The sequence below is a fragment of the Phragmites australis genome, chromosome 11 (genome assembly GCF_958298935.1).
Source record: "Phragmites australis chromosome 11, lpPhrAust1.1, whole genome shotgun sequence".
Lineage (NCBI taxonomy): Eukaryota > Viridiplantae > Streptophyta > Magnoliopsida > Poales > Poaceae > Phragmites > Phragmites australis.
Genome location: NC_084931.1, coordinates 27821110 through 27964655, shown reverse-complemented (window position 1 = coordinate 27964655; position 143546 = coordinate 27821110). Strand labels below are relative to the sequence as shown.

Here is a 143546-nt window from a genome sequence, read left to right as displayed (position 1 = left end):
GCTAAACGGGCAAGACCTTTTGGGTGGGCCTGCATGGCGTTGTAGCCACGAAGGTCTCGCGCGTTCAACAAGCGAGATCAAGTTCTCGCCCACTGAACGGGCGAGACCTTCCTCTCTTCGGTTATTAAATTCGTTGGCAGCCGGGCCCCACAATGTCTCGCCCGTTCAACGAGTGAGACCTTGTTCTTGCCCGTTGAACGGACGAAGTTAGGGTAAATCTCATTATTTTTCAAATGGGCATGTAATCTTGAAATATATATATATATATATATATATATATATATATATATATATATATATATATATATATATAATTATCTTAAAGCTCGGTTAACCGTAGTATGGGCCCATTTGGCCCATTTCATGGTTTTTGTTTTATTTTTTTGGCTTTGCTTCTAAGAAACAAGCCCTTGCAGTGAAAGAGCAATGACCGTAATATAGGATTAATATGTTTTGATGATTAATGTTAACATGGTTAATAGAACTAACTTGGTTTGTGAGTATTCAATGTTCAATTTCATAGATTCTACGTGATGTACTTGAGGTATCAAACACCTCAAAGAGTTACAATTCAAAGTCAAAGAAGAGATTCATGAAGATATAATAATCTATTTTTGTGACAAGTGATCATGGTGTTGAGAGCGTCACTTTTATAGATAGATTTGCTTCCATTTGGTCGTACTACAAAGAGAGATTTGGGTTAGTAGCTTGATCTAGTGCCTTTAAATTAGTTATCTAGTAGTGATGCACATAAGGCTTGGCTAGTCCTTATAGACCAGTTAGAGACCCAAAACATTAAAGAAGAGAAGCCATCAAAATCAGGATAAAGTTTTGGTTGAATTGGACAAAGTTTCAATCAAATCACATGCACCGAATAATCTAGTGTGAGCATCGATGTGCACCAAATGGTTTCATCGGAGGATTTATACATAGGGAATTTTTAGAAAAGGATCTGAAGATACTACATCAGATGTTTCAGTGATAACATCAGAAGGTATCAACAAAGGAATCAATGAAAGTTCTGGTGATCAACGGAGGATCGCATTAGAGCATTTATATAGAGAGAATTTTTGGTTTGAAGGTGGCGAGATGCACTCACAAAATGTTCCATTGTTGAAGCTTGAAGACCATTGGATGATCCAATGGCGTGGCCGATGAGCAACAGCTATTTTCTGGAGTCGATTGAGTTACACTCACCAGATGTTCCGATGCTAGAAAAGTTGTGCTCACCGAAACATCCGGTGTTCATAATTTTTAGGCTTGAGGGGGCAACGACTAGTTTTTGGTGTTGGGGCTATAAATACTCTAACACCTTGGCCATTTGAGGGAGCTAGAGCCCAGGAGCATTCAAATACACTTGAAAGGAGTTCTTGCCACCAAAGTTGAGCATATTGAAGACCAAGGTAATTATCATAAGATTAAGGACTTGATTAGTGCTAGTTTAGACCTAGTGATCCACACTTGTTACTCTTGGTGCTTGTTAGTACCTAGATGGTTTGATAGTGTTTGTGCTTTGAGAGACCCTCCGAGGAGATCATGGAGCGGTCGCAAGCTTTGTGAGCAATTGGAGTGCACCGTTCTGGAGTGGCAAAGCACTACCATAGTGAGACAGTGGTGAGCAACCAGGATAGGCCTAGTAGGAGACCCATTTGCGAGTAGGGAGCTCTAACGACTATCCATGGAGTTATCCGACAGAGGAGCTTAGCCCTTGCGAGGGGCTCCAACATGGACTAAAGGGTGAACGATAATTCAACGATACTACGAGAAAAGTCGTTGTGCTTAGTATTTGAAATCTCTCTACCCTTTACATTCCACACTTACTATTCCACATTTATCTTTCCTAAAATTGTCATGTGTAGTTTGTAAGATTACAACTTAGTGTGTAAAATTTTGTTACGGTAGAATAGAACCACTAAATAAATCTAGAACATATATAGATGAAAATTGATTTAGGTTTATCTTGTTGAATTTGAACTATTAGTTTTAAATGATCCCAATTCAACCCCCTCTCAGAGTATCATCGATCCTTACACATAGTCATAAGTCTGGTTCGATATTTTTCAATCGAGACATGTGCCACTACTTTTACAAAAGAAATTATGCAAAAATATTAGCTCGATCCATAGTACTGCTTTATTTTTAGTGCCACTGAATGAATTTTTCCTTCACTTGATTATTTGCTATTCAATCCATACAACCAATGATTTTTATATTTTTCATTTTATTTTTTCTAAAAATAGAGAGGATATTAAGTGTCTCAAGTTTTCATGGCTCCACCACCTACCCCACCCCAAACAAACCCAGCTCCTCCCAGTCAAGCACATTGCCATATTCTACCCTTACCCACCCCCCTGTCTCTCTTGATGGTCCATTTCAACAATAGTCCCACACAAAGGCTTAGTGTGGTAGAGGCACTAACGAGACATAAATTCCTCCTCCCCTCAAAGCTCCCATACGCTGTAAGATTTGAGTATAAAAACAGCAATATTCAACTTATATTTAATATTTCTAACTCAGCATCAGCTTTGGCCTTGAACTTCCGACTTCAAACTCATACACGGAAAAAAACTTTGAAGTTGTTTTATTCAAGCTTTGAACTCGTAAGGGAATAGCCTAGAGCGATTTTTCATTCTTTCTACTTAATAAAGGGCATATTTTGAACTTGAAATTACCTTTGAGCTCAAATTTTAGAAACAAAATCAACTTGATTTGGAAACATTAGGCTACAAAATTCTTCAAGCAAAAACCCTAAATTCCACTTCTTTGATATCCAGACTCAAAATCTCTCATGTGAAGATAAATTACAACCAATTCATATCGTATGTGTCCTCCCTACCACACTAGGTGGCAGTGAGTCGGATCGGGTCAGGCCTCGTGGGTTTTACACCCAACGAGAGTGGGTTCATATGTAAAAAACGTCCCGTGAGGCCATCAGGTCGAACCCGTCCTGAGTCGAGTTCGGGTTTGACGCGGGCAGCCTTGAAAACCCGAGCCCACACCTTTACTCCGTCGTCTCCTCCGACACATCCAGACCTCCACTCCAGTCCATCATACGCCACAGCCAGATCCAGATCCACCTCATTGCCGGCCTCGCAGGCATCGTGCATGGGTCCAAATATAGCCGTGCACGTGTCTCACCCCCCCCCCAAGGCATCTCGCACCTGTAGCCTCTCGCGCTCCTCGCGTCAGCCTCCGGTCCTCGGTGTCGGACGATGCGGCCCCTCATGTAGTGGCTGCGCTGCGGCTGTTGCTGTTGTTCTTCTTCGATTGGCAAGCGACTTGGCTACGCTGTGGTGGCTGCTGCTGCTGTTCTTGTCCGATTGGCATGCAGAGATTTGATTTTTGAAGCAAAGTGAGTGACTACGGCTCCACACACTACGCAGAGCTTACTGCTGTGCCATCTCACCGCCGATTCACCATCCTCGTGCAGCTCCAGCCCATAAGCCTAAAGCAGCACAGGAGCGACACTGGTTCCCCACCTCCTCTCCTCAATTCCCTGCTGGGAAGAGCCGTGCTGACCACTTTCTTCCCTAGCTCTGGTCGTCAAGTTCCACCAAGCCATCACCGATGACAACACGCCACATGCCACCTCCGTTCCATTTGACAGCTCGGTGAGCAACCCTATGGTCCCTAGATGGTTGCTGGACCCTTTTCCCTCTCCTTCCATGCCTCCCTTCCTCCTCTCCACGCCAGTCAAACCTCCACCATCGCCTTGGCCACCATTGCAAGCTCTCCGGCCATCACCATCGACTGGCTACCGCTCGAGCGGACTTCCCATCATGTGTTGATGCTTCTGTGTGACTGAGGCTAGAAAAGGCGAGGCACTGATGCTTCGGCGGCGGCGGCGATGTTGGGCGAGTAGACACCAAAGGCGATGAGCGCGAGGAGGAAGACGCGTGGCGGGTGGATCCCGCGCATGAGCAGGCGCAACGGGCCGACGGTGCCATGGTGATGGGGAGTAGGCATGGGGACGACACCATGGGAATGGGGAGTAGGCGCGGGGACAACACCATGGAGATGGGGAGTAGGCAGGGGACGAGGCAGTGCACGTGGAGCAGAGGTTTTAGGTCCCGGTGGGTCTTATGTCCCGTTCGGGCCGGGGGTAGGAGTGATTTGCACCCGATTTGAGTTCCGAGTTCGGGTCGGGTTTCATGCTTCGGGTCGGGTTTCATGGTTCGGGTTTTTGATCAGGTGCGTTTATGCTCCACCTGACTCTGACCCCACCGTTAACCACACATCCCGATGTGGAACAACTGCTAGGGTTTTGAAGCATCGCTGGGGCGACAATAAACTGCAAAGATGAAAAACCATAAGGTTTGCATCGTGCACCTCATTGTGGAAGTGGACTAATGCAGTATGGCAAGGCAAATGGCAAAAGGAGATGAGCAAGTCAGCATAATAGCCGTCGTGCGAGGAGAGGCGAGTCGTGTGGAAATAAGGTCAAAAATAGTTTTTCACTATTGAATAGATCGGGGAAACGGCCTTGAGCCCAACTTCAAGCTCAAACTTGCTGGCAATCCTAGTAAAAAAAAAACTACAAAGGTTGAAAGCTAACCGAGCATAACTCAGTTGGTTTGTCCTTGTGATTAAACTTATCCACCGTTGGAGTGCTAGACTTGGCATCCATATGTGTGTACTGTCCAATGTTCGAGTACTAGACTTGCACCCATGTGAATATGTGTAAGCGAATATGGTGTGCGTGTGTAAGTATAAGTGGGTCAGACTAATTCTTAAAACTGACAGCGGAACCACGTTGGCCCTTTCCCGTTCCAAGCAGACAATATATAATTCAACACCCATTGCTTCATCTAAAGAAAATACCCATTGGCCTTCGGTTGGATTTGCCTTCTGAAACTAGACTAACCTTCGACGCGGCGCAACAGGCAATGCTCCCTGAGCTGGTAAGCAAGCCTGTAGCGCCAACACAACTAGGTGCTACCGGTCAATTAAGCACGCCGGCGACCTCCGCGCTCCGCGTAAATCACGCCCCTCTCGGCCCGACGGCCCCCACCGGCCACCGCGCCACGCCGTCACTGCCCGTGCCGTGCACTCACCCTTTCCGCCTTTTCCGCCGAAGCATTTTACCAGTCCCCCACGCCGTCACGCGAGACGCGACACGACCTTCGCCTTTCGCTTCCCCCGAGGCCACGCCATTTCACCATCAGCCAGCCCCCGTACATCCGACCGTCCGCGCCGAGCCATCCGACGCAGCGACGCCCGCCGCGAGTTACGGTGCCCACGCGACACTGCTACTCGAGAGCTGCGGCGCTGCCCGGGCCTGAGTGCCTGACCAGTACACCAAGCGGCCGCTGGTCCACGCGTGATCGCTCTCGGCCAGACGCCGCCACCGCGTGGGAAGTCCGAAGTCCTCCCATCTCCTCCCCCCACAACCACCTCCAGAGTCCAGAAGCCGCGTGGAGGTGGAGCCCTCGTTCAGATCGGAGCCAGGCCGGTGGGGGATGCCATTCCGGCTCCGGTAAAAGCCACCGAAGCCGTCTTCCGCGCGCGAGGAGTAATAGCGTTCCCCCTCCCTTCCCCTGACCGAGCAGCCATGGCGGAGGACGGCGAGGAGAAGCTGCTTGCGACGGTGCAGCACATCGTGCAGACGCTGGGCAGCAGCGATACCATGACGGAGGACATTCTCAAGGTCTTCTCCAACTACGACGGCCGCCTCTCGCTCGAGAAGCTCTATGCCGCGCGTGCCGCCGCCGCGTCTGGTGGCGGTGGCGGAGGAGGAGGAGGAGGGGAGCACTCGATGCCGGCGTCGCCGCCACTGCCCCCGCCGCCTGCGGCGGCGGCGGTGTCGACCGCGGGGGCGAGGCCGCCGGTGACGTCCATGGAGCGGACCGTGCGCACGCTGGACCGCCAGATCTCGCAGTTCGTGGCCATGGACAGGCTGATTTGGGCAGACTCCGCGGACGCGGACGCGTTCCTGGAGGCGGTCGACGACCTCATCGGCACCGTGCAGGAGCTGGACGCCGCGGGGACCAACCGCGCCCTGCTCGACCGCGCGGACGAGCTGCTCAGCCGCTGCATGGCGCGGCTGGAGGACGAGTTCCGGGCGCTCATAGAGCGGCCCGACGACGCGGCCCCCGTGGTGCCGGGCGGGTTCGGGTCGGACGGGAGCGACGACGACGAGGACTTCGGCGGCGGGGACGGCTACGGTGACGAACCAATCCCGATCGCCAAGCCGGTGACTGACTACGACGTCGTGATCGATGCTCTCTCGCCGGGGTCGATTGCCAACGTGCGCCAGATCGCGCGTCGGATGGTGGACGCCGGGTTCGGCCGTGAGTGCGCTGAGGCCTACGCCGCTGCGCGCCGCAGTTTCGTCGATGAGAGCGTTGCGCGCCTCGGTGTCCGCCCCCGTACCGCCGAGGAGGTACATGGCTCACCCTGGGAGGAGCTCGAGTTCGACATCGCCCGCTGGATCCCGGCCTGCAAGATGGTGTTCCGCATCCTGATTCCCAGCGAGCGCCGCCTCTGTGACCGCGTGTTCGATGGCCTCGCCCCCTTCGGAGACCTTGCCTTCATCGCTGCCGTGCGCACCCAGGCGCTGCAGCTCATATCGTTCGGTGACGCTATCTCTACCTCCAGCCGCGCGCCAGAGCGCCTCTTCCGTGTCGTAGACATGTACGAGGCTGTCCGTGATCTCCTCCCTGACCTTGACCCTGTGTTCTCCGACCCTTACTCCGCTGCACTCCGTGCGGAGATCTCGGCGGTGTGCAACACACTTGGGTCCTCAATCAAAGGTATATTCATGGAATTGGAAAATCTCATCCGCCGTGACCCTGCCCGAGTTGCTGCCCCTGGTGGTGGCATACACCCCATCACTCGCTATGTCATGAACTATCTCCGGGCGGCTTGTGGGTCACGGCAGACATTGGAAGAGGTTATGGAAGGTGACTTTGGTTCTAATGGAGGTGCGCCTGTGGCTGTTGACCCTGACCGCCCCACCTCATCACTCGCCGTGCATGTCGCATGGATCATGGACGTTCTTCACAAGAATTTGGATACAAAGTCCAAGATCTACCGCGATCCATCACTTGCTTGCGTCTTCTTGATGAACAATGGCAAGTACATCATCCAGAAGGTCAATGACAGCGAGTTAGGTGTTTTACTAGGTGATGAGTGGATCAAGCAGATGACAACTAGAGTTCGCCGCTGGAGTATGGATTACCAGCGGGCAACATGGGGCAAGGTTATGACTGTGCTTCAAACTGGTGGTCCAGGCATTGGTGGTCTCCCGGTCAAGGCGATGCTGCAGAAACTGCGTATGTTTAATACGTACTTTGAGGAGATTTATGCAGCACAGTCAGAATGGGTGATAGCAGATGAACAACTAAGGGTGGATATCAGGGCAGCAGTGGAGGATTCAGTGATGCCAGTTTATGCAGGTTTAATTGCTAAGCTGAAGTCATCTCCCGAAACAGGGCGTGACTTGTACATCAAGTACACTCCAGAAGATGTTGTGGCACATATCCAACACTTGTTTGAAGGAACACCAAAGTGATAAGTTAATTGGCACCCCGTTCTGCTGCATTTTCTGCTCTTTATAATATGTGAAGCTGCTATCATGGATTGTGAATTCGTGGCCAACATCTGGCACTCACATATGATGACGCTGTTGGCTCAACTTGCAACTGTGCATTCATTGTTTTGTGTTCTCCATGTTGAAATTATGGAGTTCGGCAAATGTTGTATATGTGTGTGGGTGTGTCTGTATCAATCAGTAAGGTGATTATTTTGTAACAATATTAGGGCTTCATTTCTGTTTCAAGCACTACTTTAGTTTAACCCCATTAAGTGTTTATGTGTGGATTTCAATATTTATTTCAATAAGTTCATACTCAAGTGTTTGAAATTTCAAGTTTTTTCTATGATCATTTTGGGGATGATCTAACTCTATGATGGCCAGAGTATCAGTAGCTGAAAATGGATGTCAAACCATGAAACCCCGTCGCAGGCCACAGCATGCCATTATCACATCCAACATTTTCAACTGTTAGATATGCGGAAGAAGTGATGAATTGTTCTATCACCAGGTGAGGCTATAAAGATGAACTTCATCTCCTATTGTACCTCTTGAAAATTCATCATTGATAGCTTGTATGAAAGAAATTTGGAAGTTGCACAGCAAATACATTATGCATAAATATTCAGTTATGTTAACTGTGGTTGCAGTAGGTAGATTATTTTTAAACAAGTATTTGATGCTGTTACAAGTCACGAATAGCCCACTGCACAACTTACTGTTAGTTGACATATGTAACAAAATAAATATCTTGTGGATTACTTGTTTCTCCAATTCTATGATAATTAACTGGCGATGCACTGATGCAACTCAAGTCTCAACACTGTTATGATGTATCCATTTGATGCTGCTCATCCAATATCATCTATGGTGGTCCCCACTCCACATTGCTTGCATTAGGAATGTACCCTTGGATAATCTCGTGTACAAATTCTTGTTATCATGTTCCACTCAATTGTAATTTGATGATGAGCAACAGTACATAAATTGCCAAGAAAATTGATGCTTGCTGGCATTAGGCTGTCTTGCTACTCCGCTTGGTAAGAATACGGCAGAAGAAGCATTGGCAAAGGTTCACTGGTGAGTATCACTCGTGCTATATGTTCTATTTGGGGTCCAGGATAATTAGGAAGACAAAAGACGAATACCCATTGCAAGCAAAACCTTTGCCGGGAGGTTCTGAATTCTGTCTGTAAAAAGGATGATGATTTTGCTACACTATTAGTGGTACAATGTCATTTGGAACCTTCAGCACCTTGGCAGGGAGGGTGAAGATACAGAATGGACAGTAAGTTATGCCATCAGAGAGAGGCTTTCTGACTTGTTTTTACCTGTTTCTAGGTTTTTTGAAGTACATTCAGCTGATGTTAAAATGAAATTGCTAAACATCAGTTATTTAGCATATTAGGATCAATTTATCATTTGAGCCTTTTTTTATATTGTTTTTTGGCAGACTGCATGCAGTATTAGATGGCTGCAGTGAATAACTAGGCGCAGAACAAAATATTGCTGATGATTTGTTGACATTTGCATGCCGTGGTTTCAAATTATATGTGATTTTGACTGTCAGACTACTGTTGGAGTGCATTTTGGGTGCTCCATGGCTGCATCATCCTTGTATAGTTGTATGCCCTTCCGGCATTGCCAGTAGTTCTGGATTTCTGTGGACCATGGATTGAGTTCATATGTTACAGGTTTTGTTGATGCAGGGGGAGCTAGAATTTTCCTGTGGAGCAAATGCCTCTTGATGGTTTTGTGCAGATCATGAAATTCTCACTGGAACAATCTCAAGCTTGCTAATCCTGAAAACTGTACACAACATATGGATTGAAAAGAAAAATCGGAAAACCTATTTGAATCGGGTCCTTGAAACTAGGGAGGTCAATCCGTGAATGTACATTCTAGATCAAAATAACAAACAGTGCTACTCATTCCGGTCCTACTGCCGGGGCTTGCTAGATCCGGCGATCGATATGGTCCGGGGCGGCGGGCCGCTGCCACCGCCGTAGTTACCATGCCACAGGTCTTGGGCTCCTGGCACGGCGGCGTTCAAGCCGCCCTGGTCCTGCTGCTTCATGATGAGCACAGAGTACGGCGTGTCGAAGTCGGAGGACGCGAGGAGGTCGCCGATGACGCCGAGCTCGGGGCACTCGCTCCAGTCCGACAGCCCGTTAGCGGACATCACCGGGTACCACCGGTGTCGCATGCCAACGATGATGAGGTCGTAGCCAGCCTTGTCGAGGCCCCTCAGGACATGGACGATCTTCTCCATGTCGCCGACGAGCTCCTCCTGGACTTTCATGTTCCTGCTCCTCGCCGCGAGCGCCTTCACCTCCTCGATGGCGCGGTTGTCCACCCGCCGATCGGCCGGGTTGTCCTTGATGCCTCGGGCTGGCAGGAACCGCACGATGGCCACCGTCACGCCCGGGTGGCGCGCCATGCGCGCCGCGTAGGCCAGGCCTTCGCGGTCGTCGCCACCGCCGAAGAAGAGCGCCGCGACGGCCGCATGGAATCTGGGGCCGCTCGTCGAGCGGCCGCTGCCGCCCGCGGACGACCCCGAGGCGTCTTGTAGTGGCCCGGGGATGAAATTGCACAACCCCACGCTCCCGGCGTTGCGGTCGACGAACACCGCAACGGAGCACGGCGCCACTTCCAGCACCTTGCGGTTGACGACGCGGAGACCCACGGCGGCGTGAACGCCGCCAGCGAGCATGTGGCGCTCGTGGTAGTGGAGAAGGATCAGCGACGTGCGCTTCTCGACGGCGAGGCGGCACACCTCGTCGTGCATGGAGGAGTAGGGGGAGATGGTGGTGAAGGGGTGCACCGAGACGGCACCGTCCGGGTGCCGGAGCTCGTACCGAAAGAAGACGTTGATGATGCGGTCGGAGTCGGTGGGCGGCGTGCTGGGCGTGGCGACTCGGGAGGCGTTGCGGCGGAGCTTGTGGGGGATGAACACCGGCGCAGAGCGGCCGGCGATCTCGACGAGCTGGAGGAGGTAGAGGCCGATGGGCGTCTGCGGTGTGGCGTGTGACGCCTCGAGCAGCGAGAGCGTACCCGGGACATGGGATTCGTCGTGGACGCACGCCAGGATCCGCAGGTCAGCGTCCGCCTTAAGGTGCTGCACCGTGCGCCGCTTGTACACTGCGTAGCGCCGTGCTGGGTCGTACAGCCATCCTGCGACCGGCACGGACACAGCCGTGATCGCCACCGACGAGCACACGAGGACGCTGAACGTGCCCTTCCCTATCAGCTGCAATCCAAACCAAGCACACACTTTTCAGATCCAGGAAAAGAATTCAACAATGTTACTTGAAGAATGGTTGCATTTGATGCTTCCATTTGCAGAGCTGATGGATCGGTGATCACCTTGTTCGTGAGGAAGAAGGTGAAGGTGATGACCTCAACGATGCCCTTGGAGTTCATGAAGAGGCTTAGCGACACGGCGTCCCGCAGGGGGATCTCAAGGTACAGCGATGGCACCATGACGCCGATCAGCTTCCCGAACCACCCGAGGAACACGACGAGCTGCAGCCTGCCCCAGTGCAGGCGCCACACGTCGGTGCTGAGCCCGGTCATGGCGTAGTACAACGGCAGGATCAGCCCGGACACCATGGCATCGATTTTCTCCCCGAGCGCGGTGCCGAGCGGCGGCCCGTCGGGGATCGCCAGCCCCAGCATCAGCGCGCCGTGGAACGAGTTGGTCCCGATGACGTCGCTGTAGAACCCGACTAGGAGAACGATGAGGAGGAAGAAGAACACGTGGGTCTCGTCCACCGGCTTGCCTGGCGGCGTGTGCTCGATCACCCAGAGCGCGACGGGGCGAACCACGAGCAGTATGAACGCCGCGAGCGCGGCCACCGAGAGGAATGCCCAGAACGACGTCACGGGCGACACGAGGAACGCCTCAGCTAGGATGTAGCCCACCATGATGAGCCACGCGATGCCGTCGGTGGTCATCGACGCCGACATGGCGATGCGGCCGAGGTCCGAGTTGAGGAGGTTGAGCTCCGACAGGATCGGCGACAGCACCGCGAAGGAAGTGGCCGAGAGGGACGTCGCCAGCGCGAACAGGAACGTGGACCGCCGCGTCACGTCGCGCTCAGCAGACATTGCGGCGCCGGAGGAGCCCGCAGCGGTCATGGCCAGCGGGAGGAGGAAGCCGGAGAGGCCAATGATAACGCCCTTCTTGCCTGAGCGGACGACGAGCATCGGGTCCATCCGCACGCCAATGAGGAAGATGACGTACATGAGCCCGAACGTCGCTACGGTACTCAGCACCGGGTCGCCCCTCGCCGGGAACACCATCTCCTTGAACGCCGGACTACGCGACAGAACGGACGGGCCAAGTATGATGCCTCCCTGAAACGCATCAAATGGTACGGCACATTTCAATTGATTTACTCTAAAAGCTTCGAGCTGATGCGCACGAACTGATCATGGCATCGTCGCAAACATAGATGGGCACGCGTGAATCAGTGGACGTGCCATGATCTCGGACACGACGCGGGGTTGCTTGAACGGTTTGAGGAGGAAGTAGAGGACGCGGGTGACGGCGACGATGAGCACGAGCTGCACGCCGAGCAGCGGCAGCGACTCTTGCAGCGGGCTGCCGCCCTGGAAGATGTTCCGCCCGGTGCCCGTGGTCTGCGGGACCACGTAACAGTTGATGCTGTCGTCCATTGCCTCTCTCTCTCTCTGACGGCGCCGGCGAGAGTGCCGCGTTTGGCGTGCCGGTGGTACTTTCCCAGCGGTGGCCTCGTCAGGCCGCGTCTTCCATGGTGGTTTGCACGGTGGGAGGGAGAAGTGAAGAGAGGAGAAGAGGAGAGGAATGAATGACATGTCAAAAAAGTCTTTGAACTTCATGGCCTTGACATTATATTGACCTCCGGTTGTTCAGTAGAATTTCTGTGGCTGGAAACTACTAACCTTGAAGATTCTGCGATAAACTTGGCTATATCATGCATTCAGAAATAGTAAATCTAAAATAGGATGGGTGCACTTCTTGGTGATATGGTTGGTGCATTTGAGTACTGTGCTTTTCCGTACACAAATGTATGCTAACATTCTTTTGAGCAACTGTAGAGATTTCAGAACTCAAATAGCGTGCTTCATGCATGTTATTGACTCGCGTAATTGTCTTCCAGTCAGACATCTGATGCACTGCACATAATGAACATCCTAAGAGCAAAGTCCGGTGCTGTAGTTAATCAGCGATTAAAGAACCATCGGCTTGAAATTCTACACTGCATGCCCATCTGCAGATCACTGCAGTTCTACCTGACAAAGGAAATATAATCCAGTCACGGGCACCACCTGACTACTGCCCTACATGCATGATGCAAGTATGTTCAGCTAGACAATTGCATGAGACTACAACAAAATTCCTCTCCTAATCCTGCCATAAAGACGAACAATGAACCATCAGAACGACGAAGCTAGTTACTGCAGTCAGCGAAATCTCCATCTCACAAAACGAAGCCCCCTCCCTCTCATAGTATCATGTACCATCGATTTCAGTCGCCCAGCGATCGCAGCGGTGAGTCGACGACGTCGGCTTCGAATCAATCAGGCTGGCAATCCTCCCTTTTGATGCCAGGATAACAAGGTACAACGCCGGCAACCGCGTCGAAGTCAATGTACATGGCAATGTCTTCCGAGCAGTCGCCGAACATCTCCTCAGGCCCAGGCTCAGGCCCAGGCGCAGCCCAAGAAGTGCCCCCTTGCTGGGTGGTGATCGCCGCGCCGCCACCCAGCGCACCAGCAACCATCGGCTTCGCTTCATGCTCCTGGAAGACGTCGACGGTGGAAGCGGCAGTGGGAGAGCAAGACGCGGGGCCCCATTGTCTCTGCGCGGCGACGGCGGAGGCGCCGGCAGTGGGTACGGCGGCGGCGGGGGACGCTGGCAGGCTTTGCGCCGGCGCGGGTAAGGAGGCGGCGGCGGGGTCAGCAGGGAAGTTGAGGCGCGCAAGGGTGCCGTGGATGGCCACGGCCGCCCGGTCGTAGGCGACGGCGGCGTCGACGGGGGTGTCGAAGGAGCCAAGCCAGTAGCGCCTGCCGCCGTAGGGATCGCGGATCTCGGCGACCCACTTGCCCCACCGGCGCTGCCGCACGCCGCGGTAGCTGTGGCGCGTGTTGTCTGGGCCCCCCAGTCCTCGCGGAACCCGCCGAGACCTGCCGGCGCCCGGCGCGGTACTAGTCTCGGCGCGAGCTTGCCGCGTTCCTGCTGCACTGCACGTGAACAACACAACGCACATCTCGAATATCAGTGCAAACAAAAACGACTTGACAATGCCAATGTTGCAAGAATGGTTAATTGACAAACTTATCAGCAGGAATGTATGATTAAAAAAGATGAAGGACCCTGCCACATATGCTTTGCTTGTTGCTTCAAGCTAGTTCTGAAGAATTTACCATGTAAAATTGATACAAGTGGAGCAGAATTTACTGTCTGCCCTGTTTTGATGTGTAAACATCAGGGATTAGGGTTGCAACAGGAAAGCAGGGTATTTAATTTTGAGCTGTGTTTGAAGCTCCTCTTTTCAGTGGCGGATCCAGAGCTAAAAAACTAGAGGTGGTTCTTCCTCTTCTTCCCCTTTTCTTCCACCCCCTTTTCTTCTTATTGCAGCGAAATTATCAATTGGGCTTGATGGCCATGCTAATAGATAAAGGCACAACAGAATGAAATTACATTGTTCAAATTTTTGCAGAAAATGTTTTCCACATAATGTAACCTCCAGTAACACAGGTGCATACGCTGCATCAACAATTCAATTTTGGGAGAAAATCAACAAGATTTTGATACAAACTTAATGCGTAGCCCTAGCACTGTAAATTTTAAGAACATAAACTAGATCGAAGAACTTCGATTCGAAATTGTTCCAAGAATATTCAGTCTGAATTAATAAGTAATCATTTCCCCCCTTGGTACAATCTAGTATATCTGAAGGGGATACTAAAACCACAGGCTTCACCATCATCCTATATCCAAACAAGAGAATGCAAATCTTACATGATTATCATGCCTACATTAATGTGTCTTCGGGGAAAAAATCCCTATTCTCGATAAGAAGTGCCCAAAATCGATTCCCCCCATCCAACTTGGTAATCGAACCCTCGCATTACAACAACAATGCACAGTAATATACAGTCTACACTCAAACTCAATAGACAATATGCATCACAATGCAAACTCAGCCCACAATGGATTAAGCTAATATCCATCCATCATCAGGGATCGATCCGATGCAGGAATACCCTAAACCCCGGAACGAAATAGAACACCACAATGCACGCGAACAAACAGCATCGATCTTCGATCAACTCTTGCACACTACTTCCACGGATCACCCTGCATTCCCCCAAAACCCGAAACCCGGGAGCAATCGACGCCACAGCGAAGTGCAACAAGAATCCAGCGCCGATCGACAAGCAATGAAGCAGCGCATCGGAGATCACAAATAAAAAAAAAACGAACTGGTTACCTCGACGTCGGCGCCGCCGGCACCCGCTCCATTTCTCGGCTCCCCAGCCCCACTCCCACGGCTCCTTCCTCTTGCGGGAGAACCGGAGAATCCACGAGAAAACACGACCTCGATCGCTAGGCGCCCTCTCCGCCCCCTGTTCTTAGCGACTTGCTCTGGGAAGAGGAAGATGCGAGCCGATCAGAGCCACGGATGGATGGACCCGAGCACGCACGCGTTGGTGGCAGTGATGAGACGCGGCGGGTTCTTGCAACGCAAGGCAATCCCGGTACGAGCACAGGCGAAGCGATTGCGGCGCGTTCTGGCGAGGGACGCCCGGCCCCTCCCCGCCCGCGCCCGTTCGTACTCGCCGTGCCGTGCGGCGTGACGTGGCCGTGGGGCCCGCGTGGGAGCCTTGCTGGGGGAAGCGAAGAGGAGCGTGTGGGCCCACCGGGGCATCGTTTTCTTCGACACCAAGCATCGGTCGCTTTGATGAAGGATGGACGTGGCCCCACGGGATTTGACCAATCGTCGTTGGGTCTTTTGCTTCGTCGCGGATCGGAATTACGAGACTCGCCTCGGTTCCGTTCCGTTCCGTATAAATGCAGCGGCGTTCCGTTCCAGCTAGTAGAAGTTAACTTCGCCTTTTCAACCATGAAAAATAGAGGAGCATGGCGCGCACTTTTCCTCTTTGCATAGAAAATTATTAAGCTCTTTGTAGATATCCTTTTTCGATAAAAGAAACTAGACTAAATCCGACTGGAAAAAAATTCTTCTATTTCAGTTGGAGTTTAAGTGTTTCATGTAAAATTCATAAATTTTGCGTTTGGGCCTAAGCTCTCGTCGATCGAATCGACCACAGCTTTCTAAGGAAAGGGTCGATTAAACTCTAAACCTAAACGACACAGCTATTAGGCGACCCTAAGGTGCAGCAATTGTACAATAATCATGCAAATTGGGTGGGCAATGAGGAGCAGAACTCGGCCTCTTTATGCTAAACCAGAGCCCAATTGACGCGGCCCATATCAGCCCATTTCAGCAACTGCCTGAGGCAGTATCAAACTATGGATTATCAGGTGATATTTTTTTAAACGAATGGCAAGCTAGAGCTTGAGCCGAGCATATATTAAAAAAAGAGTTAATCTAGTTTATAAGAGAAATTAGATCTGAAAACCTTAACAGATGCACGATTTTAAAGAGAAAAATTGGCACAAAAATCCCATAACAATAATACGCCTCAACTCAACAGACGACACTCGCACCAGAAAGCACAACAAGACAATAGACAAGGCTAATCCAACTCAACTCACACGCTTAACCAACCGGACAATAGACACCCTTACAAACTCAAGTCGGCGGAGCTCTGCTCCCACACCGCACCTCTCTATCACACAAGTCGGCAACCCACGCCCGACCCGACAAACCAGCAGACTTGAAAGCTACACCATCCCAATGCCTCCCGTAAACCGAAGACCCCACAGCCCCACCATGTGCCCCCGCGAAGGAGGGGAGAAGCCGGGAGCAACCCAGGCCGAAGGGGTGGGTAAGGGAGGGTGGAGCAGTGTAGCCGTTGCTGCTTAGCCGGCACGGCACCGACATCGTTGCAGAGTTGCAGGCCCAGTGTCACTGACACGCTAGCTCTATCGAAGCCGCCAAGGTGGCCGACCAAGTTGCCACCATCCCACCGAGGCAGCCGATCGAGCCAGTCGACTCAAGGTGGCCAGGCAAGATCAATGGATTCCGGATCCAAATCCCAAAGGGCAGATCCACCGCTACCAAGAGCAGATCAGGCCCTAGGAAGCTTGGATCCGACCGGCCGGAGACCAGGAAGGCCGGATTTGCCGCGATGGAAGTTCTGCCCGTGCGGGGAAGGAGAAGAAAGGGGGAGCTCGGAGGAGAAGAAGAAAGAACCACGCGGCGATGCCCCAGCTTCGGAGCCGCCATTGGCTATCATCATCGATGTCCGCTCGCCGACGGCGGTGGCCAGATCTAGCCTTGCTTTGTGGATGTTGGGCGGTGGTGGAGTCGCCCCCTGAGTCGCCAGACGCGGGCGACACGGGGTAAAACAGTTGTATGCTAAGAATGCTGGGTGGTGGTGATTTTTTTTTTTTTTGGAACGAAACATCAGGTGATAGTTATCTTCCCTGAAGAAATGGCGACACCATTAGCCTGCTCTAAATAATTAACCACATCTCTCTAGCTAATTTTTTAAGTGATTACGTGATGGCTGCTAACTCGAACAATACACGTCGATATCCCTGTAGTTATCTACGGATGCCAAATCTGCTTTAACGAGCTGTTCCAATGGAACAGGACCTGACATCATGCATGCACGATCGCGACTCAATCAACCAGGTCAGATCATGGCGAGCTCTAAGAAAAAATATGGCGAAGATCATGTCTGAACTTTCGACTCGTATGACTTACAGATGAAGTAAGTGTTATCGCCATCCTCGATAAACAATTTGCACCGTGTTATCACCATCGATACAGTAAAGCATTTGCACAACACTTTCTGACTTTTAGGGAGCTAAGAAGAGAAAGAACATCGATTCAACAGGATGCAACATGAAAAGAAGATAAAGAACGAAATCGCCGTCTTCTATATATTTTTTGCATCTGATTATTGTATGGGGGCAATATTGTAGCATTGTTGGGTCGACCGAGATATCATTGTTTTAGATGCGAACATTGTATTTGCATCAAATGTTTCGAGCTGATGTGTGCTTTTAGTTGTAAGCATGCATTGCATCTGCCTCGAACGTTTCCGATCTGACGGTTACACATCCTTTTTTTTTAAAGGAAACGAGCAGTAAGGCAAAAGCATCAGCTGATTCATTTCTTAATTCGCCAAGCAAACAACGATATGGTTCCAGTAATTTTCATCTCCCGCCTTGTCAAGGACTAGTAAAACAACCATGCAATACTTGTATAGGCTAGATATCACTGGACCGGTAATTGTAGATTGGAACAATAGACACGTGATGACCAATATAGACAGGTTTCTACGTCTTGTATGTTACTTGAGCCGTATTGATTCGAAAAGAGAATTACAATATAAAGTGTTATAGGTCTAAACATTCAGCTATTTGGTTAGTTCTTTGAGCTAGTTAAGTTATTCTCCTGGGCTCGAGGGCTTCGATCTCCTCAAGTTGAGTTGGTTTGAATTGAGTTATCTTGATCTTATTCCTATTCTGATTATATAGTCGGACAGAGAGTTGTGTCCTACTTAAAGTACAGAGTATAATCGACTTGATATGTATTTAATGTAGTATCTGGGACACTTAATTTCTTATCTAGAGATTCTTTCCAAATACAGATAGATCTAGCACTTGAAGTATGAGGTCGTGTCATACATACTATGTTGGCTTTAGAAACTTATTATATAAAAACTGAACATGTGTACAATGGAGATTTTATCGTTAGAATATATTGTATTTCTCTTAATATTTTGAATTATTAATTATATATTCTTTGTCATGGCTAGATTTTAACTTGTCACGGTTAATGTGACATGTGCCGGTTCATCATGCACGAAATTATCTACAAGAATGATAGGTTCTTTGACCATGGAGGTAAATTGACTAGCTATCCGAGGCTTTGTGGGTGAGAGAGAAAATAATACTTTTGATGAATATATCTTGTTATGAATATTGTCTTGTGATGTAAATATTTTATTGAAATCTGTGTTTAAAATTATGTTGAAATCGGTGATATAAAAATATGTCTTGAAAATATGTTGAAATCTGAAGGGAATAAAATATATATCCATTATGAATTTAAAATGAAATACACTACGGACGGATCCTTATATCACCCGTCTGTGGTATTCTATCTATCTACAGGCGAATGCTAAAATACGTCACCTGTGAAAACTTATTACCAGAGACGATCCACTTAAAGAACCGTATGTGAAAATAGTATTACCACAAACAATTCCTTAAGTGAATTGTATGTGAAAATGGTATTGCCACATGTGGTTTCTTAAGTGAACTGTCTCTAGTTATCGATTTTCACATACGGTTTTTTTACGTCTATAGAAATCGTCTATTTTCGCAAACATTCAACTAGATATAGATGGCTAAACACCTCTATAAATAGGTTACCATCCATATCTAAAAATAATTTTTATAATAGTGATCTAGAGATTTTTTTCAAATACAGATAAATCTTGCACTTAAATACCATGTTGGCTTTAAAAATCCATTATATGAAAACTGAACGTGTGTATAATAGAGATTTCATCGTTAAAATATATCATATCTCTAGTAATATTTCAAATTATTAATTATATATTTCTTGTCATGGCTAGATTATACTTTTTAACCTATTTCCTTAGACAGGGAGTTGCCTTGTCATTCTAGGCTTCTAGCTAGTTTTCCTCGGTCAGATGATCATCTTACAGAATCTCTAAGTGCAACTAGCACAAACTGCAAAGCGTTAAAAAAGTGCGTGAACCTTTGTCCAAGTCTTCAATTCGAAGAGCAGAATGAAATCATTAATGCACGGCTGGTCCAGGTGGGATCCTCGTGTGCGACGTACTGACTGGACTGGAGTGAAGCCCAGCAGGCACGGGCAGACGGTGGCCGAAGTAACCCCGGCTCAGATGCACGCCCGGGCCGATTCGATTTCGATCAGATGGAACGTTTTTGGCGCTTCCGGGGGCCCGCGGCCGATGGCTTCGCACGCAGCTTCTCAGTTCTTTCTCGCCCGAGTTACGCCAACACGAAAAGGTGGTCGGCTGTTCCCCAGCCTTGGGTTTCGACGTTCTTCCTCGCTACTAATTCACGGACACAAATCGCCGGGGAGATACTAGTATTTACCGAGCAACGTACTCGCAGCGGACACCCGACGAGCACAACCGCACGGATCACGCGAAATCAGAGGCGGATCTAGTTTAAAAATTAAGCAGGACATATAAGTTACTAGGCTTTTATAACTTAAAAAATATATATACCTGACATCACTCAAGTCCATAAAAAATAAGAATTTAAACGAAGACCTCTCCAATATCCACCCCTGCACAAAACAAACATGCACCAGCACAAAGACGAGCACTGCCGAAGTGCCGATCACATCCTTTCACCTTTGCAACAAGAGCCCCAATTGATCTACCGACCTACTAGTCCGTCATTCTAGATAAGTTATAAACCGGCAACTTTATCTCCCTCACTTTCCTCCAAGAATGGATCTTCCACGGGCCCTTTTGGCGCGACGTTAACAATAGGACCGGATTCCTTAACAATTCGCGCGCTGGTTACATCTACTCCTACAAGTTGGCTCATAAACAAGACCATCAACTAACCTTAACAACCAATGAAAACGATCCTCTTTCTTCTTTCCAGTTGGCCACTGCTTTACCCCCTTGCCCCCAACCAACCACCCTCCCCTTCCCTCCATGCCACCCATAGGAAGCTGAGACGAGAAGGCAAAACCACTCTCTTTTTCCTCCCTCTTCCAGAACAAACTATGCAGAACTGTCCCAGGTGAACCTAAACTGGTCCCTGCAACTTGCTCGGCCTCAGTGACAGAGGAATGGCAACTTGGCAAGTGTGAGTGTGGACTTGTGCACCTTGTCAAGTTGTGTGAACCTTGTGACGGAGTGACCATGACCAACCACGCTCTCTTGTTTGTGCCAGGGTGAAAACAGGCTGAATTTTTTCTACTCATCCAATGGTTCGACGTTTTAGATGTTAATTAAATATCGAATATCCGAAAGAAATATTGGATATCAGGTCAGATATCAAATAATTGTATCAGATATCCGATTCGGATGTAGTAAGCTAAGTATCAGTTAGATATCAGATATTCGAGAATAAAATCAAATATATACGAAGAGTATCTGATAACTATCTGAGTCTTTTTTTTTGAGCTTGTAACTTTTTTACACGGAGTCGGTTGGAGATGATATTTATATGAAAATTATAGCTCTCGACGAGATTTATAACTTTGTAGTTGATAGTTTTTCATTTTAAGTTATTGATATGTTCAAATAATTATAAAAACTTCAGACAATATATTAGACACTCGTAACTTCTCCAATTTCGTTCTAACATAATTCATTCTAGAGGAGTATATTGTTGATTTGCTCGTTAAACATCTGATGCAGTTGAGTTTTGGATACGTGAAATGACCGAACAATCATAACATATGTGATATATATGATTGCTCCTTTTATTCAATATCCGAATAAATTTGAGTAAATTTTAAAAATCTATAACTATTGTGACATATGTTGCAGAAAACAACAACTTCTTATGGCTATTTCAAAAACATACAACTATTTTAATACATGTTGTAAAAAACTATAATTTTCTCACCGTGGATCCACCTATCATCCTCTATGACACATAATAGAAGGATTAACTGTGAGCTCACATATTGACAAAGGATGATAGGTGAGCACACGGTGAGAAAATTATTATTTTTTTAACATATGCCAAAATAGTTATAGTTTTTAAAATTGACACTAGAAGTTGTAGATTTTTACATACATATCAAAATAGTTATAATTTTTTAAAATTTACTAACTAAATATTCATGATTAATATAATTTATCTCTAACTTATCGTATATTCAATCCATATTCATGATCAAAACGACATTATTCAGATCCAACTTCTATACTAATAAAATAATATAATATAAAATATAGAATCGATCATATCCGTGCTCCCATCCGATTACACCCCCGTGTCCCAGGTATATATAATCAGCCACCGCTTCTCAAGCCTATCATCAGCTCTCTCTCTCTCCCTCTCGTGTCAAAGCGAGAAAAAAAAAGCCAAGAACCTTGAGGTGGGGGTAGGGTGTACCGTGTGGTAGGAGTAAGCAGCAATGCCGTACACGGGTCCGCGGTCGTCGCCGCAGCAGCACAGCCGGATCGGCGGGGGAAAGGCGGCGCACGGGGCGTGGTGCGCGGCGGTGCCGGGGGAGGTGGCGCGGTACCACGAGCACACGGCGCGGGCGGGGCAGTGCTGCTCGGCCGTGACGCAGGAGATCGCGGCGCCTGTGGAGGCCGTGTGGTCGGTGGTGCGGCGGTTCGACCGCCCACAGGCGTACAAGCACTTCATCCGAAGCTGCCGCCTCGTGGACGGCGGTAGCGGCGGCGCCGTCGCCGTGGGGTCGGTGCGCGAGGTGCGGGTTGTGTCGGGCCTCCCCGCCACAAGCAGCCGCGAGCGGCTCGAGATCCTCGACGACGAGCGCCGCGTGCTCAGCTTCCGCGTCGTGGGCGGGGAGCACCGCCTCGCCAACTACCGGTCGGTCACCACCGTGCACGAGGCCGCCGGGCACTGCCCCGGCGGCACCGTCGTTGTGGAGTCGTACGTGGTGGACGTGCCCCCCGGGAACACCGCGGACGAGACGCGCGTGTTCGTGGACACCATCGTGCGCTGCAACCTCCAGTCGCTGGCGCGCACCGCCGAGCAGCTCGCCCTCGCCTAGTGCCCGTGTCCCGCCCGCCGGCCGGGCCTTTTTACGGGACGCTGTTTCCTTGGCCTCTTCCTGTTCTTTTGCCCTTTTGAGGTCGATCGATCGATCAGTTCTTGTCTGCTCTAGAATCTAGCTTGTGTTTTCCTCTTCTTTTTGCGACACAAAGTACAAACCACTGTGTAGGTGTTGCCTGGTATTAACTCTTCTCATACATGTACATTTTTTTAGCTGTCTACTCTTGGCATAGCTAAATTACTACTTGAGCAAAGTTGTTACTACTTGCTAGTAACATACTAGTTGAGTGTTCTTGCAACTGCAATGCCAAAATCTCGCGGGCAAACTTGTTCAAGTCCGAGGGCAGATCGAGTTGGTGGCTAATTTATGATATCAATTAGGAACGGTTTGCGCAAAACGAATGCACATGGAGCTGTGGTCCGTGTAGGACTTCATGGGCAGTGAATCGAGTGATCAGGCATTATAGTCTCTGTTCTAGGTTGGGAGAGTAAATCTACCTGATAGCTAACCATGAACTGGCTGCTAATAAGAGTTTCTGATCATTGTGGTTCTGTATGTTTGCTTGAGAGAGAGCACATAGTCTGCAGGGTTAGCTCTTGCCCGGCTTTCCGGTTGTTCAATCTCTGTATAATGTCAAATGTAAACCAGGTCCGGAGAACGTGGTGTACGTATCGCGTCGTAATGGTCTTTTCATCTATTTTTTTCTTCTTAATACAAAGATATGTATTCTAGCAAAAAAATGTTTGCTTCCATGCCCATATGATCATTTGAAATAACGAACGGCTCAAGCTGTCGCTATTATATTTGTCGTCTGACTTTGCTAATTCCAAAAAAGAACATCATCTGATTTTGTATTTGTTTTCCCTTATATTGGTCGTCTGACTTTTCTAATTCCAAAAGAGAATATCATCTGATCTTGTATTTGTTTTCCCCTAAGGCACCGATTTGAGATCTCAGGTGCCATGCATCCGTTCGCATGCTCGGCAAACAACTTTAAGGTGCATCTGTGCAATGCTGGTCCATGGTACAAGCTGGCATTCGTAGATCCAGATGCCCTGACCTTACCATCTCTCCGCGCCTTCCGTGGCATTTCAAGTCTTCAATGCATTCATGAGAAACAAACAAAGACATCGTAAACCTAGGATTCTCTTCTCGAGGTCTTCACTTGCGATTTTGGTCTGACACAGGTGATGCGCCCCGAGGCTTGGAGCAAGAAACTGGAGAAAGTACGGTGCCCAGCATGCTCTGGCGCCAGCCATGGAGGCACGCTGATATGGAACAGCGATCGAGCACGGCGCGCGCCATTAAATTAACACCCTGGCCGATATGGGAAATCCACACGCACGTACGTGTGTACGTACCACCTGTTTGCCTTCGCTGTTCGCTGCCCCAGTTGGCCAACGGGCATAAGACATCACTAGTGTGGCTTAAGGTTTGTTTATATTACGTTTGAAATTTAGATGGGACTCTTAGGTAGCTCTTACTCGAAATTTATAAAAAAGATGATGAGAGCTTCGGTTGGTGGTAGTTGACGGGTAACGGAGGGGAGAGAGCAGAATCCATTTAGAAATTATATTTTATTGTTTGAGATTTTATTTTAAACTTAAAGATGGCTGGTAACAATACGGATCTTAGTCAAGCCTTTCACGGTGTTAATGATCAGTCGAACATGATTTTATCAGTCTGGGTTTGAGGTTCGATATCCTCTTAATGAAATTTCAGTGGACGTCCTCCCCCTCTATATTCATTTTACAATACGGATCTTAAAATTCTCTCTTATAATGTATAAGATCAGATCTTAAGATCATCTTTTTCGTCGGACTTAAGACCACCTTTTTCGCTTATGACCCTATTTTTGCACATATTAGGCATGCCTCATTCATACATGTTGATATAGTGTATTAAAGTCATCTTCAGCATATACTTTAAAAATTCATCATTTATATTACTATTTTAACATCCTCTATTTTTTCGTCTCAAGTAACTACACTATTTCCTACCTTTTATTATTCTTCTTCTCCATTCGAACTCACATACATTCTCTGTGAACAGTGATATGGCTATCTCTCTCCTCTCGCAAATTTACAGTCTGCTCTCTCCGATCAGCTTCGATGTAGCAGCACTGTAGCAACGGACTGTACTGTAGCATCTGGACAGATTGAGCTGAGTTTCTGTATGTATTGGTTGACTGAATATGAGATCGCGTGTACGGATGCAAGAGTTGATATTGTAATTGGTTGCATATGAACATGATTTTGTAACACCGACAAGTTAACCTGCATGTATGAGTGGGTACAAGAGCTTATATCTGTTAGATTAGGCTATGAACGAAAGCTCGAATCAAATTTCCCTCCTAAACCAAGTTATGATCATTTTTGCATTCATCAGATTAGACTAGTACATACAAATAATTAAACATATTTTTTTCTAAAATTATACGCATCCACTAAACCAAAATCTATACATACAGATAACCAATCATACTCAACAGCACTACTATGTTCTAGCTACTTCTCGATGATTCCTGCCTAGTTTCCCCAATGTACTATCTCACTTATCATGTCCATTCCAAAGACGATTGATTTGTGTCTTTAGCTATTTTACTGCACAAATTGGTTTAGTAGCGACATGCTTACCGATTAAAGGTACATGTAACAAAATCGTCGCAAAAGAAGGTGGAGTATTCTCGAAGCAATAATTGTATAATGCCATGCTGGTACTATGTGTGACCTAGTAAACCTTCAGCTTGCCGGATGGTCTGCGTCCTTCAGTTTTGTAATGAGAAGCACTAGGCAACTGGCATGTATAAACAAACAGGATGCTTGCGACATCGTATCGATATAAATATAAGAAGCACTTGGCCAACTTGTTTAACTGGGCTATCATTTCCCGCCTCCGTTTGGTCAAGGAGAGCAGCGCTCGCCCGATTTGATTTGCTTGCGCCGCATGATGCAACTCATGAGAAAATTGAAAATGGATCCAGATTAATTTTTCAGATCTGAAATTTACAAAAAAATTAGACATTTAAACAAATTAAAATAAAAAATATTCAACTATAAAATTGTAGATCTCATGAAGAAACATAATTTTCATATAAAGATAAATCTCTATCCGAAATCATATAAAAAAATTATGAATTTTCTTTAAATATTATCTGCGAACATAGAACTTGTAAACACACAGAGTGCTGATAGACCCTCGGACCCACAGGCACGTAGGATGTCGGCACGTGATGTGGTGATAGGTCCCTAGTCAGGCACTTCACGTGCCAACATGTATCTATTATTGAAATTTTGTGAATTTAAATATTATTAATAAAATAATATTATTTTAAAAACTCCTTGCAAGATGGAGTCGCGCTGTGCTATGCATAATATAGAGAAGTGAGTCGTGAGAAGCTAGGTACTCTGTGGTAGTTTTGGTCTTTTGGACATCGACATCCCTAAATACATTTTTAACTAATAATTTTTTAATATAGTATATTATTTTGAAACTAATTTTTGGATAAATTTACCAATATCATTTTTAAATATTCAAACTCAATATGTAAAAAGTGAAAGATATGTGACATCCCTAAAAGGGGTGAATTAGGACATTTAGAAACTAATAGCTCCGATAACTTCACAAGATAAATCTATCATATTTTTTATTTAAATGTGTTCTAAGTTTCTCTAGTGTGTCTAATCTACCGCTCCAGAGGATTGTAACCTACTCTGTAAGGTAAATTGTAAAAATATAAATACGAAAACGTAAATAAGGTAAAGAGATAAACTCGGCATAAGAGATTTTTATTTTATTGTATCGATGGCATAAATGTCACTTTTAGTCTATGTTGGAGTTTCACAAAAAATATGCTCATAATCGGTACCCGATCATGACTCTTGAGGCACCAAGCCACCAAGCTAAGACTCAAGACGGATGAGCCACCAAGCCATCAAGGCAATGTCTCACCAATAGCGTCTCTTTTGATCACTTACCACCGTTATCACTTCAGAGTTTGAGCCACCAAGGTAAAAATCTTTGCATCCTCGTATACGTGTGTTGCCGCCACTCTATACCAAGTCGGAAGGTCTACAAGCTTGAGGCATCAAGATCCAAGATGCTGGTGAGTTACCGAGACTCCAAGACGCCAACATACCTCTCGGTACAAACACGGATCACTCATTGATCCACTCTCTAGGTAGCAATCATCTAGCAACACTCTCTTTAGGCATAATAGCACTAATCACTCCCTAATCTATGTGCTAATTACCTTAGATGATCATTTTAAGTATTTTGGTGGCTTAGATATCTTATCAAGTGTATATGGGTTTTCCTGGACAGCCACACTGTCGGAGGGTGAACTCCTGTCGCAGGGATCCCGAGAGACCCCTTTTTAGAGATTCGGCCGAGGGATGATCCTGAACGAGCTTGTTTGGGAAATAAGCGGAAAACGGAAATAAATACAGTGGCTGGTGGGAGATGATCGTCCTAGTGCGAGAAAGATGGGTGCACCAGGGTTTAGACAGGTTCGGGCCGCACGGGGGCGTAACACCCTACTCCTGTGTGAGTGCTATATCTATCCTTGAAGGGAATTCTTCAAGGATGTATCTGGTTACAAGAGAGAGCCACTTACAGAGAGCTTGAGGCTCTCGTGTTCTAGCTTGACTTGAGCTGGTTCGAGCGTCTACGTCCTCTTTCTTTTTTTTCTTACCCCTTTTACGTGTTCTCCATCATTTCCTTTTATAGGCGCGCCGACCTCGACATATCCTGAATGGGAAAGAGGGGGTGCCAGTGCCAAGGTGCCACGGAGAAAGGCGTCATCATTCTGTTTTGGCGAAGTGACAGGGGCGGTGGAAAAATGCGGCGCGCATCCGACCACCCGCCACTGTGGATGCCCCCGGGCGCCATTAAGGGGGCCCACCGGGCAGCCTCAGAGGTGCCCGGTGCGCCCACCCTGTCTTGTTCTTCTGCCAGGGCAGGGTGGCAGGCGGAGCACTTCGATTCTGGCAACGTTATCCCGAGGCACCCGGATGAAACGGGACGGGACCCGTGCATTTAATGGACCCACGCCCCCCTGCCAGTGCATGGCAGGGTCTGACACTGGGGCGTGGGCAACTGAGAATGTCAGGATGTCAGGCCGCGCGTGCCTATTAAATGCGGCATTGGGCCTTTGACTGGCTGACACCCCGACGATGGGACCCTTCGGGTCGTCGGACGATCTTGCGCGAACCTTCGGTGTTTAGATCATCGGGGGACTACAGTACTCGGGGATAAGTGAGAAACCTTCCGAGCACTTTCTTCCCGGTACTTGGACTCTGTGGATCATCAGGGAACTGGGGAAGGGACTTAGTTTTTTCTTATCCTGCAGGGTGGACCTCGCGGGATGGTGACATGTGGCGGATGGCCGACCCGGTCTCGGGATTCAGGGACCCCTGGTTCCTAATACACCGACATACACCTTCGAATGACTAAGTGGAAGAATATTTATAGTCTCAAACTCGCGCATTAGTCGTTAACCTAATGACTTAGAAAAGTTGTTAATATTGGATTGTACGATGATACCAGCAGTACAATCACCGGATAATCCAGTGAGTACACCACCAGAAACTAGCCACTGAATTCCACTCAAAGTCATCCTAAACACCGGATACTCCAGTGGGTTCTTCAACTTTATCATCGGACCTTCTGGTGAGTTAATTTCAGCCAAACCACGTCACTTCTTCTCTATGTAAAAATACTCCGGTGCAAGCCTCCGGTGCACTTCCTCTTCACATCGGAACATCCGCTTCAATCTTCAATTTCTGACACCTTCTCTGCAAGAAATGCTCCGGTGATAATGCTCCATGTACACAATACATTCATCGAACCATCCGGTCAAATGATCTCCATTTTTTAACACTTGGAATCGACTTTGCAAAAAGTGCGTCGTTGCTTTATACCCTTCATCACCGGACTATCCGGTCAGTGCACAACTTGTGAATTTTTTCTGAGAATATTCCAGTATGCATCTTTTTCAACAACACCGGACTATCCGGTGGCTTCATCTGTTTTACTCTTTTCTATAGATAAAACTCTATTGTGTATATTTTCTTCCATATCGGACTATCCGGTGACAGGTTTTTTCTCTTGGGACTTCTTCAATTTAATTAAATTTTATCCTACCTATGGTAACTTCTTTATATATTACATGCATAAGTTCTACTAAAATATATACCTAATAAATATGTTAGCCACATTAACTATATTATTATTAATCACTAAAATCATATACATACCTAAAGATATTCCGCTACACTCTCTAGAACATGTTTGCTATAAAAAAGTAATTTATAGTTAAAATTTAAAAATATTAAATATATATAACTTAAAACGATACTTGTATGTGACTGGGGAGAGTAGTTTGCAGCTTGGCGTGCCAAGCCTTTCCAGTGGCAACCTGCAGCTGCTCAGCTCAGTACTCCCCTCCTCCCTCGGCCCCTTGTGCTAGTTCTCGCCCGATTCCAGAATTGCCTTTTCCGCAGAGTTTGACAAGCTCTCAGCGACCATTAACAGGATGCTGAGGTATCCGAATCGAGCCAAATTTTCAAAAATCCGATTTGTCTCTTTAAACTATACATTGGATTCTAAGTTTCGAGCTTAGCCCTAAGTTTTCCTGTAGGCTTTAGATGAGCTATGCACGGAGCAACGTATCTAACTGTGCGCGCGTGTATTTGCAGTAGCTAAACTCTCACCTGAGCCATTGTACCAGGGTGGAGCTACTATTGTCCGCCTGGACAAATTGACAAGGAACGGCCTGTATCACCTCCGCGGATGCATTCTTTTTCTTCGTTCAAAAGACGGATTTCGCCAGTGGATCAGATTTTTCGGATTTCGCCTCGTCTATACTCTCAACTCCCCACCTACTCCAAAGGCACATACTTATCCGTACGACGTTCGTGCCCAAACTGCCGCATGCATCACCAGTTTTGTTTCGTTGTAAGCCTTTGGCGTGCTACGTGTAAAGGTGGGAATGGATTTCGTTGATCTACGAATAATTGGATATTGTTAGCACTGGACTTTAGTGGATTGGACATAATTGGACTTGGATTTATAGTTGGACTAAGTCCAATGGATGAAATGGATTTTAGAGAAATTTGGATTGGATTTTGGATGGTCCAATGGACAAGTACACTGGTATATCGAATGGTTTAAATGGACCTCGAGATTGGTGTAGCGTCTATATACGTGTATGTATTTGTGCACATATTGTGCCTCCTTATTCTCTCTTCCTGTCGTCACGCCAGCGAGCATCTGGTGCATCTCTTTCTTTATCTCTCATAGCTAGCAAGAAATAGAAATGCGGTGCCCGTGGCAGCAGGACGTCCCTCCTTTCTCTCTCCTAATGCCACGCACATCGGCAGGATCATACGGCCGGCGGCAACGTACAAATCCGGTTGCATCCGCACCACAGTTCATCGCCGTCGGAGCCACACGTGAGAGCTTTGCATCGTAGCCGCGACGAATTTCGTTGTCGTCGGAGCGAGTGCTGGCCGTCGGAGCCGTGCTATGATTGGATTGTTATGGATGGATTTGAACTTTGAAGGGTTTGGATTAGATTGGACTGGACTCTAAGCACTTTGTAATATGTTTGGAGTAGAGAGTGGGCTTTGTGTAGTTGGATTTAGTTGGATGTCGTTATTGGATTTGGATGTTCTAGCTGCGTGCATCGGCAGGCCGACTAGAAAAAGGAGCGTCGACTGCCGTGCCGACTCGCGTGCTGGCTTGTCTCCGCGCCGCGGCCTGCAGCTCCAGCCCGGCGCCAGCGAGCGACCCACGCCTTCCATCCTCGTTCGATCGGGCCCCAAATCCGAGGGAATCTCCTCGCGCCAACTTGCCCGGCCACCGCTGCCGAGCGGCTGCGGAGCAAATCTCGTACGGCGCCGAGGCGCTTTCCCTGCCCAAACTTGGAAGGTACCATGTGTGGGTGCTTCGGGCGCACGGATCGTATCTCCGCGGGCGGTTTTACTGGGACTAATCTGATAGCCCAGTTGCCCAAATATACGCGCGCAAGTGGCCTGTCTTGTTGTTTGGCTCTTGGCGGTGTCCTCTAGTTGCTTTGCGAACCTTCGTGTTGCGGCGTGGGCGCCCGCCGGAAGGGCGAGTCGGCCGGGTGTTTTCGAGTTTCGACTCGTGGGCGCGTGCTCGGCTGATCGTTGGCATACGTGATGGCTCGGCATGCAGCGTTCGCACGGAATCCAACGGCGGACCGAAAGGGCTTGTGTGGCACGTGAAACCACGTGATCGAGCTTTGTCCTTTGTACCGGCAGAGTGAGGTCTGAACAGCTTCGGTGCATGACGCCACCATGACCTGCAGGTTGTAGCCTGGCTAGGACAGACATAAAAGTGTGTGCGCACTGGCGGCGTGGAATGTGGAGTGCCTCGCCGCTCACGTCGATATGGTCAGCACCAAGGTTGTCGAGATCGGAATCGGTGTCGTAGAATCGTACGATACTACGATCCTACTTGGGACAAACGACACGGATCACACTTTGGATCGTTTTTTGGTGGAGTCGTACCAGGATCGCGATACGGCTCGTAGGATCGTTAGAATCGCGACACAAATGCGATTTTGTACGACCCGGCGGCGACTGCGTTCTCACGGTCTCCAAAGTCCAAAAGATCACTAGCTCTCTGGCTCTCTGCCTTTCCCTTCTCTTTGATCTATCCGATCTCCATTCCTCATGTTCCTCAGAGTCAATCTGCAGAGCAGAAGAAGCATTCGTGAAGAGCTCCGGCTGTCCAGCACCGCCGCCATGCCTGGAACCTCCGCTGGCCGACCCTCCTGCAGTGCTTGACCGGATTTGGCACCGGATCTCGCCGCCTCTCTTGCTCCCCAACCCATTTTGCTGTTTCCCACGACCAGCCGCTGCTCCCGTCGACGGAGGCAAGCTGCACCATAGTAGCAATGGCGACTCTGTTCTTTTTATTTTTTGTGCGTGGAAGGAGAAGCAGTGATGTGCATGTGTGGCCTGTGGTATGGTACCCCTATAAAACTGCTAGGTGCACACTGTTAGCCTACACATGAGCATATTCCAGTAGTTTCTTCAATGGCAAAAAATAATATATAGAAAAATATATAATTTACCTATGTTTTATAGGAGTACCATTGTTAGTGGAACTCGGTATTTTATATCGTCAGAACCTATGTTTAATAATATTTTATACTTGTTAAATGTATTTTCAATATAAAAAATTAATTAATTTTTAAAATTAAAAATCTCATAAAATCGTGATCCTACAATCTGGTCCTGCTCGGTAAAAAAACAATCCTACATAGGATCCTGATTTTGAAAACCTTGATCAACACTCAGATCGTAGGCTCGGCAACATGGGCACTCTTAAAGCTGTCCAACTAACCCGTGACTATTAGACCTGCACGACGCTTATTACTATAGGCACGGTCCAGACACAGCATGGCCTGAGGGCTAGGCGGGTTGGATCGGCACGACACGTCTCGCCGGGCCGTCCTTGGGCCTACGCTGCGGTACACCATGCTGGCATGGCCCGACCCGGCTACTCTGCTCCTTCGAGCTCTAGAGCTCCGCCCTGCCCAGTCTAGTCACCCGCCTCGTCCCGATGCCGCTCATCCGAGCTCCATCGCTTCGCCCTACCCAGCCCAGCCATCACCCCACCCTGTCGCTGTCGCTCTGCCCTACTGCCATCGCCACGTCCTACCGCCTCACTTGGCCTTGTCGCCGCCAACCCAGCCCAGCCATCGCCGTGCCGGCCAAGCCTAGACTAGCCCGGAATGACACTGTGCTTCACGGGCTAGGCCATGGGCTGATCCTCGAGCACATGGACTGGCATGATATGACCCAATTTTGTAGCCAGGCCTGATGGGCCTGTGCCCTAACCGGGTCGCGCCTACACGTGCCCATGTCAGGCCAGCCCGTTAGGCCCACTTGGCCAGGTCTGGGCCCGTTTGTCTCGGTCGTGTTCTCTCTGGAGCTGTGCCGCCTCTGTCCTGTTTGGCATCCAATTTCCTGACTGGCTTTGGCTGCCCCTGTGGACTTGTGTCCTCCAATTTGGATTCAACTTTTGAGGATTTTGCTTGCTCGTCCATTCAACTTTGATGTTTGGAACACCCGACGGGCCCATGCATCCTAACTCCAGTATCACTTTGCAAGCTAGGCCCACTTTACTCAATATGTTCATAGGATTTCTAAGGGATTTTGCTGTAAAATCCCAATGAATTCAAATGAACCACATGATTTATAAGAAATTCATGTGTTTCAAATGAACCACATCGCCACGAAGAGAGGTTTTGCTAAGTTAGTGGCTCGAGTTACCACACCATTTCTCTCTTTACCCTCCATGTGATCATGTTAACCATGTTTGAACGAGAGAAATACCAACTACTTCTCAACGAAGGAAAATAGAGAAAATGCAGGTTTGCCAGGGTACGCCCACGAAATAAATGAAGACAAAAATAAGTAAGGAAAGCATGTATTCCATGAATTAATTGAGTCAACAACATGCAGGTCCCCTTAATATAATTGTGCACTGTAGCCTCTCGGCTGGTGATCTGACTTGGCGATGTGGTCTTTTGGTTCCTGGGCCTTAGAAGAGCTTCTGATTAATTACTTCCACAAGTTAAACACACAAGGAACCTCTTATTAAGTTGTGTGTGGTTGTTGTCTTAGTCTTCGGTTCACGTTCTTTGTGCATGGTGTGGGTGTTGGCGTAATCCATGGCCTCGTCGGTCAATTGTGTCATTGGTAGTTCGACCTTTATTACAGGCACGCATGGTCCTTCTTTGTAGCCTTGTTCAATTTTTGGTAGTCGATGCACATACGTCATCCAATGACTGTTCTTTGAGGAAATTCTTCATGAATGTAAGTCCTCCCTTCTTTGGAACACAATGAAGGGGGCTGACCCACTCACTGTCAGCAATTGGATAATTGATTCCTGCTCTAAGTATATGCAGAACCTTCTTGTTCACCACTTGTCTCATTGCATTATTCAACCTTCTTTGATGCTCTACCGCTGGCTTGAACTAATCCTTCATATGTATCTTGTGGATGCAGAAACCTGGACTGGTACCCTTCAAATCATAAATCGTGTAGGCAATGACCTTGTATTTCTCTGCAGCAGCTGAAACAAGCGAGATGTCTCAACTGGGTGTCTTGTTTGGACCGAGACTCATAGCGCAATCCCTTTGGCAGTGGATTCATCTCAACTCTAGGTGCTGGCTTTTTAGATAACGAATCAATATCTTCGCGAGCTGGTTCTTTCTTCAATTCAGGAGTGGTTCAAAGTAATACACCTTTTGTCAATTAAAAACCATAGATGAACCCTTGTTGTGCACTTTCTGTTAATCGTTCTTATTGTATACTTTCCTTTAGCTTTATGTGAGTAAAAGTGGAAGATGAAGCCTTACATTCCTCAGCGAAACTAATCCACAAGCCTACAACAGATCATTAGGTTATGGAGCCAGCTTACTACAATGCTCACACAGGAAACTTCAGCAGTAGATGCTTTTCAGGTCAGCTAATAGCATTTTAGCAGTAGCAACAGACTCAAGAACTTTAGTATTCATTCGTCACACGTGCTTCCAGATAAGAAACTTAACAGAGCAAACCTTATAATATTGTTTAGCAGCAATTAAATATGAATGGAGCTATAATTGAGGCGAGATGGGTGGACAAAGTAAAGATTAACTAAAAGTAGAGCACGAGCGCTCTCACCTGCTGGGCCTGCATGATCCAGCCAGAAGCTTCCTTTCCTTTGCCCTTCCTGAAAAGTAGAGGTGAACAAAAGCAGTTAAACTGTTTGCATGTTACTCTATCACAATCCCATAGTACTTCAGATCAAATATATACTACAAAGAATTGAAATTTCAAGCCTTGACTTTTGCAAAATTCACCAAGCAAGTACACTAAGAGGGCAACTTCCCATATAATAATCCGCTAATAGGTAGTACAAAATAAAGGGCGCCATACGAAAAGTTTGATGGCTTTGACTGTCGGCAAAATATTTTGATGCAAATCTGTAACCTTTCGCTAGCTTATTTCTGTGCCCAGCTGGCATGACAATCTGATCCAGCTTGCATGATAAGCATGCCATGTTGAGCAACTTTGGATAGCTCTAGGACAGATTCAACTTTTTAACATGTATGCTGGATCTTCCAACCTATCAAACACGGTGTAGTGGAACAACAACATTAGTCTTCACACGACGTTTAGCATTAGCAATTATCACGAGTATATGCATTACTCAAATAAAATGAGTAATGCGGGATCATACTTCAAAGTCCAACCATCCAAAACATGCTGTCTGGGCATATGTCTGACAATTAATGTATGATCTTTCAAGCGTATAGGTGTGCTACAGAAGAAAACAAGTTGTAAATATACATCTGTTCGTTAACAAGCACCTGCACATGTGCTGTAACGTCTGGGGCCTTAAAAAAAGGGTTTAGGCACACTCACACATTATGTAAATCATACCTACATAATAACCTATTTATACCTTCTTCCTCGCTTCGCATTAAATGTTCGAACCGGAGTTATTATGCTTTTAGTAGCTAGCTATTTAAGTTGGTTCAACTCACAATACAGGACTAAAGTCCCGCTGCTACAGTGACACGACACTACAGTACTCGTGTGCACACACTGGCTCACTGGGTCTGTCGGTGACATGGGAACCAGGGGTCTCCGAGTCTTGAGGCCAGGATAGCAGAGTGCTACGTGGCACCTTCCCTCGAGGACTTTTTTTCCGAGGTCCGAGAAGACCAAGTTCCGGGAGAGGGTGCTTGGGGCCATGAACAGTGGTCCCTGAGTACCCGAGTTCCCCAATAACCTGAGCAGACACAGTTCCAGGAGAAGGCGCTCGGGGCCATGAACAGTGGTCCCCGAGGACCGAGAAATGGCATATCCGGGAGAGAGTGCTCGGGGCTATGAACAGTAGTCCCCGAGCACCTAGAGTTCCCCGAGGACTTGAGAAGCCTCTTGCCGGTGGACCCCGCAAGGGCTTAGCGGTGAGGTGTCAATTGGTGAGAGGCTCGAAGCTGCATTTAAGAGGGAGCGTGGCCTGTCACTTCTAATCACTCCCCCTACGCCTGCTGTCAGTCCCTGCCACTGCCTGGCAGGGAGGAGTGGGGATATTTAATGCGGCGGGTCCCATCGCGCGTCATCCGGCGCGCCTCGGGATATCGTCGCAGGGCTCGAGGTATAACTCCTGCGCTCTGTTGCGTCAGGCTTGTTCTGACCGGACAGGCGCGTGGGGTTGCTCGGTGGCTGCCCGATGAGCCCGCCTTGCTGCATTCACTGAAAAGCGGAATGATGACGACGGGACCGGACGGGGGCACATTTTCAACCCCCTGTAACGTCAAGCTGCAGCCCATGATGGTTATTTTTCCATTTATGACGCCTTGGGACTCGTGCCCTCCTTTCTGGGCACGCCAAGCACCCCCCGACGGTATAAAAGGAGGGGGTGCATCCCGACGACGAAGACAAGGGGCTTCGGAAAAGCTTGACTAGCCGGACAAGTTCTGTAAGTCGACCAAGTCTCACGAGTTGAAGAATATCGAGACAAGCTAACGAAGAACAAGACACACGAAGCTCTATACTTAGACAGAAATCCTTGTAACACAAAGAGATCCAGATAAAGGTATTCCCAGAGCATTTATATCATACACACAGGAGTAGGGTATTACGCTCCGTGCGGTCCGAACCTGTCTAAAATCCCCTGAGCATTTATTTCCACTAGCATCCGATCATCCATCCCACCTGCATCCTATTTAATCTCATTTATTTCACGTACGAGGTAGATTCAGAATCATCCCCCCGGTCGAATCTCAAAGGAGGTCATTGCTTGTGGAGTTCATCCTCCGACAGGGCCACTCTCTGTTGGGCTGGGATATCACATATTCCTTCCCTTTAGAACTTGACGTCCTCATTGAGCGTTGAACCAATCTACCCTTGCAGGACAAATATACAGGATCGCCCCTCTTGGCCACGTCCGTGTCCAGTGCCAGCACATGTGCCATGCCATGTGATCACTCAGGGCCCACATGCCCATGGGCCACATATCCGCACTCCTGACCCACACGCACCCGTGAAACCGTGAGGATCGGCTCTGATATTATTTGTAACGTTCCGGGCCTAGAAAATGGTTTAGCCCCACTCGCACGTTGGGTGAATCATACATACATAATAACCCTCTTACGCTTTCGGCCTCGCATCACGTACAAGGTTCGACCGAAGTTATTAGGCTTCTAGTGACCGGCTATTTAAGTTGGTTCAACTCCAGTTCAACTCACGATACATGCCTAAAATCCTAATGCTACAGTGTCATGAAGCTATAGTACTCGCTCGCGCACACGTGCCCACCGGGCCACTCTCAGTTGGGCTGGGTTATCACATGTGCGCACACTCGATCTATAGAAAAACAAACAAGAAGCCTGAGAAAGACAATGTTGTCCTGCAACACAGCCTAAACTTAAGAACAGTGTGAGGAAACAAATATATGTCCTATGGAACTATTTTGTGAATTAAACTGCTAGTGCGTCATAACAGCAGAAGGGAGACAAATGTACAAAGCTTCTAGTGATATAGGAATACAAGTCTGCGATATAAAGCCTGGCCACCATAATCCTCAGAACCAAAACCAAGTCGTCAAGTATTGACACAAAGGTCAGCTGTCAATCTGTTACTGTAATGCTATAGTTGATCGATCCAACTCACATATCTTGTTAGTGTTTCAAAGAAGTGAAAGGACATTAGTTATCTGCCTCAAATACAAGGGACCTATGCAAGAGCAAAAATTTGAACAGATCATTTCCTCCCAGGTTTCAAGCTATAGAAAGACAATTGACGAACATCAAGTTTGACATGTGTTAAAGACAATAGAGAAACATCAAGTCTGACATGAGTTGCATACTAAATATCCATCATTCCAGTGTAAATGAATAGAGTCATGTTCCCAGCTTCTTGCTGAATTCAAATAGACTAAAGAATTCAGAACTTCATTCAATTGTCAAACCGAACAGACATGGAAATGATATGAACATAGATGCTTTTCTTAAAGTGCTTGTGTCAACATACCGAGAAAAAACACTTCAGATAAACTTACATCTACCACCAGAACTCCGAAGAGAGCATTCTGACGAGAGGAATCTAGAAGATGACTACATTATATTATCTCAGCTCAACGTCTGTCATTTTCCTCTTCCTCGCTTTTGGTTTCTGCCATTTTCTCCTAGACACTAACTTACTCTTTGGCTTTCTCTGGAGAAAATTTGAAATTTGGGTCCCTCATGCGTGCGTTTTCTTGCTTGCTTTTCTGGAGATAGCTCTGTAGTTCCTTAGCTTTCAACAGCTCTGAGATTGTGCGATATTTTGGTGTCTCGTCAAATTCAAACACCTTATCAATATACGAATCACTGCGTTCACTGGGATGTGTCTCCGTAGGAACATCATCGTCATCTTCGCTGCCACTCCAGAGAGTCATATCATCTTCATCACTCTCAGGGCATATACTTCTTTCTTTTTTTTTTGAAACGATTAGAGCATATACTTCTTAACTCGTCACTGTCATCAGCATCAATGAGATTTGCATGTCCCTTGGCTTGCCTCTTCACTTTATTAAATCCCCTCTCCAATTTTGTATCATTCTCTTCATCCTCATCATCATCCTCACTACCTGTCGTAGAAGAGGTCTTTGTGGGCGAATTTCGTGGCGGCGGCGCGATCTCGGTCGTGGCAAGGGGAAGATCGCGAGGACGCTAACATGGGCGCCGGAGGCGGATATAAGGAGCCCGTCGTGGAAGAGGACGTGGGAGGGGAAAGGAGAGGAGGGCAGCGTGAGGTCAGGTGCTCGGGAGGGGAGGGAGCGGAGGTAGGAGACGTCGGTGAAGAGGAAGGCCTCGCTGGAGCGGTGGGTGGGCCAGAGCGTCTTCCAGCTAGAGGGTCTTGAACGGCGTCGGGATGGGGGTGGCGGCGGCGGGAGGGTGCGATGGTTACCTAGGGTTTCAAAAGCGAGAGGGGACTCGGGCCAAACGAACCAGCCGACAGGACATGAGCGAACAGGCGAGACAGCATGCGCGGGAGAGGTTCTTCTAAACCTTTGATCTTTTATGATGTTACTGTTTAAAATGGATTTAGCTTTTAATTGTTCATTTTCATACAGTTAGATCGTAGCATTATGCTAGTTCCAGACTGAGTTATTTTTGCCATCATAGCTGATAATCAATAGTAGTGGCGGAGCCAGCGGAGGCTCGAGAGGGGTTCTGATCTCCTTTATCCAAACAAGAGGTGCTGATCTCCTTTATCCAAACAAGTTCCAAACAACAGGTGCTGATCTCTCCTTCTTCCTCCTACATCACCTTCTCTCCCTAAAGAAGCTATATGAGAAATTATAAGCTGGCAGGGGGTGTTGTAGCATGCCCAGCACCCCCTGGATCCGCCCCTGATCAATAGCGAGAACTATCAGGAATTGGTGTTTACACACATAAAGAATTATTTGTACAAAATATATTTTCCATTTTTTCTTCCACATTTGTCTATCAGGAAAGATAAATGGCTTTCTAGGCAACTTTAATAGAGCAGTGACCTATCTAAGCCATATGTGATCTTCCTCTATCATCTGAACTGGAAGAACTCCATGACACAATAAGGGGCCAAGCCAGCATCGGAGGGGTGTATGACTCTCTACTGTTTATCGAAGCTACAATAATTTACTATTTATCAGAGGTAATTTTAGTAGCATTTTTAATAAGAGAGGATGCATATGCACCCACACTCCATAACCTAGCTCCGCCTCTGGACACAATAGAAGCAACAATCCAGGAATATCCCCAAGTTCCAATCAGTGCGACTGTCATCTTTCTGAAGACAATATCCTATAAGCTGTACAAAACACAAAATCTACTGAAAAACTATTCTTGAACTTCTGAATCGATCTCTCTTGTTATTTGTTACGCATGTGCAATCTCATCGTGGTAAAAGGGTTGGTGTTCTTTTGTAAGTGTCCAAGATAATACTCTATGATTTTGGTGGTGCAGCACTGGCACTAAAGATTCTTCAAAAGGAGCAGCCGTTTTCTTAGTTTCTGACCAACTGCTCCCACTATGAATATATCCAATCCAACAGCCTGACTCCACAAGCATGCACTAATTATGCATGCCCTGCTGATTGCATGCTTCTCTGACTTGATATGTCAAATTTTTTCCCTCTGAAATGAAGTACTTAATTTCAGTGACATATATTGCATCTTGCCTCGTACCTAAATAACCATTACTACATATATGGCAAGAGTCAACTAAACACTGAGCATCCAGTGAACAAGGAGCTTAACCTAGTGACCATATGATCCAAGTTAGAAGAGTGATAAAAGTAGATCTAGAATGTTGGATCCATGCAACGACTGGTCACTATCACTTTCAGAAAAAGGCTTTTTTTGTGAACATTGTATCTTCTTAATCCATTAGTTCTGTTGCTGCGCACTTGTGTGCTATCCTCGACGTAACTGTTGTTGTGCACTTGTGGTTTTCCCTGACATATTTTCTCATCACAATTATTTTTGTTTGGTTCAGGTACTACATGATTGCATTCCAGGAGCTATTCCGGTCAAAATATTTTGTTCAGAAAAATCTTCATAGGTTATTTTTCTTACGAGAGAACTAGTTTGCAACTTTATGTATTAATATGGAGTTAAATTTTAAGATGAAGCGAAACGTTGTACTCAACATATATTTAGCATTCTGTAATCATGTTTGGATCAAACAGAGTTATCTTTTGACCTACTTCAGATGCTAAAGTAATACACATCACATTTAGGCTTAATGAAATTCATTACTTGAAGTCATGTATAGATATTTCACGTATTGTCATGAGTTCAAGTATGCACATGTGTGTTGGTTTTTCTGATTTTCTTTGATTTTTGTTTCCTGTTTTATTTGGTTTGTTTATTTTTTTTCCTTTTTCTGAATTTCTTTATTTATAAATTTTTAGACTATTTTTTAATACTCTTGAATAGTGCATTGTTTCCAATTTATAAGTAAGCACACGCATGAATCTATGTTGGGCTGATGCAATCCATGCTGATCCAGGCCTTTCCAAATGAACCTTAGGAATCAAGGGATTAAACTCTCCTCATGGGAGGTGACTGGGTGGTGGGAGGGGATTAATTAAATCCCCTAGTGGTTTGATTCTCCCTTGGAACGTATTCCACAGCTGCCAAACAAAGCCTTAGGTGGCAGTGGAGTCATGTGGGCAGGCCGATTTTTTAGGTTTTTTATCAGATGGGTGGGAAAGGGGAAGTGATGTTGTGGTGATGTACGGGCCAACTTATGCTTTATATAATAGAGATTAACATCTTGACATGGGTTGACCTACGAGTTGAGCCAAGCCAAGGCCCAGAAGAACTAGATATTGTGGCCATCCCGGTACTACCATCCCATTTCTCAAATGTAACCCTTTAAAAAAATCTCAAATGTGACTATTAACATCTTTTTCTAACTTTGGTTGGTAAAACAAAATGATCAAGAGTTTTATGAAAAAAAGGGATAGATTATGAAACGTTTACATGACACTTTGATGTGGACTTTACAAGACCTAAAAATAAAACACAAGTACAAAAGTAGATGTGGCGATGCTTTCATTGAACTTTAGGATAGGTAGATTCTGTTGAGTGCTGAACCCTAAAGCTGACCAAGTACGCCGACACAAGGCACAGTGTTTTTGGCTCGGCCCGAGCACGGCACGACATGAAGCTTAACAGGCCAGGACAACATGGCACAATAAGCCGGGCCATGTCTAGGCCAAGGCCTCGACACGACATCCACGCATAGCACAACATGATTAGGCACGGCTCGGCACGGCATGACTGACTCTTTTGAAGTTGTTAGGGCCGCAGAGATGTGACTGGGCACACGGAGGAACATTTTACCCGTTTACCTGGCCCATTAATGAGTTAAATGGGTTGTGCTTGGCCCATCTAACCCATTTACCAGAAATTTTGATTTTTTTTTACCGTTCACACATCTAACCGTTTTTTACCGTTTGGGCTAAAAAAATTCAGATTTTTTTTTAAAATTCACAACTTTCACCTATAAATAGAGCATCATCCTACCCTCTCATTCCACACTAGCAACAATATTTGCTCTCTTAGTTCTTGAAAATTTGCAAAAATTTGACAAAGTTAGTTTGAATTGTTGCAAAAAAATTGAAAAAAAATCAATATCATCATCCTACTGTTTTGAAGAAATCTTGGTAATTTTTTACATCGATATTATTTCTTTCTTCCATTCTTTGAAATGTTATTATATCTCTTTTCTAACTCAAATGTTCGATATTTTTAATTGCCATTCAACATTCATCATGGACGATGATTATCATGATACGTTTAACGATCATGATTTTTTTTCTTCAAGGACTCTCAAGGAATTATAGCCCCTTTGATAACAGTGTTGTAGATGCAGAAGGACACGGCAATGAATCTCCAGCTACTGCACATGCACCTCCATCAGTAGGCTCCACAAGTGCACATACGTCAGCAAGCACCGGCTCCAAAAGATCAAGAGTCACTACGTCCGAAGTTTATCAAGACTTTGAAATGATCTACAGAGATGAAGACGGGGTAAGTGATATGTATGCTAGGTGTTATATTTGCAAAATTGAATTATTTGTAAAATCCTCAGGTGGAACGAGACACTTGAAGAGGCACGTTGTAACTTGCAAGCGAAAGAGTGGAGCAGCGATAAAGTAGACGGTGCGGCAGTACAACCCCAACAGCTCTGTTCATCATTAGAAGTATGACTTTGCTAATACTCGAAAAGAGCTTTTCCTCTTTATTGTAAGAGCGGATCTACCACTCAACATTGGTGAGTCTGCTGCATTTGAAGATTACATTTAGCAAGCTCATAATTCTAGGTTCATGCATATTACTAGACAGGCAACTACTAGGGATATAGTAAAATATTATAATGCGTGTTATAGTAAGCTTAAAGAAATATTGCAAATATGTTTATTTTCAGTTGTTTTGACCTCAGACATATGTACATGTATGGCTTAGAGGAGATTATCTTATTGTTATTGCTCATTTTATTAATAATGATTGGGAACTAGAAAAGAGAACAATATATTTTTGGTTGATTGACAACACGCAAACCGGTGGAAATATTGCTGAAAAAATATCTCAAGTAGTTGAAAACTTTAGGTTCACAAATAAAATATTTTCTATCACTTTAGATAATGCAGGGAAAAATGCAAAATCCCTTCTAAAAGTCACTTGGATTTTAACTTTCCTCCCTAAAAGTCATTTTGTTGCAAAAAAACTCTTTAAAGGTTCGGCTTTATTGCAAACCCCCAACCCTAAAATTTTAAAAAATAAAATAAAATCACAAAAAATTCTAAAAAAAACTAGAGACAATTCTAAGACCTTATGTGATTTTTTTTTTCAAAAATAATATCATTTGCATCATATTTCATGGAGAGGAAGTTTGAAAAAAAGAAAAACGTGCGGCTCATTTATTAATTCGAGTTAAATGCATAATTAATTATTTACTAATCCAAAAATCATGAAACCAATTTTTTTTTTACTGTTCTTACATGATCATCTATCTTCTAAAAATACACAAAATCTTAAAATAGTTATTGTAACATACTGAATTGAGTAAATGTTTTACAGATAGATTAATTCATAACTAATCCATAACACCTCCAAAATTAGTGAAACCACTTTTATTAGTTTACTTAAACAATGAATTTTGTAGAAAAAATAATGGTAGATATGACAAAGTTAAAATAACATGAGTTAATAAATGAGCTGCATATTTTTCTTTTTTTCTTTTCCAAATTTCCTCAACATGAAACATGACGCAAAGGATATTATTCTTGAAAAAAAAATCATAGAAGGTCTTATAATTATCTCTAGTTTTTTAGAATTTTTTTGATTTTTTTTTTAGAATTTGAGGGGGGGGGGCAGGGGTTGCAACAAAGCCAAACTTTTAGGTGGTTTTTTTTTTTTTACAACAAAACAACTTATGGGGGAAAAATTAAAATCCAAGTGACTTTGGGGGGAGGGGTTGCATTTTTCCCAACAATGCAGGTGTAAACTTTAGAGCAATAGATATTTTTACCCCGCTCTTTAGTACATATGCTAAATCTTTCTTGTTATATCAACGTTATGCTTGTCATATTATCACTGTTATAGTAAAATCTGATTTAAAGAGCTTGGCGTCATACCTAGAGGATTTTCATACTGCAATATCTTTTGTGAACTACTTTAACTAACTAATTGCAGTACATAAGCAGTACTTGTTGCAATGAGTAAGCGTCCACGTAAATTTGTTGCGGATATAACGGTAAGATAGAACTCTACTTTCTTGATGCTAAAAAAAATATTATACCATATAAGAGCACATTTGATGTATTTATTCATATACGCTATCATTATTTTGGGGTTAAACTTTACTCACGGAAGAGTATTGGTATGTTGCCTAAAAGATACTAGAGTTTCTAGAATTTTTTTTATGATTCAACTATTAGTTTATCACAAGTTTATTATCCAACATCTTGTCTAATTGTATATAATATTGTTAGAATTCCTACTTATTTAAACAACTTTGAAAATAACAGTCTCCTAGGAGATTGTGTAGTTTTTATGAAATCTAAAATTTTAAAATGTTGGAAAGAAATTTCTTTGTTGTACACCTCTGCATTTATATCAGATCCTAGAGCTAAAAAAACATAGGTTTCTGTAGAGTTCTCCAAATTTTAGGTGATGCTCTTGGTTAGGATTATTCTACTTATCATGCTAATGTTCGTGCTTAGTTATTCGATAGTTATAGTAAATATGAAACAAAGTATGCCGGAGTTCACTTGCAACGAACTCCACTAAAACAAGAAGAAGACATCATGAGGGGGAGGGGGGAGGTGCTTCTTCATCAAGAAGTTCAAACTCTTCGTCATGATCATCTACGAGCGCCGGAATTCTAACATCCGGAGGGGAGTTAACATACATCATCAATAGCGATAAAATGAGCCATGAAGAAGACAATTTCAACATACTGCAATGATGGCATGAGCACAAGTCGACATATCCAGTGCTTTCACTGTTAGCACGAGATTTGTTAACGGCCCGTATCTAGTGTTTCTTTGGAGGCTGCGATTAGTCTTACTGAAAAGATAATAGAAGAAAGAAGAACAAGTCTCACAAGTGAGATAGTGAAAATACTCACCTTCGAAAAAACTAGAAACAAGCTGAAGCGCGAATGCAACATACTACAAAGAACAATGACCTTAAAGCTTCATTCAAAAATTTGTACTAGATGTTGATGGGAATGTGTAATTTTCTGAGGTAGGTTGTACTATTTTCCCTTTAGCTACCAAGGTTTTTAATGAGACAACCTACCAATAAAACTCATTTCTAGAATTAATTATGTGTCCATATTATTTTTGATTTTTTTGATTTTTTCCGAAAATGACCCTCCGCCTATTTGACCTATAAATAGCCATCAGCCCACCACAGCACCACCCATAAAACCACTCACAACCATACATATCTAATTCTCTATCCAGCTATCTCTCTTTTGCTACTTCCTAGCCATTTCAATAAGTCAATTCCATCAATGGATCAGGACATCGAGGACTCACGGGCATGATCATCAATATAACAACATTTTGAAAAGATCTACAGAGAAATCTATAGGAAAGATGTAAGATTTGCTAAGTGTAGTATATGCAATAAGAAAATATGTGCAATGTCTATAAGTGAAATGGAGCACTTAATGAAGCATATTACATGTTGCAAGAAAAAATTTGGAGTTTTTAATGAAATCGTGTAATTTTCAGAGCATAGGTTGAGCTCTTTTTTTCTTTTATTATTTTTTTAACGAGATAACCAATTAATAAAGCGTATTTTTATCTATTTTTCATATTTTTCTTGATTTTTTAACATGTGAGCTATTATTTTTTATATTTTTAATGGAATTTTTCAGAAACGAGCTACATCAGACTGTTGTGCTTGTTGTGCTAGCATGCCCGCCATGCCTTATCTATGCCCAGGCCGATCCGACATGACCGTGTTTTACGGATGTGCCTAGGGGTGTCCATCAGGGCCACTTGATCTAGTGAACCCTAACCTTCGTAATTGATGACGCACTGACACAACCACACAGGTGCTAAGGCCATCTCCAACAGAGGAGGCATTTTTTAGATTCGGTACCCGTTGCTACAGTACTCCGGAGAGAGAAAACGGACCGTAAATCTGCGGAACTACTGTAGCACTCGCAACACTGTAGCAGTACTGTGGCAACACTGTTCATAGAGACTGACAATAGGCCCGGAGCAGAAAAACAACACCTTCACTGTAACTATACTGTTCACAGAGGCTGACAGCGGGCCCGGAGAGAGAAAAAGAGGAGTTGAAGATAGAAAATAGGGTAGCTGCTGGAGATGAAAAAATAAGAGATACTGTAATAGTGATAAGGGACGCTGTAATAGTAAGAGGTGGTGTAACGTCAACACTGGGACAAGTGACCGCACCATGCTCGAGAAATCCGAGGCGCCCAGGGACACCTCGATGATAATCGAGTGCACCACCACCCTCAGCTCCAACGCCTGGACTCACGGCATGAACTCCAAGAAATCAATCGAAAATCTAAACCCAACTTTAGTCACTATTTCTTGCAGAGCGCAAGGTGTGCCCGTGCTACCTACTTGAAAGATGACGCGGTGGCGCACGAGGTCGTCGCTGGCTGTCTGTGTGGGTGCGAGAACGGACATCCCGTGCGTGTGCGCGTGCGCGTGCCCGCCGGAGACCTACAAGTCTCCGTCGCAATGTGCAAGCTCCGTCGGCCCATGACAACGGTGTGTCCTTCCTATTGACTGTCCGGCGGAAGTACCCCGTGGTGATCGCAGCGAGCATGGTGACCATCCCCGCAAACAGGAACTTCCACCATGGCGCGTCCACGAGGCACGAGCAATGTTACTTGATATCTGTGTCCAAATTTATTTGCCGGACACCTCGAATTCGAGTCGGATTCTGACACCCGTGTCGGATTCCAAGTTGTATTTTGCGTGTCTATTTTTTTTAATCAGACACCCGAGTCCGAGTCGGATTCCGACACCCGTGTCCGTGTCCAGGTAACACTAGGCACGATGAGCCTAGCACGTCGAAGGCCGCGGGCAGGATGCGCACCAGCCCTATGGTGAGGATGACGCCTCCGCGAAGGCCTTGACGACGAGGAGAGGTCGGTGTCCGTAAGTGGCGGATTCAGAGCAAATATTTAGAGGGGGTTTAATTTCTTTTTCTTCCTCTCTCCTCTTATTTTTCTCTCTCTTCTTTTTCCTCCTCCTCTTACTCTCTTCTTCTTCCTCTTGTATATCTAAAAATAATAGGAGAGGTTTGGAGGACTCTCAAGTGTGCTAAGAGGGTAGGTGGGCTTAAGCCCCAGGTCCCTCGTTGGATCCGTATGTGCTGTTGTCTGTATAGGCCATATACGCAGGCTGAATAGAAGCAGACTAAGCGGAGTCATATTTGTTGTAAAGAAGAGTGTTTAGTTGTTTGTATTTATTTGGACAGATTGAGCTGAATTTCTGTTTGGTTAACTAAATCTGAAGTCACATGATCGAATGCAAGAGCTGATATTATAATTAGTTGCTTGTATGAATGTGATTTTATGACCCTCACAAATGTGACTATCTGTATGAGCAGATGCAACGCCGAGTCAACCTTCATACATACATTTGTATCTATCAGATCAAACTAAAACAGTATAAATAAATAATCAAATATATTTACCAAACCATAATCTATTCGTACGAATAACCATTCACGCCTATTTGACGATCCAGAGCTTGTAAACAACGTGCCGTACTAAGGAATTCAATATCTCCAACCTAGCTAATAATAAACTAGGAGAAGGAAAGTACAACAAACAGGATGCTTAATATCTCTACGATGAAAAGTCTCGGCGTCGTGGAACTGATAGAAGACTTTTGACATGTTGCTACATGTCGACATTCTAGTATCATACAAGGTCGATCTTCTCATAACAAATTCCAGATGTATTAACGGGAATCGCAAGTCTATATGTGTAACATGTCGACATTCTAGTATCATACAAGATCGATCTTCGCATGACAAATTCCAGATGTATTAACGGGAATCGCAAGTCTATATGTGTAACATGTCGACATTCTAGTATCATACAAGATCGATCTTCGCATGACAAATTCCAGATGTATTAACGGGAATCGCAAGTCTCTATGTGTTTGTGTATATATACTAGTCTCATTCCTCTCTTTTTTTACTTAATATGTATCCATCCATTAGAGTTTTTATATCTTATCAAATATACTATTCCTAAAGAACTTGACATAATCTAGAGTGGAAACTACAGTGTTTCGCTTTCACGGATTGGTACAAAGAAAAAGCACACCACCTTTTACTTGAAGTGGATTTGATACAACTGTTCGCCTTTTGCTTCTCTTTTTATAATTCTGAACAAATCGGCCGGGTAAGGGTTTAGCCGTTGGCACTTCAATTTATTACATCGAATTTGGTATATTCTTCTTTTTACAAACACAAATGAGAAATCATCAAGTAATTATTACTCACAAGAACAAGATAAAAATGGAGAAGAAAATCCAAATCCAGGAAAATAGGTTGATATTTCACCGTATTCGAGAGTCATTATTCACGAGTGTTCAGGCCCATATGGCGAGCATGGACATGAGCGCCGTCCCAACCAGCAACGAGACGTTGATGATGAGCTGCAGCCTCCCATTGTTCTGCACCCTAGGGTTCATGAAGTCCTCAGCTAGGAGGTCGACGAGCGCCATGTAGATCAGGATCCCAGCGGCCGCGGCGTGGAGGACTCCTTCGATGATCAGGGCCCTGGGGCTGTTCTCGTTGTAGGTGGAGGAGATCCCGATGCCGATCACGACTCCGACCGGCGTGGTGAGTGAAAAGAAGAGCGCCATCGTCAGCACTGATTTTAGACGGAATTGGGCCTGCACGGACCAAGAAATTTCATCACCGAATAATCAGTGTTATGTTTCTGATTATGAGTGCTGCTTCCGCTCTTAATTGTTGCCTTTGTTAAAGTTTTGACTTTTGAGGGAGCTCAGAAATTTGCCGCTCCATTTTATGGCATGCACTTCAGGATTGCCTGTCGGTTTTCTCACTGGCATGCGTGTATAAGGGCTACATGTCAGAAAGGCAAGAAGCATAAAATCCTAAAATGACAACAAATAGGCTGCAGATCCTAATTAAACGTTCAGTGATTTTATCCGTAGACGCATGATAGAGGACGCATTCGTATGTATGAGTGTAGTGTATGTAATAGTGGTATTAGTACATCTTCCATGTAATCGGAAACAATTCCTAAACTTTCTATAAATTGATTGTGTTTTGTATAAACTAGGAATAAGATTGTTTTGTATAACCAATCTTTATTTTTTTCCCCGACAACATTAGGTCCTATATATTCGGAAATAAAAAGAAACAATGGGACCTATTTAGATCGGTGGTATTTCATTGGAAAGTTTTGAGATCAGCTAAACTAAAATTGAACCAACTGTTGGAACTGCACATCTATTACCTTTCTAAAACCACTTATCTCTTATCCAAAACAACTTAATTATATCACATCACAATGGTAATTAGGCTACATGCATGCAATATTGTAGTTGAACACAGATTTGAATAATTAAGTAGATAGCAGGAATTTAATCAGGGCTTTTGCTAACTTGTGAACATTCAATAGTTAAGGATCTGGTGATGATTTAACATTGTTTACAGGACATGTTGATACAACACAAAGAGTTGATTCAATATTTTTTACCCAACATTTCTCACATCACCCTATTCGGTGTAGAGGTCCGACGGGCGCCATGGAGGCCATGTGATAGGAGGTCTGCAATGGGCGAGGGTGGGGCAGCCGTTTAGGAGGTTCGAGGGATGGGGGCAATCGTCGGGGCTTAGGCCACCGACAGCCATTGCTAGGCGCAGGGGATGAAGGTGGAAGGAGGCGGGAAGAGGACAAGGAAGAAAAAGATAGTAGACGGTGTGCTCATTGAATCCGAATCCAAGGAACGTTCACCGAGTAATGCCCCCACTTAATCTAGGATATGGAAATAGAAATTTGGAGCTGTTCTAATTGTTGCAGAGGCACATAATTAAACGGTCTTTATAATTTATGTGCTCAAGTACACCACTGTACTTAGCTTTTAGATAGTCTCATGATCTGTTCATATCTTGCGAGAAGTTCCGAGTTTTCCAAGAGTCGAAGGAACAAAATCTGAAGCTAAAACACACTGGAAAGTTTACATATGCTGATTTTGCGTGTACTGGGTCTAAGTGATCTGTTAAGTTTCAGGACACTGGACACTCTAGTAAAAGCACATACCTGAACAATGCATCCTCCAAGCCCTATTCCTTCGAAGAACTGATGAAACGTTAACGCGGCCACGAGCGGCTTGATCGTGCTGGGACTCTCAGATGCACCCAAAGACATCCCGATGATTACCGAGTGCGCTATGATCCCCAGCTCCAGCACCTTGAGAAATTCATACAATACAACATATGAGCAAACACACACATCCATATATAATGAGCATGCAAGTATAAGCTAAAATGCTATTGCAGGAGTAAAAGTTTATTTGATGCATGAACGCGGGTGCATGCATCATGCATGCACTGCTCGAACTAAACCTGCGCGATGACGCGGTGGCGTATGAGCTGCGCGCCGCCGTCGGCGTTGGACGTGGACGACGACGCGATCGCGGACACCACGCCGTGCGCGTGGCCGTGGCCGCCGTGCGCGTGGTCCGAAGTCTCCACGTCCCCGACGGACGTGGCGGTCTTGGCGTGCGCGCGCTGGAAGTAGCCCGTGGCGATGGTATCGACAACGAGCGTGGCGATGGCGGCGAGCATGGCGACAAGGCCGGCGAACGGGAACTTCTGCCAGGGCCCGTCGACGAGACACGGCGAGCCGAGCTTGTCGAAGGCCTCCGGGAGCATGTGCACGAAGGCCGTGGCGAGGATGACGCCCGCGGCGAAGGCCTTCACGGCGAGGAAGAGGTCGGTGTCCGGGCGGAGGGCCGGGAACCTACGGCCGAGCGAGGGGATCGCGCAGCCCACGGAGCTCGCGAATAGGATGCAGAAGATGGCCACGATCTTGAGCGTGAGCGCCCTCGCCTTGTCGTTGCCTTCATCCGTGCTGGCCTCGCAGTCGCAGTCGGCGACGACGAGCAGAGGGAGCGAGGCGACGGCGAGGAGGAAGAAGGCAGCGAGCTTGAGATCGGCAGCCATTTCTTAGTCCAAGGCCGAGCTAGGAATGGTGATGATCAGAGACACATATTGGCGTATATATAGAGAGCTGCTAAAATATAATCGATGAGGGATAAGAAAATGAAGTGAGATGCAAATGTCAACATAATCGTGTACAAAAATTCTTGAGACCTGATAACAAGGCATGAGTTTATTATCTCTTGTCAATGCGAAGATATTTTAATTTACTCCTTCCGATCTAAAATATAAGTTAAAATCAAACTTTTTTTCTTGGATAATCGATAGCTAAAAAATCTATAGATTGATAATATAAAATTGATGTTACTAGATTTATCGTGAAAAATACATTCATAATATATAACTCTTCTATTTAAAATAATATAATTTTATAGATATTATTGTTAAAATATTATATTGAAATAATTTATAGATATTATTAGTAAAAATATTATATTGAAGATCCTGTTGATGTTATAATAAATTTGTATTTGGGACCGGAGGGAATAGTTAGCAAGCATATTAGGCCATGGAGTCATGGATTAGCTACAATCTGGACGTAGATGGCCATCCATTGACAACGTGAGCTGCTTGCACGGAACGTAAAATCGCAGTTATGGATCAGTCCACCTCATTTGCTTGATAGATACTACTATCACTTTGTCCTTATCAATCCACTCGTCCAAGATCCTCTATGACAGAGCCATTTTTTTTTTTTTTGAAAGCCACTATGACAGCTCCAATCACCATGCAGGCATCCACCACTCTCTTGAACCGCACCCTTTTCCCCTGGAACGAGTCCCTTTGGGCTCTGAGACACGCTGTTTTCATTCTTCATGTGCGGAGAAATGCAAACATGTTCAAAGATCAAGGAATCTGTCATTATCCCATCTGATATTCCTTTCAGCATTGTCACTCGATCCAGCCATCTCCACCTGCCAGGATTCAGGTAAACGTACCCCTGTACCTCTCAGCGGTATCTCGCGGGTGATGAGGGGCTACCCCAAACCCTAGCAGAATGGCATACCACCCAGCCCTTGCTTGCTGTTGTTGCCGCCGCTTGCCCAGCGGCAACAATGATAGGAGGTGGCGACACCTAGCGGCAGTCGTGTTGGCTCTTTTTACTATGATCGAACAACCACGAAGAACACAAACACACAAAAGAACGACGATATTTTTTCTCAACACACGCTACTATTTTATTTCTCATACACGCACACGTTACAACTCATGAACACGACTCTTTTCTCACGACACCTCTCTCTTTTCCGGGGCACATTATAGGGTACTCATCCCTTCATTATATATAGGCCAAATACTAGACTCCCATCCTACTCCGATGCAATCCTATTCCTACTAGAACTCTAATCCTACTCCAACTTTCTACTTTGATATGGACTCTTCTACATGCCAAAACTAAATCTACCATAAAACAAGATTAATTTCCAACACTCCCCCTTAATCTTGTTTTCTTCACACTCGATTCAGGATGACGAACACTTCTTCATCAGCCCGAATGCACTTGCACTTAGTTCAGGATGGCGAGCACACTCCTATCTGCCTCCTTGCACACTTGATTTATAATGATGAATACTGCTTCATCAACCTAGGATGGCGAGCACACCTCTTTCACCCTACACTTGTTTTAGGACGACGAACACTACTTCATCATCCGAAGATGGAGAGCACACCTCTTTCACCCTGCACTCACCACACACCACTTTGGACATGCATGGGCACTACATGCATGACCACACCTCGACACAAGATCACACGCTTCGCACTACATTACACCGAGGCAGGCCTCTACCAGCTCCCACAGGCTGCACACGTCTTGCTAGCATACTTGGCTGCACAAGAGCCCCCACAAGCCACAAGAGCCGCACAACATGCATGCAAGCCCATCGAGACCACGCTCCCAAACTAGCCACCAAGCAGCCTTGCCTGCTGCAAGACCTGTACCGTCTCCCACACAACAAGCCAAGTACAGAGTCTGGACCGGACACGCTTCCTGCCCCGTCCCGCGATTCCTCCAGTATAGCACTCCAACTTGGGCCCCACCAACCGATCCGGAACCCGGCGCCCGATCCCAAAACAGACACCAACGCCGCCAACCAAGTACGACTCCTGAACAGCAGCTGGTCACACAAACGTAACCGAGTTGAACTCTCGCACTCCAGTTCAACTCACAGCGCGACCGCATAGATGCCGATGAATCGAGTCCGAGTCGCCGAATCACCCACGCCATCAACTCCCATGTCGATCTCCACCTATGCATAAGTCGTGCCTGGCCTCGCGAGCCGCACCACGCAGCTACGCCGCGCTCACGCCGCACACCCGCGACGTAGCACCGGCCTTCGAATCTCATCAGCTTCTACATCTTGACAGGCTCTGATACCAATTGTTGGCTTTTTTCAGTATAGATGTCGCTGAATCAAGTCCGAGTCGCCGAATCACCCACGCCATCAACTCCCCTGTCGATCTCCACCTACGCATAAGTCGTGCCTGGCCTCGCGAGCCGCACCACGCAGCTACGTCGCGCTCATGCCGCACACCCGCGACGTAGCACCGGCCTCCGAATCTCATCAGCTTCTACATCTTGACAGGCTCTGATACCAATTGTTACCTTTTTTCACCAGGATCGAACAACCACGAAAAACATAAACACACAAAAGAACAACGAGATTTTTTCTCAACACACGCTGCTATTTTATTTCTTACACACGCACACGTTACAACTCACGAACACGACTCTTTTCTCACGGCACCTCTCTCTTCTCCGGGGCACATTATAGGGTACCCCCTCCCTTCATTATATAGGGGTCAAATACTAGACTCCTAATCCTACTCCGATGCAATCCTATTCCTACTAGGACTCTAATCCTATTCCAACTCTCTACTTTGACATGAACTCTCCTACATACCAAAACTAAACCTACCATAAAACAAGATTAATTTCCAACAAGTCATGCCGTCCACTCCTTTTTCCTCTCTCTTCCCCCTCTCCTCCATGTGCAGCCATCCCCTTTGGCGGCTTGATCCAGTGCTCCCCGTCTGGACCCGAGCTAACAACATTAGATTTAGCTATCCACAACGATGGCATAGCCTTGCACAGCACGATGGCCCAGACGCGCGTGGCGCGGACATCCGCAAGCGTGGGCGGCGTGTGTATGCACGTGCGTGGAGCACTGGCACTATAAAAAAAAGTTTTCAGAGGTGGGTGGTAACCTATTTTCACAGGCATTTAGCCATCCGCCTCTGGTCAAAGACATGCGAAAATGGACGATTTTCATAAGCGCAAAAGCTACCGCCAGTGGAAACCTATTACAGAAACGGTTCACTTAAGGAGCCGTATGTGGTAATAGGTTTCCACAGGCGGTTCCTTAAGCGGACCGCCTCTGGTAATCGGTTTCCGAATCAACATTTTTTGGCCCGAAAAAATCAATTTTTTTGCCTGACCAAGCACCCCCTCCCCCCACAGCTACGTCGTCGCAAGTCACGAGTCACACGATTTTTCATGCAAAATACACGCACATGCGGTTCGTGGCACTTGACCTCGGGAACTCTCAGCTCATGTGATACGTCCTTATCATCCCACTACATAAGTACTAGTAATACTAATAGCATATGCAATTTTTTTTATCTCTCCTATCTGAAACTTACAACGATAATTTGGATATCTAAATTACCTCAAATGAAAAAAAATTTGTTCAGAAAAATCTTCATAGGTTATTTATCATACGAGAGAACTAGCTTGCAACTTTATGTATTAATATGGAGTTAAATTTTAAGATGAAGCAAAATGTTGTACTCAACATACATTTAGCATTCTGTAATCATGTTTGGATCAAGCAGAGTTATTATCTTTTGACCTACTTCAGATGCTAAAGTAATACATATCACATTTAGGCTTAATGAAATTCATTACTTGAAGTCATGTATAAATATTTCACGTATTGTCATGTGTTCAAGTATACACATGTGTTGGTTTTTCTGATTTTCTTTGATTTTTGTTTCCTGTTTTTCTTTGGTTTGTTTAGTTTTTTCCTTTTTCCTTTTTCTGAATTTCTTTATTTATAAATTTTTAGACTATTTTTTTGAATACTCTTGAACAGTGCATTGTTTCCAATTTATAAGTAGTAGTGTAGTACACGCATGAATCTATGTTGGGCTGATGCAATCCATGCTGATCCAGGCACTTTCCAAATGAACCTTAGGAATCAAGGGATTAAACTCTCCTCATCTGAGGTGATTGGGTGGTGGGAGGGGATCAATTAAATCCCCTAGTGGTTTGATTCTCCCTTGGAACGTATTCCACAGCTGCCAAACAAAGCCTTAGGTGGCAGTGGAGTCATGTGGGCAGGCCGATTTTTTTAGGCTTTTTATCAGATGGGTGGGAAAGGAGAAGTGATGTTGTGGTGACGTACGAACCAACTTAAGCTTTATATAATAGAGATTAACATCTTGACATGGGTTGATCTACGAGTTGAGCCAAGCCAAGGCCCAGAAGAACTAGATATTGTGGCCATCCCGGTACTACCATCCTATTTCTCAAATTTAACCCTCTAAAAAAATCTCAAATGTGACTATTAACATCCTTTTCTAACTTTGGTTGGTAAAACAAAATGATCAAGAGTTTTATGAAAAAAGATATAGATTATGAAACGTTTACATAACACTTTGATGTGGACTTTACAAGACCTAAAAATGAAACACAAGTATGAAAGTAGATGTGGCGATGCTTTCGTTGAACTTTTAGGATTCGTAGATTCTGTTGAGTGCCGAACCCTAAAGCTGACCAAGTGCGCCGACACGAGGCACAATATTTTCGGCTCGGCCTGAGCACGGCACGACATGAAGCTTAACAGGCCAGGACAGCATGGCACAATAAGCCGGGCCATGTCTAGAGCCAAGGCCTTGGCACGACATCCCCGCATAGCACAACACGATTAGGCACGGCTCAGCACGGCACGACCGACCCTTTTGAAGCTATTAGGGCCACAGAGACGTGACTGGTCACACAGAGGAACATTTTACCTGTTTACTTGGCCCATTAACGAGTTAAATAGGTTGTGCCTGGCCCATTTAACACGTTTACCAGAAAATTCGATTTTTTTTACCATTCACACATCTAACCTTTTTTACCGTTTGGGCTCCAAAAAATTAGAGTTTTCTTTTTGTAAAATTCACAACTTTCACCTATAAATAGAGCATCATCCTACCCTCCCATTCCACACCAGCAATAATATTTGCTCTCTTAGTTCTTGAAAAATTGCAAAAATTTAACAAAATTAGTTTGAATTGTTGCAAAAAATTCAAAAAAAATCAATACTGTCATCCGACTATTTTGAAGAAATCTTGGTGATTTTTTTGCATCGATGTTCTTTCTTTCCTCCATTCTTTGTAATGTTATTATATCTCTTTTCTAACTTGAATGTACGATTTTTTTTAATTGCCATTCAACATTCATCATGGACAATGATCATCACGATACGTCCATCGATCATGATTTTTTTTTTCTTCAAGGACTCTCAAGGAATTATGGCCCCTTTGATAACAGTGTTGCAGATGCGGAAGAACACGACAATGAATCTCCAGCTACTACACCTCCATCGATAGGCTCCACAAGTGCACATACGTCAGCAAGCACCGGCTCCAAAAAATTAAGAGTCACTACGTCCGAAGTTTGTCAAGACTTTGAAATGATCTACAGAGATGAAGACGGGGTAAGTGACATGTATACTAGGTGTTATATTTGCAAAATTGAATTATTTGTAAAATCCTCAGGTGGAACGGGACACTTGAAGAGGCACACTGCAACTTGCAATCAAAAGAGTGGAGCAGCCATGAAACAGATGATGCGGCAGCACAACCCCAATGGCTCTGTTCATCATTGGGAGTATGACTCCGTCAATGCTCCAAAAGTGCTTTGCCTCTTTATTGTAAGGGCGGATCTACCACTTAACATTGGTGAGTCTGCTGCATTTGAAGATTATATTTAGCAAGCTCATAATTCTAGGTTCACGTATATTACTAGACAGACAACTACTAGGGATATAGTAAACATTATAATGTGTGTTATAGCAAGTTTAAAAAAATATTGCAAACATGTATATTTTCAGTTGCTTTGACATCAAACATATGTACATGTATGGCTAGAGAAGATTATCTTAGTATGGTTGCTCATTTTGTTAATAATGATTGTGAACTAGAAAAGAGAACAATATGTTTTCGATTAATTGACAACACGCAAATCGGTAAAAATACCGCTGAAAAAATATTTCAAGTAGGTGAAGACTTTAGGCTCACAAATAAAATATTTTCTATCACTTTATATAATGCAGGGAAAAATGCAAAACCCCTCCTAAAAGTCACTTGAATTTTAACTTTCCTCCCTATAAGTTATTTTGTTGCAAAAAACCCTTCAAAGGTTCTGCTTTATTGCAAACCCCCAACCCTAAAATTCAAAAAAAAAATCACAAATTTTTCTTTAAAAAAACTAGAGACAATTCTAAGACCTTATGTGATTTTTTTTCTTCAAAAATAATATCATTTGCATCATATTTCATGGAGAGGAAGTTTGAAAAAAATAAAAACGTGCAACTCATTTATTAATTTGAGTTAAATGCATAGTTAATTATTTAGTAATCCAAAAATCATGAAACCAATTTGTTTAGTCTTCTTACATGATCCTCTATCTTCTAAAAATACACGAAATCTTGAAATAGCTATTGTAACATGTTGAATTGAGTAAATGTTTTCCAGATAGATTAATTCATAACTAATCCATAACACCCCCAAAATTAGTGAAACCACATTTATTAGTTTAATTAAATAATTATTTGTGTAGAAAAAATAATGGTAGATATGACAAAGTTAAAATAACATGAGTTAATAAATGAGCTGTATATTTTTCTTTTTTTTTACAAATTTCCTCAACATGAAATATGACGCAAAGGATATTATTTTTGAAAAAAAATCAAAGAATGTGTTATAATTATCTCTGGTTTTTTTTAGAATTTTTTGTGATTTTTTTTTGAATTGGAGGGGGGGGGGAGGTTGCAACGGAGCCAAACTTTTGTGTGGTTTTTTTTTTTTTTTGCAACAAATCAACTTCTGGGGAAAAAGTCAAAATCCAAGTTACTTTAGCGGGGTTGCATTTTTTCCAACAATGCAGGTGCAAACTTTAGAGCAATGGATATTTTTACTCTGCTCTTTAGTACATATGCTAAATTTTTCTTGTTATATCAACGTTGTGCTTGTCATATTATCATTGTTATAGTAAAATCTGATTTAAAGAGCTTGGCGTCATACCTAGAGGATTTTTCATACTGCAATAACTTTTGTGAACTACTTTAACTAACGAATTGCAGTACATAAGCAGTACTTGTTGCAATGGGTAAGCGTCCACGTAAGTTTGTTGCGGATATAACGGTAAGATGGAACTCTATTTTCTTGATGCTAAAAAATATTGTACCATATAAGAGCACAATTGGTGTATTTATTCATACACGCTGTCATGAGCTTGGGGTCAAACTTTACTCACGGAAGGGTATTGGTATGTTGCCTAAAAGATACTAGAGTTTCTAGAATTTTTTTTATGATTCAACTATTAGTTTATCACGAGTTTATTATCCAACATCTTGTTTAATAGTACATAATATCGTTAGAATTGCTACTTATTTAAACAACTTTGAAAATAACAGTCTCCTAAGAGATTGTGTAGTTTCTATGAAATCTAAAATTTTAAAATATTGGAAAGAAATTCCTTTGTTGTACGCCTTTGCTTTATATTAGATCCTAGAGCTAAAATCGCAGGTTTCTATAAAGTTCTCCAAATTTTAGGTGATACTCTTTGTTAGGATTATTCTACTTATCATGCTAATGTTCGTGCTCAGTTATTCGATGTTTATGGTAAATATGAAACAAAGTATGCTGGAGTTCACTTACAATGACCTCCACTAAAACAAGAAGAAGACATCATGGGGAAAAAAGGGTGGATGTGGTTCTTTATCAAGAAGTTCAAACTCTTCGTCACGATCGTCTACGAGCGCCGGAATTCTAACATTAGGAGTGGAGCTAACATACATCATCAATAGCGACAAAATGAGCCATGAAGAAGACAATTTCAACATACTGCAATGGTGGCATGAGCACAAGTCGACATATCCAGTGCTTTTACTGTTAACACGAGATTTGTTAACGGTCCGTATCTAGTGTTTCTTCGGAGGCTGTCATTAGTCTTACTAAAAGGATAATCGAAAAAAGAAGTGAGATAGTGAAAATACTCACCATTGTAAAAAAACTAGGAACAAACTGAAGCGCGAATGTAACATACTACAAAGAACAATGACCTTAAAGCTTCATTCAAAAATTTGTATCTAGATGTTGATGGGAATATGTAATTTTCTGAGGTAGGTTGTACTCTTTTTCCCTTAGCTACCAAGGTTTTTAATGAGGCAACTTACCAATAAAGCTCATTTCTAAAATTAATTATGTGTCCATATTATTTTTGATTTTTTGTGATTTTTTTTGAAAATGACCCACCGCCCATTTAGCCTATAAATAGCCACCAGCCCACCACAACACCACCCACAAAACCACTCACTACAATACATATCTAATTCTCTATCTTGCTATCTCTCTTTTGCTACTTCCTAGCCATTTCAATAAGTCAATTCCATTAATGGATCAGGACATCGAAGACCCACGGGCATGATCATCAATATGATAACATTTTGAAAAGATCTACAGAGAAATCAACGGGGAAGAGGTAAGATTTGCTAAGTGTAATATATACAATAATGAAATATGTGCAATGTCTACAAGTGAAATGGGACACTTAATGAAGCATATTATATGTTGCAAGAAAAAATTTGGAGTTTTTAATGAAATCGTGTAATTTTTAGAGCATAGGTTGAGCTCTTTTTTCCTTTTATTAAAAAAGTTTTTAGCGAGACAACCAATTAATAAAGCTCATTTTATCTATTTTCATATTTTTCTTGATTTTTTAACATGTGACCATCCCCGCAAAGAGGAACTTCCGCCATGGCGCGTCCACGAGGCACGACGAGCCCAGCGCGTCGAAGGCCGCGGGCAGGATGCGCACCAGCCCCATGGCGAGGATGACGCCTCCGCGAAGGCCTTGACAACGAGGAGAGGTCGGTGTCCGTAAGTGGCGGATCCAGAGCAAATATTTAGAGGGGGCTCAATTTCTTTTTCTTTCTCTCTCCTCTTATTTTTTTTTCTCTTCTTTTTCCTCCTCTTTCTACTCTTATTCTCTTCTTCTCCCTCTTTTATATCTAACAATAATAGGAGGGGTTTGGAGGACTCTCAAGTGTGCTCAGAGGGTATGTGGGCTCAAGCCCCAGCTCCCTCGGTGGATCCGCATGTGCTGTTGTCCGCATAGGCCATATACGCAGGCTGAGTAGAAACAGACTGAGTGAAGTCATATTTGTTGTAAAGAAGAGTGTTTAGTTGTTTGTATTTGTCTGAACAGTCTGAACTGAGTTTTTATTTGAGGTCACATGATCGGATGCAAGAGCTGATATTGTGACCCTCACAATAAGCATACCATGACAGGATATAATAAATAGCAAGTAATTAAAAATAAGTTACAAGTTTTTAGGTAATTCAAACTTTACAACAAAATATATGATTCGAGCATATGTAGAGTAATTACGCAGCGGAAAGTACACAACTACAAAAGATAGGTAGCGCCGGTTGCCCTAAGGCGCCACCCAAATATCCACATACAAGTAGTAGGCACTACTCCTGTTCGTCGCCAACATTGGCGAATGTAAAGTAGCCAAATACAAGTTATTGCTCACTTGGAAAGCAAAATAAACACGTGAGTACGAAGATATTTGTAAGACTTAATCCATAGTGAGCACTTATAAATAGCCCAACTCCAAAAAGAATGCATTTTGGGGTAAAATAGCAAGGACATGACCACAAAGGGTTAAATGACATTTACCATGTGAAAGTGATTTAGACTCAAGTGTAAGCACTTACACCTAACTTAACATCCTTGTATCATGAGATCATCAATATAACATAGTTGTACTTGAACCGTAGCAACTCATCATCAACATCACCATCCACTAACCATCATACCACAATAACATCCTAATATCGAATCTCTACGATTGATGCGGATGGACAATAACTTGCTCATGACCGAGAGCGCGACAATTCAAATTGATCTTACACCCTGCAGGGGGCACCTCTTTACCCAGACATGAGGACCATTTAGCTTGTGCCACCTGTTAAAGTGCACACAAGGAGATACTTGTGACAACCTTTCCAAATTGAGTCCCGACCGTTTGAACATGCACCTATAGATGCGGAGGTCCACTATGGCTACTCCCAGAGCACTCCAATTACGCCTAAAAGTGTGAAGGTCACTAGAACTACTCATCAAACAAACTAGATCTCTACAAACCTATTATACCCACACCACCTTTACGATATTACCTCTAAAAGTCCATTATACCCACGGCACCATAGGCCCACAAGCCAAAAGATCACAAATTCAAAAGGTATTCGGCTTATCTACCATTGTATCGACATGTGGTTAGTACGAAAAATGCTAAGCCAATGGCAACAACGGATGGTGCTTAATCGACTTAAGCGGGTCTAAAGCATATGAGACTCTCTTCTCAAGCCATCCCTATTGTCCGCTCAAATCTCGTCTCATCCTCACTGACTCACACATCCCATCATCATTTTTGTGCAACAGAAGTAAGCCCTAAACTCGCAAACGATGGCCGAACCACCGCTCAAATTCTATCAATGACCTAAGCCTTGCTAAGCATAACGTGTTCATTTTAGGTTAAACCATTCAAAGCTATACCCAGGGTTACAAAGCATCAAGGGATAACAATACTAAGGAAAGATAATGCAACAAATAGGATCTACTCCCAAAACTAACGTACAACTTATTGACAATGCAATATACATAAAGCATAATTTATCACTTGACAATATAGGATCCAAAATAATGGGGGTGAAAGTGCTTAGATGCTTGTCTTGTGGTTCAGCTTGATCACAAATAGCAAAAGAAGCAACCTTCGGATCGTCATCGATCACGTCCACGTTAACCTCCTTCCCTTTGTTCACTAAAGAGAATGCATGCAATGATGAGTATGAGAGAGATACGAGGATGTGCTACATGTTGTATAAAAGTAAATAATGCATCACAAGGTCAAACTAAGAGCATAAGACATACAAAGGAACAAAGAAGACTTACGAATTAAACTACGGTGGAAGTTGACAGCAATCCAGATAGTCCTGGTCAGGCCGGAGTATCCGGGTTCGGCCCCTTCGGGTGAGGCCGGAGCCTCCGGGTTCGGCCCCTTCGGGTGAGGCCGGAGCCTCCGGGTCAACCTCCGGTCTGGTTTTCGGTTAACTCCTAACTCAATGCAATCTGGACTATCCAGGCTGGGCCGGATACTCTAGGTTAGCCAGACTATCCGGGTTATACTTCAAGAGAGGCTCTCGGTTAAATTTAAACTAAATTACCTGGAGTCTCCGGGTGGACCCAGATACTTTGGATGCTGGCAGACTAGATTCTTGCGGTCGATTTAATCGTGCATGTTAAATCTATTCCACCTAAACATGGATAATAACTAGTACAAGGGTTCTAAACTCAAAACACACCCTAAATCCTAACGATTTTTTAGAACAAATCAATGGGTGTTCACTGGGCCACCCGGAGTGTCCAGGTTTGGACAGAGAGCATTTTCTAAGGGAGAACTTGGGCCGAAAAGCTTTGCGAGCCTCACCGATCAAAAGGGAATCATGTATGAGATAGTTCATAGAACCTATAACTCATTTACCACCCTACCAACACGATTTCTAAACTATTCTCATGCAAAACCCTCTAATTCATTCCAAAGCTCAAGAACACACGTTGCTTCGCCAATCCCTCAAATGCAACCCTCAAAACTAACTAAATCTGAGCTACAACGTGCAATACTATCATGGAAACCCTTGTGTACTTATCCAAGATCCTCTGCCCATGTTGGTGGCCTTGGGTTAAGGGAGAATCAGAGGGATTAGCTTGGAGAAGAGAGGAACAATGTGCTGCAAATTTCAGAAAACAAGGGTGATGAAAATGGAATGCCAAACCTCAAAAACTTCCTGCATGTAAGAATGAAATGGATGGATGTGAAGCTAGAAAGGTGGGGATTTCAGGGGTATAACATGCACACCTTGATTTCTTGTTCTTGAGTGGGATTTTTTAGGAGAAAAAATGAGAGTGTGAGCTTGAGAGAGGGAGTGAGCAGCTGCTGCCTTTGCTTTGGCCAGTTGGAGAGAGCAAGGAGAGTGAGTGGGAGAGAGGGAGAAAGGGTGGGCGCCCAGGGGAAAGAGAGAGGTGTGGGGTCGGTCGTGGGTCCCATATGTTAGAGAGGAAAACTGAAAACTGCTGCTAACTAGTTGTAAACACTTGTGCAGTGATTACAATCTCTAAGCAGGATTTAACTCACGAAAATCTTAATGTTGATTTCTTTTTAAATACAAAGCAATTATAACCCACCATATGGATTACAAACAAACCAAAATGCCTAACCAATAACATGACGATCATGATGCTAAATGATATGTTTATGCTTAATGGCATGATTAAGATTTTGGGATGTGTCAGGTGTCCCGAAAAATAGTTTTTGTAGTAGTGTGGTGCTCCTTTTGAGGGCTAGTGGCCGCATTGGCACTTTTGCTGCTCCTCTGGGTCAACAACGATGCCACCACCATCTAGCAGACCTCTCCTTCCCCTTCTTGGAGATGTTGCCGAGTTGTGCTTGTTTTCCCTAACTCTCGGTGGGTTCTTCGGGAGACATTGTCTCGGAGTTTACTGCCCCGTGTTGGATATCAGTCGGCACTAGTCAGATTGGCGACAACGATGACACCATCCGGTGAAGTAAGAGCTTCTGTCTAGCGATAGTGTTGGATCGACGACTTTGGGTCTATGGGCCCCGCAGTGGTGAGCTGTGTGGGACGTGTGTTGTAGCTGGAGGTCAACATCTTTCCTTGGTTGTTTAGTATCTGTTGATCGCTTGGCGGTGGTCCGAAAGGGAATGCATTGACGAGGCTTTTGTCTCTTTGAAGCTATGCTCCATGATGGTTTACGGCAGACGGCCATGCTAAGATGAAGTCAGAGCTGATGTATCGTGGGTGTGCGACTAAATGTGGCAACGGTGACACGAAGGGGGCTCATTTGACGAGGACCGCACGTGCGGGGAGAAGCAATATCGGGGCAAAAGCTGAGGTCTGTCGTGGTGAAGTCAGAACTGTTTTGTCGCTGCTGCGACGAGCTTGACAATAATGACATGTGATAGGCTTCATATTTTGTAGCATGTTGGCGATGTGTTTCTTATGGTGTGTATTGTTGTTTTGGCTAATCAGTTCTAGTGAAATGATATTATGGTAGATAGTATTTTGTTTTAGCTCTGTTGTCCCAGTGAGCCCTGCTCCTCTGTGGTCTCCTAGTACTTTTCTTCTCTTCCTGTTGCTTTGGTTTGTATTGTTCAGTACTTTTGGTGTCTTGTTTTTTTCTAATATATACCATCCACTTTATATATTCTTTAAAAACAAAAGGTCAACGGCCTGGCGCCCAAACCAATCATCTGCCCGATTGGGTGTCTGATTAGTGCTCTGCTCCATCAGGCATGCCTCCTCCGTGATCTGGGGTCAAACCAAGTATGGAAAATGTCGTTGAGATGTGATGTCGACACTGTTAGGGCAGAACGCGACATGATTGACCGTGATTCAGCAGCAAACCTCAGTCTTGGTTTTCTCAGGGATTGTTCATCCCTAACTAAGATCGAGGACAGTTCATCGTCTGCTCGACTGGGGAGGGCTATGCGTTACAATAAAAATAAAAATATTAAATATGATAATATTTAAGTGTAAATTTAAGATATAAAAATATAGATATGATATAGGAGTATTGTCAAACGAATATATTATGAGTGATAATATTGTTTGATTTCAAATAAGATCTGAAAAATAAGAGTAGATTATTCACTAATTTCTCTCTTATTTTTTTATATATTTTTATTAGTAAAATGAGTCTTATATTTGTAGCCGCTAATGAGATGAGAAGACTATATAATGAGGATAGATAACGAGAGTGAGTAAATTATTTAAATTTGAAAGGTTTTATTAGATGAGAAGATAGTGAGAGAAAATGTGACACGGGAATGTGATTTTAAGTGTTTTCTGTTTGAGGTGCAGTTGTCGGCTAGTGGCCCATCGTGAGTACACCTGTTGTTAGTTGTACAGCCTGACCGTGCCTAGAAAAGCCCAGCTTGCAGTTGGGCTCGAAGATTAAAAGACCTCTTAAGCAGAGTTTTTTTTATATATTTTCTAACATAAAAAATTATTTAAATATATCTCGAATTAACAAATTTATAAAAATAGACGCCTATCATACTCTCGTAAAGCGGTTAGACCCTACCGCCAGCTGTAAGCAGTCTCAGTAATCTAACCCGTGGTGAACAGTTCTCTGAAGTTCGATTTCCTTTTTATCTTTTGTGTTCAAAACAGTGATATTCTGTTACTCCAAAAATTCTAAAAATTTTTTGTATGTGTTCTATAATTCATGTGCAACCCATTTTAATTGAATTCACTAAAAAATCCTATGTAGAATTTAAAATAAAATTCTCCAAAAAGACTACTTTTATAACTTCTAGCAATTGTTAGGGCCTCAAATAAATTTCTAAAAATCTGGTAAAATTCACTAATATTCTTATTATGTGATGTAATAATTTCTAAAATTATTTTAAGCCCTAGATTATATGGTAAAAAAGTAGATTCCTTTGTAATGCACAATTTATATGTATTTTTATAATTTCATGTGATATTCTCCTTTTAACTTAATTTGAATTCAAACATATATAAAATTAGTGCTAATTTTTGTTTAGAAATTATAACATCATATAAGAAGAATATTAGTGAATTTTAACATTTTTTTAGAGATTTATTTGAGGCCCTAACAATTGATAGAAGTTATAAAAGTAATTTTTTTTAGAATTTTAGTTTAAATGCTACACAGGATTTTTGGGTGAATTCAATTAAAATGGGTTGTACATAGATTATGTAACACGTATAAAAAATTCTAGGATTTTTAGAGCAACAAAACATCACTGTTTTGAACATAGAAGCTAGGAGGGGACATTGAACTTTGTGGGTTACTGTTCAAGCACGGGGCTGTAATGCGTCTATTTTTTAAAAATCTTTTCATCTAGGATATATTTAAATAATTTTTTATGCTAGAAAATATAAAAATAAAAAACTCTATAAAAGCGCCTCTTCATTTCTTACTACTCCAGTCCAATTTATGAGTGCGACATAGGCCAGCCCAACCTAACTCCTTGCAAATGTCACTCCGTACCAGGGTTTAAAAATCATTATAAATCACTCGGTATTTGTGAATATCGACCAATTCGATTTGCACCGTACTTAGAAATTGACCAGTTTTCGAATTTTAATTAAAAATAAAAAATCATAATAAATTCTAAAAATACTAGAGAAAATTTTAAGACCTTATGTGATTAGTTTTTTCAAAAATAATATCCTTTGCATCATATTTAATGGAGAGGAAGTTTGAAAAAAAAATTTAATGGAGAGGAAGTTTGAAAAAAAAATGTTAAGATAGGCTGTATGAACATGATGATTAGCCCATCATGTTAACATGCAAATACATATTTTTTTATGTAGGACGTATATTAAGAGGATCTTTAAAATTATTTTCACTTCATTTAGAGTTTTATTAATTTCTCCATGATTTTTACAAAGTTCATAAGCATAAAGTGAGCATGTTAAGAAACAACAATGCAATTAATTTTTCATATCTACCATTATTTTTACTAAATAAAGCATAGTATAAGTAAACTAATACATATGGTTTCACTAATTTTGAAGGTGTGATGGGTTAGTTATGAAATAATCTATTTGCAACACATTTTCACTAATTTTGTATGTTAAAATAACTATTTCAGAGTTAATGTATTTTTAAAAGATATAGGATCATGTAAGAAGATTAACAAAATTGGTTTTATGAATTTTTGGATTAGCAAATAATTAACAATGTATTTAACTAGGTTTAGAATATATTTTCTAAGAGAATTTATTCAACTTTTTATGAGTATAAATACTTCTATTTTGTAGATCATGTTACAAGGAAACTAATAAAATTTGTTTTATTTGATTTGAAACTCAGATGAATTAGTTATTGATTTTATAAGGTTAAGCTATTTTTAGTTTTTTTTAACGTCTATAAAATTCAAGAAATGCGTTTGGCAAATCGAGAATTTTGACCGGTTTTTGACGAATTCATTCAAAATATGGAAAATTTGCTCAGTAAATTGAAGAATTCACTCGATTTTTTATTGAATTCGACCGGTTTTTCTAACTCTATTCGGTTGGTTTTTATCTTTGATTTACAAATTTGACGCATTAAATTTGTCTAAATTCTCACCGATTTTCGACTGAATTTTCCAGTTTTTATGAATTTTGGAAAATCGCTGTATCTCAGTTTTTGGTTTAGAATTTAGAGGTTCCGATTGTGGCAAACCGTTTTGTAAACTTGCTCCGCAATCGTCCTTCCCTGGTCCTTAGATCTGAGTTCTGCCCTTCTGTCGAACTCTCCCATTCGTCGCGCCGCCGCCGCCGCTTCGGCCTTGCTGTCCACGCTGCCCCTTCCGGCCTCGTCGTCGGCCGTCCGTGCCGCCTCCTCCGGCCTCGCCGTCCGCGTCGCCCCCTCCGACAAATCGCCAGGGAGGTCGCCTTCTGCAAGCGCCGCAACGGCCTCCTCAAGAAGGCGTACGAGCTCTCAATGCTCTGTGACGCCGAGGTCGCGCTCATCGTCTTCTCCAAATCTCCAGCCGCGGCCGCCTCTACGAGTACGCCCGCCCAACAACAGGTGATTTCTTTTTGTTTCTTGTCCAAATCGGAGCAAGTTTGGCCTGCTTTCATGTGGTGAGGTGAGCTGGATGTTTCGATAGATCTAGTACAGAGCTTGTTGTGTATAGTATGTGTACATGTCCTCAGCCTTTCATGTGTGTGATTGTGTGAGAGGGCTTCTTTGGCCTCGTGTAGTCGTGGTCCTGCTCTTTTCTTGCTGTATTTATGCTCTCTCCTTTCTCCCTCAACCCTCATGCATGTGTGTGATAGAGCTGTACTGCTGTTGAGAGGAAGGGGAGATGGAAGCTTTAGATCTCACACACCTAATGGTATGTAATATCGAAGTATAATGACTGTGTAGATTAGATCTAGCTGCAACTGCAAGTGGTGCTTTGCTAGCGTTGGTCCCTGCCGGTGCGGGGCATATTTTAACCCGATTAGTAATTCAGGTGTGGATCGGGTTTTGAATTTCGGATTTCATGGTGGGTTGGTTTTGACCGAAACCGCATCCGATCTGACCCGTTGCTATCCATAGTCCAGTTTGTAGTTCCAGCCCACCAAGTGCTCTCTCTCTCTCTCTCTCTCTCTCTCTCTCTCTCTCTCTCTCTGCGCTGCGGGAGGCGGCTGTTTTGTTGCCTTGGACGGGAGGGTTCCATCGAGGCGGGCGGCGGGCCGAGCGGTTCGTAGAGGGCACCGATCACCGGGCAGGGAGTGCGTAGCGGTGAGGCAAAAGCTAAGAAACTGCAAGATGAGCAGCTTAAGTGTCTAAAGAAGAACCATGTCAATACCCCTAAGCCCAAGTTTGATGCGCTAAGGAAAGGCAAAGCTCCCGAATTCACTCCTTGTCGAACATCTGCCCAGCCCACTTCGAACAAAGGTTTAATTTTGTCCATTATTCTTTCCATGCAATGATGCAAGGTTTTTCTGTCTCACCATTTTCTATCATACTCTCAGGTGTAGCATTTTCTAGTTCCCGTCGTCAGCAAAAACCTTCCACATCCTCAGGTAACTTCCCTCCCTTTCTCTCTGTGTGTGCACAAGTGTGGGTGTATGGCTGTGTAACGAATACTCTTTTTTTCCGAGTACGTGTTTGGGCACGTGTTTCATTAAGAAGAAGTTAGAGAACAAACGACCTTACAACGCACAACAGGGAATATCTGTTGGCCGTGGACTATTTAGGAGACTATGACAGACTTAACGAAAAAACGACAACAAGGACTAAGACTGCCCTTGCTACTGACAGAAATGCGACAACCGACTGTTTCTCAATGCTGCCTCTGCCTTGATTTGTTCGCTGAGCACCACAGCTTGCGATGACTACTGCCTGAACACACGGCTTGTAACAAATATTTTTTAACTTTGTAGGAGAAGAAAGCAACCCTGTATACGCTGAACTGTCATGTGCCATTCATGACAATTTGTTCCAGGATGGCATTTCGGTAACTATTCCCATGATATGGTTTGTTAATCTCAAATTTATCGTTATGTGATGAAACATCCTCTAATATTTTCTGTGGTGAATTTTGGTGTAGGAATTGGATAGCACAGAGGTTGTTCGCAGTGTTATATACGACATAATTCAGAAAGGTGGAGATGCTGGGAAAATTACCAAGGGAGCCAAAAAGTTGAAGCTTGAAAAAGGGATTCTTTTGGATAACTATGTTCAGAGGGGTCCTAGATTAGTGGATGCCCAGGCAAGATCTTTGTTGATTCACTCAAAGCGATCAAAAAGGCACATGTCACTGAAGCAACATAAGAAATGTGGTTCGTTTGATTTAGATGGTACATTTCACAAGTAAGTCTTATTAGGGAGTTGTGCATAGATTATGATCCCTTTTGGTTCCATTTCAGTGACATGAATGAAAATAAAACTGAGTTCCTTAAGAGTAACAGTTTATATCCTTGCTCAAATCTCCACATATACCTTATTGGAGTCCGCACAATTTTTACCTGCCATTCTTGATCCTGCAGGTTTGACCTCTATAAGCCAATGTATGAGATGTGGAAGGAGTATATCAGAGAGCTTACCAAAATAACCCCGTACAATTCCACATTATCCTTCTATCTGTTTTTTTCGAACCTCTTTTCTGTCTTTTTGTTCTTTACATCTTCCCAGGGAAAATAAAAGCACTGTGCGAAAATCTCAAACTTCAACAAATAAAAGGCACTCTGTCCAAATGTTCTGCTGCTATTGTTCTCTAAATCTTAACTCTCTGACTTAATTGGTTTTTTATTGAATTCAATAGTATTAGGTTAAATTTTACAATTTCAATGGATTTTAAATGCACGATTTGTTCTGTGACATATAGTTAGAACTATGCTAATGTTTTCAAACTTTATACACCAATGTGCACTCTATAATGTTACCAATGTTGAGCCCACTCAAAGGCCTTAACAACTCCTTGAACAGAAACGTATTGACTGTAGGAACTAAAGTCACCAATTCATTTGGTATCATTAAACACAATCGAGTGAGAGATTAATGATTACACTAAGCATTTTTACGAAAGGTTAACAAATTTGAAGGGTTGAACAGTTAGAAATCAAGAAGTGCAATAATGAGCCTGAGGGCCAAAACAAGCACAATCAGAGTAAGGGATCAACTCAGTCTTTTAGAAAACTTGGGCCTTTTTTGGATAATGGAATTGAATTATCCCAGCCTTTGCATCATAAGATGCACATAGCCATTAATTATTGCAACATCCAATACATAAACTGACACACCACCAAAGAACCACTTGACATTGGCGTATGAATACATGGAAACAAAAACCTCAAGCACAAATTCTATTTCTAAACTTTCATCCATGTTTGGCTAAAATTTCCATGACCATAGTCGTCAATAAACGACATCTTGCCTTTAGGTGGTGTCTTTCTCCCTTCTTCTGCAACAAAGACCAGAAGTGTATCCAATGGGTGCCCCTGAAAATAATTTGCATAGGAGAGTGAACTATTGCTTTATCAAAAACCACATCATTGCGACTTAACCATATCGCCCAACACATGGCACTTGCCCCAACCAAGATTTGATTCCCAAGTTTTGGATTAACCCCCTTGTAGCCAAGTTCCAAATAAATTTGAATACCATAAGTAACATGAATTATTCGCCAAAAAAGTCTAGCATAGTTGCAATAAAAAAGGAGGTGTTGTATAGTCTCATTACAACTACAAAAACCACACTTTAAAACACTTTGGTCTTTAGGGGGAGCTTGAGTTTCCAAATGTAGCGGTTGGTATGAATCACCCTATTGTAAATCAATGCTCTATACATAGACTTGACAGAAAACTAACCATTCTGATGTAAAGAGCATCTAAAGGTGTCTCATTCATCACTAAGTTGGACATTCATGACCTTCACCACCACTTCATGCCATGCCTCCAACTTATTCCCCACAAGTGCTCTTTGAAAATAAACATTAAGAGGTTCAACGCCTACCATAGTCTCTACCGTTGTATTTTTATTCATAACAATATTATAAAGGATAGGGTATTGCTCTTTAAGCGGTCTATGCCCAAGCCAAATATCTTCCCAGAATCTAATCTGAGTACCATTTTGCAAGTGAAAAGAACCTAAATTCAAGAATTTCTATTTGACCTTCATAACGCCAGACCAGAAATGAGAATCACCAGGTTTCTTTTCCACTCGAGCTATTGCTTTTGTTCTCAGATATTTATTTCAAAGAAGGCTTTGCCAAACCCCTTCCTCATTTATATTAGCATAAATAACCATTTACTGAATAAACACTTATTTTGCACGTCCAGATCCAGTATGCCTAAACCACCTTGATCCTTAGGTGTGCAAAGAATGCTCCATTTAGACAGTCTATATTTCTTTTTATGATCATCATTTGGCCAAAAAAACCTAGACCTGTAATAGTCCAATTTTTTAAGAATGCCCCTAGGAACCTAAAAAAAGACAATATGAACAGAGCTATGTTGCTAAGAACTGAGTTCATCAGAACAAGCCTTCCTCCAATAGAAAGATGCTTACCTTTCCAACAACTTAGCTTTTTTTGAAACCGTTACTCTACCTCCTTCCAATTTTTATTACTTATCTTCCTATGATGCATAGGGATTCTTAGATATCTAAAGGGGAGGTTGCTCATATCACAACCAAAATATGTGAAAAATTGCTCTCGAAGTTTATGGCATCACCATAACAAAACATCTCACTCTTATGGAAATTTATCTTTAGGCCTGACAGTTGCTCAAATGCACATAACAAGAGCTTCATATTCTTGACCTATTCCAAGTCATGATCCATAAAGAGTAGAGTGTCATCATCATACTGTAGAATCGAGATCCCATCATCTACCAAATGTGGCACAGCCCCTGTGATCTGTTCATACTCTTTTGCTCTTGCAATAAGAATTGCTAACATGTCGACCACTATATTAAATAGAATAGGAGGTAACGGATCTCCTTGCCTTAGACCTTTCTTTGTCTCGAAGTAATGACCAATATCATCATATTGTTGAGAACCCTTTCATTCTTAGAGTTTGTTGTAAAAAAGACCATTTCATTTTATCATAAGCTTTCTCAAAATCTAATTTCAATATAACGCCATTTAACTTTTTCTTATGCATCTCATGTATTGTTTCATACAAAATTATTACTCCCTCCACAATATACCGTCCTGGAAGGAAAGCTGTCTGAGTTGGTCTAGTTACTTTTTGAGCAACTAGTGTGATCCTATTTATGATAACTTTCGTGAAAATCTGAAGCTAACATTAAGTAAGCAAATGGGACGATACTGCTAAATTTGTTTTGCTTCTTTACACTTTGGCAACAAAGTAATAACCCCAAAATTGAGGTTGTAAAGAGGCAACTCCCCATTATGAAAAGTATCAAAAAGCAACATCAAATCACCCTTTATCACCTCCCAGAAAGTTTGATAAAACTCCGTTGGAAAGCCATCAGGGCTTGGTGCCTTATTGTGTTCCATTTGGAAAATTGCTTATTTCACCTCTTTTTCTGAGAATGTTTCAGTTAACATATCATTTTTCTGCATTAGAGACTTGGGGTACATCATCTCTGAGAGACTCAATGAAAGAAAATTGATTATTCTCAGGTGGACCAAATAAACCTTTATAGTACTTAGTAATGTACCTTTTCAAGTTTACATCGCCCTCAATTATACCTTCATCTTGTTCTAGCTGAAAGATACATGTTTTTCTATGTCTCCCATTTGCCACCAGCTGACAATATTTAGTATTGTCATCTCAAGCAACTGAGTTGTTTTAGATCGTTGGAACCACAAATTCCTCCTTTCTTAACAACTTAGCTAGCTTGTTTTTAAGGTAGTGAGAAAACTTGGGCCTAATCCTGTCATTATGCCTCCTGTCATTATGCCTTTTCTATGCCTCATATGATCTACTTATGTGCCCTGTTTTCTCCACAGGAAAAAGCAGTTGTCAGAAAACCTCCTTTCAGCCGATCTTCATGGGGCCCTTCTAATAGGTGAGTCATATACTTGAAGTAGTTGCATGTTGGTTTGTTCTATTTTTTCTAACTTTCTTTTAATCCTGTCATGTTTTATATGGCTTTGTGGCATCCAGTGGCAGAATGCAAAGCAGCTTCATATCAAGGTGTTAGTGGCATCATGATTCGGGATACTGCAGAAACTTTTGGAATCATATCAGAGGACAATCGCTTCCGAGGTACTTTCCTTTTTCTTCCTGATGCTATATTTTGAACTAGTTTAAGCTGTGTTTTATTTTGCATAACAAAATGGCTCGTAGAGTCACTTACCAGCTTTTGTTTTCTATTGCTAACTTCCATTGACTTAAATACTGCTAAATCATTCTTCTGTAGCTCTTCCTCCATAGGATACTTGTTGATTTGTCAAAGAAATAACATAAAAGTTACAATGTTAGAACATCTCCAAGAGGCTCTCTAATACTCACCCCTATATCCTCATATAGGGAGCCATACCTAAAAGATTCCCTTCCTAAATTTTGTTGTTCTCCAACAGTATATCTTGCCTTAATACTCTAATGGGCTGGCATTTGCCTTTGCACCTGGGTTGCAACCAGTCCAAGACAGCCCATTGGCCCATGTGCTGCCCTCCCAAATCCACAGCACCTCGCAACTCTATCACCAGTGAGACAGGAGCTCGTCCTCCTTGACAGGGAAGCTCGGCGCCAATGGCGACGATCCTACCAGCAAGAAGGGTCCTGCGATGGAGACAAATTCCCTGATCCCAAAAATTCAATCTTTTTCACCCAAGAAAGCTCCACGGGCTTGAATTAAGCACCACTACAATCAAAGGAAAGCAAAATTCACACCACCGCCCACCTCCCGGTTCCTAGAATCAATCGAGACACCAAACATCCACACCAAATCCATTGTTCCAATCAAACAAAACTCATGCTTCAGCACAGAATCTCCGAACTCCAGCTGGCAAGAACGGCGCAGAACCACCTTTGGCTCAGCTCAACCACCAAACCACCCAAAAGCGAACTCCGACACCTCATGGTCCGCCACGTCATGCCGCTCGACTCCACGGGCTTCTTCTTCTCGCTCCGCTGTCTCTTGCTTGAGTCTATGGATGCCGCCGCCGTGCTAGGGACCACACGCGACGCTGCCCTAGGGATGGGGAGCCCGCTCGAAGACCATGTGTTCGACCCCCGTGCGGCCCGAGGCTGTCAATCCCTCCCGCTGGCACTGAAGGTGACAGAGAAGGACGAGGGGTGGGCCCGGGGCAGTTGGGCATTTTTGGGAGCGAGGGGGCGCTCTCCACTTTTAGGTAGCGAGAGGGAAGATTTTGGGGGTGGGTAAATATTGGGGGTGGGATTAGGAAGCTGTTAGAGCTAGGATTTAGAGTGAAATTCTCTAAATTAACTATTGGGAGTGAGATTGGGAAGCTCTTGGAGTTGCTTTTACAATAGAGGTGTTCTGTGATGGAGCAGTATCTTTATTGTCCTGAATTTGAAAATTTCATGATCTAAAGTTCAAGCAGCCAGGATTTTTCATCTCGTTACTCAAACGCATGGAACATTGTAGTCAAATAATCCATCTAGCAGCTTCAGAGGCTGGTTGTTACTGATATTTCTTTCGTGAAGACATGCGACTGTACTGCAGACTTCCTGTCTAAGTAACTTAATCTAGAACCTGCAGCTGTACCAAAAGTTGGTTCAGTTTTCATCCTCCAAGCGGACTGCTGGAAGGTCACACTGATCGGGGGCAAACTCTCGCCCAAGGAGAAGTTGAAGGAGGACCAGCGTCAGCAGCGTGCGCAGTCACTGATCAGATAGTTTCCAATTTGTTGGCTGTTCTTTCAAAAAAATTGCCCCACAGGAGCATGTACAGTTATTTATTTATTTACTCTTATCACTGAAGCTTAATGGCAATTTATCACGCTTCCCCATTTCCTATTATTTACTAGTAGTTTGCGTTCGGTCCTTGTAATTTCTTGTGACTCGCCTTGCCACAATGGTGCATGAGTAATGCCTGGGTGAATATTCTCTATTCTGAAGACTTTTGGCAGTGCTACAAACAAGAATCAGATCTGATATATAGCAGCTGATTAGACCAAATTAAATCTGACGATAAGACCGCCTATTAGATCAGCTCTTTTTTTGTTGTGACTATTTCAGCTCAAATTTTCATGGCCAAGATCCAAATTTGCTGATATAAGAGCAACTCCAACCGGCTCGCAAACGGCTCTACCGTCAATTTTGCAGAGCCGGACCAAAAAACACTCCAACTGACTTACTATCGCTATAGCCAAATTTGCCTACCTGCTGTGAACAGTATTCAATAGCTCTAATTTCTTTTTCTATCTTCTCTATTTAAAACAGTAAAAAAAATTAAAAAAAAATCTTAATTTTTTTACGTGTTTCATAATCTATGTGCAATCTATTTTAATTGGATTTATCTAGAAGTCTATGTATAGTTTAAACTAATTTTTTTTTTAAAAAATATTACTTTTACAACTTCTAAAAATTATGAGGGTCAAATTTGAGGAGTTAATTAGAGATGCTCTAACAGCTGATGATGTATTGACCCTTACGAATCTGTCTTCAACATTCCGAAATTGAAACTCAACTTAGAAGGGCCCTTGAGATCGCACCAGTGGCAACAAACTTTGTTAAGAAATCAAATTAAGAGCTTATTTGATTGACAGAACTCTACTTCTAAGAACTTTTTAGTTAAAAAATCAAACTAAGAAATTGTGTCGAAACTCAATTTAGAAGGACCCTTGGAGATCGCACCAGTGGCAACAAACTTTGTTAAAAAAAGTCAAAATAAGTCTGTTTAGCGGAGCTCTACTTTTAAAAAATTTTAAAATTGATTATTCATAATTTCAGAAATTTTTAGAGCTCAACCAATCTGGGTCTAAGCCAGGGTTAAGATTACTGACCGGAGCTCGGTCTCGGCGGTAACCGAAAATGCGCGATAACCGCGGTTACCCGTCAAAAATTCAAAAAAATTCGGAGAAAACTCATTTGGCAAAATTTGAAATTTGGAAAAAAATCGCGATTTTAGCCGTTCGGTAATCGGTCGGTTTGGACCGGTTACCGAGCGGTTTTTACGATTTATCGAGCGGTTTTTTCGAACTTTCCGCATTTTCGGTAACCGCTCGATTTTCTCGTTAATCGCTCGGTTTTCTCGATTTATCGAGCGGTTTTGTCGATTTTCAGTGAAGTTCAACAAAAAAACCCAAAAATTATCTTAATCTTGTAAAATCAATAACTAATTCATCTGAGCTTCAAATCAAATGAAACAAATTTTTTTAGTTTCCTTGTGACATAATCTACATGATAAAAGTATTTATACTCATAAAAAAGTTCAAAATTTTCTGTGAGAAATTGTATTTGTTAAACCAAGTTAAATGCATAGTTTACTCTTTGCTAATCCAAAAATTATGAAACTAATTTTGTTAGTCTTCTTATATGATCCTATGTCTTTTAAAAATACATGAACTCATGAATTAGTTATTGTAACATGCATGATTGTGTAAATGTGTTGCAACTAGATTAATTCATAACTAACCCATCACACCTCAAAAATTAGTGAAACCACTTTCATTAGCTTATTTATACTATTATTTACGTAGAAAAAATAATAGTAGACATGAAAAAATTAATTACAGTGATGTTTCTTAACATATTCACTTTATGCTTGTGAACTTTGTAAAAATCATAGAGAAATTAATAAAACTCTAAATAAAGTGAAATTAATTTTAAAGATTCTCTTGAAATACGTTTTACACAAGAAAAATATGTGTTTGCATGTTACACTTTTCCTTAACATGAGTTAATAATTGAGCTGTACGTTTCAAATTTCTTTTAAACTTTCTCCCTATAGAATATGATGCAAACGACATTATTTTTGAATTTTTTTTCACAGAAGATCTTAGAATTATGTCTAGCTTTTTAAAGATTTTTTTTGAATTTTTTTATTTTTTTAAATTTTTTAAATTTAGATACGGTTACCGTTTGGTTTTTAAAACCGGATCCCGTGATTTTTGGACGGTTACGGATGCATTTGTGAACCGTGGTCTAAGCTAAAGCTCCCTTCCACCACTGGAAAACGACCTGCACCTTCAACTTCCCCGCCCACCCGCCCGCCATCCTCCACTGCGGGCGCCGCCAACACGGCAGCCGTGGCCGCGACGCTCTACACCCAACCCACCCACCCAGCCCCACCAGCGCTGCCGCCTTCTTCTTCCCCTCCTCTGATTCCACTTCCTAGCCAGATCGCACCACATCGGCAACACCGCGGGGGTGATGGCCGTTCCCTCCTCCGACCGCGCGAGGCGGCCCTTCCTCCTCTCGCTCTCCCTCTTCCTCCTCCTCTCCGCCCTCCTCGTCCTCCTCTTCCTCTTCCTCGACCCTTCCCCCGGAACCCTCGCCTTCCTCCCCTCCCGCCTCGCTGGCTCAGCACCCTCCCTCCCCCCTCCTCTTCTTCCCCAACGTGAAAACCCCAACGCAATTACGCCCCCCGGAACCGGAAGTCCACCTCACTCTCAACCAACCGCTCCGCTCGCCGCCTCCGTCGCAAAAGCCGAGGAGAACATCGAAGCATCGCAACCACAAGCCACCACAGGTGTAGAAGGCATTGGAAACATCAACTCGCCACGAGCAGACAACAACAGCCGCGCCCCGGCGGTCGAGGCGGGCGGGAAGGCGGATACAGGCGTCGTCCCGGTCGGGGATGGGGACGGCGGTGGTGGGGACGGCGGGGAGGTGGATGTGGCGGTGAGGTGGGAGACCTGCAGCAGGTTGGGGAGGGGCGTGGCGGCGGCGGACTACATCCCTTGCCTGGACAACGTGCGGGCGATCAAGGCGCTGCGCTCGAGGCGGCACATGGAGCACCGGGAGCGCCACTGCCCCGTGGCACCGCGGCCCAGGTGCCTGGTGCCGCTGCCCGCTGGGTACCGGACGCCTCTGCCGTGGCCGCGCAGCCGTGACATGGTGAGGATCTCCCGCTCTTGGCTTGCCTTCGTCGGTAAGGGAGGGAAGTGGCTCTGGCTGTTGACCCTCTTTGCTTTCTTCGATTATAATATTTGCGATACTCCTTTTCTGTTTATGTGATTGATGATCGTGGCAATGGTTGTTTGATTGGGTAGCTAGTGATGCTACTTCTTTACTGTGCTAGCTACATGCCCAAGGCTGGGGGCCCAAATCACCTTATATACTAATATTCTCAGATTAGAATAATCAATGTGCGCTACGAACTAAGAATGTGCTCCTTTTACTTCTGTTTTCGGAAGCTACTGTGCCGACGCAGCACAGAGAATACCCACCCTTGGGAGCTGGAATCTTATGTCTAGTACTTACAGCACTGGACCCAATAATATCCCCGTATTTCCCTTTCTGCACATGGACTCTTTGACGGATAGTTTTATGGGGTTACCTCTTTAAAGGCAGTTAACTAATCCTGCATATTTACCTTGGTCAGATGAATGTCTTTTGGGGTTAAGACGTCATTGGGTAAATGACTATCTGATTGTGTTTTATTTCATTTCCAAATTCCAGATCTGGTATAACAATGTCCCTCACCCAAAACTGGTGGAGTATAAGAAGTACCAGAACTGGGTTACGTGGTCTGGTGATTATCTTGTTTTTCCTGGAGGAGGAACTCAATTCAAAGATGGTGTGGGAAGATATATTCAGTTTATTGAACAGGTAGATATTACTATATCACCTTTCTCTATGTTCGGACTGGTTAACTTTGCAGAGAAAATTCCTTAAGTATTTTGATGGCCAAGTTAGTTGCGTGCAATTCGTGAATTAAGATGCTTCTTATATGTATTTCCTTTGGTCAATTTCACTGCCAGTGTTCGGCATTTTAATATGTTGTTTGAGACTTCACTTGGCTGGGTTGAAAAGATAAGGTGTGCTTGCATTGCTAAAATAGTTACTTTTGTTGGGGTTTAGGCATGTAAACATTTCTCAAGAATTTTGCCATCGGTTTTTGTCACAACTTGCTGTTTTCCCACCCTTTATCTTGTCATAACTTGCTATTTATAATTTTTCTCTGCAGATTATGCCAACTGTTCAATGGGGAACACATACAAGAACTGTCCTGGATGTTGGATGTGGTGTTGCCAGTTTTGGTGGATACCTCCTTGACAGGAACGTCATTACTATGTCATTTGCCCCAAAAGATGAACATGAAGCTCAGATACAGTTTGCATTAGAGCGTGGAATTCCAGCTTTTCTTTCAGTGATTGGAACACAAAAGCTTCCATTTCCTGATAATGCATTTGATGTTGTCCACTGTGCAAGGTGCAGGGTCCATTGGTATGCAAACGGTAAGTATTCTATTTCTTCTTAGTATTCACAAGAAGTCAAGCTACTATAGTTCTATATTCTATTCTTTTGAGAAAATTGTATTCTTTATTTTCGTTGAAAAGTTCTTTTTTGATTTTTTGGCTACTTGGGATGGCAGGTGGAAAACCATTGTTGGAGCTTAACAGAGTGCTAAGGCCTGGAGGATATTTCATTTGGTCTGCAACCCCTGTCTATCGTCAAGAAAAAAGAGACCAAGATGACTGGAATGGTTCGTGATTTCAGTTTAATTTGGTTCCTATTTTGTTATCTGTTGAATCTCAATTTCTTATCATGGCAATACTATCCAATGACCGTGTAGAGGTGGGGTACTTAGGCACATGTTTTTGCCTAAAAGGAAAATGAACTAGTTTTAGTAGGGAATAGAGCAAGCACCCATTTTCAGAAAGATACTCAGGACACAGAGCTCTAGTTAGGACTGACTGAAAAAATGGAGATTATGAAGAATTGTAGCGTTTGCTTTTAGATTAGGTCAATAGGAAACAATCACCCGCCCAACTGTGTGTGGATATTATGATAAATATGTGTATATTTAAAAATGCAATTATTGATATACAACTCTAATACATATGCTGACCATTTTACTGTATTATCTTTTGGGAAAAAGTTATATTTTTTTTACAATTATGGAGAAGGACTTTATCTTTCTCTAAAGCTTCTAAAGATGTCTACACTCTACAGCATTGTCTACTTAATTTTCTGTGTACTTTTGCTTCTTGGCAAATAAATATTGTCATTTGGGTGGTGAATATTTTTCATGCTAATTGAGTATGTCCTTAACACATGTGGCAGCTATGGTTACTCTGACCAAATCAATCTGCTGGAGAACAGTGGTAAAATCTCAAGATATAAATGGAATCGGAGTTGTTATATATCAAAAACCGACATCAAATTCTTGCTACTTTGAGAGGAAGGCCAATGAACCCCCTCTATGCTCCGAGAGGGATGGATCACGTTTTCCTTGGTAAGTTGCAGATTATCACTTCAGCTGGTCTTTCACCAGTTGCATATTCTGGTTGTAACTTACTGATTCACTGACAATTAGCGGCAACATGATAGATGACATCTGCAAGCTGTCCTGGTTACAGATGTTGTAGACATCACAAATGATTTATTTTGCAGTTTCTACTTGGTGTCATGTATTCCACTGATCTTTTCTTTGCATTTGCAGGTATGCTCCTCTTGACAGTTGCATTTTGCCAGCTCCTGTTTCCAGTCCAGATGAAAGAAACAACTGGCCTGTTCTGTGGCCTGAAAGACTTAATGTCAAATATGCAAGCGTACCTGATGATTATGCTTCTAACAAAGAGAAGTTTGATGCTGACACAAAGTATTGGAAACAAGTCGTTTCAGAAATATATTTTAATGACTTCCCACTTAATTGGTCAAGTATCCGTAATATAATGGACATGAGTGCTGGTTCTGGAGGGTAAGTGAAGACAATATTCTGCTGCTTATTCTCTTAAATTTGTTCTGTATGACATGAAAATAGCAATGCTCTCAATGCACTATACCATGCCTACTAATTAGGGATGCAAGTGGGTACCCAATGGGTAGTTCTGGGTCATCACTTAGTTCATTTTTTTCTTAACTTAATTGGGTGGGAGTGAATCTTTAGTTCATTTATTTAAGTTTTGGGTTGACCCAATGACCCAAAAAATACAAAACTTGCATCCCTACTACCAATTGTTTCTGATACATCGAGCATTAGAGATTTAAAGATATCAGGTGGACACGAGGTTTTGCCTTTCAATCTGAAAATTTTTGTTAGTGAAATGGGCATAACTTATCACAAACCATAACTTTAAGCCTTGAACTCAATCATCCTTACTTCGGCGATGGCTTAAGCGGTTGCTCTTTATGGGATACTAGTACTTATTTGGACTGCAAGAGAGAGATCCCTTTTCTTTTATGAGGATCAGGCAAAACAGAAACTTAGTGATACTAAAGATGTTACTTTTTAGTTGGATGTTGATTGGCATAGCATACAATTGCTATCAAGGTAATTTGAGACTCCATTTCATAATGAGGATGCTAATTAGCCTTTATTTTGTTGAACCAGGTTTGCAGCAGCACTCATTAATCAACCTTTATGGGTTATGAATGTTGTACCAGTTGGCGAGTCAGATACCTTACCAGTTATTTTCAACAGAGGTCTGATTGGGGCATATCATGACTGGTGTGAATCTTTCAACACCTACCCAAGGACCTATGATCTTCTCCACATGAGCAATCTTCTTGGAAATCTTACAAATAGGTAGTTCACACACTTTCAGAACTTCCACCTGTGCCCCCCTTCTTTCAAAATCTGAGGTGATATTTGTTCTTTTTCTTAGGTGCGACATCATTGAAGTAGCAGCTGAAATCGACAGGATATTGAGACCTGGAAGATGGTTTGTGTTGAAAGACACCATACAAATGATAAAAAAGATGCGCCCAATTCTTAAGTCCCTGCACTACGAAACTGTCATAGTGAAACAGCAATTTCTTGTTGCTACAAAGAGTTTCTGGCGTCCTGGCAAATCAGCTTCGAGATCAGGATGACGTAGATCACACTTTCAGGGGAGTCATCAACGGACAATGATTCTTTAAATTGTGACTGAATTAATCATTTATACAACAGATATAGGTTGGCCAGATCCACACGATTACTTATAAGTATAGGAAATACATACTTCTGGTTTGTTAAGCTGATTCATTTTTTTATCAAAGCAAAATAATAGGACGTTATAGACTTGTAGTAGGCTAGCGCTAACAAATCCATACAGGCTCCAATATTTTTTGTATACGTGTTTATCAATAACTTCTGTACATTCAGCAATAAAGATCTTCAAGTAGCCTTGGAGAAATGTGAGCTCCTTTCTTTGATGGTTCTGTTCTGTCAATATCTTCCGAGTTCTGACTTTAAGTAAGCTCTACGCAGGTATTTCTACTTTTTCTCATATTCAGTATGAAACTTAGTGTATGTTTGGTAGAATTTCAGCTTTAAGAATTCTTATTGCTAGCTCTAAAAATTCTTAGAGCTAGAGTTGTGGATAGTTTTGGAATGTTTAAGTAAAACATTTTATTTGTATTTCACATTAAAAACAAATACTTAAACTATTTTATTTTAGCTTACGAAATCCAAATCCATCATGAATCTTGTAGTTGAAGTTATACCAAACAATCCCAAAGTTTGTTCAAAACTGACTGTGGCCGTCAGGTTTCAGGTGAGGCTGGGAGATGACAAACAAGGATATGAGGAGTGGCAGTGGCAAGGTCAAGGGAGGTGGCTGCAGATCTGGTGAAAGGGAGGGAAGGGGGTTGACTGGGAAGGGAGAAGAACGGAGAGGCCGGCTGAGGGAGCCGGTTCAGCCCACTTGTCAGCTCTAGTTCACTCCGGTAAAGCAACCTAACCGCTAGAAGAGCAGGCAACCTAGGAGTACAACGTTACGAAAGCACGAATTCGGAGTCTGTACTCTGTACCGCGCATGCGCGCCGTGTCGGCTCGTCGGTTGATGAGCAGCTGCAGGGTCGACGGTCGGCACAGTGCTGAAGGTGAAAGCTGCATGCACTGGCCGGCCGCCCCGGCCCCTCCCCTGCCCGCGGTTGCCGCCGGCGCGCGCGGCCTCCGAACGAAGAAACGCCAGCACGTACGCCCGTGTAGCGGCGTGCGCGCACACACCAATATCGTATCGTTCAGTGCTGGCCAACCATCGTGTCCGGCATGCGCACCTGCATCACGAGGACCAGCTTTCTCTCACGTAGTTCGTGCCGTTCCGCGGACGTACGCACGGTTACATCCGTCCGTCTGTCCGTGCACGTACGCTATAACCTGCATGCTCAGGTGATCGTGGACCGTGAACGCCACTGCGCCCGTGTGTTCTGGGCGCAGCGCGTACGAGTAACCATTACGCAGCCGTCCGGCGGCAATGTAGGACGGCCGGTACGATCATCGATCTTTTGGGCGCAGCGGTACGAGTGACGGCCGTAGTGAATCGCTGTTCAGCAAAGCAGTCCTCGCCAGGGCAGTACGTCCTGCCCAAACTGATGTGTACTACTGATTACTCAACGTACCCAACAAGATAGCAGCTAGCCATGAACACGCCTGCATCGTCCTTCAACGTTATGGATCCTTTTTCTTTTTGCGATGAACATTATGAATCTAGCTAATTCCTATAAAAAACATTGTGAATCTAATTACGCCAGCTTGCATACAGTTACATCAGGTTGGCCAGGTTTACTTTGCTAAACCCCGATCCATGCGACCGGGCACGAAACTGTACTGTACTGTTTTGCCGTTAATAAATTAAAGAACTACGATTAATGTCCATGCAATGCATGCATAACCATTTCTAGCTGACATCCTTTGCGTGATGAACACTTTCTTTTCTTTCCTTTGCTCTGATAAAGTGCCCGTACATGTTATCATACGCATAATTTGGGGAAAATAACTAGAAGTGATCTTGGTGTCTTGATCCGATCGACCCCACAAATTCGTTCCTGAAATATTGAGTGCTCGCTGCACTGGAGAAAGAATCATTCGGCCACAACCCTGCTTAACGTTGGGCCTACTGTTATTCTAGCTATATCTGTGCCTCCTACGGTCCTGTGGTAAGCTATCAATGTTCTCGAAAATAAAATAAATAAATAAATTTGAAACAGAGTGCTGCAAAGTTAGGTAGTCCGAGATTTGATCCATCCAGGTCATACCCAAATCGAGCAGAGCGTCCACATAGTGTCCACCTAAGGTCGACGGCACTGAGGGAGGCATTGCCTCCAAAGGTGTTGCCTCTAGTGTTTCGTTTCTAAGCGGAGCATCCCTTCCGCTCCAGCCTGAGACCGCAGCGGGTGGCCGTGTGAGTCTTTCTCTCAAAGACTCCAACCGGGACAGGTTCGCAAGAAGAAGCTAGACGGGTCAGCCCATTGGTAAGGGAAGAAATACTTGCGAGGGACGTGTGTAACTTCCCAGCCAATGGAGCGTTGCTCTAGCTTTCTCATTTCAGAGAGCCCATTGGTAAGGGAAGAAATACTTGCGAGGGACGTGTGTAACTTTCCAGCCAATGGAGCTTTGCTCTAGCTTTCTCATTTCAGAGAGGTATCTCGCCATCGTCCGGTCCGAGCACTGAAGACCCCTTGGCGATGGGGTTTCACCTAGCAGCGAGTCCCTCACCGCTAGTAGGTGTTTCTCCCCACGTGGGTGATTCTCGTGTTCCGGTTAAGAGGCCCTCATACTCCGCTTCATATTTAACAACTGGAAAAAATGGAATTGAATCATGTACCTGACGCTGCATGGTCATATGCTTGCTCCTTTATGGTCAGGAGGAAGCATGTCCCACTGAGTGACCAGTGCCGCGTCCGTGACCCTTTCAAATCCTGCAAGGTAGAACAAGGATTCCCCCTTCCTATGGGGAGTGGTCATTACTCGTGCCCGAAGTTCGAGGTCTAGGCCCTTCTGTTCGTTCTGGGGTTGAACTTGCTCGAAGAAATGACACACGCGATTAGTTCCCTGATATTCTTTTGTCAGATCGAATCATACCTGCCCGATGGTTTTGGTTCACGTCACGAGGCTGGGGGTGGCAGTCCTTGCGTGGTGAGTGATCCTTCGGGGGGAGGGGGTTGCCACTGAAGAAACTCATTCCCCCAAAACTTGCGGTCTGTGAGCCCTCCTTGCGCTGGGAGTATGGATGCCTAAGTAGCCTCCCGGAGCCCCCGAATCATGATCCGACGTCTTAAGTTTGGGACATATCGGCTCCATCTAGGTCATACCTAACGAAGAACACCTTACAACAATTTGAATCCCGAACTCGGAAACGCGCCCCCCTACCTGGCGCACCAAATATCGGGGGTAAATCCCTAACAATGATTCCGGGGTGTATCGGACGATGGGTGTGTGATACTTGTTCGGGAAGCGTATGTTGGATCCGGCTGTGTGTGTGTGGTGCAAGAACACCAGGATTTATCCAGGTTCAGACCCCCCTTAGGGTAATAGCCCTACATCCTGTTTATTCTTCTTTTTGTTGTCTAAGTGAGGTACAAATGATGTTCTTGATCAGTTTTCTTCTCCACCTCTGTCACCTCTAGGCCTCTTTCCCTTCTACGCCTCTCCTTTTTTTTCGCTTACAAGCCTGATACTCCTCCCTTTATATATCAGAGGGAGAGAGGATTTACATTTGAGTCGGGATATAGACTCAGGCCTAGCTAAAGCTTCCCACCTAGGCCCATCATCGCTAAGAGTAGACGTGTCCATTTGCTCTACGGCGCTACAAAGCCTGTCTAATCGCTCCACCGCCTACATCATCCCGGTTGCCTGGGCTGCCTTGTCCCGTCGCATGCACCGCCTATGCACCTGCAAAAAGAACTCCTACCGCACCCGTCAGGCTGTCCCGTAGCTTTTAATGCTATGGGACGGGACACGGCAGCTCTGCATCGGCCATGCTTTGGACGACCCAAAAGAGGACCTGGGGAAGGGAAATACTCGAGTGAAAAGGCATTTATTATGATTAGACTGCTTGGACACATACCTGCCCTGCTACTAGAGGAGACTGGTCGCGGGGTTTGCTCCTATGACTTGGGGACTGACCGCGGAGCCTGGTCGGAGAGCCTAGTTGTATGGTTGTAGGCTGGTCGTGCGGAGCGGCCTTGGTTCAGATAAAACGTGACACGCAATACTTACCGATATCTTACTGAAGTGGATCCGCCCACGAGGGGACCCTACTATCCTTTACACCGACATTGACGGTATCTATCCTCCATGGGCCACCTTTGTGAAGACCATTCAGAGGCCACAAGGCAATAAGAGAAAATATTTTGCCAAAGCACAAGAAGCAGTCAGGAAGGATGTGGAATGAACTTTTGGAGTTCTGCAATCTCGTTTCGCCATTGTACGTGAACCTGCTCTTTTTTGGACCATGATACACTTGGCCAAAGAATGAATGCTTGTATGATCATGCACAACATGATCATTGAAGATGAGCGATGTGAAGCACAAGACCTACAATTTGCTGGGCTAGGAGAAACTATGACACCATCCCATAAACACACACCAGAACTACGCGAGTTCATTCAAACTTATCATGCCATTACAGACAAGAAAACTCACTCTCAGCTTCAAACAGATCTAATCGAGTACCTCTGGCAATGTCATGGAGATCAATATTAATAATGTATGAGTCCTAATCTTGATTATGTATGCTTCTAATATTGTCTTATGTATGCTTGTAATCTTGTATTCGGTATGCTTGTAATCTTGTATTCGGTATACATGTACTCTTGTATCTGATATGCATCTACTCTTGTAATTTTGCTTAACTAGTGTTTGATTGGCACGCTGATCTTCATATTCTGTGACCGCAGTTACCATTCAAGTCATGGTAACAATAGTTACAACTCGGCAATGGGCAGCGTAAATCTAGTTACAACACTAGAAGGTGCACTGTGACCGCAATTACCATTCAAGTCATGGCAACAATAGTTACAACTCGGCAATGGGCAACGTAAATCTAGTTACGACACTGGAAGGTGCACAATACTCGTAGTTACCATTCATGTGTACAACACCCGTAAAGAATTTACTGTCCTTGAACATAAACAGTAAACAAAATTACAACACCCGCAATGCTGATAACTCCATTGAACATGCATGTGTACGAGTGGTGAAGAAAGTTACAACGCGTGTGCCCATCTGGACTTCGGTTACCATGGTTGTGTCTAGATGGTAACAACGTTTAGACTGGGGCATAATAGTTCAAACATCCCAAATATTACACACAACAAAATGGTCCAACCAATAGGAACATAATACACAACATAGGGGTCCATAGAAGATTAACCTGAGCCACTGCATCGGCAAGTCATGATCTCATTCTGCAAATTCCAGTAGTATCGTTGTTGTGTCTTGGACATACCAGTAATGTTAATAACCATAATTCTCTCTTTTTTTACCATCATCTTCAATTCTACCTCTTGCTTCTTTACCTCAAGTTGTTCTTTCTATGTTGCAACTCTCACTTGATCTAGTGCTAATCTCTCTTGTTCAAGTGCAAATACTTGTTTGTATCTCTCCTCTTTATTGAGCTCTTTCTCCGCATCCATCTCTTTTTTCTTTGCCCACATATTATCCATTGCATCCATGAACACAGCGTCTCCACCTCGGCGTAATTTTTCTTTCTCTTTTTTCCTCCCCAATGGTCGTGTTGACACCTCATATTCTGGAGTTGCCGCTCCACTATCATTTGGGGGTACTTGGAGTAGATGTACCCGGACTTGAATTGAGGGTGGTCTTTTGTTTCTTTTGAGAAGATTTCTGAAATGAGACTTGAGCCGACCTAGCAACCCACTTTGGTTGGATTCTTAGGAGATTTTAGCAATGCATATACTGAAATGACTTGTTGTTCTTATCTTCGGACTTGAAGAGAGTACATGCCTGCAAAATCTGTCTAAGGAAACATATCACATTAAACTAACATAAAGTAATTGAGGCATCTACCAAATTAACGACATATATTCTAACCTTATCTTCAATTGTAACCTCGTTTTGTTTTCGCCCCTCAATCCGGGAAAGACAGCCAGCGAACTTGTTTACATTTTCTTAAATATGAGACCAACGATGCATTAGGAAACTTTGAGTGCGATCCGAATTGAAGTCTTTGTTGGAGTGAAAGTAATCATAAATTCGCTTCCAATATGTAGACCGTGATTGGTCGTTGCCTTGAACAACATCCATACTAATATTCAACCATGCCGACACCAGTAAGTCATCTTCATTTTCGCTAAAATTCTTCGATCTTTTCTAGTTTGGTCTCACAATGGGAGTCACTTCTTCAAATGGTGATTGCTGCTCCTCAGGTGGGCTAACCATTTCACTGGACAACAAATTAACATAGAACCCGTCCATTGTTCCTATCAAATTCGTAACAAATGCAATATGTTCAGCAAATTGCAGCATATGCACCGGTTCAAACATCCCAAATATTACACACAATGAAATGGTTCAACCAACAGGAACATAAAACACAACATAGGGTATGCTCTGCAATGTGTGACTCTGCAAAATGAAAACACTCAGGATCCTTTCTAATTATTCAAAACTTTAGGAAGGATCATGCAACATTTTTGTGATGACTAGAGGTTGGTTTGACTTGCACTCAGCCAATCAGGCTATTTTACCCATATTGTTTTGCTCTGATATTACAAGCCAAAAATGTATCATACAAAGCATTGCTGCGCTCTAATAACTTGCTAGGTAAATGTATGGCAGGACGAGAAGATTTTTGCTCGAATTTGAAAGCTTTTAACAGAAGCATTCCCCAGACCGATATGGCCTCAATCGAACAATTCGAAATTACATCAAGTTTGAACGCTAATCTAGTGAAGCACCCATTGATCCATCAGGTAATCACCAAATCCCACCCTCACCAAGCTCGTCAAATTGCGCATTGCCCCGTTCCCTCACAACACATCGAATCACCACCAGAACCCTAGCGAGTCAACTAAACCCCATGAAACCCAGCAGAACCAAACGAAGAGACCGCAGCAGTAGAACGGCAAGATGTAGTGAATCTGGGCCTCGGCAGGGGCGGGAACGCAAAAGCCGTTCAGGATAGCGAGCGGAGGAGCTCCCTGAAGTGACCCGGCCTCGTCCGCCCGCCAAATGACGCCCTCGCGACGCACCGCCGCTCGCCGGGCGATAGGGGGCGCGCGAAGTAGCCGCTCCACCGGCGAGCGCTCTGCTGCGGGCTGCGCACAAAGCGCGGGATGAGCGCGAGATCGAGGATTTTGCCGACTGAGAGTCCGATTGGGGTTCGCTACATCTTGCGAGCTGGGAGGCGTTTTTTGGTGTAGCTATTTTTTGGAACGTTTTTGGGTTTTTGTTGGAGGAGTTTTTTAGCTCATACACCCAAAATTTAGCTATTGGAACTAGTTTTGGGCATATGTTGGAGATGCCCTTAGGACCCCTCATCTCTTGCAGCACCTTTCCGTCAGCACCGAGCCTAATGGCGACCAAGTCAAAATTGGGGCAGCCGTTTAGGACGAGGTTTGAGGGGTGGGGGCAATCGTCAGTACTTAGGCCACTGACAGTCATTGCTAAGGGCAGGAGATGAAGGTGGAAGGAGACGGGAAGAGGACGAGGAAGAAAAAGATAGTAGACGGTGTGCTCATTGAATCCGAATCCAAGGAACGTTCACCGTGTAATGCCCCCACTTAATCTAGGATATGGAAATAGAAATTTGGAGTTGTTCTAATGGTTGCAGGGGGCACCTAATTAAACGGTCTTTATAATTTATGGGCCCAAGTATACCACTGTACTTAGCTTTTAGATAGTCTCATGATCTGTTCATATCTTGCGAGAAGTTCCAAGTTTTCCAAGAGTCGAAGGAACAAAAATATGAAGCTAACACACTGGAAAGTTTACATATGCGTGTACTGGGTCTAAGTGATCTGTTAAGTTTCACCGGTCACTCTAGTAAAAGCACATATCTGAACCATGCATCCTCCAAGCCCTATTCCTTCGAAAAGAACTGATGAAACGTTAACGCGGCCACGAGCGGCTTGATCGTGCTGGGACTCTCAGATGCACCCAAAGACATCCCGATGATTACCGAGTGCACTATTTATGATCCCCAGCTCCAGCACCTTGAGGCATTCATGCAATACAACATATGAGCAAACACACACATCCATATATAATGAGCAAGTATAAGCTAAAATGCTATTGTAGTAGCATAAGTTTTTTGATGCATGAACGCGGGTGTATGCACTGCTCTAACTAAACCTGCGCGATGACGCTGTGGCGTATGAGCTGCGCGCCGCCGTCGGCGTTGGACGTGGACGACGACGCGATCACGGACACCACGCCGTGCGCGTGGCCGCGGCCGTCGTGCGCATGGTCCAAAGTCTTCACGTCCCCAACGGCCGCGGCGGTCTGGTGGCGATGGCGGCGAGCATGGCGACAAGGCCGGCGAACGGGAACTTCTGCCAGGGCCCGTCGACGAGGCACGGCGAGCCGAGCTTGTCGAAGGCGTCCGGGAGGATGTGCACGAAGGCCGTGGCGAGGATGACGCCCGCGGCGAAGGCCTTCACGGCGTGGAAGAGGTCGGTGTCCGGGCGGAGGGCCGGGAACCTCCGGCCAAGCGAGGGGATCGCGCAGCCCACGGAGCTCGCGAATAGGATGCAGAAGATGGCCACGATCTTGAGCATGAGCGCCCTCGCCTTGTCGTTGCCTTCGTCCGTGCTGGCCTCGCAGTCGCAGTCGGCGACGACGAGCAGAGGGAGCGAGGCGACGGCAAGGAGGAAGGAGGTAGCGAGCTTGAGATCGGCAGCCATTTCTTAACCCAAGGCCGAGCTAGGAATGGTAATGAAAACTACTTCCAGACACACATATTGACGTATATACATAGAGCTGCTAAAATATAATCAATGATGGATAAGAAAATGAAGTGAGATGCAAATGTCAACATAATCGTGTACAAAATTTCTTGGGACCTGATAACACGGCATCAGTTCATTATCTCTTGTCAATACGAAGATATTTTGACTTTTTAAGTTTGGACCATTGATAGCTAGAAAATCATATAAATTGATAATATAAAATTAATGTTACTAGATTCATCATAAAAAAATATTCATAATATATTAACTCTTTTTATTTAAAATAATATATTTTTATAAATATTATTAGTTAAAATGTCACATTATAGATCGTGTTGATATCATAATGGACTTGTATTTGGAATCGGAGAGGTAGTTAGCAAGCATATTAGGCCATGGAGTCATGGGTTAGCTACATTGTGGACGTAGATGGCCATCGATTTACAACGTGAACAGCAGCATGCCTGGTATAAAATCGCAGTTGAGGATCAGTCTACCTCATTTGCTTGATAGATACTCGCTCCTTGCTAAAATATAGGGTATATTAGGATTTTAAAAAATCTTTAAAAATATTTTTTATCCTTAGTTTATTTTATAATATATTATTAATTGCTATAAAATTAATATTATATTAAAAGATCTATGAAATACAGATCTACTGATACAACTTTTGTACATTAAAATATACATATAATTTAACTAATTATTAGTCAAAATGTATGAAATTTGATTTTTTTAAATACTAATACATCCTATATTCTGTAACGGAAGGAGTATTACTTATTCACTTTGTTCTTATCAATCCACTCGTCCAAGATCTTCAATGACAGTGCCAATCACCATGCAGACATGCACCACTCTCTTGGACCGCTCCCTTTTTCCCTGTTGGAACGTATCTCTTTGGGCTCTGAGACACGCTCTGATTTCAATCTTCATGTGTGGATAAATGCAATCATGTTCAAAGATCAAGGACTCTGCCCTCATCTCATATGATATTCCTTTCAGCATTGTCACTCGATCCAGCCCATCTCCACCTATGCAGCATGCTGCTCCGTCAGGATTCAAGTCAAGGTGCCCCTACCCCTTGGCATTGTCGGGGCTACCCCAAACCCTAGCCAAATGGCATACCGTCCTGCCCTTGCTCGCCGCAGTTGCTGCCTAATGGCTTGCCTAGTGGTGGCAGCAGTAGGTGGTGACGTCAAGTGGCAGTCGTGCCATCTGCTCCCCTTTTCCCCTCTCTCTTGCCCTTGTCCTTCGTGTGCAGTCGTCCTCTTTGATAGCGAGATTCAGTACTCCCTATTCGAATCTAAGTTGACCACCTCAGATCTAGCTATCAACAGCGACACGGCACTGTGGCCCAAGCTTGTATGGTGGTCCAAGCTTGCATGGCGCAGGCATGCACGTGTGTGGGCCGCTGGTGCTCCTATTGAGGGCTGGTGTTGGTAGTGTGTTTACTACGATATGTATTGTTGTATTGACTAACTTGTTGTTTAGATTAATTTATTGTAGTGAAACGATATTGTGGAGGTAGTACTTTGTTCTACCTCTGTTGTCCTGTGACTGTGAGCCCCGCTCCACTTGTAGTACTTTTCTTTTCTTTTCTTTTTTTTCTTCGACTTGTTTTATTTGGCACGTTTGTTGTCTTGTTTTTCTTCTGATATAATCGTACACTTGTATCTTCTTAAAAAAAGGTCAACGGTCCTGGCGTCCAAACCAATCAGCTGCCCGATTCGGTGTCTGATTAGTGCTCTGCTCCATGATGCATGCCGCCTCCATGAGATGTGATCTCGGGTCAAACAAAGTACAGAAAATGTCATTGAGACGTCAGGATGTCGATACTATTAGCGCAGAACGCGGCATGATTGGCCGTGATTCAACAGCTAACCTCGTCTCAGTTTTCTCAGGGGTTCGCACTTCACACGCGGCCTGACTGCCCACCCCTAACATCGAAGACAGTTCATCGTCAGCTCGCCTGGGTGAGGGTCAGGTTACTGAGAAGACGATTTTCTAGGACCTAGGTGCTAGTTTAGGAAGCTTCAGTTTTAAGAATTTTTAGAGTTAGATATTTTTAACTCTAAAAATTTATAAGTTAGAGTTATAGATTCATTAATAATGTCTGTATAAATTATTTTATATTTATTCTAGTCAAAAATAGAAATTTAAATTATTTTATCTATAAATGTAAGATATGATATGTAGCAGGAAGATAGAGCTCTCGTGAACATGATGGTCCGATCAGACCTGAATTAGAAAAGCCCAGCCTTGCAGTTGGGAAGATCAAAAGACCTCATAAAAGCGCCTCTTCATTCCTTCCCTAGTCAAGTCCAACTTGTAGTTCCAGCCCAACCAGTGCTCTCCCTCCCCCCCCCCCCCCCTCTCTCCGCTGCGGGAGGCGGCAGTTTTGGAGCCTTGGACGGGAGGGCTCCATCGAGGCGGGCGGCGGGCCGAGCGGTTCGCAGAGGGCACCGATCACCGGGCAGGGAGCGCGCAGTGGTGAGCCCAGTCGTCCCCAAACCCCCGACGCGCGCGACCTGGCCGTCCGTGACCCAGCCGCCTGCGAGTTGGCCGTCGGCTACCCTGACGTCCCGCTCACAGCCGGACGGTGAGCTGAAGGTATTTGATCCTAATTCGTAATATATGTTAAGCTAATGCGACGTTGATCCTTGGCTGGGTTATCTGTGACTACTAGTACCGCTAAGTTCTTCATGATAATGTTTAGAATAATGAGTGCTAGCACTCTAGTGGTTACAGAAATTTGGCTATGTTAATGTTCAAATTTGTGATCACCGGTAGTTCAAACTTTGATTTGACAGATCTGAGGCTACCTTGATTGATTTTGTCTGTACTGGGAGGGTTATAGTTAGGACATGTACTGCATTGTGCAACTGCAAATATTTTGGAATGTTTGTCATGCTGTTAAGGTATCATTTTGTTTCAGTATCAGGTACTAGCTTAAAAGGCTCAATGTCTACCATATCTGATCAGAAGAAACGCACCTTGGAAGCCCTTAAGCAACAGCATGCTGCTGCAAAAGCTAAGAAACTGCAAGATGAGCAGCTTAAGTGTCAGAAGAAGAACCATGTCAATACCCCTAAGCCCAAGTTTGATGCGCCAAGGAAGGGCAAAGTTCCCGAATTCACTCCTTGTCGAACATCTGCCCAGCCCACTTCGAACAAAGGTTTAATTTTGTCCATTATTCTTTCCATGCAATGATGCAAGGTTTTTCTGTCTCACCATTTTCTATCACTCTCAGGTGTAGCATTTTCTAGTTCCAGTCGTCAACAAAAACCTTCCACATCCTCAGGTAACTTCGTTCCCTTTCTCTCTATGTGTGCACAAGTGTGGGCGTGTGCTGTGTAACAAATACTCTTTTTTTTCGAGAACGTGTCTGGGCATGTGTTTCATTAAGAAGAAGTTAGAGAGCAAATGACCTTACAACGCAAAACAGGGAATATCTGTTGGCCACGGACTATTTAGGAGACTATTACAGATTTAACTAAAAAAATGACAACAATGACTAAGACTGCCCTTACTACTGACAGAAATGCGACAACCGACTGTTTCTCAATGCTGCCTCTGCCTTGATTTGTTTGCTGAGCACCACTAGGGCCTGAACACACGGCTTGTAACAAATACTTTTTAACTTTGTAGGAGAAGAAAGCAACCCTGTATACGCTGAACTGTCATGTGCCATTCATGACAATTTGTTCCAGGATGGCATTTCGGTAAGTATTCCCATGATATGGTTTGTCAATCTCAAATTAATTGTTATGTGTGATGAAGCATCCTCTAATATTTTCTGTGGTGAATTTTGGTGTAGGAATTAGATAGCACAGAGGTTGTTCGCAGTGTTATATATGACATAATTCAGAAAGGTGGAGATACTGGGAAAATTACCAAGGGAGCCAAAAAGTTGAAGCTTGAAAAAGGGATTCTTTTGGATAACTATGTTCGGAGGGGTCCTAGATTAGTGGACGCCCAGGCAAGATCTTTGTTGATTCAATCAAAGCGATCAAAAAGGCACATGTCACTGAAGCAACATAAGAAATGCGGTTCGTTTGATTTGGATGGTACATTTCACAAGTAAGTCTCCCAGTAAGTCTTGTTAGGGAGTTGTGCATAGATTATGATCCCTTTTGGTTCCATTTCAGTGACATGAATGAAAATAAAACTGAGTTCCTTAAGAGTAACAGTTTATATCCTTGCTCAAATATCCACATATACCTTATTGGAGTCCACACAATTTTTACCTGCCATTCTTGATCCTGCAGGTTTGACCTCTATAAGCCAATGCATGAGATGTGGAAGGAGTATATCAGAGAGCTTAACAGAATATCCCCGTATGATTCCACATTATCCTTCTATCTGTTTTTTTCGAACCTCTTTTCTGTCTTTTTGTTCTTTACTTCTTCCCAGGGAAAATAAAAGCACTGTGCGAAAATCTTGAACTTCAACAAAATAAAAGCACTCTGTTTGAATGTTCTGCTGCTATTGGTGTCTAAATCTTAACTCTCTTATTTAATTGGTTTTTGATTGAATTCCATAGTATTAGGTTAAATTGTACAATTTCGATGGATTTTAAACGCACAATTTGTTCTGTGTCATATAGTTAGAACTATGCTGCTGTTTTCAAACTTTATACACCAATGTGCACTCTATAATGTTACCAATGTTGAGCCCACTCAAAGGCCTTAACAACTCCCTGAACAGAAACTTATTGATTGTAGGAACTAAAGTCACCAGTTTCATTTGGTATCATTAAACGCAATTGAGTGAGAGATTAATGATTACACTAAGCATTTTTACGAAAGGTTAACGAATTTGAAGAGTTAAACAGTTAAAATCAAGAAGCGCAATAATGAGCCTGAGGGCCAAAACAAGCACAATTAGAGTAAGGGATCAACTCTATCTTTTAGAAAACTTGAGCCTTTTTAAGATAATGGAATTGAATTATCATAGCCTCTGCATCATAAGATGCACATAGCCGTTCATTATTGCAACATCCAATACATAAACCAACACACCACCAAACAACCACTTGGCATTGGCGTACGAATACATGGATTCAAAAACCTCAAGCACAAATTCTATTACTGAACTTCCATCCATGCTTGGCGAAAATTTCCATGACGATAGTCTTCAATAAATGACATCCTGCCTATAGGTGGTTTTTTTCTCCCTTCTTCTGCAACAAAGACCAGAAACGTATCCAATGGGTGCCCCTGAAAATAACCTGCATAGGCGAGTGAACTATGGCTTTATAAAAAACCACATCATTGCAAGTTGCGACTCAACCATATCACCCAACACAGGGCACTTGCCCCAACCAAGATTTGATTCCTAAGTTTTGGATTAACCCCTTGTAGCCAAGTTCCAAATAAATATGAATACCACAAGTAACATAAATCGTTTGCCAAATAAATCTATCATAGTTGCAACAAAAAGGAGGTGTTGTATAGTCTCATTACAGCTACAAAAATAACACTTTAAAACACTTTGGTCTTTAGGGGGAGCTTGAGTTTCCAAATGTAGCAGTTGGTATGAATCATCCTATTGTAAATCAATGCTCTATGCATAGGCTTGACAGAAAACTGACTATTCTGATGTAAAGACCATCTAAAGGTGTCTCGCTCATCACTAAGTTGGACATTCATAACCTTCACCACCAGTTCATGCCATGCCTCCAACTTATTCCCCACAAGCGCTCTTCGAAAAGAAACATTAAGAGGTTCAACGCCTACCACAACCGCCACCGTTACATTTTTATTCACAACAATATTATAAAGGATAGGGTATTGCTCTTTAAGCGGTCTACACCCAAGCCAAATATCTTCCCATAATCTAATATGAGTACCATTTTGCAAGTGAAAAGAACCTAAATTCAAGAATTTCTGTTTGACCTTCATAACGCCATACCAGAAATGAGAATCACCATGTTTCTTTTCCACTTGAGCTATCGCTTTTATTCTCAAATATTTATTTTAAAGAAGGCTTTGCCAAACCTCTTCTGCATTTATATTAGCTTAAATAACCATTTACTAAGTAAGCACTTATTTTGCACATTCAGATCCAGTATGCCTAAACCACCTTGATCTTTAGGTGTGCAAAGAATGCTCCATTTAGACAGTCTATATTTATTTTTATGATCATCATTTTGCCAAAAGAACCTAGATCTGTAATAGTCGAATTTTTCAAGCATGCCCCTAGGAACCTAAAAAAAAAGACAACATGAACAGAGCTATGCTGCTAAGAACCGAGTTGATCAGAACAAGCCTTCCTCCAACAAAAAGATGGTCACCTTTCCAACAACTTAGTTTTTTCTGAAACCGCTACTCTATCTCCTTCCAATCTTTATTACTTATCTTCCTATGATGCATAGGGATTCCTAGATATTAAGGGTGGCAATAGGCCGGGTCGGGTTGGGACCTCACGGGTTTCAACCCCGGCAAGGGCGGGTTTGAGTGTCAAATTTGCACTGCGGGGCCATCGGGTCGGGGCCCCGATCCGAGTCGTGATCGAGTCCGGGTTTTACTTTGCACCCGTGGGTGCCTCACGGGCCCCGAATCCAAAGGCCCATTAACCTTTTGGCCCACTACTCCGTTCACTGCCTTCGGAATAGAAGCAAAGCGGGCTCGCTTGGGTGGTGCACTCGCATCTTCAGACCTGGCACATTGGATATTTGGGTATTTAGATTAACGACACATGGTCAATATTGTGAACGGGGTATTTGGATTGTGTAAGCAATGGGGCCAAAAGGTTAATGGACCTTCACATACGCATTGGATATTTGGCTTGGAGTACACAGTCCAGCAACAAGGACGCCGAGGTGCCTGCTGCCTGTACGCTGTCGAGGCGCACGTCGCCCGCGCGGGACCTGTCTGCTGCCAAGGCGCTCGCGCAGTTCCTGCGGGCGGTCTTCACGGCCGTGGCCAGGCGCTCATGGCCGTCTGCGCGGTACGCAGCTGCATGCAGCTTCTGCTGCAGCCCGACGAGGTGGCCGCATGGGTGCGAGAGCTGCAGCACGACCTACTCGTCACCGAGCTTGTGCATCTTCGCGGGCCAGGGAAGTAAGGGGAGCAGCCGAGCATATCGAATCCATGGTGGCCGATGGGAAGTCGCACGCCATCGCCACGCGGTTGGGGAAGACGTGTCGCCGCAAGTCGTTATCGTGCTGTCGCCACGCGGTCGAGGAAGACGTGTCGCCGCATGCCGTCGTCTCGCGGTCAGGGAAGACGGCGCAACAGATCTGGATCTACGGCGGTTTTCGGGTCCCCATCGAGGCTGAGGCCTAGGATCATTTTGCACCTAGTAACAAATTCAGGGTCGGGTCGGGTTTGAGGTCTCAGGTTTCAGGTCAGATGCGTTCTCGCTCCACCCGACCCGTTGCCACCCTTACTAGATATCTAAAGGGGAGGTTGCCCACATCACAACCAAAAATCTTTAAATAATTACTCTCAAAGTTCTTGGCATCACCATAACAAAACATCTCACTCTTATGGCAATTTATCTTTAAACCTAACTGTCGCTCAAATGCACATAACAAGAGCTTCGTATTCTTGGCCTGTTTCAAGTCATGATCCATAAAGAGTATAATGTCATCAATATATTGTAGAATCAAGAGCCTATCATATACCAAATGTGGCACAACCCCTGTGATCAGTCCATCCTCTTTTGCTATTACAATAAGAATTGCTAACATGTCGACCACTATATTAAATAGAATGGGAGATAATGGATCTCCCTGTCTTAGACCTTTTTTTGTCTGGAAGTAATGACCAATATCATCATTAACTTTGATTCCTACACTTCCCCTTGTCACTACTTGCTCAATCAATTTGCACTGTATTGTTGAGAATCCTTTCATTCTTAGAGTTTGTTGTAAAAAAGACCATTTCACTTTATCATAAACTTTCTCAAAATCTAATTTCAATATAACGCCATTTAACTTTTTCTTATGCATCTCATGTATTATTTCATACAAAATTACTACTTCCTCCATAATATACCATCCTAGAAGGAAAGTTGTCTGAGTTGGTCTAACTACTTTATGAGCAACTAGTGTGATCCTATTTATGATAACTTTCGTGAAAATCTTGAAGCTAACATTAAGTAAGCAAATGGGACGATACTGCTAAATTTGAGACTTGGGGCATATCATCTTTGACAGACTCAATGAAAGAAAATTAATTATTCTCGGGTGGACCAAATGAACCTTTATAGTACTCAGTAATGTACCTTTTCAAGTTTACATCGCCCTCAATTATACCCTCATCTTGGTCTACCTGAAAGATACGTGTTTTTCTATGTCTCCCATTTGCCACCACCACCACCACCACCACCAATAACAACAACAACAACAACAAAGCCTTTGTCTCAAGCAAATTGGGATAGACTGGAGATGAAACCCACAAGATTCAACTAAAAAGACGATAATAAAACAATAATAAATAAATGTACTAGTAATAGAAAAAAAGTAAAAGTAATAACGGTACAAAGAGACTGATACATAAGTTATAATTCTGACACGTAGATTGCTAATTTTCACGCGGTTCTATCTATAGATAGTTCTTCCATTTGCCACCAGCTGAAAATATTTGGTATTGTCATCTCCCTCAAGCAACTGAGTTGTTTTAGATTGTTAGAACCACATCATTTCCTCCTTTCTTAACAACTTAGCTATCTTGTTTTTAAGGTAGTGAGAAAACTTGGGCCTAATCCTGTCATTATGCCTTTTCTATGCCTCATATGAGCTACTTATGTGCACTGTTTTCTCCACAGGAAAAAACAGTTGCCAGAAAACCTCCTTTCAGCCGATCTTCATGGAGCCCTTCTAATAGGTGAGTCATATACTTGAAGTAGTTGCACGCTGGTTTGTTCTATTTTTCTAACTTTCTTTTAATCCGGTCATGTTTTATATGGCTTTGTGGCATCCAGTGGCAGAATGCAAAGCAGCTTCATATCAAGGTGTTAGTGGCATCATGATTCGGGATACTGCAGAAACTTTTGGAATCATATCAGAGGACAATCACTTCCGAGGTACTTTCCTTTTTCTTCCTGATGCTATATTTTGAACTACTTGTGTAAGCTGTGTTTTATTTTGCGTAACAATTTTATTGCTCGTAGGGTCACTTACCAGCTTTTGTTTTCTATTGCTAACTTCCATTGACGTAAATACTGCTAAATCATTCTTCTGTAGCTCTTCCTCCATAGGATACTTGTTGATTTGTCAAAGAAATAACATAAAAGTTACAATGTTACAATAGAGGTGCTCTGTGATGGAACAGTACCTTTATTGTCCTGAATTTGAAATTTTCATTTTTTTTTATTACGGAGGCTCACACCCTCACAGCAAAAAGGACTGAGAGAGCGCCTCCAAGGGCAGCCGCCGGGGCTCGAACCCGGATCGGCTGCCTAAGGACTGGCTAAGGAATCAACTGGTTCACCAGCCCTCTCTCTTTGAAAATTTCATGATCTAAAGTTCAAGCAGCCAGGATTTTTCGTCTCGTTACTCAAACGCATCGAACGTTATAGTCAAATAATCTATCTGGCAGCTTCAGAGGCTGGTTGTTACTGATATTTCTTTCATGAAGACATGCGACTGTACTGCAGACTTCCTGTCTAACTAACTTACTCTGGAACCTGCAGTTGTACCAAAAGTCGGTTCAGTTTTCATCCTCCAAGCGGACTGCTGGAAGGTCACACTGATCGGCGACAAACTCTCACCCAAGGAGAAGTCGAAGGATGACCAACATCAGCAGCGTGCGCAGTCGCTGATCAGATAGTTTCCAATTTGTTGGCTGTTTTTTCAAAAAAATTGCCCACAGGAACATGCACAGTTATTTATTTATTTACTCTTGTCACTGAAGCTTAATGGCAATTTATCACGCTTCCCCAGTTCCTATTATTTAACCTTGTAACATGGCTGTGACTGTCGAGCGCAGATTTGTAAGGGTGACCTCTAGTCTGACTTCAGGTGTATGGCCATGTGGCTGTGACTGATTAGGTGAAGCAAGTACCAGTAGTTATGCTTGCGTTCGGTCCTTCAAACTTCTTCAGGTGTGATTGGTTATCAGTATATCTTCTTGTTGGTATTGATTATTTACGTAGATTGAATGGAGTTATCTTTGTTAAAAAGAAAAATAGTTGGTTGGTTGTATCTGTCTGGATATATTGAGATGAGTATATATTTGGTTGATTGAATTTGAGACGAGCGTATATAAGAGTTAAAGATTCTGATTGGTTGCTTACATAAAATTGATTTTATGATACTAATAAGTAGTTTCGATTGTATGAGTGGATATAGCAGTCTGCATTCGTGGGTCAAACTATGAAGTCAAATTTCTCTTCCGAGTCTATGTTTTTTCTAAGATTATACATATTCGTCCAACCAGATCTATTCGTATGAATAACCAATCACTCCGTTTGTGACTGGCTTTTGCCACAATGGTGCATGAGTATTCTCTATTCTGAGTACTTTTGGCAGTGTCACAACCGAGAATCAGATCTGATTTGCCATGTAAAATTACTGTTCTGATATATAGCAGCTGATTAGACCAAATCAAATCTGACAATAGAAACGCCTATTAGACCAGCTCTTTTTTTTATAATCAGTAGTTCAGCTCAACTTTTCACTAAAAAGATTCAAATTTGCTAGGATAAGTCAAACGAAGGACATATTTGACCGAGGTTTTTGAAGCCGGAGCTGTAGGTAGTTGGAGAATCTTTGATTAAAACATTTTATTCTTATTTTAAATAAAAAATATATATTTAAATTACTATATTTTATTCTATAACTTCTAATCAGATTTCGGAGCCAAAGCTACGCAAACAGGGACTTTTCCTATACAGCGTCGTGGCCACAGACTGCCTTCTTCTTCTTCCCCTCCTCTGATTCCACTCCCTAGCCAGATCGCACCACAACGGCGACACCGCGGCGGTGATGTCCGTTCCCTCCTCCGACTGCACGAGGCGGCCCTTCCTCCTCTCGCTCTCCCTCTTCCTCCTCCTCTCCGCCCTCCTCGTCCTCCTCTTCCTCTTCCTTGACCATTCCCCCGGAACCCTCGCCTTCCTCTCCTCCTGCCTCGCTGGCTCAGCCCCCTCCCCCCTCCTCTTCTTCCCCAACAGCAAAACCCCAACGCAATTACGCCCCCCAGAACCAGAAGTCCACCTCACTCGCAACCGACCGTCCCGCTTGCCGCCTCCGTCGCAAAAGCCGAGGAGAACACCGAAGCATTGCAACCACAAACCACCACAGGTGTAGAAGGCACTGGAAATAGAAACTCGTGGCCACGAGCAGACAACAACAGCCGCGCCCCGGCGGTCGAGGCGAGCGGGAAGGTGGATACAAGCGTCGTCCCGGTCGGGGAGGGGGACGGCAGTGGTGGGGACGAGGAGGAGGTGGAGGTGGCGGTGAGGTGGGAGACCTGCAGCAGGTTGGGGAGGGGCGTGGCGGCGGCGGACTACATCCCTTGCCTGGGCAACGAGCGAGCTATCAAGGCGCTGCGCTCGAGACTGCCCCGTGGCACCGCGGCCCAGGTGCCTGGTGCCGCTGCCCGTGGGGTACCGGACGCCCCTGTCGTGGCCGCGCAGCCGTGACATGGTGAGGATCTCCCGCTCTTCGCTTGCCTTCGTCGGTAAGGGAGGGAAGTGGCTTTGGTTATTGACCCTCTTTGCTTTCTTCGATTATAATATTTGCGACACTCCTTTTCTGTTTATGTGATTGATGATCGTGGCAATGGTTGTTTGATTGGGTAGCTAGTGATGCTACTTCTTTACTGTGCTAGCTCCATGCCCAAGTCTGGGGCCCAAATCACCTTATATACTAATATTCTCAGATTAGAATAATCAATGTGCACTACGAACTAAGAACATTCTCCGTTTACTTCTATTTTCGGAAGCTACTGTGCCGACGCAGCACAGAGAATGCCCACCCTTGGGAACTGGAATCTTATGTCTAGTACTTATAGCACTGGATGCAATAATATCCGGCCAAAATCCAAAATTAGACAACATACTTAAACGTATTTGTCGAAATAGACAATATGTAGTTGTATTTATTAATTTAGCATTTGTATTCGGCACACGGTGTACCAAAATTCGTGTACCGAAAAAGCTATTTTCGGCACACGGTGTGCCGAATACGGTACTGTTACCCGTATTCGGTACATGATGTGCCGAAAATGGACTGTATTCGGCACACGGTGTGCCGAATACGGTACTGTTGCCCGTATACGGCACTGTTGCCCGTATTCGGCACACCGTATGTCGAAAAACATTTTTTTGGTACACGGTCATGTCGGTATCGAAAAAAATGTTTTTCGACACATGGTGTGCCGAATACGGTACTTTTACCCGTATTCGGCACACCGTATGCCGAATACAGTCCATTTTCGGCATACGGTGTGCCGAATATGGGCACCAGTACCGTATTCGGCACACCGTGTGCCGAAAATAGTCTTTTGGGTACACGGTATACCGAAAATTCATTTTCGGTACACCGTGTGCCGAATACAAATGCTAAATTAATAAATACGACTGCATGTTGTCTATTTCGACAAATACGCTCAGGTATGTTGTCTAATTTTGGATTTTTACCAATAATATCCCCGTATTTCCCTTTCTGCACATGGACTCTTTGGCCGATAATTTTATGGGGTTACCTCTTTAAAGGCAGTTAACTAATCCTGCATATTTACCTTGGTCAGATGAATGTCTTTTGGGGTTAAGACGTCATTGGGTAAATGACTATCTGATTGTGTTTTATTTCATTTCCAAATTCCAGATCTGGTATAACAATGTCCCTCACCCAAAACTGGTGGAGTATAAGAAGTACCAGAACTGGGCTACGTGGTCTGGTGATTATCTTGTTTTTCCTCGAGTAAGAAATCAAGTCAAAGATGGTGTGGGAAGATATATTCAGTTTATTGAACAGGTAGATATTACTATATCACCTTTTTCTATGTTCGGACTGGTTAACTTTGCAGAGAACTATATCACCTTTCTCTATGTTCGGACTGGTTAACTTTGCAGAGAAAATTCCTTAAGTATTTTGATGGCCAAGTTAGTTGCGTGCAATTCGTGAATTAAGATGCTTCTTATATGTATTTCCCTTGGTCAATTTCACTGCCTGTGTTCGGCATTTTAATATGTTGTTTGAGACTTCACTTGGCTGGGTTGAAAAGATAAGGTGTGCTTGCATTGCTAAAATAGTTACTTATGTTGGGGTTTAGGCATGTAAACATTTCTCAAGAATTTTGCCATCAGTTTTTGTCACAACTTGCTGTTTTTCCCACCCTTTATCTTGTCATAACTTGCTATTTATAATTTTCTCTGCAGATTATGCCAACTGTTCAATGGGGAACACATACAAGAACTGTCCTGGATGTTGGATGTGGTGTTGCTAGTTTTGGTGGATACCTGCTTGACAGGAACGTCACTACTATGTCATTTGCCCCAAAAGGTGAACATGAAGCTCAGATACAATTTGCATCAGAGCATGGAATTCCAGCTTTTCTTTCAGTGATTGGAACACAAAAACTTCCATTTCCTGATAATGCATTTGATGTTGTCCACCGTGCAAGGTGCAGGATCCATTGGTATGCCAATGGTAAGTATTCTATTTCTTCTTAGTATTCACAAGAAGTCAAGCTACTATAGTTCTATATTCTATTCTTTTGAGAAAAGTGTATTCTTTATTTTCGTTGAAAAGTTCTTGTTTGATTTTTGGCTACTTGGGATGGCAGGTGGAAAACCATTGTTGGAGCTTAACAGAGTGCTAAGGCCTGGAGGATATTTCATTTGATCTGCAACCCGTCTATTGTCAAGAAAAAAGCAACCAAGATGACTGGAATGGTTCGTGATTTCAGTTTAATTTGGTTCCTATTTTGTTATCCGTTAGAATCTCAATTTTTTATCATGGCAATACTATCCAATGACCGTGTAGAGGTGAGGTACTTAGGCACATGTTTTCGCCTAAAAGGAAAATGAACTAGTTTTAGTAGGGAATAGAGCAAGCACCCATTTTGAGAAAGATACTCAGGACACAGAGCTCTAGTTAAGATTGACTGAAAAAAAATTGGAGATTATGAAGAACTGTAGCGTTTGCTTTTAGATTAGGTCAATAGGAAACAATCACCCGCCCAACTGTGTCTGGATATTATGATAAATATGTGTATATTTAAACATGCAATTATTGATATACAACTCTAATACATATGTTGACCATTTTACTGTATTATCTTTTGGGAAAAAGTTATATTTTTTATACAATTATGGAGAAGGACTGCATCTTTCTCTAAAGCTTCTAAAGATGTCTACACTCTACAGCATTGTCTACTTAATTTTCTGTGTACTTTTGCTTCTTCGCAAAGAAATATTGTCATTTGGGTGGTGAATATTTTTCATGCTAATTGAGTATGTCCTTAACACATATGGCAGCTATGGTTACTCTGACCAAATCAATCTGCTGGAGAACAGTGGTAAAATCTCAAGATATAAATGGAATCGGAGTTGTTATATATCAAAAACCGACATCAAATTCTTGCTACTTTGAGAGGAAGGCCAATGAACCCCCTCTATGCTCCGAGAGGGATGGATCACGTTTTCCTTGGTAAGTTGCAGATTATCACTTCAGCTAGTCTTTCACCAGTTGCATATTCTGGTTATAACTTACTGATTCACTGACAATTAGCGGCAACATGATAGATGACATCTGCAAACTGTCCTGGTTACAGATGTTGTAGACATCACAAATGGTTTATGCTGCAGTTTCTACCTGGTGTCATGTATTCCACTGATCTTTTCTTTGCATTTGCAGGTATGCTCCTCTTGACAGTTGCATTTTGGCAAGCTCCTGTTTCCAGTTCAGATGAAAGAAACAACTGGCCCGTTCTGTGGCCTGAAAGACTTAATGTCAAATATGCAAGCGTACCTGATGATTCTGCTTCTAACAAAGAGAAGTTTGATGCTGACACAAAGTATTGGAAACAAGTCGTTTCAGAAATATATTTTAATGACTTTCCACTTAATTGGTCAAGTATCCGTAATATAATGGACATGAGTGCTGGTTCTGGAGGGTAAGTGAAGACAATATTCTGCTGCTTATTCTCTTAAATTTGTTCTGTACGACATGGAAATAGCAATGCTCGTAATGCACTATACCATACCTACTAATTAGGGATGTAGGTGGGTATCTAATGGGTAGTTCTGGGTCATCACTTAGTTCATTTTTTTCTTAACTTAATTGGGTGGGAGTGAATCTTTAGTTCATTTGTTTGAGTTTTGGGTCGACCCAATGACAAAAAAAATACAAAACTTGCATCCCTACTACCAATTATTTTTGATACATTGAGCATTAGAGATTTAAAAGATATCAGGTGGACACGAGGTTTTGCTTTTCAATCTGAAAGTTTTTGTTAGTGAAATGGACATAACTTATCACGAACCATAACTTTAGGCCTTGAGCTCAATCATCCTTATTTCTGCGATGGCTTAAGCGGTTGCTCTTTATGGGATCCTAATACTTATTTGGACTGCAAGAGAGAGATCCCTTTTCTTTTATGAGGATCAGGCAAAACAGAAACTTAGTGATACTAAAGATGTTACTTTTTAGTTGGATGTTGATTGGCATAGTATACAATTGTTATCAAAGTAATTTGAGACTCCATTTCATGATGAGGATGCTAATTAGCCTTTATTTTATTGAACCAGGCATTGTTCAAAGAATCGGTGATCGCTAGTTGCTCGGCCGGTCGGAGAGTAGGGATTAATCGGTTAATCAGGGATTAATTGAATTAATCGGTCAATCATTAATCGGTTGATCAACAAGGAATATACCTTATTTTTATGTAATCTAGCAATATAATATACTAGAATAGAAAAAAAAAATACTAAAATAGACATCCCTCTCTCTGGGTGGACCTCTTCTTGGGCCGGTGGCCCACCTCTCTCCCCCTCTTATCTCTCGTTGCCTCTCCCTCGGCCCCTTTCTCGATCTCTCTCACTCACACGCACACAGGACGGTGGCGGCGGCGGATAGGGTTTGGCAGCGACGGCGGATAGGGTTGACAGCAGCTTCGACGAGGGAGGAAAAAGGGCAGGGCGGCGGTGGCTTACCTCGTTAGAGTCGAGGCAGTGGAGTTGTGGCGGCAGCGTCAACAGGGAGAGGGAGGCGACAGTGCAGGAGGAGCTACGGGGTTTGCAGCAGCACTCATTAATCAACCTTTATGGGTTATGAATGTTGTACCAGTTGGCGAGTCAAATACCTTACCGGTTATTTTCAACAGAGGTCTGATTGGGGCATATCATGACTGGTGTGAATCTTTCAACACCTACCCAAGGATCTATGATCTTCTCCACATGAGCAATCTTCTTGGAAATCTTACAAATAGGTAGTTCACACACTTTCAGAACTTTTACCACCTGTGCCCCCCTTTCAAAATCTGAGGTGATATTTGGTCTTTTTCTTAGGTGCGACATCATTGAAGTAGCAGCTGAAATCGACAGGATATTGAGACCTGGAAGATGGTTTGTGTTGAAAGACACCATACAAATGATAAAAAAGATGCGCCCAATTCTTAAGTCCCTGCACTACGAAACTGTCATAGTGAAACAGCAATTTCTTGTTGCTACAAAGAGTTTCTGGCGTCCTGGCAAATCAGCTTCGAGATCAGGATGACATAGATCACACTTTCAGGGGAGTCATCAACGAACAATGATTCTTTAAATTCTGACTGAATTAATCATTTATACAACAGATATAGGTTGGCCAGATCCACATGATTACTTATAAGTATAGGAAATACATACTTCTGGTTTGTTAAGCTGATTCATTTTTTTATCAAAGCAAAACAATAGGATGCTATAGACTTGTAGTGGGCTAGCGCTAACAAATCCATACAGGCTCCAATATCTTTTGTATACGTGTTTATCAATAACTTCTGTACATTCAGCAATAAAGATCTTCAAGTAGCCTTGGAGAAATGTGAGCTCCTTTCTTTGATGGTTCTGTTCTGTCAATATCTTCCGAGTTCTGACCTTAAAGTAAGCTCTACGCAGGTATTTCTACTTTTGCTTATATTCAGTGTGAAACTTAGTGTATGTTTGGTAGAGTTTTAGCTTTAAGAATTCTTAAGCTAAATATTGCTAGCTCTAAAAATCTTAGAGCTAGAGTTGTGGCTAGCTCTAAAAATTCTTAGAGCTAGAGTTGTGGATAGGCTTGAGATGTTTAAGTAAAACGTTTTATTAGTATTTCACAATAAAAACAAATACTAACTATTTTATTTTAGCTTACAAACACTAGATCCATCATAAATCTTGTAGTTGAAGTTTTGCCAAACAACCCCAAAGTTTATTCAAAACTGACTGCGGCCGTCAGGGTTTCAGGTGAGGCTGGGAGATGACAAACAAGGATATGAGGAGGTGGCAGTGGCAAGGTCCAGTCGCCACGAGGGAGGTGGCTGCAGATCTGGTGAAAGGGAGGGAAGGGGGTTGACCGGGAGGAACAGGATCCTCTGACGTAGTTGGGGCTACGTCAGAGTGCGGTCGTGCTGTATCTACCGTCTGTTGGATCGAACGCATGTCTGCTCTCATGCCTTGGTACCTCCGATTCCACACAGCCTAGTTCAGCCCAAAAACATCCACGCGGGGAGGCCCTCGCTCGTGCTCGCCATTCCGCCGCAGGAGGAAAAGATTGAGGGAAAAACACTACTGCAGGTCAGTTTTGGTGTGGACAGAGAGGAAAAAAGTGATCGATTGGCAGTGTGAAGAGGCCAGTAGCGATCTCAATCTATTCTCGTAAAGATGGAAGAAGAGGGAAAGGAAGAGCACCATGAACCCAATAAGTAAGTAATAATACTCCATGTATGCCCTTTTTGATATGAGATCACGATTTTGAGGTGTTCCTTTGGATGTTTGACTCCTAATTCCAAATCAATGTAATATAGCTAATGGTCAGACCAAAATTTGAAGTTCTTTTTCAATATTGTTGCTGCTAACCTTGTATATGCATTCACAAAAGTACTACTCCATATTTGTTTTCCTGATATGAGACCACACACATGATTTTTAGTTGCTTCTAGCCTTTTTTTTCTCTGCATTTACAATGGTCTTCTGCTTATGTTTTTTTTAGAGAGAATGTGTTGCCCGGTTTGGTACCTCATATTGGCATGGAATTCAGAAATTCAAATGAGTCTTGGATGTTTTGGGTTAGCTATGGAGGTCAAATAGGTTTTGAGGTCAGAAAAAGGTACACAAACAAAAGCAACTCCGATGGCAAGGTTTCATCATGTAGATATATTTGTTCAAATGAGGGTCATCGGTCACCAGACAAAAGGGATCATCTAACAAAGTATCCTCGAGCTGAAACTAGAATCGATTGTCAAGTCCGTATGGGTATTATAATGGGTCGAAATAAGGGAAATTACAAAGTGTCTGAGCTAGTTCTAGACCACAATCACACCCTTCACTTGCCAAAGATCTTGCACTTGATGGCATCACAAAGGAAAATTTCAGAATTACAAGGTTTTGAAATTGAAATAGCCGATGATTCAGAATTGGGCCAAAACCTGCACATGAATTGGCTAGTCGCCAAGTTAGCGGACCACTTAATATTAGCTACACCCTTCGTGATCACAAAAAATATTTGTGAAGCAAGCGCCAACGAGAGATGGCATATGGTCAAGCAGGAAGCATGCTGAAGTATTTTCAAGACAATATTGCAGAGAACTCGTCATTCCAGTATGCATTGCAAATAGACTGTGATGAACAAATAGCAAACATATTTTGGGCTGATGCTAAAATGATTGCTAATTATGTACACTTTGGTGATGTTATCACTTTTGACACTACTTTTGGAACAAACAAGGAGAGCAAGCCTTTTGGTGTCTTTGTTGGATTCAATCATTTACAATAGTTTTTGGTGCTGCTCTAATGTATGATGAAACATTCGAGTCCTGATGGCTCTTCGAGACCTTTTTAAAAGTACATAATAGAAAGCAACCTAAAACAATCTATACAGATCAAGATTTTGCAATGGAAAAAGCATTTGAACAAGTGTTTTCAGAAGCATGGCATGGATTGTGCACCTTTCATATAATGCAGAATGCTATCAAGCATTTACCTCAACAGAAGGACGAAGACTCAAATATTCTCTCTGATTTTAGTACTTGCATGTATGAGTACGAGGATAAGGCAAAATTTGAAGAAGAATTTGACATCATGAGGAATAAGACGCATAAACAAACTTGGTTAGATAGTATCTACAAGTTGAAAGAAAAATGGGCTGAATGTTCTATGAAGAATATTTTCACATTAGGAATGAGAAGCACTCAATTAAGTGAGAGTCTAAACAATGACTTGAAAATACATTTCAAATCAGATTTTGATATTATTCAGTTTCTTAAGAATTTTGAAAGGGTGGTGCAAGGAAAAAGAAATAATGAACTGGATTCAGAATTTGATTCAAGGAAAAAAATTACCAAGGATCAAAATGAGGATACCTATGTTGTTGCAAGCTAGCAAGTTGTACACACCCATTATATTGAAGCATTCCAAGGTGAATATGAAAGAGCCATGATAGCATGCACCAAGGTACTGGATGGAAAAAATGAATATCTTATTGCAGTTGGGAGTCTCAATGAAGATTTAACCTTTGAGGAAGGGTACAAAGTTATTGTTAATCCTTTGGGGCAAACAACTATATGCAGTTGTGGACAATTCAATAGAATTGGGATATTATATGGTCATACTTTGAAAGTTCTTGATTTGATGAATATCAAGTCACTTCTAGCACAATATATATTAAAGCGGTGGACACGAGAAGCACTGAGTGGAACTATACAAGACAACCAAGGAAGAAACATAATCGAAAATCCAAAGTTGGATGCTATGCTTCGTTACAGATTTTTCTCCCACAAATTTCTCAATTTGGCAAATCGAGCAGCCAACTTTCCAGAATGCACATTGTTAGTAAACAACACACTTAACATCCTTAGTAAGCAAATTGAAGACCAAATCAATGCATATACAAGTACATCCGTGGATCCATGTACACTTCGCGCAGATGTTAGTCCACCAAATGATCTACTGAGTAAGGCACGCCTAAAGAAAAAGGAGGTCCACACAAGAGGTTCAAAGAGAAAAAAAAAAACCATGGCTCGATAAGAAGCGCAAGGCTAGGAAAAAAGGACAGAGTAAAAAAGGGAAAAGTTCAATGGTATGTCCTTCAAACAAAAATATTGCATTTCACTGTTATTATTCAGTCCTATGCTTTTCTTCATCCTTTGATATTCTTTTCTTGCAAGGAACAAAAGACTGGGAACGAGGCATTCCATGTTGGCGCAGCAGCACATGTTGCAGAGGGAAAAGGAGAAGGAGTCTGAAGAATACATGGTCCTCAAAAGCTTCACTCAACTGTTGCAGGGACCCAATAGTGATGATGTTTGTACTGAAGAAATGTTTTAGTTATGGAGTTGTGTTCTAAAGAACAACTCTATTTTGGTGCAATTCTGCTTTTATGCAAGTATGTTGAAGTTGGATAGTTATGGAGAACAACTCTAGTTTTGGCGCAAAGAATTATGGAGAGCAACTCTAGTTTTAGTGTTCACATACTCTGTTTAGATAGCACTCATTAGGTTCATTTTAGCACTCATCAGGTTCAGTGAAAAATGCCACACTGAATGTTTGTTCAGTGTGAAAGTTTGTTCTTCAACTTGGCACAATCTCATTATCAATTGTCAAAACATTCGGTGATCACAATCTCATTTGACAAAATATTTAGTAATCACATCATTCACTCACAATCTTAATTTACAGTACAATCAATCATCACATTCAACACAGTCACAATATCAAAGGGTAGGGATCTATAGCGTGTGCATCTGAAGCCCAAAGTCACAAGAACAAGGAGATGCTACTGATGCAGGGATCGCACGCTGCCTCTACTTGCATCAGATCGGGATCGGGGAACCGGTTCAAGACTCGGAGCGAGCCTGACGCTCCAACAACCTCCCACAGCATTGTGGCGTGAGCCCGACGTGAGCCCTCGCGCTCCCACGACCTCCCGCGGCTTGCAGAGCGAGCCCGACGCTCTGACATCCTCCCGCGATGTGCGAGCCCGGCGCTCTGACATCCTCCCACGACTGTATGGGATCGGCATTGTGGCGCTCCAATGTCCTCCTGCGGTGGTGCGGGATCGGTGTTGCAGCGTGAGCCCGCAGCTCCGATGTCACAAACAACGGTGTAGAAGCTAGGGTCAGGCCTTTGCCTCCCACTGCAGAATGGCGAGCACGAGCGAGCGAGGGCCTCCACGCGTGGTTGTTTTAGGCCGGACTGGGCCGTGTGGAAACAAAGGTACGAAGGCACGAGAACGAATAGACGTTCAATCCAGCGAACGACAGATACAGCTTGACTGCACTCTAACATAGCCCCCCAGCTACGTCACAGGATCCGGTTCCTGACTGGGAAGGGAGAAGAACGGAGAGGCCGGCTGAGGGAGCCAGATCAGCCACTGGTCAGCTCTAGTTCACTCCGGTAAAGCAACCTAACCGCTAGAAGAGCAGGCAACCTAGGCGTGTCGGCTCGTCGGTTGACGAGCGGCTGCAGGGTCGACGGTCGGCACCGTGCTGAAGGTGAAAGCTGCATGCACTGGCCGGCCGCACCGGCCCCTCCCCTGCCCGCGGTTGCCGCCGGCGCGCGCAGCTTCCGAACGAAGAAACGCCAGCACGCCCGCCCATGTAGCGGCGTACGCGCGCACACCAATATCGTATCGTTCAGTGCTGGCCAACCATCGTGTCCGGCATGCGGATGCGGTGCAGATCACCGCGCGCACCTGCACCACAAGGACCAGCTTTCTCTCACGTAGTTCGTGCCGTTCCCTGGACGTACGCACGGTTACATCCGTCCGTCTGTCCGTGCACGTACGCTATAACCTGCATGCTCAGGTGATCGTGGACCGTGAACGCCACTGCGCCCGTGTGTTTTGGGCGCAGCGCGTACAAGTAACCATTGGCCTATCACGCAGCCGTCCGGCGGCAATGTAGGACGGCCGGTACGATCATCGATCTTTTGGGCGCAGCGGTACGAGTGACGGCCGTAGTGAATCGCTGTTCAGCAAAGCAGTCCTGCCCAAACTGATGCGTACTACTGATTACTGAACGTACCCAAGGTAGCACCTAGCCATGAACACGCCTGCATCGTCCTTCAACATTATGGATCCTTTATGAATTCTTTTTCTTTTAGCGATGAACATTATGAATCTAGCTAGCTAATTCCTATAAAAACATTGTGAATCTAATTACGCCAGCTTGCATACAGTTACATCAGTTTGGCCAGGTTTACTTTGCTAAACCCCGATCCATGCGGCCGGGCACGAAACAGTACTGTACTGTTTTGCCGTTAATAAATTTAAGAACTATGATTAATCATTACTTGAAAACCTCATTAGTGTCGGTTCAAAATCGTCATCAGTGATGGGTTTTGAATCGATACTGATTACTCGACACTGAAAATAATTATCAGTCTCGGTCTCGATTCAACGTTTTTTTGTCGAAAAAAGCTTAAAAAAATTGGCGACCAGGGCACCTGATCAGAGGGTGCCCACCCAAACGCGTCCAATATTCGCAAGTCACACAATATTCACTCACATGTAGCAACCAAGACTCGAACTCAAAACCTCATAACCTGTGTGCACGCGTGACCCCTCTAACCATATCGATTATCGTCCGTCCGTGAGTATAGTGGCACAATAAATCCTTTTGATATCTTCTAACCGAAAGTTTGAATGGCTATTTGAACATCTAAATGATCTCAAATGAAAAGTTATCAACTACAAAGTTGTACATCTCGTCGAGTTCTATAATTTTTATATAAAGTTTTTCTTCATCCGACTTCGTGTGAAAAAGTTATAAATTTTTTAATGTAAGTTGTCATCGATCACTGCTGCAACTTTATTATAATTATTTGGGCATTTAGCGATCTATAATTTTCATATAAAGTTTTTCTCCATCCGACTTCGTATGAAAAAATTATAAATATTTTAAAATAAACTGTAACAATAGCAATCTTCAGTGCAGGTTCGTAGCTAGAACCAGTACTGATACTGATTATCAGTGTCGATCAATGGTTAGAATCGATATTGATACAATCACTATCAATATTGATTCGTAGCTAGAACCGGCACTAATACATCAGTACTTATTCCAGCCACGAACCGACACTGATAGTTACTATCAGTCCTGATTTTTCCCTCGGTCGTTATTCACGTGTGAGAGTTTAATAACAGGCACTGATACGTCTTCAATACCGAGTACTTATTAAACCAACACTAATAGGACGCTATATATATGATTTTCTACCATAGTGAATGTCCATGCAGTGCATGCATAACCATTGCTAGCTGACATCCTTTGCGTCATGAACACATTCTTTTCTTTTCCTCGCGGCAAACGCCATGGGTATATATACTGCGCTAACGTTGATATATTATTCTAGTTGTTCCTATGCTCTGATAAAGTGTCCGTACATGTTATCATAGCGCATAATTTGGGGAAAATAATTAGATGTGATCTTGTGTCTTGATCCAATCGACCCCATAAATTCGTTCCTAAAATATTGAGTGCTCGCTGCACTGGAGAAAGAATCATTCTGTCACAACTCTGCTTAACTTTGGGTCTACTGTTATTCCAGCTATATCTGTGTCTCCTATAATCCTATGGCAAGCTATCAGTGCTCTCGAAAATAAAATAAATAAATAAATTTGAAATAGTACAGGAGATGATTTTAGAGATATTGTGATTAAAGCTTGGTCTATGGTTTCTAATGAAACTGGGATATTTGTCAGTTTAGAATTAGAACAATTAGAAGGTTGGTTAGAGGTTGGGCAGATAATGTACCTATGCTATGAACAAGCACAAGAACGCTATTTCTGATGGTTACAATGTTTTAGATGTAGCTTCTGAAAGTAGGAATCTTACTAGTATAGGAAAAGAAAGAATGAAACAGATTGCTGCAAAGTTAGGTGAAATCTGGGCTCTTGAAGGATTAAAGATAGGCAGAGGTCTCGAGATAGAAATATATTAGAAGGTGATAGGAAATCTGCTTATTTTCAGGCTGTAGCTAACCAAAGGAGCAGGAAGAATAAACATATGGTAGTGTTAGATGGCCCAAATGGCCCAGTAGAAGATACATCTAGCATGTGAAAACTTGCTGTTAGTTTTTATAAGGTTTTGTTTGGTAAAGAGGATATGGGTAATGTAATAGCTGAAGATTTTTGGAAGCCTGATAAAATATTAGTTTCTCAAGAGGAGAATGACAGTCTACAGGCTCCTTTTACGTCGGAGGATATGGGTAATGTTCAAGCGTCACTGACTGATATTGTGCCTTATGCAGAGTATTATATCCATATAGATGTTCATATAATCCTTCTAATATGATCTTATTCTGTGATTTTACACACATTTTGGGGGAAATAATTAGATGTGATATTGGTGTCTTGATCCAATCGACCCCACAAATTCGTTCCTGAAATATTGAGTGCTCGCTGCACTGGAGAAAGAATCATTCTGCCACAACCCTGTTTAACTTTGGACCTATTGTTATTCTAGCTATATCTGTGTCTCCTATAGTCTTAAATGGCAAGCTATCAGTCCTCTCGAAAATAAATAAATAAATAAATAAATTTGAAATAGTACAAGAGCATGCACTATCATTTCCCTCGAGGCACCTAACTGTACTCTTTCCAACCAAGGAATTAACAGGGCACCCACATATATAAAATAATATAACAGTAGTCTATTAATTTGAAAGGATAGTGAAGAAGGCCAATATGATGTGAAGCAGTACCACCAATAAGTTCCTACCCACGCATAATTTATTGGATTACACATCTCTGTCAAATCTTAAGGGAAAACAAAAGGGCAAATGAACCACTAGCTTAGCTTGAACTAGAAACAAGAACTGTTCTCATTGGAAATTAAAGCTATATATAGAGGAAATTAAAGCTATATATAGAGCACAGTGGAATGCATAAGTGTTGCCAGTTGGATTTGCATATTCTAGTAGTGCAATGGTTTATTGTGAACAAAGATGAAATAAAATGGTAGCTATCATCTGTGTGTAACAGATTACTATACTCTATTTGGAATGACCTATTTTCTGGTGCCACAAAATATTTGTGTTTGAGCACTAAAAGAAGACAACCAAGGACATATTTCTTCCCAAATTAACCAATCTAATCAAAGTTTGGGCTTCAAGATTGATCCATAATAAGTACATGTTTTGCTACATTTCTAACCTAAATTGCTATACCTTGTTAAAAAGATATATTAAGTAATTAACAAACAAGAGGATCTATGCAAATATTTTGTTTTCGCACCAAGCACATATTAAATAATATATTAATCCCTCCATTCTTGCATTGTATGTATGACATTTTTATTTTATTTTTTGTGGTCACCAAGATGCAACTTTGACTATTACTTTTTTACATATCGCATATATGCTAATAAAACTATACTTTGCAAAGCACGTTAAAAGAAGAATGAAGTAATATAGTTCTCATATAGATAATTTTGATAGTTTTAAATATATTAGTGATGAAACTTTAGAAAGTCTCACGGCACGGATTCTATGACGTCGTAAAAAAAAGAATGGAGGGATCGAATACTACTTAGCTGATTCAAACAACAACAAAGAATATGACACCTCTAATACTCCTTACAAGGAATTGGAAGTATCCATTTCTAATAAAATAACAAGATACCATATTGTCCTGTATGTGTAAGACAGCTATGCAGTCACCAGTATCTCCAAGCAACAACATATTAAATTAACAAAAAGGAAATCTACACCACCACACCTAATCAGCTCACGAAACAAGTGGTTGGAGGTACCCTAAGCCTTCAAATTACATTGCGTAATGCCTAGCTAATAAGTTGAAGAAGGAACATCATGATAGGTGTAGGGTCAGCAGAGACTGGTTGCCTCGAATATATGATAAAAATAAAACGGTAATATTTCTTGTAGTAGTAGTACTGAAAGGTTCGTTAGGGTCCATTGGTATATATTATTCTCGCACAAAAAAACTGCATGCTTTGTCTTCTACATTCGTCTATCATATCATATGCTAGCTCGAACATACAGTACCTCATGTACTGTTTGCACCACACCCTGCACAAACTGCAGGTTCTGAAAAAGAAGACAACAGCAGAATGTGGAAGCATTGGCAAGCTTTGTGCAGTTCCCTATTTGTTAGCAACCACACTGACATACAAGAAACTAATAGAAGTAATGTTGCTGATGCTGCATATTCTCACTGATGAGTGATGAGTGATGACTGATGATTGAATATTCTCACTGATCCTACCTTTGTCGTGGTTGCTGATATTCAATCATCACTCATCAGTGAGAATATGCAGCATCAGCAACATTACAAATAGGACAACCATGAGCATAAACTATGTAAGTGCGTCTAATATATGTTGCTTCACTAAACAAGCAACCTATGCGTGAGTTTATTCATCAGTTTGCTAGTTATCTTTCTATATATACAACGCGATCAAGGACAGGAAAGAACAAAGCGACGAGCGAGGGGTGGATTGTACACGTTAGCCTATGCAGCGAATTGTACGGGGCGCAAATTTTAATGTCATGGCCCCAATCATCACAGATCGAGAATCCAATGATGCCTGTCGTCACTCCCTCCAAAAATAATTCCTCTAGCTGCTACCTCCTGACCGTACACCCTATTGTGACGTATAGTAACAAAAAGATGATCAGACGACCGTTGCAACCACGGCCACGATGGAAACAAAAGCACAAGCAACGTACCTAACCTTGTTGCACTCCGTATCAAGCTATACCTAGCTTGCACTCTTAAATATTGGATGATTTTTTAATCTAGGAAGTACAAGGTGATGGATATAGTATATAGCAATTTTATTCATGTTGAGTCTGGGACTTGAACCCCGTGAACAGGTTCCACCACGACCTTAATATACCTCAATTCACTATTGGATGAAAAATATGAGCCAAATTTCAAAAAGTGGTCGAGCTTCCCATCCATCGATCTAGCAGCAGGTATGGTCTACCACATTGATTTCAGACAAGTCTTGGCATGCGAGAATTGAAAGCAATTGCACGGCTGGGGAGCTGGTTTCAGTAAGGAACGCCACTATAGCAAGCTCGCAAGGTGGGGTCATGGCGCCAAGCAAATTAAGGAGATGTTTCATGAAAAAATGGGGCGAAGTGCATGCACGCACAGCGCTTAGCCACAGTGCCGAGCTGATCAGAGATCGATGGGTGAAGTGGGGGCTAGCTGATGAGGGGCCATGCATGTATGCAAAGACAATTAAGGGAGGCGATTCATTAGTTTCCCTTTCCTCGCACCAGGCCTAGCGTGGGCGCTGACCCACCGTGCGTCCCTCCCTTCGCGTGGGAAAGTGAGGGAGAGAAAAGGGTAGCTACTGTTCTTCTTCCTCTCATCTCTGTCGCTCTCATTCGCCTCGAAAAAGAAACATGGCTGCACCCAAATGGGAGAGGGAATAGTCGAGGATGGCAAAGGAAAAAAGGCTTGCAGGAATGAGATCGACCTGGGTCAGGTCAGGAATGTGGGCACGGGAGAGAGAGGAGCCAAGAACGCATGCATCTTGATGCTTGGATCTGTATATTTTTGTCAACCATTTGTGCTAATCTGTATATTAAATCGATCAGCTATGAATGAAGGTACACAAGAGAAAGGAAAGAATAAGAAAGAGAGAGAAGAGAGTGCATGCAGATGCAGCGGGGAAGCAAAGGGATTGCACCGACCATGCAGACGAGTGCCGGCGCACGTCGGAGCTGAAAGATCTAGAGATCAAAGTATGCAGCTGAAACAGTCAGAGAGTGTGCTAACTGCGTGTGCGCGTGATTTGGTGATCAGTGGGAGTGAGATCCTAGAGAGAGACAATGGTGGACGTGCGCGCGCGCGCACGTGTGGTCAGCGCCATGGGCCTGACTCGGCAGCCTACAGTCCAATCTGGCGGGGGACCAGTGCAGATCTCCATCCCGAGCTCCCGCTAATTTATTTAAGACTATCTCTCAGGACAACGCAAGGCGGCAAGGAGGACATGCCCGATGCACCCCGTCGTGAGAACTGATGAAGCCTGCGTGCATGGCCACTTGGCCAGCTCCGTACTGTTCGTCATGGCGATTATTGAACCAGCTTATATATATATGCGCTACTGACTGAATTATCAACTGAGCTGAGCATATGTTAAGCTGCAGCGAAAAAATGCATGCAGGACCAAGCGCTTCAGGGTATAATTTATATATTGATGGTAGAGTGAATTAAGGACTGTGTTTGTACCAAGCGCTTGCAATGGAGGGCACACAGCATTGATGCAAGCTTTTAATTTGCACCTATTTGCACAGTATAAGCAAAACACAAATTTAGTGAGATGCATGAGTGAGTACTGACTACTGAAGTACCGAGTACTGCATCTCACTATATGTTTATCTAACTATTTATGTAGCTAGAACTATAGAGAAACAGTCAGTCAAAGAGAATATGGAGAGATTCCGGACTCAAACATGAAGATCTTAAATGTGCAATTAGCCTCAAATCTTGTTTTTATCTGATCATGGATATGTTTGAGAAACAGGTCGACTCATGAATCCGCATCCTAATCGCCAAAGTTGCCACTTACTGACCTAGCTAGCTAATTCAGCACAGCTAGGAAAAAGACTCAAGAAACAGCAGGAAGAAATCCAGCAGGAAAATAAGCAGGAGAGGCAATTGCTAAAGAGCGAGAACGATCGATACTGAAACCAAATGGCAAAAGAAAAAGGCTTAAATGTTGCAAAGCTCGAGGTATAACGAGACGTACAGAAGCAAATAGACAGCAGGGTTTGCAAAGTGATTCTACTATGCTCGGGAGGTGGTGCTCGGTGCTGTAGTAGTAGGAGGAGTACTGCCACTCTCTCCCGCCCGGTCAGTCGTCGGTGCAGCTGCCGCCGCGCTGCCACTGGACCCTTCTCCGCCGCTCGCGGCAGCACCAGCGGCAGCATCCCGCGCTGCCGGTGCGGCCGATGACGACGCCTCCCCGGGCTCCGGCGGCGCCGGCTGCTTGCGCTTGCGGTTCTTCTTCTCGTAGGGTATGCCCCGCGCCTTAGCCTGCGCGTCGCGGACCTCGCGGAGGTAGATCCGCACGGCGCGGGCCGCGAAGGGGTTGGACTCCGGCGCGTGTCCGCTCTCCTCGTAGGCGGCGCGCAGGCGTCCTATGAGCGCGTCGAGGGAGCCCCACGCCTGGCGCAGCGGGCACGGGCACGGCGCCGGCGGGCTGGGCTGCCCGTAGTACGCGCACCCGGTCGCGTGCACCTTGGTCTTGCCGAACTGGTCCAGGTACTTGAGGAACTCGATGACGTGCGCGCCGCTGCACCGCGCCAGCGTCAGCGGCGGCCGGTGGTTCCGCAGGTACTGCAGGAAGGTGTTCCAGTCCCGCCGCTTCTGCGACTCGTACCTGCTCAGCTGCTGCGGCGGCGCGGCCAGCGGGGCTGGCTGCGCCTGAGCCAGCGGCTGCACCGGCTGCTGCGCATCGCCGCCCCCCGGCGCCGTGGAGGACGAACCGGCTGGCCCCGAGGGATCCATGCAGCTACCGGCCGCCGGCAGCGCCCGCGGCCGGGGCCCGGACGAGCGATCGTGCAGATCAGTGGAGACGCGCACCGGCTGGGACGGGCGCGGGGTTGGGTCGCGATGAGATGCGAGAGCGACGGGGAGTGGAGCAAGGGAGGTGAATACCGCTGCTGCGAGTGAAGGGGACGGAGGCGTGAGGGTGATAGGCGGGGGCGCGTCTGTGGGGCCATTCACGTGGTGGCCCCCGTGCGCCCCGGACAATCTACGTAAGAGGCTACGCACGTACGTACGTGGCCGTGCGAAGTCATGGAAGCAAGCACGAACGGCGCCAGCGTATGGATGAGCAGTGGCGACTGTTGCGTGGCGCGGCCGCATGTATATAGTGGGCTCCTGCGTCGCCGGCGGCCGATGTGGTATCATTCGAGCGCGTCAGATGTGGCAGCGCGTTTGGGTCGTGGCGTGAACTCTGTCATCAGTGTCAACCAGACCTTGTCGGACGGGAATAACTATCATGAGGCTGTACTATTTCCAGTTTCAGTCTCTCAGATATAAATTCTTCTGAAACTTTGCTATTCATTCTCTCTCTCTCTTTTTTCCGCTGCACTTCACCGTCCAAAGTCCAAACTACAACCATCGATCCCAAAGTCCAAAAACGAAAACTTTTTCCAACATGCTTGTAAAAAATAAGAAATTGAAGAGAGAATCCCACTGTTAGGTAGGAGTATCACATACCTGTGTGCTATGTAGTACAGCAGATTTATAATATTCATTGGGTGTTCGGTGTATGTTGGATTCTCCGTGCAAACACAGCCATCAGCTGCAGAGAAAAAGAAAATGCAGTTTGTACAAATACTGGTCACGCGCCATTCTGCTTCTTTATCTCCCCGATCCGTCTAAATCTTTTGCGTGCCTCTGTTTATCAAACATCTTCACCTGGACTTCGAATGTCACTTTCCAAACACTTTTTTTGTAAATTGATGCTCGATCAGGATCTAGATGTTATATGCAGAGACGCTTGACAGTAACAGAACTATAATTATACCTCTGTGCACGATAACGTTACTTTCTTTCTATAGGGAATACACTATAATATTGATTGTTACTTTATAGTACACATTTTGATTTGATTTTATCGTTTTGTAAACACAATTTTATTTGAGCTTATCTATTGAGCGGTTGATAATGTGCCCACTTTTTGTTGCTGAAATATCATAGGCAGTAGTGAAATACCAATAGTATTAATAAGTTAATTTCATTATTTACACACACAAATGAAGAACTATATATTCCATTATGTTAGAGATAGTAGAAGCGATTAATATATCGAGATGATGCATGCAAGATCACAGATGACATCAGATGCACAATGTTTATTAACGAGATTCAGTCGAAACCTATATCCCCAGGATATAACTACAGGTGCTCCTCCCCACACTTGCAACACCAGTGGCTTCGGGGTCTCAGCAGAACTGCCACCCTCTGCGAGCCTATCGCTATGTCCTCATACTAGTTACAATAGTGATCCTCTTACATTTATGAGGAGATCGGGCTACAAGATTCCAACACCAACTCTATCATATATCGTTAATTACAACTTCAAGTCTAAACGTAACCGGACTCGTACATATATTCGACACATATATATTCAACAAACTCCACATTGATGAATATATTATCATGTCGAAGCCGTCATACGCGAACCTTCGTGTACACCGAACTTTAGTTGTTATCTTTGTTGCTCAATGAGAGCTACCCGATGAGTCTAACTTTACTTAGAACCACCGCCTTCAAGAGACGTTGTTATCCTTGCAACTCCAGACTTGATGACTCCACCCTAGGCATTGAGTCCGACTCCTCCACATGGGACCCTGCACGACACTGACACACCATATGATGCCAGAACCTATTGTGCACGTCGTCTGCGACTCTTGTGCCTAACACCTCAAGGCCCACACTGCATGACCTCTTGCGCCGCACCAACCTTGCAAAACCACCTCGCTTGTCTCCGCACCAACGAGCTTTGAGCCGCATTTGTCTGCGGCCTCAAGCCACAACCTCAGTCCACACCAATCCACCCCGCACTCACGCAGTTCACCGCGCTAGTCCGTAGCGCCTACACTTGCAACAACGGTTGCTCCGGAGTCCTGGCATGTCATCGTCTGCCCTGCGAGCTTGACACTATGTCTTGCTAGTTACAACAGTGGTCCTCTCATACTTATGAGAAGACTAGGTTAAAGGATTCAACACCATCTCTACCCTACACAACTAATTACAACTCTAAGTTCTAACTTAACCAAATTTGTGCATATATTCGACACATGTTCAACACATTAATAGCGCCATTTTGTGCTGCAAGGACCATCTCGTTTTTTGATTGTAAGTAAGGCTGCAGCACTATGCAGGCAGGTAGTTCCAGAGGAAATCCTGTGTTTGATTAAGCCACAAGCACCGCTGCATTCATACGCTGTGAGGCTTGCTCCCAAATATGGGTTACCTGCCAAAAGCTCTTGGCACACATGTGACTACCTGTTCGGTGGCGGTGGAGTTGTTGAAGTATGTCTCGTCGCCTCCAACCACAGGGTTCAAATCCTACTGCGCGTCATCCCTATAGTCGAAAAAACTTCATATTTACACCGGTAGAGGCGATACATCTCCTCTGTATGGCTACGCTAGCTGTACATGGTGACTTGGTGAGTATTCCACAGATAAGTTGACTAGCTTGTCGAGTGGACCAGACTCCGGTACAATCCACTCAAAACCCCAGTCAACGAAAATTAATTTGGACTGCACCACAAAAACAACTAACGACCCTTGAGCCTTCGACGTTTTCTCTCCTCTGAAATTAAGGCTGGACCACTGCCAATCAGTTCAGCTAGGAGAAAAGATTATATTGTTGATGTACATTGTACAGACATGTCACTGCATCTACCGTATGAGGGTGCATCTGACTTGCGCAGCCTTTGGAATTAAGCAGCGTGTTTTCAACGCGGCGGTACACAGCGGTTTTGCTTTTGTTTCCTTGGCAGCCAACAAGCCGTTGTTTTCTACAGGAAAAATGGGAATTGTTGGCAGCTGATCTGGACACCAGCTGGTATTTCTCTCCCTCTTTTCTCATAGGATGAAAGTAACTTGCATTGGATTATTAGTGGGACACTGCCAACACTCACGTCCTTTCCTGCATAAAGGAGTCAAAAAATTTGAAATATTAGGCGAGACGTCCACGTCTCCATTCTTAGTCCGAAACATTCTCAACAACACGTACTCAAAAACCTATCTCACCTGGGAGTTGGCTAGGCTAGCATCTTCAAGAACTTCAGTTTCCACACGCACACACGCGTGTCCGGCCGGCCAAGGTCGTTTCATCCATTTTTTTTCTCTTCTTCTCATGGAACAAGCTTAGCCATGTAGTGACTTGTTCTCATGTGACTGAAAACAATATTGATCTCAGTCACCCCCTCTCACCATTAGATCAACACATCTAATGGTTTACATGTGTTATTTCCATATGCAGTTCAAAATTACACTATTCTTGTTCTAAAATTGCACAATCACAACACTATAATTTTAGGCCAAGCAATATGCAATTGTATGTGACTGGGAGTTAAAAAAATTCAGGCGACTGGGAGAGAGAGATTCCGTAATTTAAGTGATAGTTCACAGAGATCGTTCAGAGCTGAGGTTGCTCGTTTACTACTCCGGAAATAGATTGTTCACATGAAACTTGTTCAGTAGATAGCTAAGGCCTATACATCATGTCACCATGACTGCATGCATGCATGTACATGCATCTCCCGTGGCGTACTTTACTTTACGACGCCAAATTCTTTCCCCCTTTTCCCTTTCAAACGTGAACCGTGCGTGATCATGGACTGGGCAACAGTGTACGTAGTGCTAGCTCCTGGCCCGTCAAATACCTACGATGATTTCCCTAGGTTAACCTCACCTTTCTATCCTGAACCTGAAGACTCTGGCGGAGCCGCCGACGAGGCGACGACGACGACGGAAAGCTGGTTGGCTATACATTGCAGTCCCGATTGCGCGTACGTCACCGATCGATCGAGGTCGGGACCGGGGTAGCTTTTATTTTCTTTCGCTGAGCACTAGCTGGATTGATTATTTTAATCCGCGCATCGGTTAACGTCTTAAGTCATCTGGGCAGCGCGCGGGCTACCGAGGATAGGGGAGAAACTGCGAACGCGACGGCCAAATTTCTCTCGTCTGATTGTGACCGCTGTGCGATGTTCTCAGGTGCCGTTCGAACTTTGAAGGGGGCGGCGCGGGGCCGCCGTGGGGTTCTGAATGGCGGAAGCATGGAAGGCATTTGAGTTTGACCGCCCGTGAGATAGCTGCTTGCGCCCTAACCGCAGACTACCCAACGCCATGCACACCGAAACTTGACGTCAGTTAGGGTGAGATCCGGTCTTACAGAAAAATCTCGTCTTATATATGTCACTTGTTCTATTTCTTCATCTTAGTTGTACGTATCAGCCGTTAGATCAGAGAATGACAACATGGATTAAGATCTTGTATGGATCTTTCAATGAAAGGTCTCGTAGAATTTCCTTTCAGGTGTGGGAGGCAGGATCGAAGCTGAAGCGCAGGATGTGAGAAGCATATATACCCTAGGAGATCACACTACAGAAAATATTATAATTGTCGGTTCAAAACTGACAGTGATAGTAAGTATGTATCACTATTAGTTTAAGTTTTGAACCGACGGTGGTAATCTAAAGATCAATATTGTTGGTTCTAGCTTTGAGCTGATGGTGATAATTCAACTATTGTTGTTGGTTCAAGTTTAAAATCAGCAGTGATAATCCATTTACATGTGTAAAAATATTTTATCGTGAACTCTTCAGTATTAGCACATGTTCTAAGTTTGATATCAAACTTGAGACAGAGAACTCAGGTCGAAATGTTTAAGGTAGAGTATTTTATATCTACATAAATAAAGAAATATCCGTTTTACATCTTGTGGTATCCGAGTGATAATAGTACATCTAAAAAAATGGTGAAAACACAATCATCTTAAACAAAATGTATGTTCTGCCACTCATTTAGATCTACCTATTGCCACAATCTAGCTTGAATAAATGTAATATCTAAATCTACATTCTCAGTGACAATAGTAAGTCAAAAAGAATATAAAAACACAATTATCTTGAAGCGAATATGTTTTTTGTCATTCGCTTAGATCTACCTATTGCCACAATCATTAACGCTCACACAAATTCGCTTCAGAGATGGGGAGATGAGGAGATGGAGAGATGAGCTTGTTTAGATGGGACGGCGATGTCGGTGGCGGGTTCAGAGTCGGCGACGAGCTTGGAGACGTCGAGTGGCTACGTGGAAGCCGAGCACAAGGGGTAGAGGCGGCCGCAGTGGCGATAGTGACTATCGAATCATTCGACCTCCACTACACCTCAGGAATGACTTCTGGAGATTGGAAGCGAAGTAATATAGAGGGCGGCTGAGGGAGAAAGGGCGGCTGAGGGAGACATACTCTGTTTATAGAAGAATTATCACTATCAGTTTGCAATATAAACTGGTAGTGCTAATAATTAACACCATCGGTTCATCGTCGCTCAATTATTTCTCCATCGATAAGAATATGAACCAGTAGTGATAATGTTGGAATACGAGTCGGTAGAGATAAATATTATCACTGCCAGTTCATATCAGCTCAATTAATCTCTATCGGTGAACTTTTAAACCAGTAGTGATGTAATACTGCCGGTTCGTAAAAGCTCACAGTTAGATCTGTTGGTTCAGCTTATGAATCGACAGTGAAAATAGCGCGGAGATGATCTTTTTTGGGTAGTGCTACTGGTGGAACATAAAAGAGTTCCGGTCATTTTTCAAAAACTTTGTTTTTATTCTTTTAGATATAGAATTTAGTTGAAAGCAGATCTTTTGATCCAGATTGAAGTACTCAATTACATGTGTTACGCTCTCTGGTCCGATACCCCTTGTTATGCGTAGCAACCCCGATCTGGATAGGAGGTTGTGAGATACGGCATGTGCGTGCACCGTATCAAGAGCAAGAGCAATGCAGATGAATCTTGTAGAAGAAACTCAAATGACGACGATGAAGCAAGCACGAGAAGATAATACTATTTGACGAAGCCGATCAAAATTCCTTTAAGCGCAAATCTCAAAAGAGTAGAAGGGATTATCACTTACAACCGTCCTAACCTTTTAGTCCTCGGATTCTCACCTTATACAAGAGTCCAGTGCTGAAGAATTAACAAGTCCGACTCTAATCCTCTCGAATGCTCATAATAACGCTACCACTTCTACTTGCTTTAGATGAGATGCCTGTTTGTTGGCTTGACATGTTATGGCCTCCATCTTTTTGTATGTATATGTAATACTATATAGCCTCCCATGAGTTTTTCTCTTATGCAAGTATCAGTCCTGTATACACCTAGTAGTATTGAGAGTCCTTGTTCCAGTAGGATTAAAATCATGATAGCAGCCTCTTCGATTTCTAACTCGAGCAGGATTTGTCACCCCTCTAGAACATGGATAAGCATGCGAAAGTTCCTTTCAAAATTAAATAAAAGCAAGTTGCTCACTAGACCTGATTTGATAGGGCATCTATATGAAAAATCTCATAGGACTCCTTCAGTGTTCACTGTTAGAATTATTGGTATCATCCATGTAATAATTTATAATAAATTTAAAAGGTATATATTATAGAAAGGCAGTCCATATTGAGCACATCATCTATTATTACCATATTACTAATGGAGGTAGAGATAGAGATTTTCTCCCCCATATACATGTAAAGATCACATCTCATTGGGTATACATATAATATAAACTGCTAATTAAGAGCAGCACTGAAATTGGGAACGCTCTAATTACATGAGTTTATATAAGAGTTAGAGTTTTATTTTTTGTCTCTCAGTTGTGCTATCGTTGTAGTCTATTCCATCCTAGCGTTGGCGTGCACCGACGAACAGGAGAGCAAGTCTCCGAAACCCTCGCTCTTTAGATCTTGCACCGAGAGAGAGCGAATAAGGTTTTTGTAAAGCGCTTTCCAAAAACACTAGCATCATCATTAACACGTAGCATTTGGAAAGCGCTTTCCTAGTCACTTGAGCGTTACCCATTGTCATCGTCAACAAATGCGGCGCGTCATCAGCAGGATCGATCGTGCCATTAACACAGTGCAACCAGCATCTTCAGCAACCTCCACAACGCAGGACTAGTACGTAAAAACCATGTTACTCGTACTTTATTTCCTACGATTATTAATTTTGAGTATAATAGATCTAGTCATATGTTGTGCTTTTGTACACATATCTAGATTGTGCTCTGATGATATGATCATATCAGTTTAACAGTTTCTGCTTATAAATTATAAATAATAAAATTAAACCCAAATGTGCCTTTTTCTAACAATCCAAAAACCTTATTATAGGCACTTAGGTTTATCAGTGGCTGGTTTCATTGATGCACTGAGGCCAGACGAGTTTTCTAGTGTGCACTCTAAGAGATGGCAAGTCGAGGTCACTCTATGGCTGACGGCTATGAATGTCTACTGGGTGGCTAATGACAAGTCGAAAGGAATCCTTATTGTTGAGCGGGAAAAGGCATTCATGGATGCTAATACACTCTTTGTAGGATGCATTTTTAGCGTTCTTGATGATCGTCTTTGTGATGTGTACATGCACATATAAAAGCGCGAAGGAGTTGTGGGATACACTGAATGCTAAATTTTGTACATCAGATGCAAAAAATAAACTGTATATCATGACTACAAGATGGTTGAAAATCGCTCTATAGTTGAGCAGGCTCATGAGGTTCAGTGCATCATGAAGGAACTTGAACTCCTCAAGATCAATGTACCCGACAAGTTTGTTTTGGAGGCATCGTTGTCAAGTTACCTCCTTCGTGGAGAAACGTTGTCACTGTTTTAAAGCATAAGAGACAAGAGATTACTATTGAGAGTTTGATCGCGTCTCTTGATGTTGAGGAGAAAGCTCGGGCTAAGGATGTGAGTCTAAAAGGAGGCGAGGGACAGACTAGCGCCAATATGGTGTAAAAGCCCTTCCACAATAAGAACAAAGGGAAAGGTAATAAACCAAATAAAGCTATCACCTTTAAAAAAAAGAAGATGAACACAACAAAACTTCCTTGCTTTGTGTGCGGTGAGATTGAACATTTCGCCAAAGATTGTCTGGACCGCGAGGGAAGAAAGGCTCCACAAAAGCAGAACTCAAAGATTGCCAATGCGGTGACCATTGACAAAGCTGTAAATGGAACTGCAGGGTATAAAAATTTATCTTCAGTGTTTTCAGTATTTCAGTCTACTAATTGGTGGATTGATACAGGGGCTAATGTTTATGTGTGTGCTGATATCTCAATGTTCTCTTCTTATCAGGTTGTCTATGATTCTTCCGTCCTAATGGAGAATGGGTCACATGCTTATGTTCATGGTGTTGGCACAGTAGATCTGAAGTTTACTTCGGAAAAGATCGTGCAGCTGAGGAACGTGCAGCATGTCCCTACAATGAATAAGAATCTAGTTAGTGGCTTCCTTCTTTGTAGAGACGGGTTTAAGATGGTGTTAGAGTCCAATAAAGTAGTAGTGTCAAAGCACGGATAATTTATTGGTAAAGTCTATAAATGAGGAGGCTTGTTCCGTTTTTCTCTTTCTGATTTCAGCAATAAGTCTATAAACCATATTTGTAGCAATGTTAATGATGATGCTAGTATTTGGCATTCGCGGTTATGTCATTTGAATTTTAGTTCTATGACTTGACTTTCCAGCATTATTTTAATTCCAAATTTTTTTCATGGTCAAAGGTTCTAAGTACTATAGTTGTGTGCAATCAAAATAATCTCGTAAGCCCCACAAGACAGCTGATGAGAGAAATTTGGTACATCTAGAACTCATTCATTCAGATCTGTGTGAAATGAATGGTGTGTTGATGAAAGGTGAAAAAAGATATTTCATGACTTTGATTGATGATTTGACTAGATATTGCTATGTTTATTTGTTGAAAATGAAAGATGAGGTTATAGATCACTTTAAAATCTATAAGGATGAAGTTGAGAATCAACTAGAGAGAAAGATCAAAAGAATTAGGTTGGATCATGGTGAAGATTATTTCTCTAATGATTTTGACTTATTCTATGGGAAATATGTGATTATTCATGAGAGGACGCCTCTCTATTCACCCCAATCAAACGGGATTACCGAAAGGAAGAACCGCACATTGACTAACTTGGTTAATACCATACTAGATACTCAGAATTATCTAAGTCATGGTGGGGGAGGTCCTGTTGACATTACGTCATGTCTTGAATAGAGTTGCTCTCAAAGATAAGAAGAAAACCCTATTTGAAGAATGAGAAGTGAGAAAGCCATCAGTTTCTTAGTTGCGAACCTGAGGATGCTTGGTGAAAGTCAATGTACCAATAACTAAAAAACGCAACCTTGGACATAAAATAGTGGATTGTGTCTTTCTGGGATATACTCATCAAAGCATTGCTTATAGGTTTTTAGTGGTTAAATATGAGGTACTTGACGTGTAGGTCGATCTCTTGAGTTTATTGAACAAACACATAAATAAGATCCTGAGGAGGATAAAAGTGATGCTCCTAAGAGGAGTAAGAGACAAAGGAATGTAAAGTCTTTTGGTGATAATTTCATTGTATACCTTGTGGATGATACTTCTAGGTCTATTTCAGAAGCGTTTGCATCTCCAGATGCAGACTACTAGAATGAGGTTGTTCGGAGCGAAATGGATTCCATTCTCGCAAATGGGACTTGGGAGGTCACTATTGGTGGATGAACACCGCAAGCGGGGATCCTGAGGGACCCCCTTTGAGATTCGGCCGGGGGGCTGATTCTGGATCTACCTCATACGTGGATTTAATGCGAATATGTGAGATGTAGGCGGGACGGATGATCGTCTGCTAGTAGGAGTAAATGCACAAGGAATTTTTAGACAGGTTTGGGCCGCACGGAGCGTAATACCCTACTCCTGTGTGTATGATATGCTATTAATGCTCTTGAAATATCTTTTTCTGGATCTCTTGTGTTACAAAGTTTTTTGTCTAAGTCTAGAGCTTTGGTCTTGCTTCGAGCTTGGTGAACCTCTGCCTACCTTCTTCGACTTCTATTAGTCGTCTTGCTCTTCTAAGTTCGCTCTGGAATGCACCCATCCCTTTTATCCTGTCGGGGGAAGCTCAGCGTGCCCAGAACGGGGGCACGAGTTCCCATGAGCCATAAATGGAAAGCAACCGTCATGAGGCTACAGTTTGATGTTACAGGGGGTTGAAAATGCGCCTTCGGCCGGTCCTGTTGCCCATCTTTAGCAGATGCAGGGGGGCCCACTGGGCAGCCACCGAACTACCCCGCATGCCCTCTCGGTCAGAGCAGATCTGACACAGCAGGGGGCAGGCGATATGCCTCGAGCCCAGTAATGATATGTCCAAGCCGTTTCCCTTATGGGCCCCGCAGGGTGACATGCGAAGGGACCCATCACATTAAATGTCCCCACGCCTTCCTATCAGGAGGTGGCAGGGCCTACGACAGGCGTGGGGGGAGTGGTTGGAAATGATAGGCCACGCTCCCTCTTAAATGCAGCATCGGGCCTCTCACCAACTGACATCTCACCGTTGAGCCCTTGTGGGGTCCACCGGCAAGGGGCTTCTCAGGTCCTCGGGGAACTCTGGGTACTCAGGGACCAACTGTTCTTAGCCCCGAGCGCCTTCTCCCGCATTTGTCTTTCCTCGGGTCCTCGGGGAACTATGGGTACTCGGGGACCACTGTTCATGGCCCCGAGCACCCCTTCCAGAACTGGCTCTTCTTGGGTCCTTGGGGAACTACGGGTACTCGGGGACCACTGTTCATGGCTCCGTGTACCCCTCTAGGAATTGCCTCTTCTCGGATCGTCGGGAACTCTGGGTACTCGGGAACCACTGTTCATGGCCCCGAGCACCCCTCCCGGAACTGGATCTTCTCGGTCCTCGGGGAGATGGTCTCCGAGAGATGGCGCCATGTGTCATTCTGCTGTCCTGGCCTCGGGATTCGGGGACCCCTGGTTCCCATGTCATCGACAGTCACAGAACGACTATATGGTTGCAAACAAGCATAGGCCCGACGGTACTATTAAAAAGTACAAGGCTCGGCTTGTGACCAAGGGTTATACCCAAAAGGAAGATGAAGACATCTTTGACACTTATTTATCTGTTGCGAGATTGACTACTATCTGAGTGCTACTTTCCTTGGTTACCTCACGTGGTCTCATCGTTCATCAGATGTATGTTAAGATAACTTTCCTTAATAGAGAGTTGGATGAAGAAATTTATATAGAACGTCATGATGAGTTTGTAGTAGAAGGTCAAAAAGGCATGGTATGTAAGTTGTTGAAGTCCTTATATGGCCTTAAATAAGCTCCTAAACAATGGTATGAGAAGTTCGATAGAACTTTAATATCCGCAGGTTTTTCGATCAATGAGGCAAATAAATATGTGTACTATAGACATGGTATGGGTGATGGAGTTATATTGTGTTTGTATGTTGATGATATACTGATATTTGGGACAAACCTTAACATGGTTAATGAGGTCAAGTCTTTCTTATCTCAAAGCTTTGATATGAAAGATATAGATGAGGCTGATGTAATATTAAACATCAAGTTAATCAAAAGAGAGAATGAGTTTACTCTCACACAATCTCATTATGTTGAGAAGGTCTTGAGCCGCTTTGGCTATCAGGACAACAAGCCTTCTCTAATACCTTATGATTTTAGTGTGATACTTTGAAAGAATAAGAAAAGTGGCAGAAACTAACTGAGATATTCTCAGATTATTGGATCACTCATGTACCTAGCTATTGCTACAAGGCCTAACATTTCATTTGCTGTGAGCAAATTAAGTCGATTTACTTCTAACCCGGCTGATGAATATTGGCATGCAATTGAGCGAGTCATTCGCTATTTGCTTGGTACTATGAGTTATGGTCTTCACTATTTTGGGTACCCATATATACTGGAGGGTTATAGTGATTCAAATTGGATATCTGATGCTGATAAGATTTACGTCACAAGTGGATATGTATTCACTCTAGGTGGTACTGCTGTGTCATGGAGGTCTTGCAAACAGACCATCTTGACGAGGTCAAAGCAGAACTCACTACATTAGACACACCCACTGTTGAGACATAATGGTTGCGTGAGTTGTTGATGAACTTACCTGTTGTTGAAAAACTGGTACCGGCTATCCTTATGAACTGTGATAATCAGACGATTATTATCAAAGTAAACAGTTCTAAGAATAATGACAAGTCCTCAAGGCGCGTAAAGAGACGATTGAAGTCTATCAGGAAATTGAGAAACTTTGGAGTGATAATCTTGGATTAGATCCAAACAGCTAAGAACCAGGCAGATCTCTTTACAAAGGGACTATCACGGAGTGTGATAGATAATGCATCAAAGAAAATGAGTATAAGACCCATATAAGTTATACTATAGTGATAACCCAACCTATGTGATCGGAGATCCTGTGAATTAGGACCTGGTAAGAACAAGCTATTGATCTAACTAGAGGGGAATACCTTTGTTGTTTGATCCACTCGAGTGAAGATGCAATATTCTCAGAGATCTGTAAGGCAGGTTAGCTATTGTACTTTCAGTATAATAGATTTAGTCATATATTGTACTTTCGTACACATATATAGATTATACTCTAATGATATGATCATATCAATTTATCAATTTTTACTCATAAATTATTTATAAATTAAATTAAATCTAAATATGCCTTATTTTCGAACATTCACATGCATAACACTAAATTGTTACCCAGTAGCAGGTTTTCTGAAGGGCCTATACAACAACAAATCCTTAGATGTACGTGTATGTATTGTAGCATGCGACATGCATATGCGCATAGACTGTTTCTATGAGGGCCCTTGCTCATGTACGTTGTACCTCAGGTGACCCTATGTAACTTAACTCGTTAAAACTGAATGGCTTTACTCTGGAAGTTGAAAGTGCATCAAGCTGATAGCTACAAAGATTATGTTTAGCAGAGCTTTACATCTATATAAAATTTAGAATTTATAGAATAAAATAAATAATTCAAATATCTATATTAGCTTAGAATAAGAACAAAATATCTAAATTAAAGACTCTCAATCTACTCACAATTTTAGCTTTAAAAAAATTTCTAGTAGTTCTGTCTGTTCATGAGATTGTTACTACTCGTTGGCAAGCAAAGGTCTAGGTCATCCATCCCCCTTCGCACAGTGCGCATCTTTTGCACAGCTCTTCTGTGAGACAAAGACGGATCCTGAACCCAACTACTAAAGCACGCAGAGTGCGTGTCGCCCAATGGTCGGTCAGACCTGGGCGCAGAGCCGCTGGAGCCGGATGGACGCTGGCGGGCCACCCAGCCATGGGCCTGGCGACCCAGCTCGAGCCCAGCGAAACCACAGCCCGGAGCACATCCTCGTCTGGTTGCGTGGCAGGGCGGGCCAGCGAGCAGCAGACCACGTCGTGCGATCGACCAAACCTCTACCAGACCAGAACGAGCTATAAATCATAAATCTGACGGCTGATGACTGCTACGACTGTAAGGCAGCAGTAGATCAGGGCCAAGGCCCAGGGGCATGAACTGCTAGTATTAATCAAGCTATTTTGTTACGTCTAGTCACGGAGGCTGCTTAGCTGCCTAGATTCCCGATGCAGCTCTGTGTTTTGTCGGTGCCACTGTAGACACAGTGAATTCGATCTCGTCCTTGACATGAAAGGCAGGCAAGACATTATCTCGTTACACAGACATGGGCACAGTGATGCCGTGATGGGACCCTGGGTTACTGTTCTTATGTTGCTCGGGCAGCCAATCAAATAAATAACGACAGCTCCAACGAATAAGACCTAAGCTAGTCTCAATCACAATTGCGACGGCACATTGAGCACAAACAAGATGCAACCACCTCGGTTGCCATACTGTAGGAGCCCTTTTCATCGTCAGCTAGCTAGCTGATCGATTCACCTGTTATGCCGTTGGAGCGCAGGCATTGTGACGGATCATGTCATGGGGCCTCCTGGAAAGAGCATCGATCATTGCATCTTAGCGTCGTTAGCCTGACCGAGGGGTCGTTTGTTTCCAATACATATAGTGGAAAACAGCTTTTAAAAATTGAAGTGAAAACAACTAAACAGCTTCTAAGATTCAGATTCTACAGTCTGCTTTCTAGATTATCACAATCCTATAATCCGATGAAAAACAGTTTTTCTCAGCTTTTGCTTGGTAAAAAAAGATCAAAATATCCATCAAGATTTGATAGTACCCATCAATATCATTACAATCTCACATCGAACCATTTTTTCCTCGTCTCTCCTCGACTCGTCATAATCTCCCCGTCGATGGTGGACTTGGCCTGTGCAACCCGCAGTCGCCTCTCCACTGGCCCGTTGTCACTAGTCACCGTCGAGCGCCCTCATCCACCATCCGCCCATCGCCCTTGACCAACCTCCGCCGAGGCCATCCCCCTTTCGTTGCCCCCGTCCACCGTCTGTCCGAGCGCCATCATTCACGAGCTTGCCGCCCCCCATCCATCCTCCGTCGAGCACCCTCATCCCCGAGCTTGTCGTCCCTATCCGTTGCCCCCATCTGCCGAGCACGCCGCCTCGAGTGGCAGTTGAGCGCGTCGAGGAGCTCGGCGCCCCCGTCCGTCCTCCGCTTGTGACCTATCCGTGCCCGACGAGGCCCCGAGCTCGTCGTCCCTTAGCGTCATGCCCCACTTGAGTGGCGGAGCGGCCTCCTCTTCCGCTCTGTGAGCCGTACGGTCACACACACCCCCTCCCTCTCTCTCTCTCTCACTACTGAGTGGGCCCCATCTGATCTCCAACCCTCTAACAATCCAAGTAGCCAAATAACTTATAGCTTTTGATCTTTTAGTTTTTTACAATCTACAATCTAAAAACTATTTTTTTTATAATCCAAAATTAAAACAAACAGACCTCAAATTGCAGAAAAATCCCATGACCAACGAATGAGCTCAAATAACAAAGAATCTAGGACATAGACTGCTAATACTTCCACTACTCGAATTAAGTGTGAGTCTAGCAACACACCTAGATTTAGGTTGAGCGATGATCCAAATTAACACACCTCTAGTAACCACTCATAATCTACACTTCATTCTGAAATGATCACACTGAAGAGCCATTTGGGATGATTAGGAGTAAAATAATCATTTTTGACGGTACGCCTTCTACTCCAACCAGTTATTGATGATGACCATAGTTTACGCTTGCATTGGAGCTTTTATGAGCTGCACAGAGCCGTGCCATTGCGCCATGCATAATGCCCAACAACAGCCATGTCCCTAGGTAGTCGTACGTACTAGTAGATCACAATTAACCCTCCGCTGCAAGTTCGGCTTTCTCCGTCGCGCATCACGCGCGCAGGACGCATGCCGGCGAGGCACTCGCACGGGACCCGGCCGGAACGCTGCGTTCGTCGGCACGTACGGCAGCGTTTTTCGGGTGATCGGACTGCATGCATTGGCGCTGCACCGCTTGTTCGTGCAGACACGCTCGCGTGGCATGCGTACGTTACCTCGTCGTGCATGTTCTTCCCCAGCCTTTCAGTTGAGCGTACGTTGGAGTCAGTGCGGTGGTGTCTGTACTCTCGGTAGCATGTCAGATCTGCGCGGTAGGACTTGCGCAAGCTACCTTAATCAGTCAGTCTGTTAGTGGAGTGGTCACAGACTCAAAGCTTCTCGCAGGTCAGTAACTCCGTTCGATCACCGGTCGATCATTGAGGTGACTTGAACAAGTACTAGTGTCGCAATGTGCAGTGACCAGTTTCGATCCAGACGACAGCAAAGTTGCTCCTTGTAGCTAGTTTTTGAAAGACTGAGACTGAGTCTTCACAAGTAAAAGTGTTGCAACTTGCTCTATAATGACATTACCGACGCTGATCGCCACTACTTTTCAGAGATCCAGATTGTATACAGGCTGATATATAGGCACGGCTTAGCGCGTGAGTTCCCAGGTCACATCGCTCAACTTGACAAGAAACCTCTCAAACAACTGGTAAAAGTCCATTTCATGGGATATCCTTTGGCACTCACGATCTGCTAAAAGCAGAAGTCTTTTGTCCAACCTTGTATTCAAAACATTTTAACTGGAGCTGGAAGATTGTATATCAGTAGTATATCATTTTCGGTCAGTTGGAATAGGACTGGTGTGCACTGGATCCAGTAGTATGCATCGGCTAAATGATTTGGACAACAAAATCTCAACGAATCTATTCTTCAGACCTTCGTGTTTATGCACCCACGCGGTTTTCAGCAGAAATCCCTGAAGCTTGTCATTGTCAGACTGTTTGCCGACGAGCTCGCTGGAGTCAGGTGATGCTAAGCGGACTATGCAATTGGAGTCACATTGCAGCTAGCCCTGAATGCTGGCACAATCACCAACCGGCAACAGCTTTGCTTTGACGAGCAACGGCACAAGGCATCCAGGCAGGCCCCGTGAATGAATGAATGAATAAATGAATGAATGATGGGCAAACCAGACATGGCAATACTTGATACCGGTAGGAAGGTCACATTAACGGCAGCTGTAGGGGATTCCCTGCATTCGAGTGCGTGAGAGCTACAGCGCAAAGTACAGAAAAGCAGCAGAGGGGAATTTGAGGTGTTGGCAGGTTTCTTTTTCCGAACAGTGAAAAGGTTACATATTCCCAAAGCTGCGTGCTTTCGCGCTGTTTGCTTTTGATTCGGCATCTATGGAAAGGAGATCAAATAAAGTTTGATTATAGATAATTAACCGAGTCAAACAAATAAGCGTTTGTAGTCCAACGGTTAGGATAATTGCCTTCCAAGCAATAGACCCGGGTTCGACTCCCGGCAGACGCATTTTTTTTTCTTATTTTTCTCTCTCTTACCAATAGTGAAACGCACACAATAATTAGCCCGGTCCGTTTCAAAGTAACGCCCTCCAAGCGCGCTAGATAGGCTTGTAGTTATGTGCAAATAATGAGGGCCGAGAAGAAAGCAAATGGGCCTCAGCACTTTCTAGTAAATGGGCCTAACCGAGCAAAGACCTCTGTTCAGGCCTTTGTTCGAGGTCAGCTGACACTTCCTCTTTTTTTTCTTTTTCAAGAAGCCAATCAGCATTTGTTGAATTTGTTCTTCTTCTTTGTTTAATGGAAGAATCAATTGGGAGTATTTTATTGGATGCTTCAAGAAGTTCAACCTGTGCATATAAACAGGAAGATGATACTAAATAGCAAAAACCATGCACTTCACGACTGTACAAGTACAAAAAGGATCCGTAGATGAACAATCTCACAGAATACGTGAAATTTAGCTATTAGCTCTTTCGCTATCTCTGTCTCTAAATTTTGGGCTGCATCCATGTTGGAATCCTGGATAGGCCGAGCTTGGGTTTGGGTGGAAAATTGGAAACGACTACCACTCCATTGGACAGCAAGTTAGCAACTGTTCCAATGGGCTGGGGCCGAAGCAAAGCTCGTTCCAACGCATAAAACCCACGCCGCGAGCCGCGAGGCCAGCCGAAGCAAGCACAAAGCGAAGCGAACCCGGTACACTATTCCCCTTCGTCTCCCCGTCGCCCGCCCGCCTCACCCCCGAATCGCACCGCACCCATCTCCCTCATGTGGCCGTCCTGGGTGAAGACGCGCAGTTCGTCCTCCTCGGCGGCTGTATCCACCTCCACTTCCACCGACCTCGTCCCCGCTGTCGCTGCGTCCCCGCGCCTCTCCTTCACCTCCCCGTCCCTCAAGGACCTCCAGTCCCTGCTCAAACCGGACTCCGCCCACGCCGCCGCGCCGTCCTCCCCGTCGCCTCGCGTCTTCCACCGCATCCGCGTCGCCGCCTCCGCGCTCCGGGTCCTCCGCACGCTCCAGCAGCCCTCGGTCCCATCCCGCCCCGCCGCGGAGCTCCCATCTGGGACCGGGCGCGTGGTGCTGTACTTCACCTCCCTCCGCGTCGTCCGCGGCACCTACGAGGACTGCCGCGCCGTGCGGGCCATCCTGCGGGGGCTCCGCGCGGCCGTCGACGAGCGGGACCTCTCCATGGACCCCGGCTTTCCCCCGGAGCTCGCCTCGCTCCTGCCCCACCGCCGCCGTGTGACGCTCCCCCAGGTCTTCGTCGGCGGCCGCCACCTCGGCGGCGCCGAGGAGGTCCGCCGCCTCCACGAGTCCGGCGAGCTCCGCCGCATCGTCGCCCCCGCTCCGCCCTCCGCCTCTCTCAACTGCACCCGCTGCGGCGGCGAGCGCTACGTGCTCTGCGGCGCCTGCGATGGGAGCCACAAGCGGTACAGCCTCAAGGGCGGCGGCGGGTTCCGCGCCTGCGCCGACTGCAACGAGAACGGCCTTGTCCGGTGCCCTGGCTGCTGCGTCCCCGCCGCCTGATCCAGATCCAAGATCCAATTGGTCCTGGTTCCCCTCTAATAACTCAACTCTTTAGTAGTACTAGCACTCTGTACCGCACTCGCCATCAGACTTGATTAGGAGATCATTTGTGTCGCCACTAGTACTGTACTGTAGTCATTACTCGTGATTAGCGAAGTGGTCCAAATCAGTTACTGAGATCGGGAGCTGGGGCTCTGGAGTTATTTAGATTTCCTCCAACCTTGGATTAGAGCATACTAGGAGCGTCAGGAGTTGAACCAGATCACAATTCGTAGCTCTGGTTCATGTCTCTGTATGTACATTTCAAGTCTCATCTGTTAGACTGTTATCAAGGCACGCGCTCCTTGCCTCCCCTGCAGTCAGATCGTCGCCATTGCTTCTTGTGCCTGTTGCTTGTGGTCCATGGTCAAATGCTTTCCGCGTGGATCATACAGCAGCGTGTTGCGAACACAGCACGGTACGCGTGCAGCGTGTTGCGTAGTCGCGGCGTGAAGAGGAGCCGTCGTCCGGCATTCCTCTTCCTCTGATTGCTCCTGCTCGTTTCGCTGTCGTCCTGGACCTGGAGCATCGCGCGCGTAGGACAGGTCATACGGACGGGAGATGATGCCGACTGGTGTTCACCTCACGAGGCCCCCGGCCTGTGCGATCTGCAACTGCTGGTGTCGGCCAATCATGTGATGCTCATGCCGGGCGCGAGGTCAGACCAATCGGTAAATTTAACAGCGCGCACATGGTGGGTGTTCCGTGCCATCCGCGTCTTGGTACCGTGCGTGCCCGCCACGCAGTCCGCAGGGCACGGTGGTGTGTTGGTGCAGAGGGCGAGTTCATCATTGAGGCGAGATGGCAACGGGATATTCCCCGCGGCCGCGTCCCCAAATGGAGGAACCCGCCCCCCCCCCCCCCACCATCTCCATCCCCACCCTCGGGTCCCCATGGGTCTCGTCGGGTCCTTATCTCCAATAGCAATCAACATATTGATATTCATAATAACAATAAATCAATATATTTTTATCTAAACAATAATTTTAAAGATTAAAATATATACAAATTGATTTATGAAATTGTTAAAAGAGGTTGACATATAATATAAGATCATGCCAACTTATATTATGTATCACTTTTTTTTTAGTATTTACTTATAGACTCACTCGTGGTACTCTTTTCTTAGGGCTCCATGCGGGGAACAGGGTAGATGAACGTCCCCACCCCCCCGCTCTATCTATCGGGGGACATTTTCTCTCGTTAAGAGCTTCATGAGGTGAAAAAAATCCTCATCTCTGTCCCCACTAATAAAGAAATTTTCCGGCGACAAACGGGGAATGGGTAATTGCCATCCCTATCAGTGACCATGACCGGTGGCTAGTGTGACCAATCCTCCGCTTTTCACTTTTCTCATTCGTGCTGTCTGTGGTTGATCTGATCCCATCGTGCCGTGGGCCGTGGCCCTGGACACGGTTAAAAATTAGCGCATTGCGGGCGCAAGCACTCGCAGAGAGGCAACGGGTACGGGAACGCATGGTTGCAGCGTCCGTCGAAGTGCAGGCACTGCAACAGATACCAGGAACAACTAATCCTAACTGGGAGGCATGTAAGTGTCACGTGAAGGACGCAGGCAGCGATCACTTGTTACCATCCGTGTTCTCTGTGGTTGATCCCGTTTTGTCGTGGCTTTGCACACGTTTGACATCCCAGCAGTAAAATCCCCAAAGCCAACCATACCAAAATTTTACGATCTACAAGCGAACTGTCAGCGACGCTGGACAGGAGGCACAAGACACAGAGGAGAAGCTGCTCACGGAGGCCGGGCCCAGGAGATCGAGTCTCCGGCCCAAACAGAACCCACGCACATCAGGCCCATGTTGGGTCCAGCAGTGACTGCGGGCTCAGCCCATGTAATAGAAACAAATTTTGGCTTGAACTCAAACTAAACTCTATTTTGATGATCAAAATTTGATATTATCTTGATTTTGACCTCTAACCAAATTTTAGCTCGACTGAGCTGGGCACCAAACCAAATACACTCTGAACCTTCTCTTAATACAATTCCTCCTTCCGCCCTCCTAAACCCAAATTCTTGCCGTGTTCTTCTTCCTGTTGTTCGTCGGATTCCACTTAATGCACCTCACACAAACTATGCGTTTATTTTGACTGAACGAGGCGTACATTTGCAAGGATGTTGTATGAACTATTCCGGGATTAAGACAATTCCAAAAAAGAGATCCAAACAGGTTCAGAAATTAAATTGCATCTGCTCAATTCAACTTGTAACTAAACAACAGAATTGAAATTATAGTTCAATTTTAGTTCCTTAGAAAATGAAATTCCTAATCAAATTATAAAAAACCAATTTAATTATAGAAACAAACAAAGCCTAAGGGTTGCTGAACGCAGCATGACTTACATGCGGATGGCACTTGTCCAAGATGCGTCGCTCAATCATGGCTCGCCGTGTGAACCGTATCGGTTCTGTCGCCGACTCGACACATCGCCTCTTCGTCTTGGTCGATAGCCCAGTACACAGGTCAGCCACAATCGAGATTCCGGCTGTCTACAACACGAGCATCACGCCTCTCCGCCCGGCATCTTGGCGGTGATTGATTGCCCGTATAAATTTATCATAGTTCGTTGAATACCTATAATCTTAAAAAAAAAAAATTAATTATTCATATATATTGTTTCAGTTTGTTCTGATGCCTATAAATATATGCTCTCAATCTGATCAGGCGGATGCAGTTCATTTATTAGTGTTACAAAATTATCTTTATATAAGCAACTAATTAAAGTCTCAGCTCTTACATCCACTCTTACGACATCAAATTGAATCAACCAAACAGAAACTTAATTCAATTTGTTCAGATAGATACAAGGAATCAAACATTTTTCAACAAATATGACTCTGTTCAGTTTACTTCCCCTCAGCATATGTATACGGTCCGTACGGATAACACATACGAGCAACCAATCACATCCCTCTCGCCGCCTCAATGCCCTTTCTGCGTGCCAGCAATCCACCAATGGTTGCCTGCATGGGGGCAACTTAGCTTGGTGGATGCGTATAAGCTCTCTCTTTGGTGGATGCGTATAAGCTCAGAGAGAAATACGTTTGGTTACTCGTATGTACTGTTCTAATCTGACACGACATATGCAAATGTATGCCTACGGCCTGATCCGGTGGATACGTATAAGCTCAGAGAGAGTCTACATCTGCTCATACAGGCAGACCCACTTGTTAGTACATAAAATTATTTTCTCGCAAACAATCAATCACAGTCTTAACTTTTATATTTGCTCATATGGCCTCGGATTCGATCAACGAAACAAAAACCTAACTCAGCCTGTCTAGACAGATACAACTAATCAAACATTCTTCTTTTTAATAAATATAACTCCATTCAACCTATTTTCTCTCAATATAACTATAAGAACAGAACAAAACTCATACGGACAACGATCATACCCCAAGCTGCCATGCACGGCCATCAAAGGGCATGCCATCTTTGTCGCAACAGGTTTATTTTTTTTGAAAGATGCAACATGTTTCTTTCACGTATCCTTCCCAAGCTCTTTTCTCTAGTTCAAATTCCTGACCCATCTACGTGGATTACGATTTACGTCATGATTGAGCCGTCCAAACAAGGCTTAAAGATAAGATACACTTGTTGGAGGAAAATATGTGGAAACTTCATAATGGAATCCTCTTTCTAATAGCTGGAGGATATGCAGTGAATTTTCAAATACTCCGAAATGACTGCTTGACATAATGATAAGTGACTTCATCTACGCGCAACTTACAAATCGTTTTTGTTTGGCTGAAAAATCACATCTGTGGCCTCTCTGTCTGTATCTTGATTTGGTTGTAATATAAACCGGGGTTGATCCCCTTTCATCTAAAACAGAAAAGCGTGATGTATTGGCTGGCACACAAAACTACAAAAGCATATGTGAAAATCGCAGAAGTATCATGACACCAAAGGATGTTGCATGGTTGATGAACTTATAACATTTACCTTGCTTTGCAGTGTGCACACTGCATTCTGTCAGTCGAAACATAGATGCAAATTTGAAATTCCTTAAGCTATACTCGAACAACTGTTTATTTTGCCTGAGGCAACGCATAGGACATACATGCTGGCCACAGATTGAGATCTTCTGATTTCATGTTGCCGTCACTAACGTGTAGAACTGAGCTCACGTGTTAGTAATAACATCACCGACGTCATGAGGGATCACTATCCGCTGGCCACTACTAGTATTGCCCGTTTCTCCCACACACGGTTCTTGAATTAATCGGAAGGAATTGTTGCTTCGGGGGGGGGGGGGAGTTGAGGCGCAGGCACTCGCTCTACAGTACACTACAGCATTTTGCCGTTAGGATACTGTTCATCATATCATATTTTATTGTTCTCCCGTGACTTCACACCCCTACTGTCAGATGTGAAACTGTGACCCATACATCCACTTCACTATTCCTTTGCAGAAGGCTTTCATGGTTAGTATTCTTGTTCCTTTCACATGTGCTTCTACGATTTTTTATATCCCTAGATTCTTTTTGTGGGGTCTAGGATTGAAGTATATTTTGTTTATTTTTATGTGGGACTAAATCCTGACATGAAAAAAATATTAGTTTAGGGATATATGCTAATAGCATTTGTATTGTCTAAACAATCTCTTAAAAAAAAGTTCAGTTGAACAAAATCGCTAGTGGCACTCTGCATAAGAACCAGATGGTCATGATAGTTCCTAACATGTATAATGCTTTAGTAACC

The 143546-nt window shown here is 43.8% G+C and overlaps 10 protein-coding genes, 1 non-coding gene and 3 pseudogenes across 14 annotated transcripts; 8 read left to right on the top strand and 6 right to left on the bottom strand.

The window, feature by feature from the left end:
* Window positions 1–5280: 5280 nt before the first annotated feature.
* On the top strand, window positions 5281–7854 carry LOC133884485 (exocyst complex component EXO70B1-like). Its single transcript, XM_062323920.1, has one exon. It carries the CDS (start codon window positions 5552–5554, stop codon window positions 7511–7513), a length of 1962 nt encoding a protein of 653 aa, XP_062179904.1. The 5' UTR covers window positions 5281–5551; the 3' UTR covers window positions 7514–7854.
* A 1546-nt stretch (window positions 7855–9400) lies between these two features.
* LOC133884487 (cation/H(+) antiporter 15-like) lies at window positions 9401–12225 on the bottom strand. The gene is made up of 4 exons (XM_062323922.1): window positions 12020–12225; window positions 10901–11893; window positions 10132–10784; window positions 9401–9840 (listed from the first exon to the last, which is right to left on the bottom strand). The coding sequence occupies exons 1-4, from the start codon at window positions 12212–12214 to the stop codon at window positions 9474–9476; spliced, it is 2208 nt and encodes a 735-aa protein (XP_062179906.1). The 5' UTR covers window positions 12215–12225; the 3' UTR covers window positions 9401–9473.
* A 308-nt stretch (window positions 12226–12533) lies between these two features.
* LOC133884486 (dehydration-responsive element-binding protein 2D-like) lies at window positions 12534–15418 on the bottom strand. The gene is made up of 2 exons (XM_062323921.1): window positions 15016–15418; window positions 12534–13762 (listed from the first exon to the last, which is right to left on the bottom strand). Exons 1-2 carry the CDS (start codon window positions 15045–15047, stop codon window positions 13096–13098), a joined length of 699 nt encoding a protein of 232 aa, XP_062179905.1. The 5' UTR covers window positions 15048–15418; the 3' UTR covers window positions 12534–13095.
* Window positions 15419–21745: 6327 nt separating this feature from the next.
* LOC133884985 (abscisic acid receptor PYL4-like) lies at window positions 21746–23195 on the top strand. Its single transcript, XM_062324601.1, has one exon. It carries the CDS (start codon window positions 21832–21834, stop codon window positions 22435–22437), a length of 606 nt encoding a protein of 201 aa, XP_062180585.1. The 5' UTR covers window positions 21746–21831; the 3' UTR covers window positions 22438–23195.
* A 24695-nt stretch (window positions 23196–47890) lies between these two features.
* LOC133885314 (zinc transporter 9-like) lies at window positions 47891–50737 on the bottom strand. The gene is made up of 3 exons (XM_062325006.1): window positions 50125–50737; window positions 49820–49969; window positions 47891–48422 (listed from the first exon to the last, which is right to left on the bottom strand). The coding sequence occupies exons 1-3, from the start codon at window positions 50722–50724 to the stop codon at window positions 48117–48119; spliced, it is 1056 nt and encodes a 351-aa protein (XP_062180990.1). The 5' UTR covers window positions 50725–50737; the 3' UTR covers window positions 47891–48116.
* An 811-nt stretch (window positions 50738–51548) lies between these two features.
* LOC133884116 (ribonuclease MRP protein subunit POP4-like) lies at window positions 51549–74977 on the top strand. The gene is made up of 11 exons (XM_062323486.1): window positions 51549–51649; window positions 67324–67627; window positions 68296–68485; window positions 68563–68613; window positions 68974–69047; window positions 69141–69403; window positions 69580–69648; window positions 72623–72679; window positions 73010–73068; window positions 73167–73268; window positions 74719–74977. The coding sequence occupies exons 1-11, from the start codon at window positions 51549–51551 to the stop codon at window positions 74862–74864; spliced, it is 1416 nt and encodes a 471-aa protein (XP_062179470.1). The 3' UTR covers window positions 74865–74977.
* On the top strand, window positions 67294–100662 carry LOC133884482 (ribonuclease MRP protein subunit POP4-like). 3 transcript variants are annotated; one of them, XM_062323913.1, is made up of 9 exons: window positions 67294–67627; window positions 93697–93936; window positions 94012–94062; window positions 94410–94483; window positions 94579–94841; window positions 95030–95098; window positions 99537–99595; window positions 99693–99794; window positions 100404–100662. In XM_062323913.1, exons 2-9 carry the CDS (start codon window positions 93723–93725, stop codon window positions 100538–100540), a joined length of 969 nt encoding a protein of 322 aa, XP_062179897.1. In that variant the 5' UTR covers window positions 67294–67627; window positions 93697–93722; the 3' UTR covers window positions 100541–100662. The 3 variants fall into 3 exon arrangements, with proteins under 3 accessions (XP_062179897.1, XP_062179898.1, XP_062179896.1); XM_062323914.1 differs by lacking the exon at window positions 67294–67627 and adding an exon at window positions 93095–93371 and having other exon boundaries at window positions 93703–93936; XM_062323912.1 differs by lacking the exon at window positions 67294–67627 and adding an exon at window positions 93095–93371.
* Window positions 77237–82277, top strand: LOC133885354 (probable methyltransferase PMT23). Of its 2 annotated transcripts, XM_062325053.1 has the most exons (8): window positions 77238–78029; window positions 78594–78743; window positions 79102–79372; window positions 79510–79620; window positions 80202–80373; window positions 80581–80838; window positions 81472–81666; window positions 81746–82277. In XM_062325053.1, exons 1-8 carry the CDS (start codon window positions 77343–77345, stop codon window positions 81951–81953), a joined length of 2052 nt encoding a protein of 683 aa, XP_062181037.1. In that variant the 5' UTR covers window positions 77238–77342; the 3' UTR covers window positions 81954–82277. The 2 variants fall into 2 exon arrangements, with proteins under 2 accessions (XP_062181039.1, XP_062181037.1); XM_062325055.1 differs by lacking the exon at window positions 78594–78743 and having other exon boundaries at window positions 77237–78029.
* Window positions 87216–88284, bottom strand: LOC133884115 (glutathione S-transferase T3-like; annotated as a pseudogene).
* Window positions 88985–90735, bottom strand: LOC133884114 (zinc transporter 9-like; annotated as a pseudogene).
* A 954-nt stretch (window positions 100663–101616) lies between the features above and the next one.
* LOC133885786 (probable methyltransferase PMT23) lies at window positions 101617–108792 on the top strand (annotated as a pseudogene).
* Window positions 108793–119322: 10530 nt separating this feature from the next.
* Window positions 119323–120701, bottom strand: LOC133883950 (protein G1-like7). Its single transcript, XM_062323357.1, has one exon. The coding sequence runs from the start codon at window positions 120376–120378 to the stop codon at window positions 119656–119658; it is 723 nt and encodes a 240-aa protein (XP_062179341.1). The 5' UTR covers window positions 120379–120701; the 3' UTR covers window positions 119323–119655.
* A 16487-nt stretch (window positions 120702–137188) lies between these two features.
* TRNAG-UCC (transfer RNA glycine (anticodon UCC)) lies at window positions 137189–137260 on the top strand. Its single transcript has one exon. It is a non-coding gene; the product is annotated as a tRNA-Gly (tRNA).
* Window positions 137261–137879: 619 nt separating this feature from the next.
* Window positions 137880–139142, top strand: LOC133885650 (uncharacterized protein At5g39865-like). The gene has a single exon (XM_062325383.1). The coding sequence runs from the start codon at window positions 138022–138024 to the stop codon at window positions 138778–138780; it is 759 nt and encodes a 252-aa protein (XP_062181367.1). The 5' UTR covers window positions 137880–138021; the 3' UTR covers window positions 138781–139142.
* Window positions 139143–143546: the final 4404 nt, after the last annotated feature.

Coding starts and splice junctions, on each gene's coding strand:
- LOC133884485 (XM_062323920.1), top strand. CDS start 5,552: ATGGCGGAGGACGGCGAGGAGAAGCTGCTTGCGACGGTGCAGCACATC.
- LOC133884487 (XM_062323922.1), bottom strand. CDS start 12,214: ATGGACGACAGCATCAACTGTTACGTGGTCCCGCAGACCACGGGCACC. Junction 10,785..10,900: donor CCTTCTTCCTCACGAACAAG/GTGATCACCGAT, acceptor TTTGGATTGCAG/CTGATAGGGAAGGGCACGTT. Junction 9,841..10,131: donor CGCAACGCCGGGAGCGTGGG/GTTGTGCAATTT, acceptor GGCGAGGAGCAG/GAACATGAAAGTCCAGGAGG.
- LOC133884486 (XM_062323921.1), bottom strand. CDS start 15,047: ATGGAGCGGGTGCCGGCGGCGCCGACGTCGAG. Junction 13,763..15,015: donor CCGGCGGCGCCGACGTCGAG/GTAACCAGTTCG, acceptor GTTCACGTGCAG/TGCAGCAGGAACGCGGCAAG.
- LOC133884985 (XM_062324601.1), top strand. CDS start 21,832: ATGCCGTACACGGGTCCGCGGTCGTCGCCGCAGCAGCACAGCCGGATC.
- LOC133885314 (XM_062325006.1), bottom strand. CDS start 50,724: ATGGCTGCCGATCTCAAGCTCGCTGCCTTCTTCCTCCTCGCCGTCGCC. Junction 49,970..50,124: donor GCCACCGCGTCATCGCGCAG/GTTTAGTTCGAG, acceptor GAATTTCTCAAG/GTGCTGGAGCTGGGGATCAT. Junction 48,423..49,819: donor TTGGAGGATGCATTGTTCAG/GTATGTGCTTTT, acceptor TGGTCCGTGCAG/GCCCAATTCCGTCTAAAATC.
- LOC133884116 (XM_062323486.1), top strand. CDS start 51,549: ATGCAAACATGTTCAAAGATCAAGGAATCTGTCATTATCCCATCTGAT. Junction 51,650..67,323: donor CTCCACCTGCCAGGATTCAG/GTAAACGTACCC, acceptor CCTGGTCCTTAG/ATCTGAGTTCTGCCCTTCTG. Junction 68,614..68,973: donor AAAACCTTCCACATCCTCAG/GTAACTTCCCTC, acceptor TTAACTTTGTAG/GAGAAGAAAGCAACCCTGTA.
- LOC133885354 (XM_062325053.1), top strand. CDS start 77,343: ATGGCCGTTCCCTCCTCCGACCGCGCGAGGCGGCCCTTCCTCCTCTCG. Junction 79,621..80,201: donor AGACCAAGATGACTGGAATG/GTTCGTGATTTC, acceptor CACATGTGGCAG/CTATGGTTACTCTGACCAAA. Junction 80,374..80,580: donor GATGGATCACGTTTTCCTTG/GTAAGTTGCAGA, acceptor TTGCATTTGCAG/GTATGCTCCTCTTGACAGTT.
- LOC133884482 (XM_062323913.1), top strand. CDS start 93,723: ATGTCTACCATATCTGATCAGAAGAAACGCACCTTGGAAGCCCTTAAG. Junction 93,937..94,011: donor CCAGCCCACTTCGAACAAAG/GTTTAATTTTGT, acceptor TATCACTCTCAG/GTGTAGCATTTTCTAGTTCC. Junction 99,596..99,692: donor TCATGGAGCCCTTCTAATAG/GTGAGTCATATA, acceptor TGTGGCATCCAG/TGGCAGAATGCAAAGCAGCT.
- LOC133883950 (XM_062323357.1), bottom strand. CDS start 120,378: ATGGATCCCTCGGGGCCAGCCGGTTCGTCCTCCACGGCGCCGGGGGGC.
- LOC133885650 (XM_062325383.1), top strand. CDS start 138,022: ATGTGGCCGTCCTGGGTGAAGACGCGCAGTTCGTCCTCCTCGGCGGCT.